The sequence below is a fragment of the Astatotilapia calliptera genome, chromosome 9 (assembly GCF_900246225.1).
Source record: "Astatotilapia calliptera chromosome 9, fAstCal1.2, whole genome shotgun sequence".
Classification (NCBI taxonomy): domain Eukaryota; kingdom Metazoa; phylum Chordata; class Actinopteri; order Cichliformes; family Cichlidae; genus Astatotilapia; species Astatotilapia calliptera.
Window position 1 is genome coordinate 33112047 of NC_039310.1, and position 136095 is coordinate 33248141.

General features: G+C 41.0%; 3 protein-coding genes and 2 pseudogenes across 5 annotated transcripts; all 5 read right to left on the bottom strand.

Moving 5' to 3' along the window:
• Positions 1 to 7670: 7670 nt before the first annotated feature.
• On the bottom strand, positions 7671 to 10672 carry LOC113029611 (zinc finger protein 420-like). Its single transcript, XM_026180583.1, has 2 exons — positions 9458 to 10672; positions 7671 to 9099 (listed from the first exon to the last, which is right to left on the bottom strand). Exons 1-2 carry the CDS (start codon positions 10505 to 10507, stop codon positions 8416 to 8418), a joined length of 1734 nt encoding a protein of 577 aa, XP_026036368.1. The 5' UTR covers positions 10508 to 10672; the 3' UTR covers positions 7671 to 8415.
• Positions 10673 to 28893: 18221 nt separating this feature from the next.
• On the bottom strand, positions 28894 to 30411 carry LOC113029627 (zinc finger protein 492-like; annotated as a pseudogene).
• A 28533-nt stretch (positions 30412 to 58944) lies between these two features.
• Positions 58945 to 93552, bottom strand: LOC113029625 (zinc finger protein 726-like). Of its 3 annotated transcripts, XM_026180595.1 has the most exons (6): positions 93373 to 93552; positions 89067 to 89213; positions 88715 to 88810; positions 85465 to 86481; positions 81087 to 81824; positions 58945 to 59891 (listed from the first exon to the last, which is right to left on the bottom strand). In XM_026180595.1, exons 3-6 carry the CDS (start codon positions 88730 to 88732, stop codon positions 59691 to 59693), a joined length of 1974 nt encoding a protein of 657 aa, XP_026036380.1. In that variant the 5' UTR covers positions 88733 to 88810; positions 89067 to 89213; positions 93373 to 93552; the 3' UTR covers positions 58945 to 59690. The 3 variants fall into 3 exon arrangements, with proteins under 3 accessions (XP_026036380.1, XP_026036381.1, XP_026036382.1); XM_026180596.1 differs by lacking the exon at positions 89067 to 89213; XM_026180597.1 differs by lacking the exon at positions 58945 to 59891 and having other exon boundaries at positions 80419 to 81824; positions 93373 to 93547.
• A 5652-nt stretch (positions 93553 to 99204) lies between these two features.
• On the bottom strand, positions 99205 to 109928 carry LOC113029628 (zinc finger protein 665-like; annotated as a pseudogene).
• Positions 109929 to 121033: 11105 nt separating this feature from the next.
• On the bottom strand, positions 121034 to 124854 carry LOC113028849 (zinc finger protein 93-like). The gene is made up of 3 exons (XM_026179288.1): positions 124819 to 124854; positions 122098 to 122562; positions 121034 to 121661 (listed from the first exon to the last, which is right to left on the bottom strand). Exons 1-3 carry the CDS (start codon positions 124852 to 124854, stop codon positions 121089 to 121091), a joined length of 1074 nt encoding a protein of 357 aa, XP_026035073.1. The 3' UTR covers positions 121034 to 121088.
• Positions 124855 to 136095: the final 11241 nt, after the last annotated feature.

A 136095-nucleotide genomic window follows, 5' to 3' on the forward strand; every position in this document is an offset into this window, starting at 1 on the left:
ATGTAGGCAAGTATATTTCTCTTTTTTTATCAAAAAGCAAAGACAAAAAGGAAAAAACAAGAAACATGGTAGGGTTGGGAGGTTGAATCATCCGTCCCCACCAATGCTAAAACCAAATCTACACCCTTGGTGTGCGCTGTTAAGTGCCAGGAGGATTGACAGGATTTATACATCAGGGAAACCAAACAACCTCTGGCGAAACGGATGGCACAACACAACACAAAGGGCGATCATGGCTCAAAGAGTTGGGTGTTCGTCTCGTAACTGGAAGGTTGCCGGTTCAAGCCCCAGCTCAGACAGTCTCAGTCGTTGTGTCCTTGGGCAAGACACTTCACCTACTGGTGATGGCCAGAGGGGCCGATGGCGCGATATGAAGAGATGCCAAACTGTGTTTCATTCTTCTGGTAACAGTGGCAGCTCGGGCTGCCACAAACGATTATTTTGATAGTCGACTAATCAGATCATGCATCCATTGTACATACAACTTATTGCACCAGTAGCATCTGCTCTTATATAACTATCATTAGCTTACAGCTTTAAGTGTTTAAGGTCTGTGCTAACTAAAAATAAAGACAAGATGATAGTTTATTGAATTTTAATGAAATTTACAGATTGTTTCGGTGAAGTTTAATAAACTCCTTGCTATCTAAAATATAACAGGACACTGAAGTAAATTCTCGAGCATCTCACACTTCTGATAATCAGCTGTCTGCTTGAGGTTTATTCAGCCGTGTAAAAACTATACAGTAACCTTTGTTGGCAATAACAGAGGTCAAACGTTTACTATAGGTCTTTACCAGGTTTGCACACACAGTAGCTGGTATTTTGGCCCATTCCTCCATGCAGATCTTCTCGAGAGCAGTGAGGTTTTGGGGCTGTCGCTGAGCAACACGGACTTTCAACTCCCGCCACAGATTTTCTATGGGGTTGAGGTCTGGAGACTGGCTAGGCCACTCTCAATCAGTCGTCCTGTCCCCCTGGCAGAAAAACAGCCCCATAGCATGATGTTTGCACCCCCATGCTTCACAGTAGGTATGGTGTTCTTGGGATGCAACTCAGTATTCTTCTTCCTCCAAACACGACGAGTTGAGTTTATACCAAAAAGTTCTACTTTGGTTTCATCTGACCACATGACATTCTCCCAATCCTCTGCTGTATCATCCATGTGCTCTCTGGCAAACTTCAGACGGGCCTGGACATGCACTGGCTTCAGCAGCGGAACACGTCTGGCACTGCGGGATTTGATTCCCTGCCGTTGTAGTGTGTTACTGATGGTGACCTTTGTTACTTTGGTCCCAGCTCTCTGCAGGTCATTCACCAGGTCCCCCCGTGTGGTTCTGGGATCTTTGCTCACCGTTCTCATGATCATTTTGACCCCACGGGATGAGATCTTGCGTGGAGCCCCAGATCGAGGGAGATTATCAGTGGTCTTGTATGTCTTCCATTTTCTGATGATTGCTCCCACAGTTGATTTTTTCACACCAAGCTGCTTGCCTATTGTAGATTCACTCTTCCCAGTCTGGTGCAGGTCTACAATACTTTTCCTGGTGTCCTTCGAAAGCTCTTTGGTCTTGGCCATGGCGGAGTTTGGAGTCTGACTGTTTGAGGCTGTGGACAGGTGTCTTTTATACAGATGATGAGTTCAAACAGGTGCCATTCATACAGGTAACGAGTGGGGGACAGAAAAGCTTCTTACAGAAGACGTTACAGGTCTGTGAGAGCCAGAGATTTTCCTTGTTTGAGGTGACCAAATACTTATTTTCCACCCTGATTTACGAATAAATTCTTTACAAATCCTACCATGTGAATTCATGGATTTTTTTTCACATTCTGTCTCTCACAGTTGAAGTGTAGCTCTGGTGCAAATTACTGACCTCTGTCATCATTTTAGGTGGGGGAACTTGCACAATCGGTGGCTGACTAAATACTTTTTTGCCCCACTGTAACTTTAATCTCAGCCAAACCGATTTACTCAGGAACAAATAAAATACTGAAAAAAGCCAAATAATAATATTTTTAAGTTATCTAAGTGACTTATGTATGTTTAACCTGAGTAGCGAAAGTCTCTGAAAACGTCGGAGCGCTTTTGAAAATATGTGGTGTCTTGATAAACTGAGCCAATATTTGAGGTTTACACAGCTACATTCTCGCCTGAAAATATGTTAAACGTTTATTTTGTGACTCAGAAAGAATAATAAGAGTAATACTAAAACTAACTAGCTGCCGCCATTGTTGGAAACTGAGCTGGGCCGCGCTATGAATTCTGGGACACAGCTTCTTCTTTGGGGTTTAACGGCAGCTGGCATCCTTGTACATGCAGTGCTGCCATCTTCTGTTTCAGTTCGTTATTACACTCTTAAATCCTACTACTTATTCCTGCGTCTTTTGTGATCTTACAAAGCTTCAAATGACGCGTCGACTATTAAATCAGTCGTCGACGATTTTGATAGTCGACATAATCGTGACTAGTCGACTAATCGTGGCAGCCCTAATGGCAGCAAAGACTTATCTTATGTTATCTTTAGAACAGAAGATAAGACAGAGAAGAACAAAGACGGCTGTAGAAGAAAGCTGTCCCGTTCGTTGGAAAAATTATTTATTGTACTTAAAAAAATGTGGTTTCGATATGAATTTTGTTTCAGTATGCAGATATGCATATGCAAATGTGATAGTTTCATTTTTTACAATCTTGTCTTCAGTGATTTCTTAGTGTGAATGTAGATTCTGAAGGAGCACAGGACAAAAATAGGCTAAAGCTGCTGCTGACTGCTTTCTTTATTAACCCAGCAGCTGATGAAGTGGACACAGTTACAGTAACTGCAATATTTTCCTCACCATCACTGTTGAGCTCATCATTTCCTCTGTAGTGGCTGAGCTGAATCCAAATGGCTGAAAATGTTCCTCTGCTGCTCCATCAGACTCTTCTCCTCCTGCTGATCAGCTGGGACACAAAACAGATCTTTGTTAGACTCCAATGAAAGCTCAGAGTGTCCCACATGTTCATCAGACAACACAGAGTGGAATTCGTGTGACACCTGAGAGTTGTGATATCAGGTAACTTCAGGAGAAACTTGACAGGTGCCCAGTACTGTGAAATATTTCATTTTTCATCAGACAATTTTGAGTGAATCATGTTCAAGACACCATCACAGACCGATAGACACGTTTTTGAATGAATCAGACACCAAACCAGTCTAAAGCCTTGGACAGGGAGTCCTTTCACAGCCAGCACCAGCATCCAGATTCAAAGCACGCTCAGCTGCAACGATGAGAAACAGGAGCAGAGTAAGAGTGACCTTCATTGAGCTGACGTGACTGAACAGAGCCTCCCTCTCTCAGGCTTACTCCCAGTACGCTCAGTGAGAGAGACATTAAACACAAAGCAGAACCTATAAAGATGTTGGTTTATCATTTATTATTTCACTAATAAATACAATTATCTTTTGTCACAGCGGTTTCCTATCCCAGCTATGATGGGGCGAGAGACGTGGTACACCCTGGACAGCTCCCCAGCCTGTCGCAGGGCTAACACAGAGACAGACAGCCATTTCCACTCACACTGACGCCCTTTTAGCTGTGAACTCCTTTGCAAACATAATTGGACATGCACAATAATGCACAGCTATGATAGAATGATTTGCTAAACCTGCTGTCCATTCTGCTGCCATTATGCATTAAAGAGCAGCTGCATGACATTCACAGGTGATATACGATATGCCTCAAGTGACTCCAATGGTGCCCAAAGCAGCAGCATCGCTTCTTCCTGTAATCACCATGAAAATCTTTGGTCGGAAAAACCAGGAGGGGGTGTTAATCAAAGCTCCTGATCAAAAACTGGAATGTGAAGGAAAGTGATCTTTGCAGCTGCTCCATGAAAAGCTGCAGATGTTACTTGAAAACATGCAGATGAACTTTTAATTTAGTCTCTTTTGGCAAAAATGGGATTTCCAGGATTTGCCAAAAACGACTGCAGGAACTTAAACTGTTATAAATCTGTCACCAATATGTCAAACAGACCTGTTGTGACTAAGCCAGACAGAAAATTCCTATTAAAAGAAGAAGCAACCAGTCAGTGTTGTGCATCCTTTATGTATCTGTAAGAAGTCTCGCTGACATGAAAAATCTCAGATAATCTGAAGAGGAGGGCAGCAAAAATACAGCATCACAGCTCTATAAACATGCTTCAATGACCAAAAGGACTGGATTGATTACAATGTAGGTGTAATAACACAGAGCCTTAAAAGCACTTGCAAACCAGGTGATTTCTTTATTTTATATAGAAGCCCTGTTCATTAAAGTCTACTTACAGATAGAAGTAAAGATATTAGACATAAAAACTCACAGAAACACCTGAAAGCATTGTCGCATATGATCAGCGGCTAACAGAGGGAGGATGAGCTGACTTGTAGCAAACACTCGGTCTGTAGAAAGTAGCGGAACATAGAAAACAACAGACGAGCCTGCTCTCGTTGGAAGCAGAGGCGGATTCTCTCTCTCTCTGCTGGTATGAGTCAGTGTCTCTTACCCATCAGCCTCAGTGAACGGATCTTCTATGTTAGTCTGTACAACAAACAACAAACGCAACAATGACCGTGTACACGCCCGTGTGTGCCCGCCTGTCACAAACAGCAGCGGTAGCATCAAAGTCAGGCCCAGCCCGTTTGGTGCACCAAACAGCTGCAGCATGCTGAGCTAATGATTAGCTGGTGTTCTTCTCCAAACACTCTCTCACTCTTCTCTCAACGTGTTCACAATAAACTGTGAACAGACACCGAGGAGAGCAGCAGAAGACCTCATTCAGGAGCTAAACTCAACATGAACTGAACTCACAGTAAAGTTAGCTCGGCGCTTACCTTTAGATGAGAGAAACTCGGTTTGTGATCCAGCTGCAGCTCTTCTCCGCCTCTTCCTGTTCCTCTTTACATGCAGTTTACAAACAATGAATAGGTGCATTATCGCCACCAACTGGTGTGGAGAAACTAATGTGATTGAAGTTTGATCTATGTGAGGTTTTTACTCATTTTCAGATTTCTGACCTTTTCTGTTTTAAACTGTTCTCTTTAATCCGGTGCGTCATGTGAGAGTCTCCTCTCTTCCAATTTATCCTGCATTGTTTTGAATCCTGAAAAAAACCTCCCTGCAGGCAGGGATTGCTCAGTAGGTAGAGTGGTGGCCCCACGATCGGATAATCGCGGGTTCAATTCCCCTGAACAGCTACCCTGAGGTACCCCTGAGCAAGGTACCATCCCTACACACTGCCCCCCGGGTGCCCAATGGCTGCCCACTGCTTCACTGAGTGAATGGGTTAAAATGCAGAGAGGGATCAATAAAGTAAACTTTCTTTAAACCATCTTCCCCCCCTCGCTGTTGACCTGTTTAAGCCGTCTCTTCCAGAGTTAATGAGCCAGTATCCAGGAGAACATCATGTTCTATCTCTGTTTAAATGTCTGTTCTGTATTCTGAATGAGATCCCTTCTCCTTACAGACAATAACTATCACTGAGCTTTTTCTCTGCCCTAAGCTACAATAAATGACTCTGATTTCATTGACTCTTTGATGGATTTGTATAAATATGAACATTAGTGCTGATCGATGTCTGCCTGCCCATCTTCTCCACAATCACCTCTACCTAAATATTTAAACATTACATTTAGCACTTGCTTGTTTTAATTTCTTACTTACTGAGTATACGTTCTGTGTATGGCCCATTTTATGCTCTCATTAAACCAGTGAGATATATATATATATATATATATATATATATATATATATATATATATATATATATATATATATATATACACACACACACCAGTACCCACCTTATTACCGACATTAAAGTACAGTAGTATAGGCCTATTTAACACCATATACAGTTCAGACAAGACAATTGTATTTCTTATATGAATGTTATTTATTTTAACTGTCATAAACAAGATGTGACAAGTGATCATAATAACAACTGAACTGCAGTAAAACATTCACAGAAGGTGGGACATCCAATGTTTAAGTGATGACGTATGAACCCTGCTTCCAAAACTACTCTGCTTCTGTGGTTTATCATGTTTTAATGCTTTGTATCTTGTTCTATTTAATCTGAACAAGCCCCTAAAACAGTCTGTGATCACCGTCTGCCTCTCTTGTTTTTTATACCGCTAATCATTTTCAAGCTCACTTTTTAAAACCTTACCATTAACTACAGCCCAGCCCATTGAGCAGTATATTAATGACTAACCTTGTATTGTGGGTGGATTATCTCGGTTGTTCTCCTGACTGAAGTTTGGTTCGTTTACAACAACAACAAAAATAGCTTTCATCCTCCAGCTTCACTGTGCATATATTAGACTTGTAGTCAAGACCGCCTAAACCAAGACCAAGACAATACCAAGACCAGAGGGTATCGACACCAAGACAAAGTCGGGATGAGATCAAGACTGAGACAAAAAAGTGTTTAAACTGCAGCCAGATGCTGCTTCGTTTACGCATGTCAGGCATATTTATGTGTTTTTGCGATGCACTCGCACAGCCCTCCTCACCTCTGTCTACTGTCTCACTCACTGAGAGGACAGACGCACGCACCACTTGACTGTCGCATCTCTCACCCTCTGTTTTTCACATAATGATGTTATCCTAGCGAAAGGAAATTAAGTGAGGAGCCGGCTCTCGCTCAATGGGAGTCGACTCTTCTAATTCACTATAAAGCACTCTCTAAGCACGGCTCTTAGAGCCGTTTTGTGCTTGACACATTATCCAACGTTACGTTGTGTGTCATGGATACTGTTGACTCCAAATCTCCTGACCACTATGCTGATCGGAGACGGCAAGACCGAGACAGTGAGAACAAGACAAGGTAACTGGAGTTTGAACTTGTGATCTGCACACACTTTAATGGTGTATAATATGATACTATGGTTAATATAATATGCCTGGCCATGGAGCACTGAGCCTGCTGTGTGTGTCTGTCTCTGGCACTTCATCCATTATTGTGGGGGGGGAAAAAACAGTGTTGAAACCAAGACTGAAAGTGAGATTTATTAAAATAGATATTTGCATATTGACCAACACAACAGCGAGTTTTCACACAGCATTGATACCAAAAAGGGAAAATATCGCCTCTTTTATCTCCATGTGGATACAATCTTTGTCTGTTGTAATGGTGGGGAGTTTTCTTCTCACAGTCACTAGGCATAACAAAGACAGACAAAGTGCCTAATGACCATGAAAACATCTGACAGTTATCTGCATTGGGGTTTTTTGTTGTTGTTGTTTTTTCCATCTCCACACACACTAGATGATGTTAGAAGCTAAATCAGATGAAACACAGATTTCCCACCACATTCAAATAAAAAGAGGTGTTTCCCATATCATTTGGACATCATTCCTTTGGACAACATGGATCTAGTGGGAATCACTTACTACTACTACTAATAATAATAATAATAATAATAATGGATTGCATTTATATAGCGCTTTTCGGGGCCCTCAAAGCTCTTTACAATTCCACTATTCATTCACACACACTGGTGGAAGCAGCTGCAGTTGTAGCCACAGCTGCCCTGGGGGAAGACTGACAGAAGTGAGGTTGCCATATCGCGCCATCACCAGTAGGCGGCAGGTGAAGTGTCTTGCCCAAGGACACAACGACCGAGCCTGTCCGAGCCGGGGCTCGAACCGACAACCTTCCGGTTACAAACGAACTGCCAACTCTTTGAGCCACCATCGCCCCATAAATAAAAGAGATCACTAAACTCACATAGACACAAAACAGGCCTAAATACACACTTGAATATACTCATAACACTGCTGAGTGCACTCTTGGTGATGCGGTGTACCTGTAACCAGCTCTGAAAACTTTTACTTAAAAAGCCAAAGTTGGTCTGTGTGTTCACTTCTGTCTCACAGCCTACGAAAGAGGATTTGAAATTATCAGATTTACATCCTCCTTACAAATAGAGACATCGATTATGGTCCATTAGATTAAACCAAAGAACTAAAGAATAAACATCATTTAAGAAAACTCCAGAAGACTGGGCTATGGCTGGTCTCACTGAAGAACAACAACAGATTCAACTGCAGACTTTAACTTCTAACGGTTCTTTGCTGCTTTACCCCAATTTTCTCAAGATGCTTTTCCATCTGCTTTTTAAACAAGTTTTGTAATATCAGTTGGATATAAAAGACAGTTAATAAATATATATTAATAATACAACTACTACTAAACAGTACTGTGTCCTAAAGAGGAAAAGATTTTTTTTTTAAAAAACTAAAAAATTAAAACATTTTTAGAGCATCGAAATTCATTTCAGAAAAAATCTTGATCTACATATCTATACTTGCAGCAGTTAAATTTAACATTTGGGATTATTCACTGTAGGCCCAGAAATCAGAGCTAGCTCATCAGATCCAAGTGTGACATCAGCTGACACTCTTTACAGGAGACTCCACCTGAACTCTGTGGAGCCTGATCTCAAGTTTTTTAAGTCTGACCCTGAAACCAGGAGAGGATCTTTCTGTCTCTGCAGATTCATTGTGATCCGGGGATTTCAGTTCTGCATGCTCACACTGATGTTTGCAAAGAGCAGATAATGAAGTGAATGTTTTTGCACATTGGTAACAGTGAAACGATTTATTTACAGCGTGGGATCGTTTGTGTTCAGAGTATGAACTGACATTCCTGAAGTTCTTGTCACACTGGTCACAGCTGAAGTTCCCTCTAATGTGTGTACGTTCATGAAGGTTACGACTATTTGAATGTGAGAAGCTTTTGTCACAGTGTCTGCACTTGTATGGTTTCTCTCCTGTGTGGATTCGTATATGCCCTTTAAGCTGACCTGCACTAGTAAAGGATGACCCACATTGGTCACAGAGGTGGTCTTTAACCCCACTGTGAATGAGTTCATGTTTTTTTAATGTACTTGGTGTGGGGAAGCCTTTCCCACATTCTTTGCAGTAGTTCATTTTGTCTCCAGTGTGTCTACGTTGATGTCTTGTTAGGCACTCTTGATGATTGAAAGTTTTTCCACAAAGTTCACAGCGAAACATTTTCCCACCACCACAGTGACGACAAGGTTGAGAACTGGATCCATCTGTGTCGCTCTGCTTCAAAACAAAGACACAGAGACAGTGTAAGTCAGTCCTTCAACATTTTTCTCCTGAACATCGCCTGATATAAGGAGCATCTCTGCCAAAGTCCAATTACATTTTACTGTTTACCTTGCAACATTCAGCTTACTGGGCTACAATTACAATAAGAGTATTGTGACTAGAAAAGCAGTTATTTAGTTGTTTTTTTTATGATCATGAAAGACAAAAATAATAACTGAAGTCTGATGAACCTCTCAGCATTACCTTTCCATCCATTAGAATTACTAACATGCTAACACAATTTAATGAGCAAAGTTGTTCCAAACAGGCAGACTAAAATAAAAACACAAAATAAGAAAATATAAATACATACCTCACAGTAACTGCACTTGTAGCGTTTCTCTCTGGTGTGAATCTGTTGGTGGACTCTCAAGTAACGTGGAGCTTTAAAGGTTTTATCACACAGGTCACATTTATAAAGTCTCTCCTCAGTGTGGCTAAACATGTGGTATTTTAAGTGTGTGGCTGTTTTAAAAGTTTTGCCACACTGATCACAGCAGTAAACATCATGTCCAGTGTGAATGCGCAGGTGTCTATTTAGGTAACTTTTAAGACTAAAGGTTTTACCACAAATGTCACAGCTATATGCCTTAATCCCAGAGTGGATAATTTGATGCTTCTTTAACTTGCTACGATAAGAAAAAGCCTTGTCACACTGATAACAGCTGTATGCTTTAACTCCACTGTGGATGACCTGGTGCCTTTTTAAGTGTCTAGGCTCAAAAAAAGACTTTCCACACAAGTCACAATTGTACGATTTAACTCCAATGTGGATGAACTGATGGGTTTTTAATTGTCCACGCTGAATAAAAGACTTTCCACACAAGTCACAACGGTACGGTTTAACTTGAGTGTGGGAAAGATGGTGTCTTTTTAAGCTTCCAGGCTCGCTAAAACACTTTCCACACAATTGACAGCTGTACGCTTTAACTCCACTGTGGATGAGTTGGTGTGTTTTTAAGTGTCCAGACTGATTAAAGGACTTTCCACACTGATCACAGCTGTATGGTTTAACTCCACTATGGATGAGTTGGTGTCTCTTTAATTGTCCAGGCTCAGTAAAAGACTTTTCACACTGATCACATCTGTATGGTTTAACTCCATTATGGATAAATTGGTGTCTCTTTAATTGTGCGGGACGGGTAAAAGACTTGTCACACTGATCACAGCTGTATGGTTTAACCCCACTGTGGGTAAGTTTGTGTGTTTTTAAGTGTCCAGGCTGGGTAAAATCCTTCCCACACTGATCACAGGTGTACAGTTTAACTCCAATGTGGATGAGTAGGTGGTTTTTTAAGCTTCGCGGCCGAGTGAAAGACTTTCCACAGAAGTCACAGCTGTAAGGTTTAATTGCACTGTGCATGAGCTGATGTCTTTTTAAGTGTCCAGCCGAGGTAAAAGACTTTCCACACAACCCACAGTTGTACAGTTTAACTCCACTGTGGATGAGTTGGTGTCTCTTCAGGTGTTCAGCCCGAGTAAAAGATTTTCCACACAAGTCACAGCTGTAAGGTTTAATTCCACTGTGGATGAGTTGGTGTCTTTTTAGGTGTTCAGCCTGGGTAAAATCCTTCCCACACTCATCACAGCTGTATTTTTTCTCTCCCTTTCTTCTGTGAGGTTTGTCGGCCTCCTGAGAGCGCTGACTTCTCGCTCCATGTTGGTCCTGCAGTGACAGAGATACAAACAGAGGCAGTGAGTGAAATGCAGTCGTGGAACAAACTGAAACTGACTCCATTAGTGGAATCAAAGAAAACAAAAGCACTGTGGGAAGGTGTGTTACCACCACCTTCTGGTGACAGTATCACATTACAATGATGTGCTACAATGAGAGTTGGAATGCAAATGACATTATTGAAGAAATATTGATCATGGGAAAAAATCTTTTACTTCATAAAAATTGTGAGTGTAACTGATTATATTTTTTTTTTCAATGTGTGCTGATAAAATATGATCTTTGTATTTTCTTGTAACTTCTGTGTGTGATATATTTGTCCAAGAGGGAGATTGGACGAATATATTATTTATTTATTTCCCATGAGTAAGTTTGATAATAATGATGGAGCTAATAGAAGCAGTAAACATAAAAAAAAAAAAAAAAAAAAAAAAATAGCACTGTTTTCAAAGCACACTTTTTCATCTGCGAGCAAATGAACCATCCCCAGAGTGCACCCAAATGCTTTTTGATGGAGCTGCAAAAGCTGGTGATAGCCTAGCATACTCAGCCGGATGGTGAACATCTACATGCTTGTGCAAGTTAATCATGTTTGAGTATGTAGAGAGTTGAAAATAGCTTTCTAGTAAAATCTGGTATCAGAAATAAACTGGGGAAAACAGCCCCAACCCCCCCCCCCAAGGGTTTCTGTTGTGATTGTATTTTTGTACCAGTCATTTAAAATGCTATCCTACATCCAGCCGCTAGAGGGCGCATTACGCGCAGTGGTATCGAGTAGCGTTTTGGGGCACAGAGAAAGAATAAACCTTCCTGTTGTGAAACTGACATCAGCTCATCATATGTGTCCCTTTTTCTATTCTTTATCACAGGTTAGTAAATGCATTTAAATGAATGTGTACTGCAGACCTTACAAACAGAGGATGTTGTTTATGTGGGTAATGAGCGCAACTTGCTAAAGAAATGGATTCGTTCTGAGTTGTGTCTGAATTGTGGGTTAAGGCTGCAGGCTAAGTGATGCTAATGCTAGCGGACTTGGCTAATGTGGGATACTGAGGCTGTACCCCAATTCAGGGTCTGCAGCCTTAAAGTACGCAGCCTCAACGATCCTCAAGGGCCGCGTACTCAAAGACCGCTAAGGCCGGAAGTGCGAGGCTTGTGAAATGGGACGGTCTAGCCTCCGTTGCGCTAATACTGTTGTTTGTCAATAAAGTTAAAAAAAAAAAAAAGAAGCCTCTGTTGCGCTGCCCAGGTTGCCTAGCAACCATGATACTAACCACTGGAAACGTGTCATACAGCTTTGTGTGACAGAAATGAAGGAGAAAATCTTTTGTTTATTTGTTTGTTTCTACATGAGCTTTGATCATTCTCTGTAAGATTAAGCTCAGCTACTGAACGGCGTATATTTTAAAGTAAAGGCTTTAAAACCAAGTTAGTACAAACGTCACTAATGTCACATAACTTTGCCGACATGTGGCCAACAGTAATGTTTAATGTTCTTTGTTATTAAACATTTGCACATAAATAAGTGACATAATATTCAGTACTTAAAGTTCACTCTTCGGCCGCCCCTCATCCGCCGTTTTTTTCTGCAAATTTATCCACACCCATCGCCGCGCTATGCATTCTGGGATATGTTGGGCCACGAAGTCTACACTGCCACAGCCTTAAAATTCAGGGAAATGAAGGACGCATTTCGAGCAGCCTTTGAATTGGGACAGCCTTCGGTGCGCCGCTGTGACGTAATTGGCCTTGAAGTCCGTACTTTAAGGCTGCAGACCCTGAATTGGGAGACAGCCTGAGTGTGTGTGGCGAAGCTAATCTGACCTGTGGGAGACTTCTGGACTGTGAACTCTTAATGTATTATGCACTCTGATAAATGGGTTTTATACTATGTTTTACTCTTCTGGTTGATGTTGTGGTTACAAGAACAAGTTTGTGGTTTAATACAAAGACATTTATAGAGTGTTATAAGGAAACTGTTTGATCAATGCTGACTGCACAGTAGTAGTGAACGCTGTTAAAGGAGCACTGCACTCTATATAGTTGTAGGTTGTATAAGAACAGTAAATATGTTTGTTTTATGTCAAAGACATTATTTTCTTGTAAAGAGTAAAATAGCTATATTTAAAACAACAGAAGTTACATTGTCAGTACAGTGGAATTTCACATGAATAATTTAGTGCTGAACAAGAATTAAAATGTTTAAAAATGAGTTAATTTTATGATGTTTGTAAATGTAGTTAAAAATGAAGTACAGAGTACACTATTGTGTTTTGTTTATCTTTGTGAAATAAGTGTGGTTATTGTGATACATTGTGGATCTGACATATCAACATTTTGTTTATTTTTTGTCAAAGTTGTATTGAGAGATTTATACAGTCTCGAGCTCAGGGAGCTGTGGCCATGTATGGTAAACTGGACTGAAGCATAAGGCCATTTCTTTGCAGTTAGTGTGGTGATACCTGAAGCTGTTCTAAGCTGTTGTGAAGAATAACCCTTCCTGTTGTGAAACTGACATCAGCTCAAAGTGTGTCCCTTTTTCTATTCTTTATCACAGCACCACACGTTGTTGAACAGGAAACCAGTTGCCCCTCTGGTCATCATCTTAGGGAGGCAACAAGTACTTTGCTCAAACTATACATCTGCACAAGCAGCACACCACCTTGGTCACATTCTGTATGTATGGAGGCGCCCGGGATGGAAAAGATAAAGCTGCTTTTAACAACCAGCTGTGCACAGTTTCAATAACAGTAACCGAGATATTTTTCTCACCTCCTGTGTTGAAGTCATTGTTTCCTCTGTAGTGGCTGAGCTGAATCCAAATGGCTGAAACTGTTCCTCTGCTGCTCCACCAGACTCTTCTCCTCCTGTTACTCAGCTGGGACACAAAAGTATAGATATGCATTTTATCCCTGACAAGAAGAAGCAGAGCAAATAAACATTACTACACTCAGTGACAACAATACCTATGAAGCTTCAAGGTGAAACCCCAGAAGCAGCTACAAAAAGACAGTTATCAGTTGCCTAAAAGAAATTGAAAGGGGAAAAGCCACTAACCGCCCTGCATACAACCACCTTTACCCAGGGGATGCTACACCCTGTATATATGGACTTCCACAGATACACAAAGAGGGAGTCTCACTCAGACTCGCTGAAGGGCAAAGTTCAAATTAATGTTGTTTATACATCGCCAAATCGCAACAAAATGATTATATTAGATCAAATATGACAAAATGTGGATTTTACAGTAGCAACAATATTGTATCTCTACAGTTTAAATATTTAATAAGCTTTCTGCCAACACAGAAAATTTACTGTAACAACCAAATTTCCCCTTGTGGGACAATTAAAGGATTATTCCATTCTATTCTATTCTATATTTTTCTATTATTATTTTATTATGGATTAATTTTGTTTAATCAGCTACCATCTCTCCTATGGACTTTTTAATGTCTACAGTCCCAGATCAACACAGCCCTGTTCTCCATGACTATCAGCAGCAGGAGCAGCAGCAACACCCCAACAGCAACATTGTTCCCATCAGGTAAAACGTGGGCTACGTTAGCTTTTTATTGTCCCCACCTGATGACAGTGATATAGTATGATGTTACTCCAAATTAGATTCTTGATGAATGTGTGTTGTTGTTATTCAGCCTGGTTCTATGTGCCCCTTTTTAAACTCTGATCCATGTACGGCTCTGGTTAAAATGAAGTAAGGATGGCAGTCAAAACAGTGAAGCTTAGCTGAGCTAAACTGTGATGTCATCAAGTCGTTCAAATGATATAATGATTGTTATCCGGTTCTCAAGGAGGTCCGGAATCCTCAGTCAACTTGCGAAGTGCGGACTTGCGTACTTGAGTGTTCAGAAACGATCTAGACAGTAACACAGATGTGTAGCATCGCCAACTAGCGAGCAACAAGCCTCTTACACAGTGCGTATGCTAACAGCTAGCCTAGCCAACGACTTAACAACAGAAGCTACAGAGTGATGTTGTATAAAACTCCAAGATGTTATAGTGCGTGCCTTTTAATTGTGCCGACGTGGTATTTACCTTAGTTTAACGAGTCGTTAGGCGCAGTAAACACATCAGCAAATAATGCGCTATCAAGTAGTGATGTGACGTTCTGTATCGAGGCTTCAAAGCTTGTGTCGAGTAATTGAGGGAGCGTTTCCGCGATGCGTGGCTTGCTTCATTTATGGGAGGAGCTGAAAATGATGACGTCCGAAGCCTCGCTGCCCGGCTGTACCACGTGACTGGTTCAGGAAGTGGTTCGAATTTCGCCGCGAGCTATGACAGCGATATAAACCTCTCAGACTTCAATCAAAATGTAGGTGTTTGATGGAGAGTTGCGGTTAGTGAGAGTTTGGAGACCGTTTGGAGGTTTATGAGAGTGAGGAGAGAAACTCAGGAGAGAATGGAGCCAGCTAAGAAGAGGAGGATGTCCTCCCCTGTGTGGGAACATTTTGATCTTATTCCTCCCAACAAGGTATGTAAATTTCTACAGAAGATGTATTTTCATAATACTGATGGTGCAATACAATTTATGTTAAGCTGTCTGTACTTTTGTACAAGGTGAAGTGTTTGCTATGTGCCAGGGAGCTGGGATATAACAACAACACCTCATCCATGCTTAGGCACTACAGAGCTTTGCATGAGAATAAGGGGAACACCGATTGTGGAGCAAGACCAGGTGAGCCATCAAATGCCATGATGATATGGCATGCCGTAATGTTACTAAATAATATAACAATAGTATACAATGCAATAAGTTACGTGTGTGATATTTATATTTGTGCTTTGTCTTTGTCTTTCCTCAGAGAACAATCTCAAATAGATGAAGACCTGGTCAGCATGGTGATTGAGGACTCCCAGCCATTTAGCATTGTGGAGGACAAAGGATTCAAAAGATTTGTTAAATCATTCAATCCTAGCTATGTTCTCCCCACTAAAAAGGTCATAAAAGCAGTGAAAATTTAGTTTTTACTGAATAAAATATGAACAGGCAGGACTGAGGCCTCAGTGTGTAGCTGTCCATACCTCAACGTTACAAAAGCACAACTACTGTCCACACCCCAACCACACCTCACCTCACAGTAAATGATCGTTTCCATTTTAAGCATTTCCAAATAATCATTTTCCATACTGCCAGTATAAATATACACAGTATACTGCATCACTACAATATAGATGTTTTACACACTCCTTTTGTTGATGACATTTACAGGCTGTGTGCAAAAGGCCACACTCTTCAAATTCATGCCAACTATTATTTTTTACGTCCAATTGGATGAAAAGCTTCAGTGCTTCATGAAGCTTCATCTGCCCATCACTACTATCAAGGGCACACACACAAGAGCATCTGCAGCCACTGAGGAGCGACCTCCACATAAACAGAAACACGTGACCTCCACAGTAACCGGAAACACGTAACTCATGCTGCTAATAAATACATTTGGTTCTAAGTGGGGGGTTTTTAACACTCTGGGTTTGTTAAAAAAAAAAAAAATCACCATTCCTTCAGATTGTTTGTGGCTAAAAGTGTCCATGTGTTGTTTTTGTTTCTTTGCTACTTTTTCTGCATAAAGGTTTTTTCATAAATATAAACTAGTCATTACTTACATTACTTACATTTTTAATCATTCAAACACCTTTTTCTAGTACAATGCACTTGTTTGAAGACAACCTAAAAACTCACCATTTCATATATCAGCAGTGCTACTGGAAAACAGTGGTCCCTCACGCGGTTCATCTTTCACTGATTTTTTTTCCTTTGGGTCGGTTTCCCTGGGGCTTTTCCCCTGTTGTGGTCTGTGTCTTATATTGAAAGAACTATTTACGCGTTACCATAGCGACCAGAGAGCATCAAGAAGCTGAGAGGAGGTTGTTACTCTCAATGTTGTTGGCACATTTCAGGAGGACGCTGCTAATAAAGTTACACAATTACACAGCCGAATTTGTGTTTATTATTATATTTACAAAATACCACAGTTTTCGTCTTTGTCTGTATCATTTTATTCTGTTGTATTTATCTGCAACACCTTAAAAGGCCGGTCCGTAAAAATATTGTCTAACTGGTCCGTGGTGCAAAAAAGGTTGGGGACCGCTGCTGTACAGTACAGAATGCTTTTAGCTTGTCGAATTTATATAAATCTGCTGACAAAACGTTTTGCACGGTTTCATTTTATCATGGAATTATGTTTCTATGATGGGTTGAACTTTAGGAGTGTTTAAACAAAAGAGAAAAGTGTGAAAATGTTACAGTTAAATTTTTTACTTTAAGCATGGACATGGAAACAAGTGAACAACATTTTATAATAAGCTTAATTGGAATTCTGTACACTGAAAAAAAAGCAACAACACATAAAAACACAAACAAACAGCCAGTGACTTCATCTGTCCATGAAATGTCAAACATCACATTGACCCGTAGTCCCTGCTCGTCAGCACATTTAAAAAGAGCTCCATGTCCTCTGCAAACTGAAAAACAAAGAGGAAGAAGTCCCTCTACACAAAAACACTGCAGATGACAGGCCAGGCAAACATCTATTGATCTGTTTGAATGCCTCCTCATCATGTGAGCCTTGAAGGGTTTTTTTTTTTTTTAAAAAAAGACTATTTTCATGGACTTTCCACAAGCCACAGTTTCATTCAGCACAGAGGGAGGAGCACATGAATGTTCTACCGAAGATTCAGAAAATGGTTTTGATGCTGGAGACAAGACATCGAGAGGGAGATGGGGCTCCACGGAGAGTTCAGTGGGGAGCAGTCCTGAATGCTGACATGACAATAATTGCCTTGCCATATCCCCACGCTGTATGACTGTCATGTTACAGACAGGGCAGTAAAAGTGCACCGGCATATCATTTTGTCTGTAAGAGAGAGAAAAACAACATGTAATTTAAATGTAGTTGTATAGAATGCAATCAGTTTATCTAACAATCAGATTGTACATATTAACAAAAACATCCAAGCCATCCTCAATAATGAAAGCAAAATGGTGTGGATCACAAGAGCTGTCAGGAAATGTGGTGAACAGGGGAAAAAAAATTAATGAAAACACGCTTTTTTCTCTCACTGATGAATGACCTGAACTGTACAATGTGAAAAGCAACTTTAAAGTCAACAAAGAGACTGCAGAAGTGCTGAAAAGAAGTGCATATTTATAACTTTAACTATGAGGTATATTTAATACCAACATACCTTTGAAAGGCAAAGCATTTTTAACAGAATGGAATAGAGAATATTAGTATTTATAAATATGTAAACCCCTTTGTGACGACCTTTACAATGTTGATGCAGATGGAATGAGAGACATGAATAAAGTGCAATATGCAGTAAATGTTACAAATAGTGAAAAGCAGTGAAGTGAATTTGTTCATAACAAGCAAAAATCAAATACGTTTGAAACTGACCACTAAATGCTAACCAGAGGTGTCAAAAGTGCACATTCCTTACTAAAGTTTAGATAGGGTTGGAGCTATTTGTTCTTTATTATTATTATTATTATTTTGAAATTAGTTAAAGTTTGTTGTTAGTTTACTTAAATTTTGGGGTTTATTTACAAGTTTATTTGTCAGTTAAAATTTTGTTTCAATGTTTTGTTTGTTTGGTGTTACCTTGTTAAATTAGTCAGTAAAAGCTGTAGGGCCATTTTGTTTCTATAAATAAAGAGACTGGTATAGGACCAGCATGCACTGGGGTGGGCCTATTGGTTTTTTACCAGAGCAGGAGAAGCAGCAGGAAGTAACAAAAAATGGATCTTGTTATTGCTTGCCAAACTGGATAAATAAACCATAAAAACGCAACTTTCAAGTTTGGACAATGGACTTCTTTTGCCTGCGTACGAAATATTATCTCAGTGCAGCAGTGGCTTGTGAACTTTTAATTGTGGGATGTTTGGTTGGTCAAACAAAAGGAATTGCCACTACAACCTCGGGGGTATGACCGTTGTTGTAACGCTAACAAAGTGCCAACGTAATCAGTGTAAGCAAACTAGATGATTCCTAGAATTATATAATTATTAACGGTGAATTTATACATGGAAGACTCTGTACCAACCTTTACGATCCACTTGCAAGGTTAAGGATCCATGCAGAAACGAGACAAGAACGTATTTCTGCCTACTATGGAGGTCACGTGTTTCCGGTTACTGTGGAGGTCCCAATATGGTGCTCCCCAGTTGCTGCAGCCAGACCCTTCTCTGAGAAGGAGCAAATCCAGTCACTACTGTTGCTACCCGATTCATACTGGAAACCCGATCGGTACCCCGCATGCGCAAATCTTACGTCACTTCCTCTCTTTGCCAGCATTGCGACATTCTATGGTCGTGTCCAAATTCATGGGCTGCATCCTCCTGAGGACCCGGCCTTCGCGGTCTACGTGGGCCGGGTCCTCAGAAGGTCGGGTAGGCCGGAAGTAAACGGCCGTGAAATTGGACGGTCTAGCCTTCTAATTAGCGTCACCGCTGTCTCGGTGGAGTTTAATAAACTCAGCCGTCTGCTCCTTGCTATCTAAAATATTACAGGACACTGGAGGAAACTCTCGACCGTCTCACACTTCTGTTTAATCAGTTTTCTGTTTGACGTTTAGTCAGCTGTGTAAAAACCAAGGAGGAACCCACCCGGGGGATTAATAAAGTTTTATTTTATCTAATCTAATCTAATAACTTTAATCTCAGCAAAACCGATTTACTCACGAACAAACAAAACACTGAAAAAAGCCCAACAATAACATTTTTAGGTTGTCTAAGTGACTTATATATTACGTTTAACCCGAGCAGCGAAACTCCGCGGTGATCTGAAAATGATGTGCCGGGAGTTGTGCCGTTCTCGGCTGCATCAGTAACCCTCGAGCTCCCGGCGAGCTATCGAGCTGGTGGGTAACAGACGTCTCTGAAAACGTCGAAGCACTTTTGCAAATATGCGATATCTTGACAAACCGAGCTGATATTTGATGTTTACAAAACTACTTTCTCGCCTGAAAATATGTTAAAAGTTTATTTTCTGACCCAGAAAGATTAGTAGGAGTAATTTTAAAACTTAGTAGCGGCCGCCATTGTTGGAAACTGGAGTTTGGCTGGGCCGCGCTATGAATTCTGGGATATGGTAGGCCACGAAGGACACACCCGACCCATCCTTCAAATTTGGGGAAAAGGAGGACGCATTTGTCGGCTGCATTCGAAGGAGTCTACGAATTTGGACAGCCTTCGGCGCGTCGCTGTGATGTAATCGGTCTACAAATGCGGCCTCAGGAGGATGCAGCCCATGAATTTGGACATGACCAATATATTTGAATTACACGGTTAGTGCCCAGTTAGCTCCTTGCATCTCTCAACAGCTCTGCCTCCTTTTCGACTACCGGGACATTTAAACAATGGATAATCCGTATCTGCAACAAATTTTTGCTTTTCTCCTCAACAGAGAGCGTCCCCCGATTGAACAACAGCACCGTAAAATAAGAAGAATGGCGCCTAATTACAGAGTTAATAATACAGACTTTGTAATATGTCACGTGAAGATTCATCAGCCAGATGAAGTGTTTACTGACAATTGACAGTGATAGCGGACATCACCATCACTATTCCAATCAATCCTCCACACACTCGACTCTCACTAAATCAAATTTAACACACGTTTGTAATCACGCTAATTCAGTTTACAATAGGGTTCATTCGCTCAGTCAGCAGGTGGCAGTATCCTCGTACACTGGGGAGTAAACTGCCATTAAACCAACAGAAGAAGAAGAAAACCCCTGCACATGCGTGGTACAGATCGGGTAGACCCGATTTGTACGGTCCGACAGTGAGGATCGGGGAGTCCTGATCCGTAACTATCTTTTTATCTTTCGTTTTGTCTACATTGTATTGAAATGTTTCATTATTGGAAACATTTTAAGAGATACTTATTATTCTTAACATCTTTTTTTTTTTTTTCCTGCCTGTCCCGTTTGGCTCTTTTGCATCAGAATTGTTGTCTAAAGGCGAAGAAAGATGCCCAACGGATTTACTTTACCAAATTGACCATCCCAGCCTTGCCGTAATGGTCCATTTGATTCACCTTTTATTGTTTATTTTATTTTCACTTACTGAATACGGGACAGACTTGACTGGGGGAAAGAAGGCGAGAAAGAAAGAGGGAAAGAGAAACAGCTGAGAAGAGGGACGGGGGAGAAGGGCAAAAAACATAAACCAACAGAATGGGCAGAAAAAAAAGAAAAAGAAAAAAAATGCATATATCAATCACCTGGATCACCTGCTGAGAAAGAAAAAAGAAAACAAGCAGAAGAGAACAAGAGTAATAGAATAAACAACATCACAATGATATATGGGAATATGACAGTAAATACTAAATATTAAACATTATTGTGCAGCACGTAGTGGCCCGAGCGAGCCCCAGGCTCCAGGCCCCGATAAGCGGCCGCCAAGGAGTGAGCCGGTGTGTACCTGGATGCCCATCCCCAGACACAAAGAACCACCAACGCACCGATGTCTGAGGGAGTCCGCCACTGGCAGGGGAAGTGGTGGTGGGGGAAGACAAGCCTCCAAACCTTGGAGGGCCTGAGATGTCCCCAGAGAGGTGGCGTCTGACACCCAACCTGACATATAGACACAGACATACAGGCACACACAGATACAAACATCCATTCCCACCCTCATGCTCTCATATGCACTTACTCCACACTCAACCAACGTGGAGACAGACATAAAGAGACGCTGTACACACGATCACACTCCCCAAGCGTACTCTACGAACCGGGTCTAGGTACCCTTGCCCCTGGAGGGGGGAACTGCACCCAGACCCAGGTGGTGTTACCCTTTTCCCTGCGGTGGGGGGAGGCAGACCGCCCCGACTCCGCAGCAGCAGGGAAGCCCCACACTCCAGACCGCAGTCGGACGGCCAACTCCTCCTCCTAGCCCCCCCGCTCCAGCAGGTCGCAGAGAACGGGGGTGAGAGAAGACTCCAAACCTCCCTCCACCCGCTCATTGTAGTGTTGATGCATGTGTGTTCTAAGGTGCATTTAAAACCCAGGAGGGCATGGAGCTACCTGCCAGAGAGCAGTAGGTAAGCGCATAGTCCCTCCTGCTAGCCCTCAATGTCTGTGTATTTAAAATTGAGAGGTGGGCAACGACGCCAGGGGTGAGGTGTACACCCTGATGGTAATTTGGATTCCGTGTATCGTGCCCACCCCCAAGATCCTATATGTATGTGTAATGAGAGTGTGAGTAATGTGAATGTCTAAGTTGTGGGATAAAATTGAGGCAGAGGCAGCCAGAAGGGGACGGGGGGGACGGGGGGGGGGGGGGGGTAGCCTCCTCTGCACCCTGGTGACATACCCCTACTCCAAGGTCCTGCATGTGTGGGTGGTTGTGGTGGAGCGGGAAGAGGGAGGCAGCTGGAGATGGGGAGGGAAGGAAGGGAGGGGCAAGTGACCCCTCCCTGGGGCCAGCTCCCCCGCTGACCCCAGTAGGCACCCCCATGCTCCGCGGCCCGCCAGGGAAAGGGGGCCCAGGCCCATCCAGACCGGGACTCAGTGCAGCAGCGCCTCCCGGCCCCACAGAGCCCGGGACAGTCCACCCAACCCCACCACAGAGAAAACTGCACCCACCCCACCATCCACTCATCTTCCAGACTACAAAAGACAATAAACGTCCAGGCTAAGATCTTCCTCAACCTCTCCTGTATCTCCCCCTCCTGCAGAGAGAGTTCCTGAAGAGAGGAAAGCTCCTGCAAGATGTGACAATCTCCCCAACCAGTTGAAGAGCCCCCCAGGTGGCTCGACGCACCGGCGGCACCCTGCGCCAGGACTGGGCCCCCATACACCCACCCGCCCACAACCCCGACAACACACCAACCAGGACCCAAGCCCCCGAGGCCCAGCCCAGGCCCCAGCCCAGAGACGGAGCGCCCCCAGAACCTCACGCCCATCCCGGACCCACCCAGGGGCAGCCAGGCTACCAGGTCAGTAACCCACGTCCGTCAGCACAGACCCTCCCCAAGCCCCACTACACGCAGCCGCGAGGAAACAGTCACCTGAGAGCCAACAGAGCCCCTAACCGGACATGACCGCTACCCCGGGTTGAGCCCCCCACGGAAGATGCCTCCGGGGAACCCCCCGACACCCTAAGCCTGTCCCTACCCCCACACCAATCACAACGGTGAAGGCGGGACCAAACTATGACCCCCCACCCCCACTAGGTGATGGAGCTGATCAAAGGAGCCCAGAGTAATTGATCTGATGTGGTGGCAGAGGCTGTATCAAGACTAATGTAATCTAATAGATAATTTCTATATTGGTTAGAATTAAGATTGTTTTTATTTTTCCAGTTCATGAGGACTGTTTTCTTGGCTATGCATAGGGCAGTGAAAACCATATGGACTATATTCTTTTCTGAAGTGACATTATCTAAGCTGCCCAACAAACACACTAAGGGGGAAGTTGGAATGTTACATTTCAGACACTTTGATAAGTCTTCACATATCTCGCGCCAAAACTTCTGAACTGGTGGACAGAACCAAAGAGCGTGGATATAATTGTCCGGTGAATTGGTTTGGCAGTCTTCTTAGTATTCTTAACATCTTAACAGATACTCTGACCCGCAACTATCGTAAAACGCTTCGACTGGACGTAGACACCTTTCGCGCATGCGGAGTACCGATCGGGTTTCCGGTACGGATCGGGTAGTGACAGTGACAACTACTGTACAGACTGTCTTCAACAACCACTAGGTGCATTATCGCCACCAACAGGTGGTGGTTAAAGTTTGAGCTCTCTGGGGTTTTGAATCGGTTTCAGATATCTGAGCTTTTGTGCTTCTTTCTTTAATCCAGTGTGTCTTCATGTGAGTGTCTCCTCTCCTCCAGTTTTTCCTGCATTGCTTTGAATCCTGAAAAACCATCTTCCTCCCCTTGCTGTTGACCTGCTTAAGCCTTCTCGCAAAATTATTCAATTTCCACCAAAATGAGCTGGTATCTAGGACAACATCTTCATTCACTTTCATAGCCTATACCTGTGACAGCTGCAGACTCCACCACCCCACAGCTCTGAACTGGATACATGCACATACATAGATAACTGGAGTTTGGGTTCAGATTTGTTGTCTCAGGATGATCCAGACTTGAGGTCCACACAGCTCTCTGAGGACTTGGTAGAAAACTGTGGCAGCATTCGTGTGATTGTTTGCTCCCTTAGCTCACGGTAAGAAGAAGACAGCTTCAACCGTCTGTGTGTTGACAAACTGGAACACACCTTCACCGCTTTTTCTTGCTAGTAACGGTGTTGTAATGGCAGAAAAAGCAATTAGTTAAGTTACTAGTCACTGAAAACAAGTACTGGTGTTAGTACCACTGTTTATTTTAATGCCATTATTCCCATCACTGCTCATGACCATAAATACATGTTGCAATTTTGGAGTCTATTAAAGCTGTAAGAGGGCAAGAGATAGGGTACACCCTGGTCAGATCCCCAGACTGAAAAGAAGAGGATCTTCAGGCCTGGAAATGGCTTGAGAAGGAAAATTTGTTTTTGCTTTTTGAAATAAAAATGTCTTTAGCTGCTTTTTGAAGGTCTTCAGATACTGTAGAAATAGAGGAAGGGCATTCCACAGTCTCTGTGCAACAGATTGGAAAGATTGGTCCCTTCGAGTTCTGACACAAGTGTGGGGGACCACTAAAAGGTTTTGATTCCATGACCTCAGGTTATGAGAAGAGTTGTGTATACAAATCAAATCAGCAATAAAGGGCTCTAAAGTTTAAAACTAGAATTTTAAAATGAAGCCAGTGTAGTGACTTTAAAACGGGAGTTATATGGGCTCCAATTGTCTCATTGCAGAGTTTTGCACAACCCGAAGATGAGCCAGCCCTTTCCTGTTGAGACAACTAAACAGACTATTGCAATAGTTGAGTCTTGTAGACAAAAGCATGGATATCATCTCAAGTTCACTCACTGACACCATTAATCTAGGTTTTGAGATGTTCCTTAAATGAACAAAGCGGGTTCTTACTGTCTTATTTAAATTTCGCTTCAAAGTAAAAGCTTAATCAAAAACAACACCCAATATCAGCCTGTTGTCTCGTCCCACAGCAGATTAAAATAATGACCTAGGAATTGAATTTGAAAATAAATCAAATGTATTTTTAACATTACTTATTGTCCGAATAAAGATGAAATAAATAAGAATATTAAGTAATACAGATTAAAGTTCCAGTAGTATTTAAACAAAAAAAAGTTTGAAAACAGGAAATTAAAAATGGTCTCTGGCGTACGTTTAAATAAAGATTCAAATTAAATCAAAAATATTTTATTTTCCAGTCCAAAGCAAGTTCCCAACGTTTACAGATGATTCAGTTCATAAATTCACAATTGCATGTCGCCCTGGAGCTGGTCTCATCTTTAGGATGATGTTCCTAGCTGCTGATAACCATGCTAAAGCTCTGTCACGACTACAGCCATGTGAGACGTGCATGAGGCTCTTTACAGGATCATATATACAACTGTGCTTAATTACAGTAAAACTGAACAAAACAGAATTGTTGTATATCATGAGGTCTTTATGTCAATTACACAGTTTAACTGATTACATACCGTATTTTCACGACCATAAGGCGCACTTAAAAGTCTTAGATTTTCTTCAAAAAGTACAGCGCGCCCTATAGCGCAGTGCGCCCTGTGTGTTGTAATGAGGAGGTAGTAGAGAACACCATGAGAACGCTAAAGGGTGAAGTGTGGCCGAGTTGGAGGAAAGACTCGAGCGGTGGATCATCGAGCAAAGAACGAGCAGGAGAAGCGTTTCGACGGTCACCATTCGGCTAAAAGCAGTTTCACTTTCACTTTTTATGAAACGGTGCCATTTTTCCATCAGGACCGGGACTACGGTAGCGCAGCAACTTCCAGCGGATTGTAAGGAAAAGCTGGCCATCTTCCGCTCATACTGTAGCAAACACATCGGCGACAAACACATCCAGCCCAGCCACATCACTAACATGGACAAGGTCCCGCTCACTTTTGACATCCCGGTGAGTCACACTGTGGAGAAGAAGGGGACCAGCACGGTAGCGATACGCACAACGGGGTATGAAAAGTCGTCTTTTACTGTTGTGCTTGGCTGCCATGCTAATGGACAGAAACTGCCGCCTATGGTGATTTTTAAGCAAAAGACTTTGCCTAAAGAGAAGTTTCCAGCAGGAATCATCATTAAGGCAAATGAAAAGGGCTGGATGGATGAGGAAATGATGAAAGACTGGCTGAGGGAGGTGTATGTAAGGAGACCAGGTGGTTTTTTCCACGCATCACCATCGCTCTTAATCTGTGACTCTATGCGTGCCCATCTCACAGCCAATGTGAAAAAACTAGTGAAACAAATGAACTGTGAGCTTGCTGTCATTCTGGGAGGCCTGACAAAGGAACTCCAGCCGCTGGACATCGGTGTGAACCGCCCATTCAAAGTAAGGCTGCGAGCGGCCTGGGAGCGATGGATGACCGATGGAGACCACAGTTTCACCAAGAGTGGAAGGCAGCGCCGGGCGAGTTACGCCACAATTTGCCAATGGATTGTAGATGCTTGGGCTAACATGTCTGCTGGCACTGTTGTTCGAGCTTTCGCAAAAGCCGGCATCATTTCCGAGGAGCCGCACGGCACGGAAAGTGACTCTGACAGTGAAGAAAGTGAACCTGGCATGTTTGATGGAGATTTAGCGCAGCTGTTCAATTCAGACACAGAGGATGAGGACTTCGATGGGTTTGATTGATGATAAAAATGTGAGTACCAAACTCAGGTTTGCTCCCGCTTTATTTTTAAATACGCATACGGTACTTGTATGCGCCCTATGATCCAGTGCGCCTTATGTGTGTGTTAAATACAGTAATGGCACACATAACTGAGACTGTGCCTTTTAGTACAGTGCGTCTTATGGTCGTGAAAATACGGTATATAGTTAAATACTTATGTGGTCCAACACGCAAATTTGGGGGATGGGGGGTGGACAAACAAACTAAGAGACGATGTCGCTTCTCTTGTTTTATAGTTTGCTGTCGCATTTCACTCATTGGCTAACAAGACTGAAAAGCTATTCGCTTAGCAAGCATGATCCTGGGGTGTTTCTGACAGGGAAGCTCACATAAACATTACCAGGTACCAACGTGATGCATTAATTTAACTTGACATCACAAGTCCAGGGCGCTGGTGTTGTGCCAAAGTTATGGTCTGCCAAAAACAGATGTCCAGTATTTGCCAAAAAGAGATGTTTATGTAAGTACATGTTTTTTGCACACTGGTAACAGTGAAACAGTTTATTTGCAGCGTGGGATCGTTTGTATTTGGAATATGAACGGAGATTCCTGAGGATTTTGTCACACTGGACACAGATGTAGCTCTTGGTGTTACGATGAGCTGAATGTGAGAAGCTTCTGTCACAGTGTCTACAGTTGTATGGTTTCTCTCCTGTGTGGATTTGTTCATGTCTCTTAAGCTGGCTGATAGTGGTGAAGGATGACCCACATTGGTCACACACGTGCTTTTTAACCCCACTGTTACAGAGTTCGTGTTTTTTGTAATTCACTCAGTGTGGGAAAGCCTCTCTCACACTCTTTGCAGAAGTTCATTTTGTCTCCAGTGTGTCTACGCTGATGTATTTTCAGGCTTTCTGGTAATTGAAAGTTTTTCCACAAAGGTCACAGTGAAACTCTTTCCCACCACCACAGTGACGACAGGGTTGAGAATTGGATCCATCTGTGTCGCTCTGCTTCTAAACAAAGACACAAACACAGTAAGTCAGGGAATTCCTTCAACATTTTAATCCTGAACATCGCCTGAAACAAAGAGCATCTCCCAATTTAATGTATTTGATGTAGAGGAACAGCAACAAGCACTGGTACTGTATAAGTTTTCTACAGTACCAGTTTTTCCTTCCCACTGTCACCAAAGTGCTTGCTCATAGGGGGTCATATGATTGTTGGGATTTTCTCTGTATCTATTATTGTAGAATCTACTGTACAATATAAAACACCTTGAGGCGACTGTTGTTGTGATTTGGCGTTATATAAATAAGATTGAATTGAATCTTGAAAATTCATGACTATGTCATAAATTGCAGGGACAAGGTTAAAAACTTGGGCGTGTGGTTCAACATGGCGCTCTCCTTCGAGTCTCATGTAAAAGAGACAACAAAGACCGCCTTTTGTCATTTGAGGAACATAGCTAAAATCAGACAAGTTTTATCAAACTACACTGCAGAGGTTCTTCTCCACGCATTTGTGTCTTCACGTATCGATTATGGTAACGCTCTCCTTTCTGGGCTACCAAAGAAAGGTTTTAGAGGTTTACAGATGGTGCAAAATGCAGCTGCTCACATTTGAACTAAAACTGGAACATTTGAGCACAATACGCCTGCATTGAAATCACTTCATTGGCTACCTTGTGAGGTTCGACAGATTTTAAGGTCCTGCTGCTCACCTACAAGGCTTTAAATGGTTTGGCACCTTCATACCTCTCTGATCTTTTGAACCCTTATGTTCCATCCCATGCTCTCCGATCCCAGGATTCTGGTCATTCAAAAGTTCCTAGAGCCAGAAAAATAACTATTGGGGGAGCGTGCTTTTTCCTTTTCCTGCCCCATTTTTGTGGAACAACCTCCCTCAAGATATTAGTGGAGCCTCTGTGGAGGTTTTTACAGCTAAGTTGAAGACCCACTAGTTCACCCTATCCTACACATCTTAATTATTGTTTTTAACTTTTATTGCTATGCATCACTTTCATTTATTTCTTTATTTTTAAATAGCTGTACAGAACTTTGTCTGAAAGCGCTTCATAAATAAAGTTCTTCTTCTTATGTTTTTGTTTCTTTGTTTTCTGTTTACTTTTTTATTTTGATTAGAGAAAAGGTGAGCCTAAGTCTTATTAACCTATAACAACTGTGATACTTGCTTCTACTAATAACACTCAGCTTACTGGACGAAAATAACACATTTTTTCAATCAGTTCATCCAATATAACTCCATAAGTTTACTGATCTGACTTGTTCCAAACACTCAGTCTAAAATAAGAAGATAATAATATAAATACATACCTCACAGTAACTGCACTTGTAGAGTTACTTTCTGGTGTGGATCTTTTGGTGTTTTCTCAGGGAATGTGGAGATTTGAAAGTCTTATCACACAGGTCACATTTATAAGGTCTCTCGTCATTGTGGGTAAACATGTGTTGTTTTAACTCTCCAGCTGTTGTAAATAGTTTTCCACACTGATCACAGAAATAAACATCATGTCCAGTGTGACTGCGTAAGTGTATATTTCGTGACTCTATACGGCGGAATGTTTTTCCACAAAAATAACAGGGGTACGCTTTGCTTCCAGAGTGGGTAACTTGATGACGCTTTAAGTTTTTACTTTGAGCAAAAGATTTTCCACACAAATCACAGCTGTACGCTTTAACTCCAATGTGGACGAGTTGGTGTCTTTTTAAGCCTCCAGGCTGGGTAAAAGATTTTCCACACAAGTCACAGCTGTACGCTTTAATTCCACTGTGGATGAGTTGGTGTGTTTTCAGGTGTTGAGCCTGGATAAAAGATTTTCCACACAAGTCACAGCTGTACGCTATAATTCCACTGTGGATGAGTTGGTGTGTTTTTAAGGTTTTAGCCCAGGTAAAAGATTTTCCACACAAGTCACAGCTGTACGGTTTAATTCCACTGTGGATGAGTTGGTGTGTTTTTAAGCTTCCAGGCTGGGTAAAAAATTTTCCACACAATTCACAGTTGTAGGGTTTAACTGCACTGTGGATAAGTTGGTGTGCTTTCAGGTATTGAGCCCGGGAAAAAGATTTTCCACACAAGTCACAGGGGTACGCTTTAATTCCTCTGTGGAGGAGTTGGTGTGTTTTCAGGTGTTGAGGCCGGGTAAAAGATTTTCCACACAAATCACAGTTGTAGGGTTTAACTCCACTGTGGATAAGTTGGTGTGCTTTCAGGTATGGAGCCCGGGAAAAAGATTTTCCACACAAGTCACAGCTGTACGCTTTAATTCCACTGTGGATGAGTTGGTGTGTTTTCAGGTGTTGAGCTCGGGTAAAATCCTTCCCACACTCGTCACAGCTGTATTTCTTCTCCCCCTTTCTTCTGTGAGGTTTGTCGGCCTCCTGAGAGCGCTGACTTCTCGCTCCATGTTGGTCCTGCAGTGACAGAGATACAAACAGAGGCAGTGAGTGAAATGCAGTCGTGGAACAAACTGAAACTGCCTCCATTAGTGGAATCAAAGAGGTCAAGAAACACGTTGTAGGTGTGTTACCACCACCTTCTGGTGATAGTTTCACACTACAATGATGTGCTACAATAAGACTTGTCAAAGGGGAAAATCTTTTATGTCATAAAAATATTGTGAGTTCAACTGATGATGATGTTGTTTCAATGTGTGCTGATAAAATATGATCTTTGTATTTTCTTGTAACTTCTGTGGTTTTTGTTTGTGAATGTAGCTTCTGTATGTATGGAGGAGGAGCCCAGGATGGAAAAGATAAAGCTGCTGTTAACATCCAGCTGTGCACACAGTTTCAATAACAGTGTAACTGAGATACTTTTCTCACCTCCTGTGTTGAAGTCATTGTTTCCTCTGTAGTGGCTGAGCTGAGTCCAAATGGCTGAAACTGTTCCTCTGCTGCTCCACCAGACTCTTCTCCTCCTGTTACTCAGCTGGGACACAAAAGTATAGATATGTATTTTATCCCTGGCAAGAAGAAGCAGAGCAAATAAACATTACTACACTCATCAGTAACAATACCTATGAAGGAGGGGTAGAGCCGAACCAGAATACAGTATTCGGAAAGGCACACAAAAAAAACAAACAAAAAAACAAAACAATTATTATTTTTTTACGAATATTTATTTCGAACAAATACTTAAAAAATATTTATATTTGGGAACAAGGGAAAACTTTATATGAAACAGCTGAGTTTCCTTGAGAGACTGCAGAACAGTACTGGATGAGTGACTGACGTGTGAAAGAGGTGACTGACACAGGCTGCTCCACACAGCGACAGAGACGGCTTGGCTGAGCGAAAAAAAACACTGAACTGCATCACTATTTTTGTTCAATAGATTTTTTGGACCTTAACTGTGTTCTGGAGGCAGTTTATAGGTTTCGCGAAGATCGGGAGATTATTTCATTACGCTGCACTATTGACATCTGCATTCGGGTGCTCTTATGTTCACTCTGTTTACGTAGCTCTGTTAGCTTGGTAATTTAGACAACAGGCTGTTGACAGAGTAACGATAAAGTTCGGTAAAAAGGTTAAAACAATGATTGTGTCGAATGTATGCACTTGTGCGAGCTATATGGTACATTTAGGTTAGCATAGGTTGAAATTTCAACCTATGCTAAGGTTAACCTTAGTTGTTGGTTTAACCATGGTTGAGGCAATGGCTGTTATGTTATTTTCTTTTCAGTGACGTTACATGTTCATTGCTGGATTTATGGAAAGAAAAAAATCAACTAATACTGCCTATCCATAGTTTCTATAATGGATACAATTAAAGAATACTTACACTATAACATTAATTACAAGCGTAACACAAAAAATTGATTTTTATGCCCAGCTTGAATTTTACTCAAATACAAATACAAATACTTTTCCCCCCTCAATAAATACAAATACAGATACTGGCTGCTTTGCACATCTCTACTATGAAGCTTCAAGGTGAAATCCCAGGAGCAACTACAAAAAGAAAGTCATCAGCTGCCTACAAGAACTTGAAAGGGAAAAGGCCACTGAGTAGGGCTGGGCGATATGGCCTAAAATTCATAAGGTGATATAATTTGAAGCATGTGCGGTAACGATATATATCGTGATATATTCTTTTCTTCTGTGTAACGTATTTTCCACACTAAAAATCTTTTAATTTTCTCAAAAATCGAGAGTGTGCCTTATGTATGAATTCTGGTTGTGCTTACTGACCTCGAACCGATTTCTGCGTGCAGAAATCTGTTAAAAAAAATGTTTTAGTACGGTGGTTCCCGACAAGATGGCAGTCTGAAAAGAGTTGCTCTGCAACTTGCACACTGAAAATAGATACAGTAATAGCATGCACCGTCTTTTTTGGAACATTGTGTATTGGCACATGTATGTGAAATGCCCTTAAATAACTAGCCTTTGTGAACTAATGCGGAAACGGCAAACCAGAAGGGCGCAGCGTGCTAAAGACCCTCCGACTGAACAACAAGCTAAAACTACTAAGAAAATGGATGCCTACGTCAGCAGGCCTCAGGAAGACCCAGCCGCTGCGACGTGTGTAGCCTCGGGAGGAGAATTAACACTAAACGAGTTGGTTGCGGAGTTAAGAATCATTCGGACATCGACAAATAATATTGAAAAGGACACGAAACAGATAAAAACGACTGTTCAGGAGATCGAAGGTAAAATCAATGCGTTGAGTGCCCGCATGGAAGAAGTGGAAAGTCGGGTTGCAACTCTTGAGGAGGCAACCCATGCGTCAGAGCAACAATTACCCACTATTCAAGAAGAAATTAAGAACTTACGGAACCATATTGAAGATCTGGACAACAGAGGACGGCGCTGTAATATCAGGATAATTGGTATACCTGAGTTAATAGAAGGAGAGGATATGATCAAGTTCTTACAGCGGGATATCCCCATAATGTTGGATTTAACTTTGGAGCCCCGTACGCTAGAAATACAGCGAGCGCATCGTGTTCCTATGGGTCCGCCGAAACGGAGTAGGAGAGAGGGAGAACGACCGCGGCCTGTTATGGTTAACTTACTCCATTACCGGGATAGGGAAGACATCCTTCGGGCGGCCAGAGAGAAAGGCCAGATTCTATGGCGTGGGGCGAAGATAATGTTTTTTCCGGATTACTCCCGACGAACCATGGACCGGCGCATATCTTTCAAACAAATTAAGTTGGAGTTGAGAGAAAAAGGAGTGGAATACTCGCTGCTTTTCCCCGCTACTCTAGAAATAAAACGCAATGGAGCAAGGCACAGATTTTCTTCACCGGAGGAGGCTGCAAAATTTATTAAGAATATGTTCCCTTAAGATAAGTGACACTTTCTGCCTTTTTTTTGTTTGGTTTTGTGATCGGGGATGGTGAAGTACTTTACCATATGTAAGTGCGTTTAACGTGTTGTTAGATGGGTTTGGTGCAGGGATTTTCTTTTTTTTTTTTCCCTTTTACTCGATTAATTTAAATATCCCTATAAACTACTAGTTATGTGCTGGGTTGCTAGCCGGGCACCGGTGACCACCAACCCTGGGTTTTCCAGTGTTAGCAAGAATTAGTCTTGCTTTTTGTTTTTACCTTTTTTCTGGCTGGAGTTTTGCTGGAGCTGTTTTCAGTTTGTTTCTATTTATTTTGAGTCCTTGTATTTATAAATTGGTTTATCTTCACATAAAACCACCCTCTATAATGGATATATTTATGAATTGGAGTATTATATGGAATTCCACATTGTAACATGGATAGACAGACAGATTTCAAAATAGCCAGCTGGAATGTTAAAGGGTTGAATAACAGAATTAAGAGGAAGAAAATATTAACATATTTAAAGTTATCAAGAGTTGATATAGCCTTTATTCAAGAAACACACATGTGTAAGTCAGAAACTTTAAAACTTAAATGTTCCTGGGTAGGTAAAGTCTTTTCCAGTCCTGGAACTGGTAAAAGCAGGGGAGTGTCGGTTCTGATTCATAAAGCAGTTAGCTTTACTGAAACAAAAGTAATACCAGATAAGGAAGGTAGATTTATATTGGTTTATGGACAATTACTGGACACACCAATAATTTTATGTTTTTAATGTAATATCTATGCACCTAATGCAGACATACCCGCCTTTTTTCATAACCTGTCACAGTATCTTTTGGAATTAGAAGGTGCACAAATAGTGGTAGGAGGAGATTTTAATCAAATACTGGATCAAGACCTAGATAGATCACTTCCTAGGAGAGGCACAGAGAGTAAATCTGTAGTTGCCATAAGGCAGATGACCTCAGATTTGGGTCTGAATGATATTTGGCGGACAATGCATCCAGAAGGCAGGGAATATTCATTTTACTCTCCGCCTCACTACTTTCTGGGCAGGGATAGCTCAGTAGGTAGAGTGGTTGCCCCATGATCGGAAGGTCGGGGGTTCGATTCCCCTTAACAGCTACCCTGAGGTACCCCTGAGCAAGGTACCGTCCCTACACACTGCTCCCCGGGCGCCCAATGGCTGCCCACTGCTTCACTGAGTGAATGGGTTAAATGCAGAGAGCAATTTCCCCACGGGGCTCAATAAAGTACAATAATGTACACACTTTCTTCTTCTTTCTTCTTCTTATTTCTGAAGCCTTAGTGAATAATTCTATAGATTCAAGTATTGGTAATATAGTAATTTCGGACCATGCGCCAATTTTTCTATGTCTTGGAAATATTTTACAGATTCCTCCAAGCCGCAGATGGCGTTTAAATGTGTCCTTAATTAAAGACTCTGGTTTTATTAAATTGATAAGAGATGAAATACAATTTTACAAACAGACAAATAATCGAGAGGACACTACATTGGCTACTTGGTGGGATGCTATGAAGGCATACTTAAGGGGGAGAATAATTTCTTACGCTTCCTTTAAAAAGAAGGCAGCTAACAAGAATATCATTACGTTAGAAGCCAAATTAAAGGCACTTGAGGCAGTACATTCCCATACAAAAGACAGAGTTACGTTGAATAAAATCGTTAAAGTTAAATATGAGTTGAATGTACTGTACAACAGAAAGGCAGAATACGCTTTATTTCGCATTAATCAAGCATATTGGGAAATGGGAGAAAAGCCGAGTCGTTTATTAGTATACCGTCTTAAACAGAAAGACAGTATGAACCATATCCCAGGCATACGACAATCAGATGGGGTTATTTCAACTTCTATTAGACATATAAATGACGGATTCAGGGCCTTTTACAATAATCTTTATTCTACACAAGGTAGTTTAGATGAACAGAAATTCGAAGCATTTTTTACTGATTTAAACCTGCCACAGCTTTCTACTACTGACCAGCTGATTATAGATGCTCCAATTACAGTGGAGGAGATTACCCATGCAATTAACAGTATGCCACTTAATAAAGCTCCAGGATTAGATGGGTTACCATTGGATTTCTATAGAGCATTTGAAGATATGTTAAGTCCCCTGTTGCTCGATGTTTATAATGAGGCGTTCAAAGTAGGCTCATTACCTCAGTCAATGCACTCTGGACTTATAACATTTATTCTTAAAACTGGGAAAGACCCTTTAGACCCAAGTGGTTACCGCCCTATATCTTTGCTGAATTCTGACCAAAAAAATCTTGGCAAAGGTCTTAGCGGGCCGATTAAAAGCAGTAATGGCAAAAATAATTCATGCAGACCAATCTGGTTTTGTTCCAAACCGCTATGGTTCAGATAATATTAGACGGTTGGTTAATTTGCAAAATTATGTATATGATTCAGTATATCCAACAGTGGCCCTATCGCTGGATGCTGCAAAAGCTTTTGATTGTGTTGAGTGGGATTATCTGTTTAAGACATTAGAAAAGTTCGGTTTTGGTGATAATTTTATTAGGTGGATAAAGATATTATAAGATTCGCCTTCAGCGCGAGTATTGACGAATGGGCTCATATCAGACCTATTCCTTTTACAGAGATCCACAAGACAGGGTTGTCCCCTTAGCCCCGGTCTCTTTGTAATTGCTATAGAGCCTCTGGCACAAAAACTGAGAAATAATGTAAATATATTTGGAATTTCGATGGGTAATAGTCAACATAAGCTTCTATTATATGCAGATGATATGTTGTTACTTATGACCCAGCCTGGGAAGTCAATTCAAGCCCTATTAGAACGTATAGAAAGCTTTACGCTGCTTTCAGGGTATCGTGTCAACTGGGATAAATCAGAGGCAATGCCTATGTCAGGACACTGCCCCCATACTTTATTTAAACAGTGGGAGTTTCGGTGGTCCGTGAATGGTTTGAGGTATTTGGGGATACAAATTACCTCGGATTACACTAAGATGGTTCAAGCAAATATGGAGCCAATGATTGAAAGAATAAAAATGGAATTTGGTAGATGGTCCAGAGTGCGTCTCACAATATGGGGTAAAATTAGTTGTATTAAGATGATGACTGCACCCATGATCTTTTATATTTGATCTAATATTCCATTACACATTCCAGATAAGTATTTCAAAGATCTAGACTTTTTGATCCGGCAGTTTCTTTGGGGTAGTTCACCACATCGTTTAAGTATTAGGAAACTTCAAGCGAGTGTAAAACAAGGAGGTTTTTCATTGCCTAATTTCCAATGGTATTATTGGGTGATGAACGTGAAACAACTTAGAGCTTGGTTACCTACTGCACCAGTTAAACCCATCTGGTCCCATATAGAGACGGAAGTTAATGGCCGTATTTCTCCTTGGAGGGAGCTGTTTGATACCAGTCATAAAACTACCCATCCTATAATTGCAAACGCGAAGACATTGTGGTGTAAATTACATAGGGCAGGTCGCTGGGACTTTATTAAATCACCTTCGGCAACCTTATGGGGGAATAAAAGAATTTTAATTGGAGGGACATCGGTTGACTGGCTACAGTGGCGTAAAGCAGGCATCCTTAATGTATCAGATTTATTTGACTGTGGGACTAAATGTTTTTTAAGCTTTGATAAAATTGTGGAGTTATATAAGTTGAAGCGTAATCAATTCTGGAGATATGTCCAAATACATAGTTCATTATCGAAGTGGCTGGGAACCCCCTTGAGTTGTCCTGTGGGCAGCCCTGTGGAAGTCCTGCTCTCAAGATCACCCTTGGGTAAAGGCATTACCTCTAAGATTTATCACTTATTGCAAGAACGGTCAGCTGACCCTCTCCTTAAAGTTAAGGGCTACTGGGCCCAGGACATGGCATTGGACATATCTTCAGTTGAATGGGATTCATGTTTTCAAAGTGTTAATACTATGTATAAAAAAACAGGCAGTAGATTTATTCAACTTAAGATAATCCATAGGTGGCATCGAACACCGCAGCAATTGTATAAATGGAACCTGGCCTCTACGGACGAATGTTGGAGATGTGATGGTCAAAATGTTTCGATTTTACATATCTTATGGAGCTGTTCGGGACTTCGAGATTGGTGGGAAAATATAATGGAGGTAATTTTCAGTGTTTTAAAAAGGAGATTTGGTATCTCACCAAAACTGTCCATACTTGGTATAACCACAGAACTTTCTGATGGAGATTTTTCTAGTTATACAAAAAGATGGATTATTCTGGCTCTTACTACGGCCAAACGGGTCCTACTAAGACATTGGCGGAAAAAGAACCCCCCTCCCTATGAAGAGTGGCTAAAGACAATGGCTAAGTTGGCGTCTTGTGAAAAAGTGACTTATGGTTTATTAGATAAATTGCATCAATATGATTGTATTTGGTCCCCCTTTACAAGCTGGCTTTCTGTAACTTGAAGAACAGAAGAGTAATGATAGAGTGGTGGTGTGGGGATTGGTGTGCGAAGAAAGAATAGGATAACTTTCCTTTGGTTGTTTTTTTTTTTGTTTCTGTTGTTGTGTTTTGTTGTTGTTTGTTTTTGGTTGTTTGTTTTTGTTTGTTTGTTTTTTAAACTATTTATTTATGTAGTTATTCTTAAGTTCTGTTATTGAAGTTTAAAATGAAATAAATAAAAATTGTTGATGACAAAAAAAAATGTTTTAGTACAACTTTGGTAAGCCGCACAGCTTGATGGATTGTCAGAGCATTATGGCTGCCGTAGTGAAAAGCTTCGCGGAGTAATCTGGGTCCAAAACTCCGTCAACTTCAGGTCCCAAAGTCAAACAAATACTAAGAGTTAAAAACGGTCTAAATTCTTTCATCTTTAATTAAATCATCAGCGTTGCTGCTTTATCGGGTGTAACAATTAAGTTTTACATCGATGCATCCATGAAAACAGAATTTATTAAATTTAACAGAGATAGAAGTTAACAGGAAGTTAGCTCGCTAGTTTACACCTAAACATGACATGTTCTAAGAGATTTTTGAAACTAATTCAAACGTACAGCTCTGCTATCACTTCCAACATAAATGAAGACAGAAAACTAAACAGCAGTGGCCTTTGAGGGGTTACTGAAGTTTGACTACCTGATATATAATGTTGTGCTACGTGATTGCTAGCGACACAGCTATGTTAGCATAACATTAGCACAATGAAGCTGGAGGATGAACGCCAACTTTTTTTCCACTCATTAAAAGTTAACGTGAGGGATTCTGGTGGTCAGGGACAAATGCAATCGTATAGCAGGATGCTGTACACGGGCCAAACTTCAGTCAGGAGAACAACTGAGATTATTCATCCACAATACGAGGTTAGTTATTAATATACTGCAACAACACGGGAATAGAGCAGCTGCGAGAGAATTCAACATTAATGAATCAATGTTACAGAAGTGGAGGAAGCGCAGTTTTTGGCTTTCCCCAAATTTCAAAAGTGCTTCATCTCTTTGCTGTGACTGTCGCCATAATTTGCAGATGATAATGGTTTTAGCCACTGCGATGCTTTCGACCAAAACAGGCACCGCTTGATGACATCATCAACATGCACTATCGCGATAGAGCGATATAGTCAAAATCTCTATCGTTGGTCAAATTTATATTGTTTCTATCGTATATCGTTTATATCGCCCACCCCTACCACTGAGCTCCCTGCATACCACCACCTTTACCCAGGGGATGCTACACCCTGTATATATTTCAAAATAAAAAATAGCTCAGTTTCCTACAATGGCGGCAGCCGGTTAGTTTTAATATTACTCTTATCATTCTTTCTGGGTCACAAAATAAACGTTTAACATCTTTTTTGTCTTTCACTACTCAGGTTAAACATGATATATGAGTCACTTGGATAACTTAGAAATGTTATTGTTTGGCTTTTTTTAGTATTTTATTTGTTCCTGAGTAAATCGGTTTGGCTGAGATTAAAGTTATAGTTTTTACACAGCTGAATAAACGTCAAGCAGACAACTGATTATCAGAAGTGTGAGATGCTCGAGAATATACTCCGATGTAGACGGCTGAGTTTATTAAACTCCACCGAAACAATCTGCAAATGTAATTAAAATGTAATAAAAATGGTAAAATGGTAAATGGCCTGTATTTGTATAGTGCTTTACTAGTCCCTAAGGACCCCAATTGACCACATTCCTATAACAATCCCACACACATTAGGTGGTACTCCATTATAACACAAAATTCCTGTATTTAACACATCACCAAGACCATCTGTGACAGCGTTCAAGTTTTACAACAACTAAAAGGGATACAGAAAATACACACTGATATATTACATACATACGAATTTATAAGTTAAATATAGTGTACAATAACCAAGCTGTTATCAACCATCATTAACTATTGAACCTGCATTTTTGTTGAAGCAGTCTTCAGAAATGGGAAATTATTACATTCAGAAATCACATAATTTCCACATTCATGGCTGCATCAGCAGATATTCAAAAATACATAATTAAAATCACCTTGTTACCTGCAAACATTAAACGTGTTCTCAGGTACATTTGTGATCATTTTCAAGTTGTATGGCTTTAACAATGTGACATTTTCTCCCAAAATCACAATACCATCTCATTCCTTTTTGTAGAGGCAGGCATTTTAAAATGTTTACATTTTTATGTCTTTATTTATTTAACTTTTTTACAATCCCAACCAGCACAGTCACTGGGTACTTTTGTGATTGTTTTCCTTCTCTATAAGGGACAGGTTCAAAGGTTAAAGGTCTCTCTTACTTTCAGTGCTGCCACATGTGGATTTAAGTCCGCACTGCACTGTGTGTGTCTGTTGTTCAATGTTGTTCAACAATTTCAACAAGAAAGCGGCTGGACTTCTTTAAGTTTGGTAAAACACGTTTCACCGCTCATACAAACCATTATAACGGAATTATAGAAAACACTGCATCAAAAACACAAAAAAAAGTTGTTTCAGACATGTTGATCTCAGCAAAGGAGAATCACACCAAAACTTTCTTTGTGAGTACGGGCAGCTGCACCTAAAGGCACAATGAATAGCGAGCACACATTGAACCGTACATAACGCTGTAGGGGCGTAAGGTCTTTTAATCACTGGTGTCAAGCCAGCCTCCAATTCGAGACTTGCAGTCAAGCCAGCCTCCAGTTGATTTTACGTTCCCTGTGTTTTCAAAGTATTACGGGAATGGATGTGGAAACCAGATTTCAAAATAAAAGCCAACTTCGAGTGAATTAACAGATATGTTAAGAACATAATAACATATAATTTAGGCTTTTTTTTTTTTTTTTTAGAAACTCTAATGTTACATCTACATGACACAGCCTTGTACCCTAATTGTGCCCTGTCAAGGCCATCTTATTTTGGATTTCAAAGTAAAAGCCCTGTGAATCTTCATTTTTGAACTACTCTTTCAATGAATTCATAATGCTCTTAAAAGCAAAAGTCGTATTTCCAAATACTATTTGAACTTTGTATCAACACTTTCCAACCGCAGTCTTTTTCACAGTAATACCATATCAAATAAATTCTTTCTGATTCTGCTTTTCATAGTAATGGCCCTTTGAAATTGCCGATATTTGACTTAATCTCCTAACGATTCAAAATGCTCTAAAATGGAAAATTCCTGTTTCCACAGGGTAATTCCACCTTAGATCAACAGTATACAACCCCACAGTGATACCATATCAATATCAAGTCATTCTGATTTTGCTTTCAAAAATAAAAGCCCTTTCAAATTGTCCATAGTTGACCTAACTTTCAGTGATTTCAAAATGCTCTTAAATAGAATTTTGCTGTTTCCACAGGGTGATTCCACTTTAGATCAACAGTATACAACCTCACAGTGATACCATATCAATATCAAGTCATTCTGATTTTGCTTTCAAAAATAAAAGCCTTTTCAAATTGTCCATAATTGACCTAACTTTCAGTGATTTCAAAATGCTCTAAAATGGAAAATTCTTGTTTCCACAGGGTAATTCCACCTTAGATCAATAGTATACAACCCCACAGTGACACCATATCAATATCAAGTCATTCTGATTATGCCTTCCAAAATAAAAGCCTTTTCAAATTGTCCATAATTGACCTAACTTTCAGTGATTTCAAAATGCTCTAAAATGGAAAATTCCTGTTTCCACAGGGTAATTCCACTCTAGATCAACAGTATACAACCCCACGGTGATACCATATCAATATCAAGTCATTCTGATTTTGCTTTCAAAAATAAAAGCCCTTTCAAATTGTCCATAATTGACCTAACTTTCAGTGATTTCAAAATGCTCTAAAATGGAAAATTCCTGTTTCCACAGGGTAATTCCACCTTAGATCAACAGTATACAACCCCACAGTGATACCATATCAATATCAAGTCATTCTGATTTTGCTTTCCAAAATAAAAGCCTTTTCAAATTGTCCATAATTGACCTAACTTTCAGTGATTTCAAAATGCTCTTAAATAGAATTTGCTGTTTCCACAGGGTAATTCCACTTTAGATCAACAGTATACAACCTCACAGTGATACCATATCAATATCAAGTCATTCTGATTTTGCTTTTCATAGTAATGGCCCTTTGAAATTGCCGATATTTGACTTAATCTTCTAACGATTCAAAATGCTCTAAAATGAAAAATTCTTGTTTCCACAGGGTAATTCCACTTTAGATCAACAGTATACAACCTCACAGTGATACCATATCAATATCAAGTCATTCTGATTTTGCTTTCAAAAATTAAAAGCCTTTTCAAATTGTCCATAATTGACCTAACTTCCAGTGATTTCAAAATGCTCTAAAATGGAAAATTCCTGTTTCCACAGGGTAATTCCACTTTAGATCAACAGTATACAACCTCACGATGTTATCATATCAATATCAAGACATTCTGATTTTGCTTTCAAAAATAAAAGCCCTTTCAAATTGTCCATAATTGACCTAACTTTCAGTGATTTCAAAATGCTCTAAAATGAAAAATTCTTGTTTCCACAGGGTAATTCCACTCCAGATCAACAGTATACAACCCCACAGTGATACCATATCAATATCAAGTCATTCTGATTATGCCTTCCAAAATAAAAGACTTTTCAAATTGTCCATAATTGACCTAACTTTCAGTGTTTTAAAAATGCTCTTAAATAGAATTTTGCTGTTTCCACAGGGTAATTCCACTTTAGATCAACAGTATACAACCCCACGGTGATACCATATCAATATCAAGTCATTCTGATTTTGCTTTCAAAAATAAAAGCCTTTTCAAATTGTCCATAATTGACCTAACTTTCAGTGATTTCAAAATGCTCTAAAATGAAAAATTCTTGTTTCCACAGGGTAATTCCACCTTAGATCAACAGTATACAACCCCACAGTGATACCATATCAATATCAAGTCATTCTGATTATGCCTTCCAAAATAAAAGATTTTTCAAATTGTCCATAATTGACCTAACTTTCAGTGATTTCAAAATGCTCTTAAATAGAATTTTGCTGTTTCCACAGGGTAATTCCACTTTAGATCAACAGTATACAACCTCACAGTAATACCATATCAATATCAAGTCATTCTGATTTTGCTTTTCATAGTAATGGCCCTTTGAAATTGCCGATATTTGACTTAATCTTCTAACGATTCAAAATGCTCTAAAATGAAAAATTCTTGTTTCCACAGGGTAATTCCACTTTAGATCAACAGTATACAACCTCACAGTGATACCATATCAATATCAAGTCATTCTGATTTTGCTTTCAAAAATTAAAGCCTTTTCAAATTGTCCATAATTGACCTAACTTCCAGTGATTTCAAAATGCTCTAAAATGGAAAATTCCTGTTTCCACAGGGTAATTCCACTTTAGATCAACAGTATACAACCTCACGATGTTATCATATCAATATCAAGACATTCTGATTTTGCTTTCAAAAATAAAAGCCCTTTCAAATTGTCCATAATTGACCTAACTTTCAGTGATTTCAAAATGCTCTAAAATGAAAAATTCTTGTTTCCACAGGGTAATTCCACCTTAGATCAACAGTATACAACCCCACAGTGACACCATATCAATATCAAGTCATTCTGATTATGCCTTCCAAAATAAAAGACTTTTCAAATTGTCCATAGTTGACCTACCTTTCAGTGATTTCAAAATGCTCTAAAATGGAAAATTCCTGTTTCCACAGGGTAATTCCACTTTAGATCAACAGTATACAACCCCACGGTGATACCATATCAATATCAAGTCATTCTGATTTTGCTTTCAAAACTAAAAGCCTTTTCAAATTGTCCATAATTGACCTAACTTTCAGTGTTTTAAAAATGCTCTTAAATAGAATTTTGCTGTTTCCACAGGGTAATTCCACTTTAGATCAACAGTATACAACCCCACGGTGATACCATATCAATATCAAGTCATTCTGATTTTGCTTTCAAAAATAAAAGCCTTTTCAAATTGTCCATAATTGACCTAACTTTCAGTGATTTCAAAATGCTCTAAAATGAAAAATTCTTGTTTCCACAGGGTAATTCCACCTTAGATCAACAGTATACAACCCCACAGTGACACCATATCAATATCAAGTCATTCTGATTATGCCTTCCAAAATAAAAGCCTTTTCAAATTGTCCATAATTGACCTAACTTTCAGTGATTTCAAAATGCTGTAAAATGGAAAATTCCTGTTTCCACAGGGTAATTCCACTCCAGATCAACAGTATACAACCCCACGGTGATACCATATCAATATCAAGTCATTCTGATTTTGCTTTCAAAAATAAAAGCCCTTTCAAATTGTCCACAATTGACCTAACTTTCAGTGATTTCAAAATGCTCTAAAATGGAAAATTCCTGTTTCCACAGGATAATTCCACCTTAGATCAACAGTATACAACCTCACAGTGATACCATATCAATATCAAGTCATTCTGATTATGCCTTCCAAAATAAAAGACTTTTCAAATTGTCCATAATTGACCTAACTTTCAGTGATTTCAAAATGCTCTTAAATAGAATTTTGCTGTTTCCACAGGGTAATTCCACTTTAGATCAACAGTATACAACCTCACAGTAATACCATATCAATATCAAGTCATTCTGATTTTGCTTTTCATAGTAATGGCCCTTTGAAATTGCCGATATTTGACTTAATCTTCTAACGATTCAAAATGCTCTAAAATGAAAAATTCTTGTTTCCACAGGGTAATTCCACTTTAGATCAACAGTATACAACCTCACAGTGATACCATATCAATATCAAGTTATTCTGATTTTGCTTTCAAAAATAAAAGCCCTTTCAAATTGTCCACAATTGACCTAACTTTCTGTGATTTCAAAATGCTCTAAAATGAAAAATTCTTGTTTCCACAGGGTAATTCCACTTTAGATCAACAGTATACAACCTCACAGTGATACCATATCAATATCAAGTCATTCTGATTTTGCTTTCAAAAATAAAAGCATTTTCAAACTGCCCATATCTGACTTGATCCTGGAACAATTTCAAAATGCTCTAAAATGGAAAATTCCTGTTTCCACAGGGTAATTCCACCTTAGATCAACAGTATACAGCCCCACAGTGATACCATATCAATATCAAGTCATTCTGATTATGCCTTCCAACATAAATGCCCTTTCAAATTGAGCATATATACGACCTACTTTTTTAACGATTTCAAAATGTTCTTAAAAAGAATTTTGCTGTTTCCACAGGATAATTTCACTTTAGGTCAACAGTATACAACCTCACGATGTTACCATATCAATTTCAAGTAATTCTGATTATGCCTTCCAAAATAATGGCCTGTTGAAAATGCCCATAATTTACCTAACTTTCAGTGATTTCGGAATGCTCTAAAAAGGAAATTTTCTGTTTCCACAGAATAATTCCACTTTAAATCAACAGTATACAACCTCACGATGTTACCATGTCAATTTCAAGTCAGTCTGATTTTGCTTTTCAAAATAAAAGCTTTTTCAATTTGCCCATATATGACTTACTCTTGGAGCGAATTCAAAATGCTCTAAGATGGAAAATTGCTGTTTCCACAGCATAATTCCACTTTAGATCAATAGTATCCAACCCCACAGTGATACCATATCAATATCAAATCAGTCTGATGTTGCCTTCCAAAATAAAAGACTTTTCAAATTGCCGATATACGACCTACTCTTTTAAAGAATTCAGAACGCTCTAAAAATGAAACTTGCTCTTTCCACAGGATGAATCCATGTTAGATCAAAAGTGTACATCCACACCATGGTACTACTTCAATTTCAAGTCATTCTGATTTTGCCTTCCAAAATAATGGCCTGTTGAAAATGCCAATAACTTACCTAACTTTCAGTGATTTCGGAATGCTCTAAAAAGGAAATTTTCTGTTTCCACAGAATAATTTCACTTTAAATCAACAGTATACAACCCCACAGAGATACGATGTTAAGATCAAGTCACTCTGATTTTGCCTTCCAAAATAAAAGTATTTTCAAATTGCCCTTAGACGACCTACTCGTTTAACGATTTCAAAATGCTCTTAAATTGAAAGATGCTGTTTCCACAGGATAATTCCACTTTAGATCAACAGTATCCAACCTGACAGTAAAACCATGTAAATTTTATGTTGGTCTGATTTCGCCTTTCAAATTAATGGCCCGTCGAATTTGTCCATATGTGATATACTCTTTCAATTATTTCAGAATGTTTTAAAAATGAAAATTGCTGTTTCAACACATATTGGGTTTTCATTTTGAAAAGCAAAATCAGACTCAATTGATTATGACAGAATTGAATCATAAAGATGATGTAAAAGGAAGCTGAAATTGCCACTAGGTTGTAATTGATAGTACGTTTATATTTTAAGTCTGTGGAAAGATGTCATTCTAAATAAAGAAATTACAAAACAGCTTGCAAACCAACCATGACATCTTTCCACAGACTTAAAATATAAACGTACTATCAATTACAACCTAGTGGCAATTTCAGCTTCCTTTTACATCATCTTTATGATTCAATTCTGTCATAATCAATTGAGTCTGATTTTGCTTTTCAAAATGAAAACCCAATATGTGTTGAAACAGCAATTTTCATTTTTAAAACATTCTGAAATAATTGAAAGAGTATATCACATATGGACAAATTCGACGGGCCATTAATTTGAAAGGCGAAATCAGACCAACATAAAATTTACATGGTTTTACTGTCGGGTTGGATACTGTTGATCTAAAGTGGAATTATCCTGTGGAAACAGCAATTTTCACCTTTAGAGCATTTTGAAATCTTTAAAAGAGTAGGTCGTATCTTGGCAATTTGAAAAGTCTTTTATTTTGGAAGGCATAATCAGAATGACTTGATATTGATATGGTATCACTGTGGGGCTGTATACTGTTGATCTAAGGTGGAATTACCCTGTGGAAACAGGAATTTTCCATTTTAGAGCATTTTGAAATTGTTCCAGGATCAAGTCAGATATGGGCATTTTGAAAATGCTTTTATTTTTGAAAGCAAAATCAGAATGACTTGATATTGATATGGTAACATCGTCAGGTTGTATACTGTTGACCTAAAGTGAAATTATCCTGTGGAAACAGCAAAATTCTTTTTAAGAACATTTTGAAATCGTTAAAAAAGTAGGTCGTATATATGCTCAATTTGAAAGGGCATTTATTTTGGAAGGCATAATCAGAATGACTTGATATTGATATGGTGTCACTGTGGGGTTGTATACTGTTGATCTAAAGTGGAATTACCCTGTGGAAACAGGAATTTTCCATTTTAGAGCATTTTGAAATCACTGAAAGTTAGGTCAATTGTGGACAATTTGAAAGGGCTTTTATTTTTGAAAACAAAATCAGAATTACTTGATATTGATATGGTATCACTGTGGGGCTGTATACTGTAAATACAGAGTGGAATTATCCTGTGGAAACAGGAATTTTCCATTTTAGAGCATTTTGAAATCACTGAAAGTTAGGTCAATTGTGGACAATTTGAAAGGGCTTTTATTTTTGAAAACAAAATCAGAATGACTTGATATTGATATGGTATCACTGTGGGGTTGTATACTGTTGATCTAAGGTGGAATTACCCTGTGGAAACAAGAATTTTTCATTTTAGAGCATTTTGAATCGTTAGAAGATTAAGTCAAATATCGGCAATTTCAAAGGGCCATTACTATGAAAAGCAAAATCAGAATGACTTGATATTGATATGGTATCACTGTGAGGTTGTATACTGTTGATCTAAAGTGGAATTACCCTGTGGAAACAGCAAAATTCTATTTAAGAGCATTTTGAAATCACTGAAAGTTAGGTCAATTATGGACAATTTGAAAAGGCTTTTATTTTTGAAAGCAAAATCAGAATGACTTGATATTGATATGGTATCACCGTGGGGTTGTATACTGTTGATCTAAAGTGGAATTACCCTGTGGAAACAGGAATTTTCCATTTTAGAGCATTTTGAAATCACTGAAAGGTAGGTCAACTATGGACAATTTGAAAAGTCTTTTATTTTGGAAGGCATAATCAGAATGACTTGATATTGATATGGTGTCACTGTGGGGTTGTATACTGTTGATCTAAGGTGGAATTACCCTGTGGAAACAGGAATTTTTCATTTTAGAGCATTTTGAAATCACTGAAAGTTAGGTCAATTATGGACAATTTGAAAGGGCTTTTATTTTTGAAAGCAAAATCAGAATGTCTTGATATTGATATGGTAACATCGTGAGGTTGTATACTGTTGATCTAAAGTGGAATTACCCTGTGGAAACAGGAATTTTCCATTTTAGAGCATTTTGAAATCACTGAAAGGTAGGTCAATTATGGACAATTTGAAAAGGCTTTTATTTTTGAAAGCAAAATCAGAATGACTTGATATTGATATGGTATCACTGCGGGGTTGTATACTGTTGATCTAAAGTGGAATTACCCTGTGGAAACAAGAATTTTTCATTTTAGAGCATTTTGAATCGTTAGGAGATTAAGTCAAATATCGGCAATTTCAAAGGGCCATTACTATGAAAAGCAAAATCAGAAAGAATTTATTTGATATGGTATTACTGTGAAAAAGACTGCGGTTGGAAAGTGTTGATACAAAGTTCAAATAGTATTTGGAAATACGACTTTTGCTTTTAAGAGCATTATGAATTCATTGAAAGAGTAGTTCAAAAATGAAGATTCACAGGGCTTTTACTTTGAAATCCAAAATAAGATGGCCTTGATAGTGACAGGGCACAATTAGGGTACAAGGCTGTGTCATGTAGATGTAACATTAGAGTTTCTAAAAAAAAAAAAAAAAAGCCTAAATTATATGTTATTATGTTCTTAACATATCTGTTAATTCACTCGAAGTTGGCTTTTATTTTGAAATCCGGTTTCCACATCCATTCCCGTAATACTTTGAATACACAGGGAACGTAAAATCAACTGGAGGCTGGCTTGACTGCAAGTCTCGAATTGGAGGCTGGCTTGACACAAGTTTTTAATCGTGGATGTAGTCAACGCGGTAAATAGAAATGAGGCTGTAGAGGTTTGGTGCAGGCAGAAAAACAGCTGCAGGGACAATGAAAAGACTTTTCTGCTCCAACTTCTCCCAGCATGCTGAGCTAATGATTAGTTGGTGTTTTTCTCCAAACACTCTCTCACTCTTCTCTCAACGTGTTCACAATAAACTGTGAACAGACACCGAGGAGAGCAGCAGAAGACCTCATTCAGGAGCTAAACTCAACATGAACTGAACTCACAGTAAAGTTAGCTCGGTGCTTACCTTTAGATGAGCCCACAAACCGAGAGAAACTCCGCGATGAAGCTGCAACTCTTTCCAAACACAGGAAACAGATCAGGGAGCAGAGACCCACGTGGTTCACGCTGATCTCAGCTACGATCCAGGAGACAAGGGTGGGCAGATCGATGCAGATATCGATCAGGACGTTGGTAGTGGTTTATGATCGATACTTTAGTTTGTTTCTCTCCTCTAAGTTCACTACTTTACTCCCGTTTCATGAAAAAGCAGCTCTCTCTGCTCGACTCCTCTCTTGCACACGTGCTTTGCTCCGCCCCATTTTCTGCTCTGCTGTGGTTCGTTGCTGTGCGGTCACGTGACTCAGAAGCTACATTTGGGGGGTGTCCAAATTCATGAGCCGTGTCCTCTTTTTTTTTTTTTTAAATAAACTTTATTAAGAAACAGTATACAGAACATGTATACAACCAGAACAAAATTATTATATGCCAGAGGGTGTGATACAAAGAATTACAAACATTCAAATAATTTGTAATTACTACAAATAGTAATAGTTTTCATAGCCTTTTTGTTGAGTGATCCACTAATCAATTTTATGTAACATAAAACATCATTAAAGTAATGTTTAAAATTAGGTTTTTTGTTACTGTATTTGCATTTGTGAAAATAAAATTTAGCTAAGATAACTAACAAGTTTATTATACAGTAAGCATCTTCTATTTTTTTGCCTTCGAAAGAAACAAAGTACAAGATTTTCACATTTCACAGTAAAGTCTTTATAGAGATGTCCAGCGATGAATCTACTGAAGTCTTTCCAAAATGTTCTAGCGTATGAACAGATCCAGAAAAGGTGTTGCACAGTCTCAGGATGGCTTCCACAAAATCCACAGTTCACATTTATGTCCCTTTTGAACGTTGTCACGTAATGATTAGCAGGATAAAATTTATGCAGTATTTTAAAGGAGACTTCCTTCACTTTATTCGTTACCAGTTACTTGTTAGGAATTGTCCATACTCTTTTCCAGTTAATGTCACTGACAAAGAAATTCCAATAAGAGACCACATGTGGAATAGTTAGAGATTCTGTCTGGAACAAAGCACGGATATTCTTATTACTTTTAGTTGGTGGCTGTAGCTCAGGTGGCAGAGCAGGTCAGCCACTAATCAGAAGGTCGGTGGTTCGATCCCAGGCTGCATCCTGGCTGCATGTCAAATATCCTTGGGCAAGATACTAACCCCATGTTTGCCTACTGGTGGTGGTCAGAGGGCCTGGTGGCGCCTGTGTCCGGCAGCCTCGCCTCTGTCAGTGCGCCCCAGGGCAGCTGTGGCTACAATGTAGCTTGCCATTGCCAGTGTGTGAATGTGTGTGTGAATGGGTGAATGACTGAATGTAGTGTAAAGCGCTTTGGGGTCCTATGGACTAGAAAAGCGCTATACAAATGCAGGCCATTTACCATTTTACTGTGGTTTGTTAGACAGATTCTTCCTATGTGTGAATCTAAAGGGTTGGGGAGAGAAACAGATGATATGCAAGGTTGAATACCTTTAAACAGCATTATAATACCCGTAGGTATTGCATCAAATAATATGGCATATTCTTTGGGTGTGGCTGGAAATTTATAGGTGTTTAAGAATTCTGAATAGGACATAAGCTTCCCATTAGGATTAAACAGCTGATTCACTAAAACAATCCGTTTCTCAACCCACCTAGAAAAAAAAAAGATTTATTTTCATACACTATGTTCCTATTATTCCAAATTGAATACGTATGGGGTGTAAAGTTGTGTTTATATATAAGGGACCAAGCTAATATCAGAATCAGAATCAGAATCAGAATGGGTTTATTGCCAGATGTTGAGGTTTACAACATTAGGAAATTGCTGCGGTGCTTCAGTGCAGACAATAAGAATTAAAGTGCTATGTAGAAAGAAAGATATGTGCATGAGATATACATGAGATATATACATGAGAATAAGAATTATGAGTGCTACGTAGAAAGATATATACATGAGTGCAGGTGGTGATCAGTGCCAAACATGAAATGATGCAGTGACACAGCGTAGGGTCATGTGTTAGTGGCGGGGACAATCATGTGGTTATTGTTCATGTGTCCAACAGCAGAGGGGAAGAAACTGTTCTTGTGGCGAGAGGTTCTGGTGCGAATGGACCGGAGCCTCCTGCCTGAGGGGAGCAGGTCAAACAGACTGTGTCCAGGGTGAGAAGGGTCAGCTGAGATCCGGGCTGCACGCCGCAGTGTCCTGGAGGTGCACAGGTCCTGCAGAGATGGGAGTCTGCAGCCAATCACCTTCTCAGCAGAGCGCACAACACGCTGCAGTCTCTGTTTGTCCCTGATAGTGGCTCCAGCGTACCACACGGTGATGGAGGAGGTGAGGATGGACTCGATGATTGCAGTGTAGAATTGCATCATCGTCCGTGTTGGCAGGTTGAATTTCTTCAGCTGCCTCAGGAAGTACATCCTCTGCTGGGCTTTCTTGATGACGGAGGTGATGGTGGGCTCCCACTTCAGGTCCTGGGTGATGGTGGTACCCAGGAAGCGGAATGAGTCCATAGAGGTGATGGGGGTGTCAGTCAGGATGATGGGGGGGAGTGGGGCTGTGTGCTTCCTGAAGTCCACAATAATCTCCACTGTCTTCTGGGCATTCAGCACCAGGTTGTTGTGGCTGCACCAAGACACCAGACGTTCAACCTCCCTCCTGTAGGCAGACTCATCCCCGTCCGAGATGAGTCCGATAACGGTGGTGTCATCTGCAAACTTGATTAGCTTGACAGACTGGTGGGTGGAGGTGCAGCAGTTGGTGTACAGGGAGAAGAGCAGAGGAGAAAGAACACAGCCCTGAGGGGAGCCGGTGCTGATGGTCCGGGAGTCCGAGACATTCTTTCCCCCACATGCTGCTTCCTGTCCGTCAGGAAGTCAGTGATCCACCGGCAGATGGGATCAGGCACATTCATCTGGGAAAGCTTGCCTCGGAGATGGTCTGGAAGGATGGTGCTGAAGGCAGAGCTGAAGTCCACAAACAGGATCCTGGCGTAGGTTCCTGGGGAGTCCAGATGCTGCAGGATGAAGTGTAGGGCCATGTTGATGGCGTCGTCTACAGACCTGTTGGCTCTATATGCAAACTGCAGGGGGTCCAGGAGGGGGGCCGTGAGGGTCTTGAGATGGGAGAGAACCAGGCGCTCAAAAGACTTCATGACCACAGATGTCAGAGCCACGGTTCTGTAGTCATTTAGTCCAGTGATCCTAGGTTTCTTGGGGACAGGGATTATGGTGGAGGACTTGAAGCAGGCAGGCACATGACATGCCTGCAGTGAGGAGTTGAAGATGCCAGAAAACACTGGGGCCAGCTCGTTTGCACAGTGTCTGAGGGTGGCAGGAGACACGCCGTCTGGGCCGGGAGCTTTCCGAGCATTCAGACTCCTAAACTGCTTCCTCACATCTGCTTCATGAATATGAAGAGTTGTGGTCGGAGGAGGTGGTGTGAAATCCTCTTTTGTGTGGGGTGAGGGGGCGGGTGTTGCAGGTGAACAGTTTGAAGGTGGTGATGGCTCTATGGAGGGGGGAGAGGTGGGGGAATTAGTGTCCAAAGTGCCTCTATTGTTGGGGCCGTTGGAGGTGTGAAGGCTGCCTGATGGCTCGTCAAAACGGCAGTAGAAGTCGTTGAGGGTGTTGGCTAAGAGCAAGTCATCAGTGGAGTGGGGGGTTTTAGGCTTGTAGTTTGTAATATTCCTAAAACCTTTCCACACAGAGGCCGAGTCATTCTCTGAGATCTGCTGCTGCATCTTCTCAGAGTGCTGATGTTTAGCAATGTCCACTTCTTTAGTGAACCTGTACTTGGCCTCTCTGTAGCAGTCCCTGTCTCCGCTTCTGAACGCCTTTCTCTTTTCCAGCCACAGCTTTTTGAGTTTAGGAGTAAACCAGGGTTTGTCATTGTTATAACTCACCCTGGTGCGTGATGGCACAATGCTGTCCTCACAGAAGTGGATATAGGAGGTGACAGTGTCCGTAAACTCGTCCAAGCTGTTAGAAGCAGCCTTCAGTGTGTCCCAGTCTGTAGACTCCAAACACGTGCGAAGCTCCTCCACAGCCTCGTTGCTCCACAGTTTTTTAGTCCTCACGACAGGTTTGGAGAGCTTCAGCCTCAGTCTGTACGCGGGGATTAGGTGGATCATGACGTGGTCAGAAAGTACGAGTGGAGCGCGGGGCACCGCGCGATAGGCCCCGCTGATCGTGCTGTAACAGTGGTCCAATGTCCTCTCCTCTCTGGTCGGGCATTTAATATACTGCTTGTATTTGGGAAGCTCATGGCTCAGATTGGCTTTGTTAAAGTCCCCAAGAGCAATGATGAGAGAGTCCGGGTATGTCCGCTCCATGTGGAGAATCTGCTCTGCGAGTGCGCACTGAGCTGCTTGCGCATCCGCGTCTGGCGGGATGTAAACAGCGGCCAGGATGAATGAAGCAAACTCCCGCGGAGAATAAAACGGTTTGCAGTGAATAAAAAGATATTCCAGAGAGGGAGAGCAGTGCTGAGCAATCACTGTTACATCTGTGCACCAGCCACTATTGATGTAGAAGCAGACACCTCCACCTTTGGTTTTACCGGAGAGAGCGGCCTGCCGGTCCGCGCGCAGCAGATGAAAGCCCTCCAGCTTGAGCGCGCAGTCTGGGATGTCCTCACTGAGCCACGACTCCGTAAAACATAAGACACAGGAGGAGGCAAAGTCTCTGTTCATGCTTCAATAGAACTTGTTTGTGAAACATCGAAAGGTTTTCTGGAAGCTTATCTATATTATAATCACAACCTAAGATAACTTAGACCACCAAACTTCCAAATGGATACCGGATTTTTAAGAAAATGTTTAGCCCAATTAATCTTAAATGTATTGTTTAGAGTAGTAAAATCCAAAACATTGAGACCACCGTGTTCATAGTCATTCATCAATACACTTTTTCTGATGTAATGTAATGTGTCCTGTTTTTCCAGAGGAAGTTGAAGAGCATTCGGTCGATATCCTTACAAGTTTTGCCGTCCACATGCAGAGAAATTGCTGCATAAGTCAGTCGACACAGACCTTCTGCTTTTGAGAGCAATACCCTTCCTCTTAAACTTAAATCTCTCTGCAACCATTGATTTAATTTGGTTTGAGATTTTTTAATAATTGGGGGACAATTTAGTAAAATTCTGTCTTTTGTATCTTTGCAGATAATCAGACCTAAATATGCTGCTTCATTTTTAACTGTTATATTACAAATACTCTGAACATTACACTCTTTGACAGGTAATAATTGACATTTATTTAAGTTTAGGACCAATCCAGACCCTTTTGAGAAATCCTCTATTACGTGTAAAGCAATTGGCACTTGGCTGGCATTTTTAAGAAAAATTGTGGTATCAGGCTATGACAGCGTTGATGGAGTTTTTAAATTGTGTTGATCGGCCACGTAAAACCAGAGTTATGTTAAAAATATATGAAATATTTGGTTTTCTTCCTGAATACTATCATTGTTTATATTTACTGCGGGAAGAAACGGTAAAAACTGTGTTTCATAAGGAAAATGCCATAAAGCACTTTCCACCTGTGAGCGAAGACAACACCGAAAAACCCCACCCTTTCCTAATGGTCAAATAATGTACCATGTCGACCAATCAAAAGATTCCAGATAGCAAGACGACATTGAATCGATGTTGATTTTTCATCCAATCCGTCGTTATGGTCAGGGTTGAAATGTCACTGTTGTAACAACATTGAAATGCTACCGTGCTAACATGCTACCGTGCTGACAGAGTCATCGTCGCGGGAGGTAAGACCCGCGGGGGAGGACTTTGTGTTTACATCAATGATGCCTGGTGTCGCGATGCTGTTGCGGTCTGGAAACACTGCTCACCAGTGCTGGAGTTCATGGTTATTAAGTGCCGGCCATTCTATCTACCGAGGGAATATACAGCCATACTACTGTGCGCTGTGTACATCCCTCCCTCCTCCAATGTCAACAACAGGAGCGAGGCACTGAATGAACTGTACCAGCACATCAGTGAGCAGCAGACAGCCCATCCTGATGCTTTTCTCATCCTGGCTGGGGATTTCAATCATGCAGACTTAAAGTGCGTGTTTCCAAAAATACAACAACACATAGACTTTCCAACAAGGGGAAATAACACACTGGACTTTGTTTACACCACCCAGAGAGGAGCTTACAAAGCTTTTCCCCTCCCCCACCTCGGCGCCTCAGACCACATCACTGTCATGCTAATGCCTGCTTACAGACCGCTCGTTAAAGCCACCAAACCGGTTCGTAAGCAGATACAAGTGTGGCCAGAAGGGTCTTCAGAGGCTTTACAGGACTGCTTTAACACCACAGACTGGAACATGTTTAAGCAGGCTGCCACCTACAACAACACCACTGACCTCCAGGAGTACGCAGAGACTGTTACAGCCTACATCAACAAGTGCATTGAGGATGTAACAGTCACGAAAACCATAACTGTCCGGGCCAATCAAAAACCATGGATGACAGGAGAGGTCTACAGGCTGCTGAAAGCTCGGAATGTTGCCTTCAGAGATGGAGACGAGGCAAGCCTGAGGACAGCTAGGGCCAACCTTTCCCGTGGCATCAGTGAGGCTAAGAGACAGTACTCCAGGAAAATATCCCATCACTTCAAAGACAGCAGAGACTCACGGAGCCTGTGGCGGGGCATTCAGACCATCACAGATTACAAGCCCCCACCACAGACTTGTGACAGTACTATCCCCCTGCTGAACGAGCTGAACACTTTCTTTGCTCGCTTTGAAGTCCGAAACAGCACCACTGCACAGAAGACCCCACCCCCTCCTGGTGACCAGGTGATGACTCTGTCCCCGGACAGCGTGAGGAGATCCCTCAGCAGGATCAATGCACGTAAAGCTCCGGGTCCTGACAACATTCCTGGTCGTGTACTGAGAGACTGTGCAGTGGAACTCACTGATGTCTTCACAGACATCTTCAACATATCACTCATCCAGGCTGTCGTCCCCACATGTTTTAAAGCCACCACAATCATTCCGGTCCCAAAAAAGTCATCTCCCTCCTGCTTTAATGACTACCGTCCGGTTGCACTTACTCCCATCCTGATGAAGTGCTTCGAACGACTAGTCATGCAGCACATCAAGACTGTCCTGCCCCCCTCCCTGGACCCCTTCCAGTTTGCGTATCGGCCCAATCGCTCAACCGATGATGCCATCTCCACTGCACTCCACTCAGCACTCACACACCTGGACAAAAAAGATTCATATGTTCGAATGCTGTTCATAGACTTCAGTTCAGCATTCAACACTATAATCCCCCAACAGCTCATTCAAAAACTGGTCCAGCTGGGGCTCAACACCTCACTGTGCAACTGGCTGTTGGATTTCCTCACCGGAAGACCTCAAGCAGTACGGGTCGGCAGTAATACATCCAGCACCATCATTTTAAACACGGGGGCCCCGCAGGGATGTGTGCTGAGCCCCCTCCTCTTCACTCTGCTGACCCATGACTGCACTCCATCATACAGCTCCAACCTCTTCATCAAGTTTGCGGACGACACAACGGTGGTGGGTCTCATTAGCAACAGGGATGAGACCGACTACAGAAGTGAGGTGAGACGCCTGGCCACGTGGTGTGCTGACAACAATCTCTCTCTGAATGTGGAGAAGACGAAGGAGATTGTTGTGGACTTCAGGAGAATGCACACCCAACATGCTCCTCTGACCATTGACGGAGCGTCTGTGGAGAGAGTGAGCAGCACCAAGTTCTTGGGTGTGCACATCACAGAGGATCTCTCCTGGACGTACAACACCACAGCACTGGCCAAGAAATCACAGCAGCGTCTCTTCTTTCTCCGCAAACTAAGAAGAGCAGGAGCACCAGCCCCCATCATGTACACTTTCTACAGAGGCACCATCGAGAGCATCCTGTCGAGCTGCATCACTGTGTGGTTTGGAGCCTGCAATGCGTCCTGCCATAGAACCCTCCAACGCATAGTGAGAGCTGCAGAGAGGATCATTGGTGTCTCTCTCCCCTCCCTCCAGGACATTTACAGCACCCGTCTCACTAAAAAAGCCCTTTGCATAGCGGCTGATCCCACGCACCCAATGCAAAGCTTCTTCAAGCTGCTGCCGTCAGGGAGGAGACTGCGGAGTCTCCAGGCCAGGACCAGCAGACTGAAGGACAGCTTCATCCATCAGGCTGTCAGGAAGCTAAACTCCCTCCCGATTCTGCCCCCTCTCCCCTCTCTCCTCCACGGTCTCACTGAACTCTGTCACACACACACACACACTCACTCTCTGACGCACTCACTGGCCTGCTCCAGTCACTTTGTGGAGCATTGGACTGCCATTACCTCACAAGACTTTGCTGTTACACTATCTCTTACCGTACACTACTAATCTCCATTTGCACTATTTGCCTATTTTGCACCACTATGCCTTCTTACTTGAATATTGTATATTGTATATTGCATAGCTTTTTTTTGTTATACGTAAAATTGTATTGTACTTATTTAAATTTTTACTTTTTAATTATTTTATTTGCATTTTTCTAATCACTAGGGTTTGAGAGTAACGCAATTTCTATTCTGTGTATGTCCTGTACATGTGGCAGAATTGACAAATAAAGTTGACTTGACTTGACTTGAAATACTGTGGTAAACCCATGGTCTTACTATAGGGACGTTGAAATGATGTTGATTTACCGTTGTTTTTTTGTCATTGATATTTGATCTATTTGTAGTTGACCAGGTGACAACAACAATGTCGAGAAAACGTCTATTTATAGTTGACCATCATTCCGCGCCGGACACCATCAAAAAGCCATCGATTTCTAGTAGTGCATTAAATTGCATTGCAACTGAGCGGGTATAAAGTACCGGAGAAAGTAGATTTATTGTTCTTTTGTTATCAATGACTTTGGTCTAGTTCACCAGCTTTGAAAAATCGTGTCGACCTGCAATTTATGTATAGTTGAGCGGGAAATTAAAGCAGCGATCACTTGGACTATTCCGCAGCACCCCTCTCACAGTGGTACATCCCTCCAGGTAACCATTGTCTTGTACAGTAGAGCGGGACATTAGATTTACTCTCAGCGGAATTGACCGGAGAAGGCATCAGTTCATGCACTGCACTGGCCTGCACCACGATTAGTATAAGGTAAGAATGAATGAATTTTCTTCTATTTGTTATTTCCACAGTTGCATTTGAATAACAGTAAAAAACTCGTTAATGTACAGTTTCTGACAAAATGTGGGAGCCCGAAATTGTGTCCACTTTTCATCTTACAACTCAGCTGGAGTTTCATACTTTTCTGTTATATTCTGTTACAAAGCTAGCCTAACGCTTCGAGGGTTCCTTTGTTAGCCTTGCCGTCGCCTCGGCCACCATTGACCCAGACTGTCGCTCTGTCTTTGCCTTTTTGCATAGTACTAAAAAAAAAATAGTGTAAATCTGTGATATATGATTGGTAAATGTAAAGGTAACTGTATAAATGTGTTCAATGACTTTGTTACTTTTGATGATTGGAGAGCACCCGCTTCAATTCGCACACGAAAACTTTAGACTCAGTTCGAATGCTCACGCGGCATGTCCACATGACTTTACGTTGCACACTCACCTTTACGTTGCACACTCACCTAACTTTACGTTGCACGCGTACATGACTTTCCGTTTGTGCCTTGAATAATGAATAAGGCTACGTCCACACGTACCAGGGTATTTTTGAAAACGCAGATTTTTCTATGCGTTTACACCTTTCGTCCACACGTAAACCTCGTTTTCGTTCGCTGAAAACGGAGATTTTAAAAAACGCCTGCCAGGGTGGATATTTTCGAAAACTCAAGTTTTTGCATTTATGTGTGGATGAGGAAAACTGAGAAAACGCAGCGTCAAAGGTGTGCGCCTATTTTGACGTCACATTGTGCACGTTTTTCTTTCGGTGCAATGAATTTCTACAATGGCGGACTTAGACAAACTTATACTTGAATGCAGAATGTTAAGCCATCACTTATGGATATATTAGGTTTTCGCCTCCCACTGCTTAAACCTGAACAACCACTTTATGAAGTGGTTCTGACTGAGCTGGAGCTGTTTTGCAAAGAAGGATGGGCAAGGATTTCAGTCTCTAGATGTGCAAAGCTGGTAGAGACAGACCCTAAAAGACTGGCAGCTGGAATTGCAGCAAAAGCTGGTTCTACAAAGTATTGACTCAGGGGGCTGAATAATTACACACAGCCCACTTTGCAGTTATTTATTTGTAAAAAATGTTTGGAATCATGTAGGATTTCTGTTCCACTTCTCACGTGTGCACCACTTTGTGTTGGTCTTTCACCTGGAATTATAAATGTACATTAATACATTCAATAAAATTGATTCATGTTTGTGGCTGTAATGTGACAAAATGTGGGAAAGTTCAAGGGGGCCGAATAATTTTGCAAGCCACTGTAAGCGGGAGATTTTCCCAACGAAGAACCACTTACTGCTTAAAAGATAGAGAGTTAAAGTAGACTGTATACCCTCAGGTTAACTTTAAAGGTATTGTTGAAGTCAGAGGCAGCATAAAAGTGACCCCCCCTTAGACTGATTTCTAGTTCTAGTGTCTTTATATTCCAGTGAGTTCTGCTTTTAGTTAGCAAACATAAACTAATGTAAGTCTATTAACGGCAACTGACTAACCAACCCGGTGAGTCGAGTCCCCTCGAGCAGTGCTCACTGACCAAGCCTAACACCAAACTGATGAAAACATGGCAGCATTTAGTCTGCATTTATAAATAAGGCAGCATTTATTTAAAACCTGCAACAATCTCTCCCAAAGTGATTGCAGTCACTTCAAGTCAGAGCGCAACTGTTTGCAGAAAGTTGGCCTCTTATAAGATGAGCTCCCTTATTCATTGTATTCCCAGAGTAATTCCCAGAGTATTTTATTTTCTTTAATAAATATCGATGTTTGGTGTCACTGTATTGAGACAACATCACAACGCAAAATATCAAGATGCTGTGCTGTATCGATCCCCCCCCCACCTCTACCGTATTACGGGTGAAAACACCAGTCAGCCAGAAGATCAAAACAATAGTTAAGTTCAAGTATTTATACAATATCAGTTAACTGTAAGGTAAAACAATATCTATAACAACAACTACTACTAAATACGGTGTCCCAATGGGAAAACCATTTAAACGTAACAGCGATAACATTTTGGAGAATCAAAATCCGTAAAAAATAAATAAATAAAAAAATAAAATAAAAAAGTAAAAGACTTGCAGCTTCCCAAATGTAACATTCAGGATTATTGATGCAAGTCCAGAAATCAGAGCCACAAAGTAGACAAAAGGAAAACATATTATTGATACAGAAGTTGTTTTCTATGCAAGATCACTGCAAAAATCCATACCTAATGTCCACCCTACTGTTACTCATTTTATATTAAGATTTAAAAATTAGTTGGTATTGGTATGGCGAGTGGCCTTCAATAATAGTAATAAATCACATAGCAATAGTACATTCATATAGTTGTAATAGGCATGAAAATATATTAAGTAATCTAAAGTATTCAGAATACGTAACTCTACCGGCATCCAGCATCTATCTACATGTAAAAAGAATTTGGTGTTTTCTGAGGGTCCAAAAAGAAATAATAGAATTTGAATTAATTTAAATTAAAACAATTTAGTTTAATACGACTAATAGGCATTACGAGCTCAGTCATAGGAAAAAAACCAACAAAAAAAAAACAACAACAACGTTTCGAATGTTATTTCTTCCTGAATTGAAGTCCAAACATCAGAGCTACCTCATGAGATCCAAGTGTGACATCAGCTGACACTCTTTACAGGAGATTCCATCTGAACTCTGTGGAGCCTGATCTGGTTTGTAAGTCTGACCCTGAAACCAGAAGAGGATCTTTCTGTCTCTTCAGATTCATTGTGATCCAGTGCAGTCCGTCCTGCAGGATCGCGCTGATGTTTGCACAGAGCAGATAATGAAGTGAATGTTTTTCATACTTGAATGCACAAAATGTTCAGGAGATTTTTCAATCTGGTTTTAAAGCAATGCATAGCACTGAATCAGCACTTTTAAGAATTTTTAATGATATATTTTTATCATGTGATTCTGGTGAAAGTGTCATTCTTATTTTACTCGATTTAACTGCTGCATTTGACACTGTAGACCATGAAATTTTAATCTCACGTTTGGAGCAGTGTGTCGGTATAACAGGTGTGGCTCTGAAATGGTTCAGGTCTTACTTAACAAACCGAACCTTTTCAGTTCGCTTAGGAAACTGTGAGTCCTCCCGAGCTCCGTTGTCTCATGGAGTACCACAGGGTTCCATTCTGGGCCCTATCCTGTTTTCACTTTATTTACTTCCATTGGGCTCAATTTTTAGAAAACACAGACTCTCGTTTCACTGTTATGCAGATGACTGCCAGATTTATGTTCCTCTTAAAAAGCAAGATGGGTCGTCTGTAAATCGTTTACAAACATGTCTGGAGGACGTCAAGTCGTGGTTGGCGCTAAACTTTCTTTGTTTTAATGATTCTAAAACTGAAGTAATGGTGTTCAGACCTGCCTCCACTGCTGTTCCGTGTGTTGATTTGCAATCCCTGAAATCATTCTGTAAACCAGAGATTGTTAATCTGGGTTTTAAAATGGATCCTGAGCTTAAGCTTGAAAGCCAGATCGGGTTGGTTGTAAGGTCTAGTTTCTTTCATCTGAGGCAACTGGCCAAAATTAAGCACTTTCTTACGAGACAGCAATTTGAAACAGTAATCCACGCTTTTGTAACCGTTCGGCTGGATTACTGTAATTCTCTTTATTTTGGGGTGAGTGGATCTTCTGTTTTTCGACTGCAGTTAGTCCAGAATGCTGCTGCACGCCTTTTAACTGGCACTCATAGATACGAGCATATCACCCCAGTTTTATATTCACTTCATTGGCTGCCCGTGCATTTTAGGATCCATTTTAAGATGCTTTTATTTGTTTTTAAATGTTTGTCCAATGCTGCCCCTGTGTACCTCTCTGAGCTTCTTCATCCATACATACCTTCCCGGTCCCTCAGGTCGGCAGACCAGCTCCTCAGAGGGGATCGGGCGTTTGCTGTGGCAGCACCAAAATTGTGGAATGAGTTGCCTTTACATGTTAGACAGGCACCTTCCTTATCTGTTTTTAAATCACGTCTTAAAACATATTTATTTACCTTGGCTTTTAGCACAGCAGGACTTGTTGATGTCTCTTAATACGTTTCTTATTAATTATATTACTTTTAATTTTAAGATATTTTATATGTAATTTAAACTGTTTCCTCTCTGTTTTATATTTGTAGCACTTTGGTCAACATAGTTGGATGTAAAGTGCGTTATAAATAAAGATGCTATACTATGCTATGTTTTTGCACATTGGTAACAGTGAAACAGTTTATTTACAGTGAGGGATTGTTTATGTTCGGATTATAAACTGAGATTCTTAAAGCTCCTGTCACACTGTTATTAAGTTCACTTCAATATGTCGAAGTTCATGGCAATCACGAGTCCCTGAATATGAGAAACTTCTGTCACAGTGTCTACAGTTGTATGGTTTCTCTCCTGTGTGGACTCGTTTATGTACTTTAAGGTAACCTGCAGTCCCACATTCTTTGCAGAAGTTCATTTTGTCTCCAGTGTGTCTACGCTGATGTACTTTTAGGCTTTGTTGATGACTGAAAGTTTTTCCACAAAGGTCACAGAGAAACTCTTTCCCACCACCACAGTGACGACAGGGTTGAGAAGTGGATCCATCTGTGTCGCTCTGCTTCTAAACAAAGACACAAAGACAGTGAGAGTCAGGGAATTCCTTCAACATTTTAATCCTGAACATTGCCTGAAATAAAGCTCAAGCCCCGAGTTTGATTACACTAGAATCACGTCATATTTTCGGCCCTATGTTGTAGTGAGATAAGTTTGTGGGTGTTGTTTTCGCCGCTTTTAACTCCTCGCTGGTTAGCTAGTTTTAACGTCTCGTTTAGCTTTGAAATTAAACTTCATTCACATAATACTTCAAAATAACTGCAACTGAAAAAATATGAATACATACCTCACAGTAACTGCACTTGTAGAGTATTTTTCTGGTGTGAATCTGTTGATGCTTTCTCAGGGAATGTGGCTCTTTAAAAGCCTTTTCACACCAGTCACATTTATAAGGTCTCTCCTCAGTGTGGATAAACATGTGGTTTTTTAAGTGTGTGGCTGTTGTAAACAGTTTCCCACACTGATCGCACCAGTAAACATCCTGTCCAGTGTGAATGCGCAGGTGAATATTTCGTTTGACTAGCGAGCAGAATGTTTTTCCACAAATGTCGCAGCTATACGCTTGATTATTTTCAGAGTGGGTAACTAGATGATTTCGTAAGCTGCTACTACGAGCAAAAGCTTTACCACACTGATCACAGCTGTGTGCTTTAAGTCCACTGTGGATGAGTTGGTGTCTTTTTAAGTGTCCAAGTTGGGTGAAAGATTTTCCACACAAGTCACAGCTGTACGGTTTAAGTCCGCTGTGGATGAGTTGGTGTGTTTTTAAGTTCGCAGCCAGGGTAAAAGACTTTCCACACAAGTCACAGTAGTGTGCTTTAACTCCACTGTGGATGAGTTGATGCCGTATCAGGTCAGACGTCCGATTAAAATCCTTCCCACACTCGTCACAGCTGTATTTCTTCTCCCCCTTTCTTCTGTGAGGTTTGTCGGCCTCCTGAGAGCGCTGACTTCTCGCTCCATGTTGGTCCTGCAGTGACAGAGATACAAACAGAGGCAGTGAGTGAAATGCAGTCGTGGAACAAACTGAAACTCCCTCCATTAGTGGAATCAAAGATTGATTAACTGATAATACTTTATTTATCCGGAGGAAAAATGTTTTAAAGACTGCCAGACGATCCGGCACCATCATGAGCACCCCTTCCAACCATACATAGAATACACAAACATAACATTGGGAAGTCAGGTGAGAGAGGTACGGAAAAAACAAAACAATGGAAATACAGAGTACATGAGGAAAGAAGAGGAGAAAATTTAAATCTGGTTTTCATCTTGAAGGAGAGTGTATATGATTGGGGAAACCTGCAGTCAGCTGAGACTGAAGAAGTCACTTGGATGAGTGACGAAACGTTTCTCCCACTAAAACCGCTACGTCCAGGTGAACAGAATCAACCTTTTGGGATTTACTTACCTGGATGATTAAGCACGGATCAAGACCTTATTTTGTTAACATTTTTAAAATGATAGCAGCACAAACAAAATATTTTGCAGCACAAACCAGCACAAACATAGCACAATTGATTGACACCAGTTTTGTTGGATTCCATTAATGTGGGGTGGCTGGTTGACCTCTGACCTCTAGAAATTTTTATTAATATTTTTAAAATGATAGCAGCAGAAACAAAAAAATTTGCAACACAAACATAACACAAATGTTTGACATCAATTTTGTTTGATTTAGTTAATGTGGGGGCGCTGGTTGACATTTTGACCCTTACATTTTCATTAATATCTTTAAAACAGAAGCAGCACAAACATAGCACAGTTGATTAACACCACTTTTGTTGGATTTGAAGAAGGTGAGTGGTAGGGGTGTAGCGATACACAAAATTCACGGTTCGATATTTTTTCGATACAAAAACAATGTTCATGCCTTTTTAATTTGTCATTTATTAAAATTATAAATATATATTTTAACTCAAAAGTACAGTTTTTAAATTTAATGTTGCTGAAACAACAAAGGGATAAAAAAATAAATCTATCTAATGGAGAAATCTTTGGAAAAGAGAGTTTATTACAGAGAAATGGCTCTTTCCAAAATAAAAGCTCTACTATACGCTTCTTCTGGGCTATATTCTCAGCAGCATATTAAACATATCAGGTCCCCATAAGGAGAATCCTGTGCTAACGGCTGTCTAAATGACTCGGGTAAAGTTTGTAGCATGCTTGTTGTTTTTGTCTGCTTCCACTTGTCTTTGCACTAGGATGATGTCGGCGTAAATGTGCAGTCATATTCGTTGTGTTCCTACTAGTGCTGTCAGCGTTAATCTGAAATTACGTTAACGCCACAACACGGCAAATCTCCGTTAACGAGCTACCGCGGATTGTCCGTGTGTGGGGCTGGACGGCCAACACGTTAACGAGCTAACTGCGCTAACACACTAGTTCCCACCCATGTAATTGAGCATTGCGTGGCACATCCAACATACTGTTTTACTTTAGTCCATGACTCGCTTACCTTCAGGGTCATGCTTCACATGAAAACCAAAATAATTCCAAACGCCAGATCTGAATGAGGGTGGGGGAGGTCCATGTTGCTGAGAGCTTAACTTCTTTCTCACTAGCTTGCCCTGCGGTCAGTGAATCTGCACTCGACTGCTCCGCCTAGGCTGCACTGCCGAGCGCAGATCCACTGAGCGCTCAACACAGACAGCATCGTCAGAAGGAAAGTTGATAAAAGAAATTACAAATTGTGTATTGTTCGATACATATGCGTACCGAACCGAAAGCACTCTACCGAACGGTTCAATATCGATACGAGTATCGTTGCACCCCTAGTGAGGGGCCAACTTCACTCACATGGTTTGTCTAGGCATTACGGCTACTGTAATCAGAAGCGTCGCGGAGTAATACGTACCATGCTTCAACGTAATATTACCTTATTGTGTGTATAAGGACCACAAATGGCACGTGTTAAGAGACACGGCTGTCACACGGTACACAGTAGAACATGGGAACAGAGCAGCTGCGAAATCTGTCTTTGTTATTACGCTCAGCATCTTTTAGTTTACACTTTGACTGCACGGTTGCTTTTTGTTATGCGCAAAAACAACATTGTTTTATTTTATACCTTGAGCATTATTATTTAATAAATGCTGATAATTTATTTCTGAGTAATTTTTTCATGTACATCTATGCTGTCTGTTAATAAAACTGCCTCTGCGAAATCTGGGACACAGCTTTTACTAAGAACTCTTTTTGTTCTTACTTTATGGCTTAAAATAAATAATAATAATAATAATAATAATAATAATAATAATGGATTGGATTTATATAGCGCTTTTCAAGGCGCCCAAAGCGCTTTACAATGCCACTATTCATTCACTCTCACATTCACACACTGGTGGAAGCAGCTACAGTTGTAGCCACAGCTGCCCTGGGGCAGGCTGACAGAAGCGAGGCTGCCATATCGTGCCATCGGCCCCTCTGACCATCACCAAATATCGAGATGTATATCGTATATCGCCATCCAGCTACAGAATATCGAGATATGAATTTTGGCGATATGGCCCAGCCCTGATCACGGGAGAAAATCTTTTACTTCATGAAAAATGGGCAGTCCAACTGATGATATTGTTTTAATGTGTGCTGATAAAATATGATCTTTGTATTTTCTTGCAACTTCTGTGGTTTTTGTTTGTGAATGTAGATTTTCTATTTATGGAGGAGCCCAGGATGGAAAATATAAAGCTGCTGTTAACAACCAGCTGTGCACAGTTTCAATAACAGTGTAGCTGAGATACTTTTCTCACCTCCTGTGTTGAAGTCATTGTTTCCTCTGTAGTGGCTGAGCTGAGTCCAAATGGCTGAAACTGTTCCTCTGCTGCTCCACCAGACTCTTCTCCTCCTGTTACTCAGCTGGGACACAAAAAGTATAGATATGTATTTTATCCCTGACAAGAAGAAGCAGAGCAAATAAACATTACTACACTCAGTGACAACAATACCTATGAAGCTTCAAGGTGAAACCCCAGAAGCAAAAAGAAAGTCATCAGCTGCAACAAGAACTTGAAAAAGCCACTGAGCTCCCTGCATACCACCACCTTTACCCGGTGGATGCTGCACCCTGTATATATGAACTTCCATAGACACACAAAGATGGAGTCCCACTCAGGCTCATTGGTAGCAGCATAGCAACAGTTAGACCTCTGCCTTACCACCACATATTTTAAATACAACGAGGGTGTGTTGTTCCCCAGTGTTACTCACTGCATCCAACCTATAAATGGAGGAAGTGGAAAGAAGGTCCTTGGCTCTTTAATGGGGACAGCACCGAGCCACATGATAGAGTGAAGGGTTAGCCCTGATTTTTTTCTGCTGCTTTATTAAAAAAATTGTTTAAGATGTCCAGCATATGTGATTTTTTTTTTTTATATGAAGTTATTCCCTTTTGAACAAAACTCAAAACAAACCCTAATAAATCTTTCAGTCATTTCAAAGTCTGTAAATATCTTTATTAAATCATAAGTAGGGGTGGGCGGTATAAACGGTATACGGTAGAGACGATATAAATTTGGCCAACGGTAGAGATTTTGACTATATCGCTCTATCGCAATAGCACATGTTGTTGGTGTCAACAAGCTCCGCCTGTTTTGGTCGGAGGCATTGCAGCTGCTGCAAACAACATCGTCTGCAAATTATGGCGGACGACAGTCACAGCAAAGAGACGAAGCACTTTTGGAATATGAGGAAAGCCAAAAACTGCGCTTCCTCCACTTCTTTAACATTAATTCATTAATGTTGAATTCTCTCGCAGCTGCTCTATTCCCATGTTGTTGCAGTATATTAATAACTAACCTCGTATTGTGGATGAATAATCTCAGTTGTTCTCCTGACTGAAGTTTGGTCTGTTTAGAGCATCCTGGCATGCGATTGCATTTGTCCTTAACCACCAGAAACCCTCACGTTACCTTTAATCGAGTGGAAAAAAGTTAGCGTTCATCCTTTAGCTAATGTTATGCTAACTAGGGCTGTGTGATGTGACCAAAATCTCATATCCCGATATAAGACATCTATCGTCCGATAACGATATAAATCACAAAAATGTAAAATTTTCCATAAATTCTGTGAATCTCGGGCAGCTCGACTTGTGTGAAATGTTTCCTGCTGGGTGTCGTGTACCTGGAGTCGAGTGTTTTAACCGATGCATGAAACGATACATTTTTAGACATAAGTTGTAACGGACGCCGTTTTCTTTGTGAGTATTTATTACACAGCCTGCTGCGGGGAAAAGCCTGTTCTAACGTTTGAGTCTAAGGTTTATTTTTTATTTTTTTGCAACAGCAGGAAACAAACGATAGCGTAAAATGAAAGGATAGACGTTTTTAAATCGTCATCCGATATATATCGTTATATCAGACAGCCCTAACGCTAACGTAGCTGTTTTGCAAGCGATCACGTGGTACATCATTATATACTGTGTACTTTCAACCAAAAGGCAAATAACCAAACCACATGTACATCTAATAAAAGATATAAATATTGAAACACTGATCCAACATTATCCTTTATTGACGGATCATTTGATCTTACACTTTTACCTGAATGTGGCTGCTGTGTTTAATATCGGCACATGCACATATGACAAAATAACCAGCTTCTCTCGTTCCATTTCAAACAGGACAGTGGTAACAACAATTTTAAGTTGTAGATTTTAAATAGGCTACATAAATTCCAATGGGAGCAACAGGACGGTCAAATGTCGCTGATTTTACTACAGAGTAGGACGGACTGTAGAGTAGCAAACATGGGAAAACACGCTCTCAACACTGCAGGTTACCTGGTGTAATGTTTTTCAGCTAAAAAGGAAACACGGTCTGACTCCTACATAACTGAAGGTTAAATGCAGCTAATATGTCCTGGTTTAAGGCAGGCACTCACACCTCCGCTCTGCTGCGTCTCAGCCACCATCGCTCTGGCAGAAAGGACAACAGAGCCAGAGTAGGGGAGAGGCGAGCTGGAACAGACCATACCATTTTTTTTTTTTGGGGGGGGGGGGGGGGGGGGGTCTATACTTTTGTTTTTAAAATATTACGTCTCAACCAAATACTATATGCTTTTTATAAAGTACTGTGAATCTTTGGGGGTCCTGTGATTCAAAAATGGGCTAAAAACGCCCCCGAGTCACAGCAGGAAATAATCGAGCAAAACGCGAGCAAACGCTCAACTTCTCCCAGCATGCTGAGCTAATGATTAGTTGGTGTTTTTCTCCAAACACTCTCTCACTCTTCTCTCAACGTGTTCACAATAAACTGTGAACAGACACCGAGGAGAGCAGCAGAAGACCTCATTCAGGAGCTAAACTCAACATGAACTGAACTCACAGTAAAGTTAGCTCGGTGCTTACCTTTAGATGAGCCCACAAACCGAGAGAAACTCCGCGATGAAGCTGCAACTCTTTCCAAACACAGGAAACAGATCAGGGAGCAGAGACCCACGTGGTTCACGCTGATCTCAGCTACGATCCAGGAGACAAGGGTGGGCAGATCGATGCAGATATCGATCCAAACGTTGGTAGTGGTTTATGATCGATACTTTAGTTTGTTTCTCTCCTCTAAGTTCACTACTTTACTCCCGTTTCATGAAAAGCAGCTCTTTCCGCGCGACCGGGGGGAGGGTCTGGTTGCACCCGCTGGGGAGCGCCATATTGGGACCTCCGCAGTAACCGGACACAGGTGACCTCCACACTAACCGGAAACACGTGACCACACTAACCGGAAACACGTGACCACACTAACCGGAAACACGTGACCTCCAAAGTCGGCAGAAATATGTTCTTTTTTTATTATTATTTCTTGTCTCGTTCCTGCAAGGATCCTTAACCTTGCAAGTGGATCGTAAAGGTTGGCACAGAGTCTTTCATGTATAAATTTGCCGTTAATAATGATATAATTCTAGGAATCATCTAGTTTGCTTACACTTTGTTAGCGTTACAACAACGGTCAGACCCCCGAGGTAGTGATGGCCAAATGAAGCTTTCTGAAGCTTGTATTGAAAAACGGTTCATTACTCGGAGCTTTTCAACACAGTCCTCTCTGGTGACATCTGGTGGCCAAAAATATGAAGAGCAGCTTGAATCCACAAAATAAAACCTACTGCTTCATTATGATTGCCCACTACGGAGTGGAATTCTGTCTGATATTGGGCCACTGTTGTGTTGCTTTGAACGTGTATTTTTGGGGGGTTAAAAAAATGCGGTTTATTTGTTTAATAAATAATTTCGACCAGTAAACTCTCCTTGTTTAAATATGCACCATGGTGTGGTCTTTCTTTGCCTGTGACTTCTTGATGTTGGTAAATACAATAATTGAAAAATACCACATTACATATAATATACATATAATAATGTACAACACATTCTGGAGTATGCTTCTGCTGTGAGGTCCCGCCTCCATGCACTTGTGCAAGAGCTAGATGGGTGTATTTATAAATAATATTATATTGGGGAAATTTTCCTATACATATTTTTGACCTGGGGGTAGAACTGATTGTGAAAGGGAAAATGCTTATGAACTTGCAAATTAAAAGCATGATGCATTTAAGGTAACCCTTTTTCATTTTTATTTAAGAAGAGAATTTGTTCCACTGTGCGATGGCTGAAACTGTTCCTTTTCGTGGAGATAATTTCTCCTGCATTAAGGAAAATCCCTTCACGTGGAACAGAAGAGGCTGGAGTGCAGAGAAACTGGTAGAGATGCAGTTATACAGTCTACCTGGGCCCCACAAACTCAGCTAAAGAGAATAAATACATGAAATTGCTGCACATTTGGCAGACTAAGATTTTCAGATTAGTTAAACAATAAAATATATATTTTTACAACATTAAATGTAAAGAATCAAGTGGAAGTTTTTCTAAAGTTACTTAATTATATTTATATTATGAAAGCAGATTTTTTTTGACATTAAGTTTTTTCCCATCCATACATTCGCTTCCACTTATCCTTTTCAGGGTCGCGGGGGGCGCTGGAGCCTATCCCAGCTGTCATAGGGCGAGAGGCGGGGTACACCTTGGACAGGTCGCCAGTCTATCGCAGGGCCAACACACAGGGACAGACAACCATTCACACCTAGTGGCAATTTGGATTATCTAATTAACCTATCCCCACAAGCTGCATGTTTTTGGACGGTGGGAGGAAGCCGGAGTACCCGGAGGGAACCCACGCAAACACGGAGAGAACATGCAAACTCCACACAGAAAGACCCTGGCCTGATGTTGGAATTGAACTCAGGACCTTCTTGCTGTGCGGCAACAGTGCTAACCACCGTGCCACCGTTTTCCCATTATAAGATAAAATAAACACGCACAAAACAAAAGCAAACAACAAGAACACAAAGCTGGAAAACCCACCCAACTGACCAAAATCAACTCAAAATTCTCCCACACAACAGAACCTCCTCTCTTCCTCGCTGGCTTCAAATCTCTCAGTGGAATGATCAGTGGTTCGCTATCTGTCACCATCACAACACCACAAATCCCGCGAATGACTCACTTCCTTATAAACCATTGAATCAGATACCGAAGCAGTTAGGTTCTAAATGAAGTTTCGGACGTCGCTGATCACGTGACTCTGGCCAAACGAATCAAGCTTCGACACAGAGCTTCTGAAGCAGTGTGTTGATTTTTTTGACACACGCACCGGAGCGTCAGCTTCAAGCGGGCCATCACTACCCCGAGGTATCTAAACTTTAGTAAGGAATGTGCACTTTTGACACCTCTGGTTAGCATTTAGTGGTCAGTTTCAAACGTATTTGATTTTTGCTTGTTATGAACAAATTCACTTCACTGCTTTTCACGATCTGTAACATCAATGCACGTTGTTCCGTTTACTGCATATTGCACTTTATTTATGTCTCTCATTCCACCTGCATCAACATTGTAAAGATCATCACAAAGAGATGTATACATTTATAAATACTAATATTCTCTATTCCATTCTGCCTCCAAGCCAGAATTGCAGGAATGCACAACATGTTGCAGAAGACTCTTTCACTGCCCTCTGTGCCCCACTCTCAGCCCTGCTGTCAGGGCAAAGATCGAGGAGCATATAAATGGACACAGTAAAAATGCTTTGCCTTTCAAAGGTATGTTGGTATTAAATATACCTCATAGTTAAAGTTATAAATATGCACTTCTTTTCAGCACTTCTGCAGTCTCTTTGTTGACTTTAAAGTTGCTTTTCACATTGTACAGTTCAGGTCATTCATCAGTGAGAGAAAAAAGTGTGTTTTCATTAAATGTTTTTTTCCTGTTCACCACATTTCCTGACAGCTCTTGTGATCCACACCATTTTGCTTTCATTATTGAGGATGGCTTGGATGTTTTTGTTAATATGTACAATCTGATTGTTAGATAAACTGATTGCATTCTATACAACTACATTTAAATTACATGTTGTTTTTCTCTCTCTTACAGACAAAATGATATGCCGGTGCACTTTCACTGCCCTGTCTGTAACATGACAGTCATACAGCGTGGGGATATGGCAAGGCAATTATTGTCATGTCAGCATTCAGGACTGCTCCCCACTGAACTCTCCGTGGAGCCCCATCTCCCTCTCGATGTCTTGTCTCCAGCATCAAAACCATTATCTGAATCTTCAGTAGAACATTCATGTGCTCCCTCTGTGCTGAATGAAACTGTGGCTTGTGGAAAGTCCATGAAAATGAAATTCCCTCACTGTGAGCTTAGTCTTTTTTAAAAAAAACTTCAAGGCTCACATGATGAGGAGGCATTCAAACAGATCAATAGGTGTTTTCCTGGCCTGTCATCTGCAGTGTTTTTGTGTAGAGGGACTTCTTCCTCTTTGTTTTTCAGTTTGCAGAGGACATGGAGCTCTTTTTAAATGTGCTGACGAGCAGGGACTACGGGTCAATGTGATGTTTGACATTTCATGGACAGATGAAGGCACTGGCTGTTTGTTTGTGTTTTTATGTGTTGTTTGTTTTTCAGTGTACAGAATTCCAATTAAGCTTATTATAAAATGTTGTTCACTTTTTTATGTCCATACTCATAGTAAAAATTTTAAGTGTAAATGTAACAGCATTGTTTATACTTGTAACTTGCTATTAACATTAATGTATTACCCTGTAATCAATAATATTTTATACATTTTACGCATTAACCCTCTGGGCTCTATCCTGGCCATTTGTGGCCACTTCACTTCTTTTTTTTGACTACTGCACTGCAGTGGACCAAAAGAATGACACAGGTTTGATCTTAAGGATCTAATAGTTGTGTGTGTCTGTGCATGACATTACAACGCAAATATGTATTTGCAAGATGGACTGGAATAAATTATGATGCATGAAATATTACACAGGCTGCAGTGAATTTCTGTTGATACAGACTATTGAGCTTTGAGTTTCCCAGTCAAACTTAGCTGTGAAGCACCTGCTAAAAACACTTTGACTCTTGTAGATTTCATAACAAGACACCATAGCCAAAATATCAACTCTAAAAAAAAATTCAAAGCTGGAGTTCTCCCACCCCTGCTCGCTGGAGTTCTCCCACCCCTGCTGTAAGGTAAAGACCCTACAGAGAGAACAGAGAAAACCACAACTACCAGTTGACTTCTATGAGCAGTGGAAAGGAAAAACTCCCCTTTAACACCAGCAGACCCAGCCAGGCTCCACCATCAGCCAGCAGGCCACAGCCAGGCTCCACCATCAGCCAGCAGGCCACAGCCAGGCTCCACCATCAGCCAGCAGGCCACAGCCAGGCTCCACCATCAGCCAGCAGGCCACAGCCAGCAGACCCAGCCAGGCTCCACCATCAGCCAGCAGGCCACAGCCAGGCTCCACCATCAGCCAGCAGGCCACAGTCAGGCTCAGCAGGCCACAGCCAGGCTCCACCATCAGCCAGCAGGCCACAGCCAGGCTCCACCATCAGCCAGCAGGCCACATCCAGCAGACCCAGCCAGGCTCCACCATCAGCCAGCAGGCCACAGCCAGGCTCCACCATCAGCCAGCAGGCCACAGCCAGGCTCCACCATCAGCCAGCAGGCCTAGCCAGGCGCCATCATCAGAAATTCCGCTTCCGGGTCCCTCGTGGTGGCCGCCTCGTGCTCTCGCTTCAGTATGCCACCCAAGAAAGGCCCAATACCAGAGGAGGTTGAGGACATTAAAACCTCCCTCGGAGCGCTGTGCGGAGACGTGGCCGCAGTCAGGGCACAGCAGGAGCTGCTTCTGGGGCTTCTGGAGGAGGTAAAACAGCTACGCCTCCAAAATGCCGAGAAGGACAGACGGATCATGGATCTCGAGCGGCGGGTGGATGAGCTGGAGCAGTACACCCGTACGAACGACGTGGTCATCAGCGGTATTAAAATCAAGCCGCGCTCGTATGCGCGTGTGGTGGCCGGGAACGTCGGGGAGCCCAGCGACGAGGAGACCCGCTCGGTAGAGCAACAGGTGGCATCCTTCCTCCAAAGCAAGGGGATAGAGATGGACCTGGAGCACATAGAAGCATGTCACTCACTGCCCAGGAGGAGTGACAGACTGCCGGCCATCATTATGAGATTTGTCAATCGGAAGAACAAGGTCGCACTGCTGAAACAAGGACGCAAACTGAAAGGCACGGACGTTTTCATTAATGAGCATCTGACACGAAAAAACGCAGACATCGCGAGGAAGGCAAGGCAACTGAAGAAGAACGGTAAAATACAACATACATGGGTAACAAACTGTAAGATTTTCATTAAGCTAAACGGGACACCAGAAGAGGCAAAAGTACTGATAGTGAGGAACATGGAGGATCTGGACAAGTATAACTGACACCAATGTATCAATTACACCAGGAAATGACATGGACACGTTGAAATTAGTTCTTCAACAGAAAGTAATTGATCTAGATTGTGAATATAAGGAGCATAATATAATAGATCCAGAAATAGATTCTCAAAGTAACTTTCTCTCTTCTTTTGTTAAAAATTGTAATTATTTCACTCAGGAACAATATGAAAAAGAAATTAACCTAGACGGGAAGCTCTCATTAATTCACTTTAACAGCAGAAGTATGTACTCTAATTTTGATTTCATTAAGGACTATTTGCAACAATTTTCTCGCCCCTTTAGTGTTATAGCCATCACTGAAACTTGGTTCAATGTCGATAAAGGAATAGATTTTTGTTTGAATGGATATGATTTAAAATACATGAATAGATTAAATAAGGCGGGCGGCGGGGTTGCTATATATGTTCATAACTCTATAAAATATAATGTTGTAACAACTATGTCTATGGCTATTGATGGAATTTTGGAATGTTTGACTATTGAGATTATGAATGAAAAAAAGAGAAATGTTATAATAAGTTGTATATATCGGACACCCAGTTCAAGTATTGACACTTTTAATGAATGGATAGAAAAAACGTTTGCTTCGGTGAACCAAAAATTACTATTTATCTGTGGTGATTTTAACATTGATTTGCTAAATCCAACAAGGTTAAAAGCCATTGATGACTTTACTGACACAATGTACAGCTTATCACTATATCCAACAATAACAAAGCCAAGCAGAATAACTTCACATAGCGCCACTATTATTGACAACATTTTTACTAATGTCATGGATTTCCAAATTAATAGTGGCCTGCTTGTCTGTGATATAACTGACCACTTACCAGTTTTTACTTTGTGTGACTGTGATTTAAAAAAAATAGATACCAAGATCATGATAGCAAAGCGAACAATAAATGAAGAAGCAATTCATGCCTTCAATTTCGATTTAGCACAACAAGATTGGAGTTCGGTGTATGAAGAGTCAGATGTGGACAAGGCTTATGATAATTTTCTAGATATTTTTACTATGTGGTACAATAAACATTGTCCTGTAAACGAACACATGACAAAGAAAAAAAAGATAAAAAGTCCTTGGCTCACAAAAGGAATTATTAATGCTTGCAAAAAGAAAAACAATCTGTATAAACAGTTTATCAAAGTAAAAACAAAAGAAGTGGAACAAAGATATAAAGCATATAGAAATAAATTGACTGATATTATAAGAACGAGCAAACAACTTTATTATAGAAGAAGATTATATGAAAATAAAAACAATATAAAAGGAACTTGGGATGTGTTAAACAACTTAATTAAACAAGGATCTTCTGGAACATCATATCCTGAATATTTTACTGATGCAAATGGTGAAAATCACAACATGAGTAATATTGTCGATGGGTTCAATAAATTCTTCATAAATGTTGGCCCTGAACTAGCAGCGGACATCCCGTGTCATAAAAATGAAAATATCAGTAATATAAAATCAAATCCCTTTTCACTGTTCCTCTCAGCTACAAATGAGCAAGAAGTAATAAATATCACATTAAAATGTAAAAGTAAGTCTTCAATGGATTATCATGACATAAATATGTCTGTAGTTAAACAGGTTATTCTGAATATTGCTAGTCCCTTAACATATATCTGTAATTTATCATTTCAGTCCGGTTGTTTTCCAAAAAAAATGAAAATTGCGAAAGTAATACCACTATATAAAAGTAATGACAAACACAGTTTTACCAATTATAGGCCTATTTCTCTACTGCCTCAATTCTCAAAAATTCTAGAAAAACTTTTTAATTCAAGATTAGAAAAATTCCTTGAAAAACATCAAATAATAAATGTTGGTCAGTATGGTTTCAGAACGCAAAGAACCACTTCAATGGCGATAATTGAGGCAGTAGAAGAAATTACTGATACACTGGATAAAAATAAATATGCAGTTGGTATTTTTGTTGACCTCAAAAAGGCCTTCGACACAATCAATCACTCAATATTACTGGATAAATTGGAAAGATATGGTATTCGAGGGAAAGCTGGTAACTGGTTAAAAAGTTACCTAACGGGTCGGGAACAATATGTTAGCATAGGGCATTACCATTCAGAGAAACTTGGTATTACATGTGGTGTTCCCCAAGGGTCAGTGTTGGGACCAAAACTTTTCAATGTATACATAAATGATATTTTTGATGTTTCTCAAGTACTTAAACTCATACTGTTCGCAGATGACACCAACATATTTTTCAGTAGCGATGATTATACTGATCTTGTAATGACCGTAAACAGGGAGCTAAAATTAATAAAAAAATGGATGGACATAAATAAATTATCATTAAATATAAATAAAACTAAAGCAATGTTTTTTGGTAATTTAAAATATAATATAGAATTACCAATTATCATTGAAGGTGTACCAATTGATAATGTGAGTGAAAACAAATTTTTGGGAGTTATAATTGATAACAAAATTTCATGGAAACCCCACGTCAGACACATAAAAACCAAAATTTCCAGAAGCCTCGCAGTTTTGAACAAAGTGAAACAATTCCTTGATAAAGATGCACTTCGTACTCTGTACTGTACCCTGGTTCTTCCATATCTTACATATTGTGTGGAAGTGTGGGGAAATACATATAAAAATACAACTAATCCATTAGTCACAGTACAGAAACGAGCACTGCGTATTATTCACAAGGCTGGTTATCTAGATCATACTCACAAATTCTTTCTTCAGGCAAAGTTACTTAAATTCCAGGATCTGGTTAATTACAATACATCCATAATTTTGTATAAAGCTTTTACTAAACTTTTACCGGCAAATTTACAAACTAGATTTGAAATTCGAGAAAAGGTTTATAATGTGAGAGGCTTTGGAGAATTCAAATTACCCAGAACTCGAACAACCCGTAAAGGCTTTTGTGTGTCTGTATGTGGTGTGAAAATCTGGAACAGTCTGAGTTTACAATTGAAACAATGCAAAAATATTCATAGATTTAAATTCCTCTACAAACAGTTGGTCTGGTCACAGTATACTCAATGATGGGTTTTAGTGTGCTCTGTAATGTCTGTCCTCTTACCATTGCTGGTATGGATTCCAAAAAAATAAATAAATAAATAAAGTGTGCGTATGTATGTACATATATGTACTTGTGTGTGTAGATATATATGTATGTATATGTATGTGTGTCTGTTACTTGTAGTTATTACTGCCTGTTACCTGTGGTAATGCAATTTATAATTTATATATTCTGTATTCAGTTATGAAGGCTCTAATTGTTGGTTGCGAGCTGCCGCTTAGATGCTTGTATCTGCCCGGGGCTGTTGATGGGTCTGTATGCAATGATGGGCGTAGCTGCGGGAAGTTTATTGTTTTTTTTTTGTTGATGAGTGAGTATAGGGGTGGGATTTAATAAGTTTTCTTCGTCCCACTCCTTTTTCAGGCAAGTTTTGTTTTTTGTTTTGTGTATTTTATGTTCAATATAGGTATTTGTTGTGCCTGAAAATGAATAAATAAATGAATGAATGAATGAAACATACAGCAACAAACACTGTTAGCAAATGTGTCCTGGAGTTTATGCAGGTGCAGAAAGTGCTGCTGCTGTAAGTAAGCCTAACAGCTTCCAGATCACTTATTTTTCTGGAAAGATGGTAGGAAGGGCATCACTGCTCATCTCTACAGTCTCCCAGATCTTGGAATACAAGCCTTTGTCCCATGAAAACCACTTCACAGTAGTAGGAGTCCACTAAAACCTACAAATGAAGAGTGATCCTGGAAGAAATAGGGCGCACATTAGTGACCTCACCAACTGCAAGACAGACTTGTCCCTGATGCTTATATGAAAAAAAGAAATAGGAAGATTTATGAAACCATTAGGACTTCATCACCTTTTTATCTGAAAAGTTCCTGGTAATATATAGCCTAACTGGCATTTAAAGAGTAAAAAGAATGTAGAAAAAACTTTGGTTTTGATGAAATGGACTGGTGATAATTTAAAGTGTCAAGTCAGTAAAAGTAGATAAATGTTTTAATAAATATACATTTTACAGCATTTTGTGAACATACACAAAAGGAGGGCCATTTTTGGCAACGGACAAGCTGAGAGAGAGTTTTATATTTTTGCTCACCTTGGAAAAAAATAATAGTGCACAATAATCAATGTTGATGTTAATCAATTAGATGTCCCAGACTACTATTAATAATACAGCGGTCCCTCGTTTATCACAGGAGTTACGTTCTAAAAATAACCTGCAATAGGTGAAATATGCGAAGTAGTTTATTTTTCTTCATTTTGTCATTTTTCCATTATGTGTTTTATCCTATTAGGGGCCATCGTGGCTCAAGAGTTGGCAGTTTCTCTTGTAATCAGGAGGTTGCCGGTTTGAACCCCGGCTCCGACAGTCTCGGTCGTTGTGTCCTTGGGCAAGACACTTCACCTGTTGCCTACTGGTGGTGGTCAGAAGGCCCGGTGGCGCCAGTGTCTGGCAGCCTCGCCTCTGTCAGTGCGCACCAGGGTGGCTGTGGCTACAATGTAGCTGCCATCACCAGTGTGTGAATGTGTGTGAATGGGTGGATGGCTGAATGTGTAAAGTGCTTTGGGGTCCTTAGGGACTAGTAAAGCGCTATACGAATTCAGGCCATTTACCATTTCCCTATTGTAAACTGTCCTTGGGTGTCTTGAAAGGCGCCTTTTAAATAAAATGTATTATTATTAGTAGTAGTAGTAGTATTAGCTAAAAAAAAAAACACCGTAGAGGGACATTGTTAGCTGGCAGTTTTTTCAATGTTGAAATTTCCACATTCCGACACTTCAAATGCTTCAGGAGCTTTCCGCTCAACATCAGCACCACGGAAATACACAAATACATCTGTAGACTCCAGACAGAATTGGCAATGTGTTTTCGTGACTTTCAGGTGTATGGACCAATGTTTTCTTCTCTGATCAAAGCAGAAAGCTTTAATGAGCAGCTGGATTTGTCTCGCTTTAACTGGCTGGACATCGAAATGCAGCTGATTGAACTGAAAAGCTCGACTCTGTGGGGGTCAAAGATTGCAGAACAACGAACGCAGCTGGAATCCACAGCTGTGCGTGTTCATGGAGCTGCCTTTTCACCTGCTGGACGTCACTACCTGACAAGTTTAACTGTCTTCAGAACATTGCAGAGGCCTCATTGACAGCATTTGGCTCTACATGTCTGTGTGAGCAGATTTTCTCTCAGACGAAGTGTCCTCAGGTAGCCGTCTGAATGCTGGACACTTGGAGACTTGTGTCTCTGAGTGGGAGACCAGAGATCACATTAACATGTGTATCCCTGTATTAACAAAAATGCCATATTGGCCCAGTTTATGTTTCCTATCATTGCTGTGAGGAGACCATAAATAGCATTTGCATTTTCTGTTGTACAGTTGATTTGTTGTTATCAAGTTCTTGTTTGCACTGATCATCATAAAGGTTGCTGACCCCTGACCTGTGCTCTGTCAAGGCCTGGAGATCTGTGCTTTGGCAGACTGGGCCCATTTGACGTCCTCCTTGGCTCCTGTTATGAACGATCCTTACTTCTTGCCTGGAGGGCTGGTTAACCTGGGTGATTTGTTTAGAAGCCGGACTCTGCTCTCCTTTCAGCAGCTGCAACGATGTTTCGGCCTTCAGAATGTGGAATTTTCTAGATATCTGCAACTGAGGCACTTTATAATTAATGACACCACTCTAATGATGGACCCTACTAGGTCTGCAGTGGTGGATGCTTTGTCCTCCCTGCAGTCTGGGAAGTCCAATAGCTCATTTAATAAAGTCCTTAACTCCGGTTCAGCCCCTTACTTCCTGGCTGTAAAACAGGCTCAGGAAAGACACCTAGGACATCTATAACTGTTTAAGACTGGCAGAAGATTTGGGTCTGTGCCTCTAAGATATCTGCCTGTAACTGGACTCAATCGATTCAGTAAAAAATTGCACATAACACCCGCTTTAAAAAGTAAAATCGATGTAAACTCTTCCCCATTGTGCTGGAAGTGTAATGTGGAGGAGGGACTTTATGCATCGTCTTTGGTCCTGTGTGAAAATTCAAAAGATTGGGTTTGATGTTGCTAAGGTGCTTTCAGATATTTTCAATTTCCCTGTTCCTTTGTATGTGCCTCTGAATTTTGTATTGCCTGAGCAAGGTTTTAGTTCCCATATTCTTTTTCTTTTGTCTCTATTACTATGAGAAAAATCCTAATACAAATAGAAAGAAAAATTGTTTGAATCTGAAATCATGGCTCAAAGTACTTGTTGTGAGACAAGTTCTTTATTTTGACACCAAACTGTTTAATAAGAACTTTACACATAATTCATCAAATATAACTAATGCTTTAACAGTATCAGGATTTTGTAATACAAACTTCAAATCTACAGGAAAAACAGCGGCAGAACATGTGGATTAAAATGCATTAACTTAAAAAAACCCAATAACAACATGTGGACTTCAAGCACAAAGTCATAGTAGTTATTGTTTGAAAGCCGGTTGATAGATTTAGTTCATTTTGGAAGCTTTCAGAGCAACTGGTGTGAAATTATTTGAGGCTTTGAAAGAAAAGGATTTAAGAGCAGGGATTACCAAAGCAGAAGAATAAATATGAAAAACGATTAAAATGTAACTGAAGTAATACATAAAATGAATACATAGAAAAAGCAAGTAGTATTTGGAAAAGAGGAAGAAAATCAAAATGAAAAAGAACTGATGTATATATCCAAATGGGTAGTTTTGATACAATTTTGGTAAAACACATTCCTATAACTTCTATAATGTAGCAAAAGGTACAACTACTAAACACTACGGTTTCCTAAGGGAAGAAATATTAAAATGTATCAGGGATGAAAACTTAGAACATTAAAATTCCCTCAAGTGAAAATAAACTTCATGTACATATCTATACTTACAGCTTCATTAATTTAACATTCACTGCAGGTCCAGAAATCAGAGCTACCTCATCAGATCCAAGTGTGACATCAGCTGCACTCTTTACAGGAGACTCCAGCTGAACTCTGTGGAGCCTGATCTCAAGGTGTTTAAGTCTGACCCTGAAACCAGAAGAGGATCTTTCTGTCTCGTCAGATTCATTGTGATCCAGTGATTTCAGTCCTGCATGATCACGCTGATGTTTGCGCAGAGCAGATAATGAAGTGAATGATTTTGCACATTGGTAACAGTGAAACAGTTTATTTGCAGCGTGGGATCGTTTGTGTTTGGAGTATGAAGTGAAATTCTTGAAGCTCTTGTCACACTGGTCACAGCTAAATATCTCTTTCATGTGTGTACGTTCATGTTGGTTACGACTAGCTGAATATGAAAAGCTTCTGTCACAGTGTCTGCACTTGTATGGTGTCTCTCCTGTGTGGATTCGTTTATGCTTTTTAAGGTCACTTGCAGTGGTGAAGGATGACCCACACTGGTCACAGACATGCTTTTTAACCCCACTATGGAAGAGTTCATGGCATTTTAAATCACTTAATGTGGTGAAGCCTCTCCCGCATTCTTTGCAGTAGTTCATTTTGTCTCCAGTGTGTCTACGTCGATGTCGATTTAGATTCTGTCGATTACTGAAAGTATTTCCACAAAGGTCACAGCGAAAGTCTTTCCCACCACCACAGTGACGACAGGGTTGAGAACTGGATCCATCTGTGCCGCTCTGCTTCTAAACAAAGACACAAACACAGTGTAAGTCGGGGAACTCCTTTAACATTTTTATCCTGAACATTGCCTGAAATAAAGAGCATCTCTGCCAACATCCAGTTACATTTTACTGTTTACATTATAACACTCAACTTAATAGGCGAAAATGACTCTCCATTTTTCCATCTACCGTATTTTCACAACCATAAGGCGCACTTAAAAGTCTTAGATTTTCTTCAAAAAGTACGGCGCGCCCTATAGCGCAGTGCGCCCTGTGTGTTGTAATGAGGACGTAGTAGAGAACACCATGAGAACGCTAAAGGGTGAAGTGTGGCCGAGTTGGATCATTGAGCAAAGAACGAGCGGGAGAAGCGTTTCGACGGTCACCATTCGGCTAAAAGCAGTTTCACTAGCTGAAGAGATGAACATTGAACATTTCCAAGGAGGTCCGTCTTGGTGCTTTCGTTTTATGAAACGGTGCCATTTTTCCATCCGGACCAGGACTACGGTAGCGCAGCAACTTCCAGCGGATTATAAGGAAAAGCTGGCCATCTTCCGCTCCTACTGCAGCAAACACATCGGCGACAAAAACCTCCAGCCCAGCCACATCACTAACATGGACGAGGTCCCGCTCACTTTTGACATCCCGGTGAGTCACACTGTGGAGAAGAAGGGGACCAGCACGGTAGCGATACGCACAACGGGGTATGAAAAGTCGTCTTTTACTGTTGTGTTTGGCTGCCATGCTAATGGACAGAAACTGCCGCCTATGGTGATTTTTAAGCAAAAGACTTTGCCTAAAGAGAAGTTTCCAGCAGGAATCATCATTAAGGCAAATGAAAAGGGCTGGATGGATGAGGAAATGATGAAAGACTGGCTGAGGGAGGTGTATGTAAGGAGACCAGGTGGTTTTTTCCACGCATCACCATCGCTCTTAATCTGTGACTCCATGCGTACCCATCTCACAGCCGATGTGAAAAAACTAGTGAAACAAATGAACTGTGAGCTTGCTGTCATTCTGGGAGGCCTGACAAAGGAACTCCAACCGCTGGGCATCGGTGTGAATCGCCCGTTCAAAGTAAGGCTGCGAGCGGCCTGGGAGCGATGGATGACCGATGGAGACCACAGTTTCACCAAGAGTGGAAGGCAGCGCCGGGCGAGTTACGCCACAATTTGCCAATGGATTGTAGATGCTTGGGCTAACATGTCTGCTGGCACTGTTGTTCGAGCTTTCGCAAAAGCCGGCATCATTTCCGAGGAGCCGCACGGCACGGAAAGTGACTCTGACGGTGAAGACAATGAACCTGGCATGTTTGATGGAGATTTAGCGCAGCTGTTCAATTCAGACACAGAGGATGAGGACTTCGATGGGTTTGATTGATGATAAAAATGTGAGTACCAAACTCAGTTTTGCTCCTGCTTTATTTTAAATACGCACACTTGTATGCTTGTGTGTTGTTGATGATGACGATTACCGGTAATAGAAATGTGAGTATGGTACCGAACTCAGGTTTGCTCCCGCTTTATTTTTAAATACGCATACGGTACTTGTACAGTGGGGCAAAAAAGTATTTAGTCAGCCACCGATTGTGCAAGTCCCCCACCTAAAATGATGACAGAGGTCAGTAATTTAATTTGCACCAGAGGTACACTTCAACTGTGAGAGACAGAATGTGAAAGAAAAAAATCCATGAATTCACATGGTAGGATTTGTAAAGAATTTATTTGTAAATTAGGGTGGAAAATAAGTATTTGGTCACCTCAAACAAGGAAAATCTCTGGCTCTCACAGACCTGTAACGTCTTCTGTAAGAAGCTTTTCTGTCCCCCACTCGTTACCTGTATGAATGGCACCTGTTTGAACTCATCATCTGTATAAAAGACACCTGTCCACAGCCTCAAACAGTCAGACTCCAAACTCCGCCATGGCCAAGACCAAAGAGCTTTCGAAGGACACCAGGAAAAGTATTGTAGACCTGCACCAGACTGGGAAGAGTGAATCTACAATAGGCAAGCAGCTTGGTGTGAAAAAATCAACTGTGGGAGCAATCATCAGAAAATGGAAGACATACAAGACCACTGATAATCTCCCTCGATCTGGGGCTCCACGCAAGATCTCATCCCGTGGGGTCAAAATGATCATGAGAACGGTGAGCAAAGATCCCAGAACCACACGGGGGGACCTGGTGAATGACCTGCAGAGAGCTGGGACCAAAGTAACAAAGGTCACCATCAGTAACACACTACAACAGCAGGGAATCAAATCCCGCAGTGCCAGACGTGTTCCGCTGCTGAAGCCAGTGCATGTCCAGGCCCGTCTGAAGTTTGCCAGAGAGCACATGGATGATACAGCAGAGGATTGGGAGAATGTCATGTGGTCAGATGAAACCAAAGTAGAACTTTTTGGTATAAACTCAACTCGTCGTGTTTGGAGGACGAAGAATACTGAGTTGCATCCCAAGAACACCATACCTACTGTGAAGCATGGGGGTGGAAACATCATGCTATGGGGCTGTTTTTCTGCCAAGGGGACAGGACGACTGATCCGTGTTAAGGACAGAATGAATGGGGCCATGTATCGTGAGATTTTGAGCCAAAACCTCCTTCCATCAGTGAGAACTTTGAAGATGAAACGAGGCTGGGTCTTCCAACATGACAATGATCCAAAACACACCGCCCGGGCAACAAAGGAGTGGCTCCGTAAGAAGCATTTGAAAGTCCTGGAGTGGCCTAGCCAGTCTCCAGACCTCAACCCCATAGAAAATCTGTGGCGGGAGTTGAAAGTCCGTGTTGCTCGGCGACAGCCCCAAAACATCACTGCTCTCGAGAAGATCTGCATGGAGGAATGGGCCAAAATACCAGCTACTGTGTGTGCAAACCTGGTAAAGACCTATAGTAAACGTTTGACCTCTGTTATTGCCAACAAAGGTTATGTTACAAAGTATTGAGTTGTATTTTTGTTATTGACCAAATACTTATTTTCCACCCTGATTTACGAATAAATTCTTTACAAATCCTACCATGTGGATTCATGGATTTTTTTTTTCACATTCTGTCTCTCACAGTTGAAGTGTAGCTCTGGTGCAAATTACTGACCTCTGTCATCATTTTAGGTGGGGGAACTTGCACAATCGGTGGCTGACTAAATACTTTTTTGCCCCACTGTATGCGCCCTATGATCCAGTGCGCCTTATGTGTGTGTTAAATACAGTAATGGCACACATAACTGAGACTGCGCCTTTTAGTACAGTGCGTCTTATGGTCGTGAAAATACGGTAGTTCATTTAATATACAAACAATCATATCTAAACAACAAGTTACATCATATTCTTCACAAGTACATATGAAAAGTTCCAATACAATCGGTCTCACTCCCAATTTGAAGCAAAAATAATTGTTTTTAGTTAGTAAAGAACATAATAAGTCATCTAACACTGACCAGATTGTAGCAGTCATAAATTTGGAAGAAAGGGTAGAAAAGTAATTATTTAGTGTTTTTATGATCATGGAAGAAAAAAATAATAACTGAAACTAAAATCTGATGAACCTCACAACACTAACTTTAACTGCAGTAGAATAACTAACATGCTAAAACAAATTTAAAGAGCAGAGTTGTTCCAAACAGTCAGGCTTAAAATACAAGATAAAAATATAAATACATACCTCACAGTAACTGCACTTATAGAGTTTCCTTCTGGTGTGGATCTGCTGGTGCCCTTTCAGAGAATGTGGTGCTTTAAAAGTCTTCTCACACAGGTCACATTTATAAGGTCTCTCTTCAGTGTGGGTAAATGTGTGGTGATGTAACTGTGTGGCTGTTGTAAAGACTTTCTCACACTGATCACAGCAGTAAACATCCTGTCTAGTGTGAATCCGCAGGTGTCTTTTTAGGTAACTTATACTACTAAAAGTTTTACCACACTTGTCACAGCTATTCGCCTTAATTCCAGAGTGGGTATCTTGATGACGTCGTAAGTTGCAACTGCGAGCAAACGTTTTACCACACTGATCACAGCTGTGTGCTTTAACTCCAGTGTGGATCAGTTGATGCATTTTTAAGCTTCTAGGATGGGCAAAAGATTTTCCACACAAGTCACAAATGTATGGTTTAACTCCACTGTGGATCAGTTGGTGTGTTTTTAAGTTGCCAGCCTGAGAAAAAGATTTTCCACACAAGTCACAGTAGTGTGCTTTAAATCCACTGTGGACGAGTTGGTGTTTTCTTAAGGTTCCAGCCCGGGTAAAATACTTTCCACACAAGTTACATCTGTGTGCTTTAACTCCACTGTGGATGAGTTGGTGTATTCTTAAGGTTCCAGCCTGGGTAAAATACTTTCCACACAAGTTACATCTGTGTGCTTTAACTCCACTGTGGGTGAGTTGGTGTGCATTTAAGTGACTAGGCTGGGTAAAAGACTTTCCACACTCATCACAGCAGTATGCTTTAACTCCACTGTGGATGACTTTGTGTTTTTTCAAGGTTCCAGCCTGGCCAAAAGACTTTCCACACAAGTCACAGCTGTATGCTTTAACTCCACTGTGGACGAGTTGGTGTGTTTTAAAGTTTCCAAGATGGGTAAAATACTTCCCACACTCATCACAGGTGTATTTTTTCTGCCCCTTTTTTCGGTGAGGTTTGTCGGCCTCCTGAGAGCGCTGACTTCTCGCTCCATGTTGGTCCTGCAGTGACAGAGATACAAACAGAGGCAGTGATTAAAATGCAGTCGTGGAACAAACTGAAACTGACTCCATTAGTGGAATCAAAGACGTCAACAAACACGTTGTAGGTCTGTTATCACCACATTCTGGAGATAATATCACATTACAAAGAAGTGCTACAATGGGAGTTGTAAGGAAAATGACATAATAAAAGAAGTACTGATCACTGGAGAAAATGACTGTATGAAAAATTGTGAGTTAGCTGATGATATTGTGTGCTGATAAAAACTCTGCCATTGCTGGTCCCAAGGCCATATGAGAAAGGAGGAGGGTTGGGCATGGGGTTAGCAACCCCGCCTTTTAAAACCTCGATTGCTACGGAAAGAGCAAACAAATCTCATCATCGATTGAACCAGGGCGAAGATGATCGGCAACCCTTGATGACAGCAGTGGAGGAAAGCCCTCAGGTCGTTACCTGCTCGATGGTCGATCAAATTTCGACCCAGAAGAAACTACCCGTTATGGAATATGGAATGTACAGACTCCGTTACAAACTGGTAAATTGGCCCAGCTTTAACATGAATACGACTCGTACCTCCCACCATTCATGGGACCCCATTGATGAATGTAGTTTGGCGAAGTCGGTTCAGGACCAGGTGGACGAAGACCTGGCACCCTCCATGGAGCTTTTTCCAGTCGATATCGGACAAATCTGTGTTACCGAAGTCAAGACAATGATCTGAGTCCTCAAGAGTGGAAAGGCCCCTGGCTTGGATGAGGCCCTCCCCGAAATGTTGAAGCACGGTGGACCCCAGCTGGAATTCGCTCTTACATGACTCCTAAACGCCAGCTGGTCAACATCGCGTGTACCTGATGAGACCAAAGGCGTCATCAAACTTCCGAAGAAAGGCGATTTGGGAGAATGTAACAACTGGTGGGGCATCACGCTACTGTCAGTACCCGGGAAGTTACTTTGCCTCGTTCTTTCGAATTGGGATTGATATACCTTTAGTAGTCCCACAAGGGGAAATTTCATGATGCGCAGTGGACGATGAGCAGGCTGGAGTGGCCGGTCCTGTGTCGAGCAAATCTTCACTCTCCGCACGATCATTGAACAAACATTGGAATACCAAAGGAAGAGTTCTATCAATTCCATCGATTTCAAGAAGGCTATCCTACGTCACTATGGAGTCCCCCAGCAGTTTGTATATGCCCTTCATGGTCTCTATGCCAACTCCCGCTGCTGCATCCAGACGGCTGATGGCTGAGAAGATTTCTTTGAGATGAATAGTGGCATGGTAAAGTGCTTTGGGTGCCTTGAAAAGCGCTATATAAATCCAATCCATAATTATTATTATTATTATTATTAATACTGGCATGCGTACTATCACCTTTCCTCTTCCTTTTATCAAGTGACTTCATCATGCGACGATCAGCTGACCAAGCTAGTATCGGTGTCCCATGGAAAAAAGGGCGTAATCTCATCGACTTGGACTTTTTTCCAGGCAACATCACCCTGTTGGGCTCGGCTCAGTAAGACCTCCAAGAGTCAACTGCAGCTCTGCAGAGGGAGACCATGAAAGTAGGTTTAAGAATCAGTGCCAAGAAGACCAAGGTACTCCGAGTTGGCTATGCACATGCACTAGTTCCTGTCATGATCAACCAACAACGTGCTGAAGAGGTGGAGAATTTCATGTATCTGGTCAGCATCAACTCAAATGACGGGATCTCTGATCGAGATGTCAACATCAAAGCAGAGAAGGCGGCCGGTGTTCTCTGATGTCTCCAACCTATTTGGAAATTGACCTCCCTGAATGCTAGGCTCAAGATCAAACTATTTAACTCTATCATCTTCCGACTGGCACTCAACAAATGCGATCACTCGAAGCCTGAATATGCTTCAACAACGTGGTCTGCGGTGAATCATGAGAATTTCCTATTGGGACCAGAAGATGAACGAAGAGGTCTCACAAAGAGCAGGCACCCACCCTCTAGCTGATGTTGTTGGTGAAAGGCGCTTCCACTTTGGGGGCCTTATTCATCATCTACTGCCTTATTGCTCGGCCTAAGTGCTAAGTAAGCAAGTGCTGATAAAATATGGTCTTTGTATTTTCTTGTAACTTCTAAGGTTTTTGTTTGTGAATGTAGATTCTGTGTGTATAGAGGAGCCCAGGATGGAAAAGATAAAGCTGCTGTTAACAACCAGCTGTGCACACAACTTCAGCAACAGTGTAACTGTGATCATTTTTCTCACCTTTTGTGTTGAAGTCATTGTTTCCTCTCTAGTGGCTGAGCTGAATCCAAAGGGCTGAAATTGTTCCTCTGCTTCTCCACCAGACTTGTTATTTAGCTGGGACATAAAATGTATAGATATGTAATTTATCCCTGACAAATAGAAGCAGAGCAAATAAACAGTACACTGCTCAGTGACAACAATAATTATGAAGCTTTAAGGTGAAACCCCAGAAACAACTATCCTACTTTTCGGGAATAAGATGCATTAAGCGAAACAAAACAGACTAGTTTATCCCAAGGACAAAACTTTCAATGGGAGCATGATCAGTTACTGAAATATTACCAGTGGAGGACCCGACAATTTGACTCACCAGAGAGCGAGACACCAGAAAGTAAAGTGAGGATGGGAAAAGAAAGTATAGTCTCTTTCTTGAGGATACAGAAGTCTTCGTATATCCGCCAGGCTCAGCTCCTCTGACACAACGTCCAAAGCAGCATCTACAGGGTGCTTATTTGGTCTAAGACGAGAGGATTAATCAAAAAACACATCCCTGACCTGGTTAAAATCCCCACCAATTACAATATTTATATTTCCAATATTCCGCACTGTGCTACACACTTCATGAAAAAATTGTGGTTGAGGAGAATTGGGGGCATATATGTTGACCAATGTCACTTTCTGCCCCTGTAGACATGCATCCAAGACCACCCATCTACTCTCCAGATCCGTATAATGATTGAGTACTTGAAAATCCAAATTTCTTCTAATCAATATAACCATGCCTCTTTTCCTACTGGAAAATGCACTAAGGTAAACTTGGGACACCCAGTCTCTTTTCAACTTTAATGATTCCACCTCATCAAGATGTATCTCTTGAATCAAAGCTATGTCTGTCTTTTACAGTTTCAAATATGTGAGGATTTTAATAGCATTATGACACTCCACGACACTATTTTACATAATTCCATGAAACCACGTGAGCCAAAGTATTTTTGGTGTTCCAAAAGAATTCCAGTTGATTGGTTCAGCAGCCCGTCACTATCACATCAACTGCACATTTGAGCTGTTATGATGTCGGGGCAGCATGGGTGCAAGCATCTTTTTCTGCTGATGCCCACGATGCCACTCTGTGGTATGGCCCATGTCTCCCGTATCAAAAACCACCATTGCACCACAGTAAATGCTGCGCATCATGTTGTCAGCTTTAATAATAATAATAATAATAATAATAATAATAATGGATTGCATTTATATAGCGCATTTCGGGACCCCTCAAAGCGCTTTACAATACCACTATTCATTTACTCCCACATTCATACACTGGTGAAGGCGAGCTACAGTTGTAGCCACAGCTGCCCTGGGGCAGACTGACTGGCTTTACTGTATCTTAGCCAGTGAAACTGGTCAAGCCACTCTCTTTGAATTGTATACACTTGCCCCACTTTTACTGTCAGCGGGCTCTGGCTCGGAGTCGATCATATGTGGCTCATTATCTAATGCTGTCTCCGAAACAGTGTTAAACATAACCTCAGAGGTTGATGGCTCACTGTCAGAGCACTGGCTATGAATTTCGGATGGATCAGGCCTCAACTTCATGACAAATTTATTAATCTTTCTTAAAAGATTTTCTCATTACCCACAGCTACATCTACTTCTATCAGGCCTAGGCCACTCACCTCCCTCTCTCCGCCTGCACCTACAGGAATATCTGGAACACAGTCAATAAAAGAGGTCCCACCCTTGACTATCTCTGATTGGTTTAGACCATGATATGGGCATAATGTGTGTCTGTTGTTAACCACACAGAGACTTTCAGACTGGGTTTTTTTTCTTTCTTGAACGGCTAATCGCACCAGCGTGACGCAAGATTTTTTTTGGTTGCACCATTGAGAAATTAGGTCACGACCTCCAGTGCCCTATTCTAAGGATATTATGTGTTTCCTCAGGGATTAATAATTACATTTATTTAAGTTATATCTATTTTCAATGGTGAGCATTTTCAGCAGTCATACATATATGTGAATATGCCACGCAACACATTACTTGTCAAAAAACTGTGTGTGTTAACTGTGTGTGAAGACCAGTGTTGGGAAGGTTACTCTTAAAATGTATTCCGTTACGTTACTCAATGACAGAAACATATTCTGAATACTTTGGATTGCTTAATATATTATCATGCTTTTTACAACTATGTGAATGTACTATTGCTGTGATTTATTACTGTTACTGAAGGTCCGCGGCTCCGAACTGTAGTAATGGGACCTCTGGCTAATACGTCGGGTTCGTGTCGGGCTCGTAGCCGAAAAATAGCTTTACTTTGTTGTGTGGGTCAACTTTTCTTGCGAGAGACAGAGAGAGGCGTTGAAAGGCTGCTCCAATGGAACTTATTGTTTTCGGAGGAAAACACGAACACAGCGTACAGTCGAGTCTTAATAGCTTACTTACAACTGGGCTCGTCAGACTCTCTTTTTGGCTGCAGTGGTTATTATTATATTTACATGCTTCCAGCTCCCGTTTCTGCTCGATGACAGCTTGTACTTTATGACTTTCCTTTTTCTCCCTCCTCTTGCTCACAGACCCATAACGTGTATGGCAGTCCATTCTCCCTGCAGCACGGACTACACTGCCTATGATGCTACATTCTTTGCCTCTGCCTGTAGCATTCTGCCTATTAGCTTAGCATAACAACAACAACAAAAAGGCGCTCTCTCACCCAGGAAACACACAGTCGCAGAGAGAGAGAGAGAGAGCGTCGCCCTGTAACCATGGCAACCGTAACGCTGCCGCCTGGAACAACAGCACGTAGCTGTCAAACAAAACCCAAACAGTCCTGACCCGCGACAATATGAAACAGGAAAGTACCGCCGTGTAATCCATTTATTTCAACAAAGTAACTGTATTCTAAATACCACCTTTTTAAACGGTAACTGTAACAGAATACAGTTACTCATATTTTGTATTTTAAATACATAACGGCGGTACATGTATTCCGTTACTCCCCAACACTGCTGAAGACACATTTGATATTTCTCCTAGTATTTAGGTATGAACACAAAGGCGATAGGCAGATAGCAAAGATGAAAATCCGCTCAAGGAGACTTCAAAGTTACGTAGATTATACTGTAGAAATATGAACAGGTAGAAACGGGTAAAGTGATCGTTTTTTATCAGATTCGGTCGTGGAAGAGATTGTTCAAGCCATGTTTCCGAAGTAACAAAGAGCCGACGGATGGCCTGGATTGCAGCCATTCGAAGACCAAATATAATGTCCCAGAACACTCCAAGCATTTCCACAAAGGTAAGTCTTCTGTTGTAGTTATTACGTAATTTATCATAACATAATTGTTGATGTAGGTTACAAATAAGTCTTCATTTGAATTGAATTTGTTGGGCTATGCTACTTTGTTCACTGTGGCTTTGCGGGCTAATGTTTGTTGTGTTTTGTAGGAAAACCAGCCTACAAAATGCAGGAATGCGATCCAGACTGGCGCCCTCTATCAACCTGGGTCAGACCGAGTTTAAAGCTGCTACCATAGCCAGATTTGATCGGTTAAGAGAGAGAGCGATATCAAAACAGCCATGAAAAGTCCTGCATATATGTGCCCAAGTGTTGTATTGAAGCAAGCAAGTGATGAATAACTGTTTTCCAGTAAGTTGTTTTTTTTGTTGCATTGTTGATTTGTTTTTCACCGAAGCAGCTAATAAAGCACCATTGAATACAATTTTGCCTCTTTCTTATAAGATTCTATAATAGAATGAAACAATAATGCCAGTTATAAACAAAGATAATAACTGAATGAATTATGATTAAATTTTATTTCTATTAGATCTGAAAATGTTGTGTAACACTACAACCTGAAACAACAATTAGATTGCGTTGGCCTGTACAGGAGATAAAGGACAAAAATGTAACAACAGCTGTGAAATGGAATAGTCCAAATCACCAAAGTAAACTGGACCTGGGCTTGTTGCAGGGATCTGAAGTTACTAAACATTTTGTGAGTGTATGCACTCACACTTAGGACCATATAATAATAAATATGTGCGTGATGAAAGTTGGGCAGCACGCTAACGTCCTTACTCCACTCTGTATGCTTATATGGGTCTGACCCTTTCACTCCTTTGATTTTTCCTCGTTCTTTGTTTTGCCTTTTCGTCAAGTCTGCCTTTGTACGGACCTGCCGTGTTCTCCGTCGTGTTGTAGATGACTGATTTTGGGGCAAATAAAATCCAAGTAGACATTAAAACCGCAGAATTAATGATTACTGGTGCTGGAAATGCAATACCACTCGTAACTACAATGCAATGCACGAAAGTCACGTGGTCTGTTAATCTCTATTCACTCAGCTTTCGCTGTGAGTTCTATGCTAGCTGAGCGTTAGCATGCCGTCTGTGCAAATGCTTGCAAAGAGCTAAAGTTGTGTTAGCAGCGTTATGTGTTGTTTCTATCCTGGAGGACGTTTCCCGTCTACCATCGCACTCTCGTTCTTTAGTTCAATAACAACTAGTAATGCCAATGTCCACGCTGTAGACTGCGCCACCATTTTTCAACACACGAACTGAAAACAGCTGAATACAGCGCGAGTGTAAGAAAAGACAGGGGGTAGACGGGCAGACTAACAATTCCAAGGAATTAGACTAAATGATCTCAGTTTCCATCCCTACTAAACACTTACCTTTAGATGAGCCCACAAACAGAGAGAACCTCCGTGATGGAGCCGAAGTCAGCAGACTGACACAACTATCGATAAAAACAATGCTAGTGGGATAGCCTTACTCTTCTTCTTAGTCTTCTTTTAAGTGTAATGGCATTTTGCAAAAGTGCATTACCGCCACCTACTGGACTGGAATGTGGATCAGGAACTGGAAAACAACGCATCCATTCTAATCACAAATTTCAACAGCTGACCACAGACCTGAGACAGTTTTTCTGGCTGTTTTTCTAATGTAAAATATCTTTAGCTTCTCAAAATTTGCCATTAACGCCTTCCTCTCCTGGACATGTGCCTGGCATTCTAACAGTGCATGCTTAACAGATTCAATTTCTTTGCAGTAAGCACTAAGGGTAGGTTTTGATTATCGATTTATCGATTGAAATCGATTCTTGCTTGGATAATGTCATATCGATTCATTAAAATCCTGAATTGATTTTTTAAATATAAATTTATTTTGCCCGAAAAGCCAGAATCTCAGTTTAAACCTCACAAAATTTCAACAACCACCAAACAGCTAAAACAGTAAATGAGAGCAGGAACACGGATTCTGCACAAAGACGTAAACATAAAGCGCGGACCCGCCGATGCATCAGAATCAGTAAAATGTCCCCTTTCTCACATGGACACGGACCCGCCGTCGGGGCTGAAGCCGACAGATCGCTGACCTCTAGTTAGCACACATTGCCGTTTGGTACTTGTCTGTTTCTTCTCTCTGGTACCTACCCACCCTCTTCCAGTGACCATATTTCTGAATGTTTTATGAATGCTGATATTCCAGTTATCCTGCCACATTCTTGGGACTCTGTATAATTATAATACTTAACTTCAGCTTTGTTTAATGTATCTGCAAATCAAGAGATTATGATTTGAATGACTGTCTTGCCAATACATCTATATCCTCATCCTCATTCCTTCAGGTTGGTAATTACATGCAATATGTTTCTAATTATTCAAATCACATATCTGTTGCTGTCTACATAGAGAGAAAGTCATACTTAAAAGAAATTCCTTAACTAATTAACTATTACATTTGCACTCAGTAACCTTCCTGTTCTATAGATTTATAACCAGAATACAACCAACTGGGGAGCAGGTTGACTCTTGAGTTGTTCTAAATGACAAATATTCTTTCAGACTGATGGAAGCATAGTAGGAGCTAGTGTGCATTTATAAATGCCACTGTATCGATACAATTTCTAGAGCAACCTCAACCTCCAAGCAGTTGTAGCTACCTCCATGGCCATATAATACTCAGCAACAGTGGACAACCTGTAGTTGCCAAAACAGTTAGCAATTTGTAGCAGTGCTGCACACCGAAGGCAACCACAGAGTCAGGGAAACTGATGGAGCTGTTTATGTTAGAACAATCACACACAAGATTTAGACTTAGAGATTTTGTAAGGCATACAGCAACATGCGCCAAACCCAGAAAAACATCGGTTGTAGCCTGGGGCAGACTGACAGAAGCGAGGCTGCCATATCGCGCCATCAGCCCCTCTGGCCAACACCAGTAGGCGGTAGGGTAAAGTATCTTGCCCAAGGACACAACGACCAGGACAGAGAGCCCGGGTTCAAACTGGCGACCTTCCGGTTACAGATACGCTTCCCAAACCCCCTGAGCCATGGTCACCCAGTTGAAGTTGCTGAAAGGAAAACCTGGATACCCTTATCCCTGTGTAACCTGCAACAAACCTTAATCCACTGGAAAAAGAGTACATTTAGGAATCAGGGAGCGTTACCTCCAAACAGGGAGGATCTGAAAGTCTGGCTTTAGTCTGACTATAAGTTATACATACCATGGTGGTGCCATAGTATGTATCACTAACAGAATTTATTTCCCCTGTGTAGGGAGCACGCACTGGCTGTCCAAATCTGGGACAAACAGTATCCCACATTCTTTATTTTTATTTCACAAACACTTCTTATAATGACATTTTGACGATATTAGCTCTTTATACAGTTAAGTTACAGTGGGATACAAATAATATCAGGCTGATCCTGCCACAATTTGTTTCCCTGGTTCAAATCACGGAAGAACAGTATCCCACAGTTGTTTTTGTTTTTAAACCCATTTTGCACAGATGTTTTTTGAAAAATGTATTGATAGCAGTGTTGAATATTATTACACAGTAAAACAAACAAACAAACAACTATACATGAAATAATTACACCATAAAGATGGTTTGTTTAGTGGTTTATTTTATTGCAACCTGTAATTTATTTTAGTTAACTTTTGTTTCATTGTTTACAAAAGGTCTGAGGTGTAAAATAAACTGCAATGGAGTTTGAAAAATGAGTGATGTGTACGTCAGGGGAGGAGCACAAAGATTTTCTTGTAAAACAAAGGGGGGGGGTCTAGCAAAAAAAGTTTGGGAACCACTGTGTTAGGCTATCCCCTCTCCAGTTTTGGTAATTCCACGCATTGCTGGAAACCCAAACAAAACACACAATAAGAGGCTCTAATGCAAGCGTAATGGACCCGGAGCCAGCAGAACAGAGCCAGCAGTGCATGGGCAGGAATGCATTTCTTACTTGGAAATTCCAACACCACTTCACAAATCCTGTCTCCCCCCCACCCTGGACCCCCACCAATTCGCATACCGCCAGAACAGGAGCACAGAGGATGCAGTCTCCATCGCACTGCACTCTGTCCTCTCACACCTGGACAACAACAACACCTACGCCAGAATGCTGTTTATAGACTTCAGTTCAGCATTCAATACAATCCACCCCTCACAACTCATCAGGAAACTGACAGACCTGGGCATCAGCTCCCTCATCTGCAAATGGTTACTGGACTTCCTGACCAACCGCCCCCAACATGTCCGGCTGGATAACCGCTGCTCATCTACCATCACAATGAACACCGGTGTACCACAAGGCTGTGTGATGAGCCCTTTCCTCTACTCCCTCTTCACCCACGACTGCAGACCTGCTGATGGTTCCAACACCATCATTAAGTTTGCAGATGACACCACGGTGGTTGGCCTCATCAGTGACAACGATGAGGCTACTCCAGCAGAGTGGTTGGATCCGTGGCTGAAGAGGATTTTTTCACCCCACTGTTTTGACCAGAAGGTGGCATCAGCGTCACTTGAATGAGTTTCTTGTAGTAAGGCGCAATTCGCTTTTAGCCCTTTGATAAACATAAACATTGCTTTTCTTTTAACCTTTTCCCTGAAACATCTAACATTCAACGACACAAAGGATAAACACGTGCGTAGCATTAAAGATAAATAAAAATAGAGTTCAAAATATTAAAAATATCAAACTTGAATATATATAAAAAAATAAAAACTTAGTTTACTTTCCTGTTTAGGGACGGACTTCACGGACTTCAGTTGCATTGAATTCAATGGACTCAGCACGACTGGCAATCAACGAGGCATTCTCCGATAATTTGTTGTTAATGTCCGCCATTTTGTCATCTTGTTTATCAAATCGCATGTGGAGAGCTTGAATAGCTGCCAGTATGTCGCTCGCTGTGGGACTGGGATTAGCAATCTTTCTCGGATGGTCACCTTTAGACAGAGTCGAGAGAAGCAAGTCATTAATTTCCTCCAGATTTCTTTTTTTCCCGTCGCCACTTTCAAACTCCATGTCTGAGAGGCAGTAGTTGTGATCATGCGCAGCTGAAGCCAAATCTTGTATTTTATCGGTCTGGGAAGACTTGCTTTCCCCTTTGTCCTTCTTCTGATTTTTTGGCATCTTTGTGAAGTCGGCGTAAGATTTTTGAGGGAACAAATCATCAAAAAAGGAGGGCTAAAAGGTACCTTGCACCAGAGCTAAGATAAGGACAGCTGCTTAGTTCGCCATCTTGCCGTCCTCACACGTAGAAGCAGAACTGAGTCCTATGTGTGGAGATTCTAGCGTTTCAGGCAAAATAAATGTATATTTAAAAATCACTTTATCCAAGCTAGAATCGATTTTAATCGTAAAATCGATAATCGAAACCCAGCCCTACTTATGAACTTGCAAAGTAAAAACATGATCCATTTAAGGTAACCCTTTTTCATTTTGATTTCATAAGAGAATTTGCTTCACTGTACGATGGCCGAGTCTGTTTCTTTTCCTGCCTTAGAGAAAATCCTCTTGCTTGAAACAGAAGAGGCTGGAGTGCCCAGAAATTGCAAGTTGGTAGAGATGCAGGTATAAGGCCTTCCTTGGTCCCACAGACTATCGCCTAAAAAGAATAAACCAATTAAATTGCTGCACATTTTAGAATAACATTTTAAGTTTACATTTTTTATAATATTAAATTCAAGTCAAATGGAAGTGTTTCTAAAGTTATATACTGTAATAATATTTACATTATGAAAAGCTGTTTTCTGACATTTTCAAGTTTTTCACGTTTTCAGATAAAACACTCCCACACATGACAAAACCTCCCCTGACTCAGTTTCTCTCAGTGGAATGACCAGTGGTTTGCTATCTCTCACTATCAAAACACTCCACAAATCTTATGAATGATTCACTTCCTTATAAACCACTGAATCACTTATGTTCTAAATGAAGCTTCAGATGTCACTGATCACGTGACTCCGGCCAAACAAATCAATGCTCGACACAGTGCTTCTGAAGCAGCATCTCTGTTTTTGGTTTCAGGTTTGTTTCGTTAGTTTTTCCCAGTTTAGGTTTTGCTTAGTTTTCATCCTCGCTTTTGCTGTTTCTGTTTGTTTTCACCCACCTTATAAAATAAAGCTCACTTACATCAAAAGTTGCATCTTGAGTCCTATTCTCCTACTCCACACGCCTGCCACGCCAGACGTGACAGTTTGGGAGCTGACAGTCTCTATGGAGATGGGGTTTTGTGGGGGTGACAGGAGAGAAACTACAGAGAGGCGTGTAAGACTGCAACTCTGCTTCCATCCAAAGTGGGATGGATGCTGTCTCTCATAACAAGACCAGGTTTCCTCCAGAAAGCTTCCCAGTTATTTATGAAGCCCACATCATTTTTTGGAAACCACACAGACAACCAGCAAGTTAAGGAGAATATGCAGGTAAACATGTCCCTCCTGGTCTGATTGGGGAGGGGACCAGAGAAAACTACACTAAACTAAACTCACAATGACTCGAAATGCATTTCCTGACATAGTCTCCTATCTGGAGGTATCTGAGAAAAAAGTTGCTCCCTTGTAGCTTGTATAGCTCTTGTAACTGCTTGAAAGAGGCAAAAACATCCTCCTAGTATAGATTACCGATTGTGCAAAGTCCTACCGGTTTCCAAAGTCTAAATGTACTGTGTAGAATAGATGGTTTAAAAGATGGATTGCCTACAATGGGAGTAATAGAGGATCTCCCTGCTGCGGAGACTCAGGTCGTTTGGAGTGGAGGGCCCACTCCTGAAGACCTATGACTCTGTGGTGGCCTTAGCCATCTTCTATGGTGTGGTCTGCTGGGGCGGCAACATCTCTGCCGGGGACAGGAAGAGACTGAACAGGCTGATCCGAAAGGCCAGCTCTGTTCTGCCCTCTGGACCCAGTGGAGGTGGTGAGTGACAGGAGAACGGCGGCTAAGCTGTCATCCCTGTTGGACAACATCTCCCACCCCATGCAGGAGACTCTGACAGCACTGAGCAGCTCCTTCAGTGGGAGACTGCGGCACCCACGGTGTGGGACGGAGAGATTTCGCAGGTCTTTCCTCCCCACTGCTGTCAGACTCCACAACAAAGACTTTTGCAGCTGATCAAACACACACATGTGCAATAAGACTGCTATATGTGCAATTCTTCTTCTGACGAAGTTGTATTTTCCTACTCAGTTGTATATAGTATTTGTATTTCTGTTTTATTTTATTGCATTCCAGTGTTTTCTAATTTCTGCTACATAACTTTGCACTTTTGCTGTAACAACACAAATTTCTCACCTGTGGGACTAATAAAGGTCATCTTATCTTATCTTATAGGGTTAAAAAAACAACAACAACTGTACAGTCAGAACTTTTTCTGCAATTCTAAATTTATTTCTCACAATTCAAGTCCAAACAATCATGCTGACAGATTTCTTTCTTTCTCATTTGTTGTGTATAAAAGCAGTTAAATATGTAATTTCATTACTGACAGAAAGGGGAGTTTCACTGGGCTGGCCCACTAAAGGTCACAGAAGCTGTGATGTAAAATGAGTTTGACTCCCCTGATTTAGAGTTTCAGGGACATCATAAAATGTTCATTAAGCCAAACAACAGTTTCATTACAAGTGTGCGTGTTAGTCCCCATAGGGAAATAGTTCCTCTGCATTTAACCCATTCACAATGTACAAGGTAATTTTATCGTCACCCAAATCTTATAGGGGCTATTTGTTTGAAATAGCCCCTATAAGTCTCCACAACAAAATGATCAGCTTTGACCTTTCTAATGACAACTGTGTATGCATCACACAGCTGCTTGAAAAGCAACCAATCAGTGTGTAGCTTAGTTCTCCTGACTTTGGCCCATGCCATGTTGTGCTCGTGGAATAGGTTAGCTAGATCAGTAGTAAACCATGCATTATGTCTGCATTTATTTCCTTTACACATCCATAAATGGATACAACAAAATAAAGAAGAATTCAACAATATCTAATGCAAAATTGAATTCATGTGCAGTATAGCAGGTTCCCTCTAAGTGCAGCCAGCCACATGAGATTTACTGATCAAACCACGAGAGAGAGATTCAACATTCAGGCAAAACAATCTTTAAGAAATGACAGAAAACTAAAAGAAAAAGGAAGGAGGACAATACTTTGCAACTTCATAAATTTAAGAGGCAGGATTATTAATTGCAGGTCCAGAAAGCAGAGCTACCTCATCAGATCCAAGGGTGACATCAGCTGCACTCTTTACAGGAGACTCCACCTGAACTCTGTGGAGCCTGATCTCAAGGTGTTTAAGTCCGACCCTGAAACCAGAAGAGGATCTTTCTGTCCCATCAGATTCATTGTGATCCAGTGATTTCAGTCCTGCATGATCACGCTGATGTTTGCACAGAGCAGATAATGAAGTGAATGTTTTTGCACATTGGTAACAGTGAAACAGTTTATTTACAGCGTGGGATCGTTTATGTTCGGAGTATGAACTGAGATTCCTGAAGCTCTTGTCACACTGGTCACAGCTGAAGTTCCCTTCAATGTGTGTAAGTTCATGAAGGTTACGACTACCTGACCGTGAAAAGCTTCTGTCACAGTGTCTGCACTTGTATGGTTTCTCTCCGGTGTGGACTCGTTTATGCACTTTAATCTCACTTGCAGTGGTGAAGGATGACCCACACTGGTCACACACGTGCTTTTTGACTCCACTGTGAATGAGTTCATGTATTTTTAATTGACTCCATGTGGGGAAGCCTCTCCCACATTCTTTGCAGTAGTTCATTTTGTCTCCAGTGTGTCTACGTTGGTGCCATTTTAGGTTCCGCTGCCGATTAAAGGTTTTTCCACAAAGGTCACAGCGAAAGTCTTTCCCACCACCACAGTGATGACAGGGTCGAGAACTGGATCGATCTGTGTCGCTCTGTTTCTAAACAAAGACACAAAGACAGGGAGAGTCAGGGAATTGCTTCAACATTTTAATCCTGAACATTTCCTTAAATAAAGAGCATCTCTGCCAACGTCCAATTACATTTTACTGTTTAGCTCAGCTTACTGGGCGAAAACAACTCTTCATTTCTAGGTAATCTACTTAATGGGAAGATTGATGTTTAAACCTCTGGATGCTACAAGATACTAACCTAGGGGCTCGTCCCTTTTTTGTTCGTGTAATTTGTTTCCTTTTGATGTTTACGGTGGGGGGACCGTCAATGTGGGAGTTGAGGAAAAAGGGAGAGTGTCATCCATCTATGCGTTGGGCGCGAGTTTTGCGGACCTAGAGTGATTGGATGTGGTTAGTTGTCTGCAGAGTTGTGTTTTTCTTTTTTGCTTTGCTCATGATGTCGTTTGACATGGATGATTTTGCGCAACAGCCCTCCATTGAAAAGTTGGAGCGGTGCAATAAAGCAGATTTGTTAGTAGTGGCTAATTTATTCAATGTGGATGTTCCGTTGCATACTAAGAAGGTGGAAATTAAACAATGTTTGGTGGAGAGACTGGTGGACAGGGGAGTGTTTGGGAGCATGACAACTTCGCCGAGTGGGTCTGGGAGTCTGGAGATGGCAGTTTTTACCGCCTTTACGTTACGGAAAAACGAGTTCTCGCGATAACTGTAGAAGCGTCTAGTTTGCCAAAAACCAACGAAGTAGAACAGTGGATGTGTGGCCAATTGTGCTAGCTAACTGATGACCGAAGAGGAGAGGATACAGCCAGCCCCAGCAACTTTCAAAGCTGATGTGTGGACTTATTTTGGATTTAGGACAAAAGAAGGCAGTAAAGACTATGACAAGAGCTATGCAGTCTGTAAAATCTGCACCGCCAGAGTCAAATATTCGGGTAACACCACGAATTTACGAACACACGTGTGTAGACACCATAGCGATGTAGCGCCAAATGCTAATTTTAAAACGAAACGAGGTGATCCCGCTCAACGGACAATTGAAGAAGTTAACTTTTCGAAACTACCAGCAACTTCAACTCGTGCAACAAAAATAACGCAGTCAGTACTTGTTTTTATTTGCAAAGACATGCGCCCTCTGAGTGTTGTGGAGAATAAAGGATTTCGTAATATGATTAAAACGCTGGAGCCCCGTTACACCGTTCCTTCCCGACAACACATCACGGACATCGCTCTATTAAAGTTGTACCAAGAAGTCAAAGCGACAGTGCTGGACTCTCTCAGCTCGGCAGAGACAGTTGCTTTGACATGCGACGCTTGGACTTCGAGAGCCACTGAATCGTACGTAACTGTTACAGCACATCACATAATGGACCAGTGGAACCTTCAGTCTCATGTACTACAAACCCAAGCCATGCATGACAGTCACACAGGTGAGCACATTGCAGCGTTACTAACTGATGCTGTGGCTGAATGGGGATTGAACGCAAAGGACCTTGTTGCTGTTACCGATAATGCACCAAACATGGCTCTCGCGGCTAGACTTGCAGGCATAACGCACATACAATGTTTTGCACACAGTCTGAATCTCGCCTCACAGAAAGCACTGAAAATACAATCCGTGGTGCGACTTCTCGGGAGGATCCAACGTGTAACAGCCTTTTTTTTGGCGCAGCACCACAGCCAGCAATCAGTTGAAGCAGAAACAGCGCCTCCTTCAGCTACCTGCTCACAGATTGATCACGGACGTAATAACAAGATGGAACAGCTCCTATGATATGATAGAACGATTTTTATAACAGCAACCAGCCATCTGTGCAGCTCTGCTTTCTGCAGAAGTTAGGAAGAGTGAAAAAGAAATCTTCACATTAAGTGAGTCTGACATCACATGTGCAAAAGAAGTTGTCAGGGCACTCAAGCCTATGAAGGACGCCACCCTGGTGATGTCAGAGCAACACTTGGGCACATATATGCGGGACTTTTCGTGGCTGTTTTGATCTTGCTCTCTCTCTTAACCGATCAAATCTGGCTGTAGTAGCAGCTTTAAACTGTGCATGACCAGGTTGATAGAGGGCGCCAGTCTGGATCACATTCCTGCATTTTGTAGGCTGGTTTTCTTACAAAACACAACAAACATTAGGCCGCAAAGCCACCGTGAACAAAGCAGCATAGCCCAACAAATTCAATTCAAATAAAGACTTATTTGTAACCACATCAACAATTATGTTATGATAACTACAACAGCAGACTGACCTTTGTGGAAATGCTTGGAGCAGAGTAACCTGTGAGCTGGAGTGTTCTGGGAAGTTATATTTGGTCTGCAATCCAGCCCATCCGTCGGCTCTTTGTTACTTCGGAAACGTGGCTTAAACAATTTCTCTTCCACGATGTAAACGATAAAAAACCGATCACTTTACCCGTCGGCTCTGTAATAAAAGTCTTTTTTGCTCTCAGTCCCTGTGTCTCTGAGTGCTGTCTGTATTAGAGTCTATTCCTCTTGTGAATCATGGAATTTAAAGTCTTATTCAGCTGCTCCACCAACCCATCACTCGCAGTAAGTATCTCTTTGGGGATACCAACTCTGGGCATGAAATGAAAGCCTATGCCACACTTTTTGCAGAAATCCTGCACAGTGGCACTGCTTTGGGATATTGTGGTGCATAATTGACCAGAACTAATACAAAGCGATATCCATGTGCCCTCTGTGTAATAGCTGGATGAGGTTCATGCATATGCACTCAAACTTTACATCTATTAATGGTAAAAGGGGCAAAGATGCTTTTGGAATTGCCGGGCTTTCTTTGATTGGTCACGGTAAAACCTGCTCCAATACTTTGATTTTCTGTTTCAGAGTATCTTCTTGCCACACCGCACCCCAGATACTTTTGTTTCTCAACTTACTCTCCTGTAATCTCACTTCAGGTTTTAACAAGCACACAGTTTGTTTGCACTTTGGAAGGAAAACTCATCCTTTAAGCATCTTAAACACACCCCCAGCGAACTTCATACTCACAGCAAGTGTTTGAGAAAAATGTAACATTTTATGACCTTTTTGTCCTGGAAGATCGATCCAGAGTTTTTAATGAGCTGCCTGGTCAGTGTGAGTGGAAAACAGCTAAGTCTCCTCCTCTGATAAACCTCCATCTGTGATACTGAGAACAGTTAAATTAGTTTGAATCTGAAATCATGGCTCAAACTACTTGTTGTGAGACCATTTCTTTATTTTTCACACCCTACAAACTTTGCACAGTTCATCAGATATAACTAATGATTTAACAGTATCAGGATTTCATAATCCAAACTTCAAATCAACAAGAAAACAGCTACAGAACATGTGGATCAAAATGAATTCATTAAAAAACAACACGTAGACTTCAAGGATATTGTAAATACACTAAAGTGAAAGGAGCAGCCAAAAGTAGAGGTTTGATAGAATTTGAATGAACTAAAAGGAGTCATCTGCTATCTTTAAAACGACCCTGATGTGTGCTGCTTTTAACATTTCTTTGCTGCCATTGTGAATAAGAACGTGCTCTTGGAGCACTGCTCCACCTTCTGGTACAACCTGGTATTACATGGAAGTACAGCCCAACACCAGTTTAGCTTGAGATTCTTTTTTCTGGACATAAAGTCACAGCAGTTGTTGTTTCAAAGACAGCTGACGGATTTAATTCATATTGGAAGCTTTAAGGGCAACTGGTGTGAAATTATTTGGAGTTCTGGGAGGAAGGAATCTAAGAACAAGGATTACCACAGTAGAATATTAAATATGAAAAAGGATTAAAGTGTAACTGAGGTAACACATAAAATGAATACATGAAAAACAAGTACATTTTAAAAACTGAGAAACGTCAAATGAAAGACATTGATGTGTGTGTATGTGTATATATATATATATATATTAGGGGTGCAACGATACACAAAATTCACGGTTCGATATTTTTTCGATACAAAAAAATGTTCATGCATTTTTAATTTGTCATTTATTAAAATTATAAATATATATTTTAACTCAAAAGTACAGTTTTTAAATTTAACCCTAACCCTTGTGCGTGTTTTTTATTTTGACAGCGAATGCGCACCTGCGGACCACTTATGTGCAGCCCTGGTTATTTAGCTCGTCATATTGCAGCCACAGAAATTCTTTTGTCCATGAAACCATAAAGCTGCACTTTCTTTTTGCCTTATAGTCTGATTTGTCATAACTTCTCCGTTTTGTGGTAAGCTTTTCTTTGGCTGTCACTTCTTCACCCTGACCTGTCTTATTTGGCTCAGCAGAACTAAAATACATATCTGTCTGTGAAGGTTCTCAGTCATCCAGGTCATCGTAGTCAAATATAAATCCTGCTGCTTTTACACACGCACTCACATAAGCTCAGCGATTCTCTGCGCGATCAACCTCTCACATGTTTAAGCTGCGGGAGATTTCACTTGTCATGTTTGCATAGTAAGCTAACGATTAATAAGACGATGTCAGAGGAATTGGTGCACAAATTATCATCACTCACAGATCAGTGCTGTCGCTCTCTATACACAGTTCGCACGATTGCAAAGTGAAAGCAAAAAACAAGCGCAAATTCAAACGCGACTTCAATATGTCACATATTGACAGTGGCTCACCGATGCCAATGACATAATTACCCAGCTACATTTCTGAAAGAATGCAAAAGCATTGACATAGATTTTTCCTTCCTACAATAGCCCGACGGGCAGGGCAGAGATAGATTTTGGTAGCCCGACTGAAAAAATCGCTAGCTCCGGGACGTTGGGCTAGCGATATTGCAAGCCCTGTATCTGATTGAGGAATCACTCATCTTTGGAAAAGAGAGTTTATTACAGAGAAATGGCTCTTTCCAAAATAAAAGCTATACTATCCGCTTCTTCTGGGCTATATTCTCAGCAGCATATTAAACATATCAGGTCCCCATAAGGAGAATCCTGTGCTAACAGCTGTCTAAATGACTCGGCTAAAGTTTGTAGCATGCATGCTTGTTGTTTTTGTCTTTGCACTAGGATGATGTCGGCGTAAATGTGCAGTCATATTCGTTGTGTTCCCACTAGTGCTTTCAGGTTAATCTCGTTGAAATAACCTTAACGCCACAACACGGCAAATCTCCGTTAACGAGCTACCCTATACAGAGGGGCTAGACGGCCAACACGTTAACGAGCTAACTGCGCTAGCACACTAGTTCACACCAATGTAATTGAGCATTGCATGGCACATCCAACATACTGTTTTACTTTAGTCCATGACTCGCTTACCTTCAGGGTCATACGTCACATGAAAACCAAAATAATTCCAAACGCCAGATCTGAATGAGGGTGGGGGAGGTGCCCTGCGCTCTTCCTTCTGACTATGCTGTCTGTGTTGAGCGCTCAGTGGATCTGCGCTGGACAGTGCAGCCTAGGCGGAGTAGTCGAACACAGATTCACTGAGCGCTCAACACAGACAGCATCGTCAGAAGGAAAATTGATAAAATAAATTACAAATGTTGTATTGTTCGATACATATGCGTACCGAACCGAAAGCACTGTATCGAACGGTTCAATATCGATACGAATATCGTTGCACCCCTAATATTAATTAATTTATATATATATATATATATATATATATACACACACACACATATATATATATACATATATGTGTGTGTGTGTATATATATATATATACACACACACACACATATACATATATATATATACACACACACACACACACACACACACACACATATATATATATATATATATATATATATATATATATATATATATATATATATATATATATATACACATATATACACACACATACATACACACACACACATCTCGACAGTTTTGATACAATATTAGTTTGGTAAAAACACATTCCTATAACTTTTATAATACAGTAAAAAGTACAACTACTAATGTTCTAAGGGAACAAAGATTAAAACGGGTCTCAAACTCAGGGCCCGCATATCGACGTGAAGAATTTTTGTTTTAAAATTATTATTTTAAAAAAAAAAAACAATGTAGCCTCGTGGGTCGTACAGTCCGTGTTGCAGGGAGAATGTGTGGGGCTGCCCCTCCTGTTGTGTGTGAGCGTGAGAGAGGGGAAAATGACCATGAGAGTCAATGGTTGGTACAGGTGAGAAACGAAGGAAGATGAAAGAGTGTAAAGTGTAAACCACGACAGCCAAAAAGAGTGCCTGACAAGCACATGTTAACAGTCATCTGTACACTGTGTTTGCCCCCTCCAAAACAGTAAAGTTCAGATGATGTTTGCACAGAGCAGATAATGAAGTGAATGTTTTTGCACATTTATTTACAGCTTGGGATCATTTGTGTGTGGAGTCTGAAGTTCTTGTCACACTGGTCACAGCTGAAGTTCAATGTGTGTACGTTCATGAACGTTACGATTACCTGAACACGAGAAGCTTATGTCACAGTGTCTGCACTTGTATGGTGTCTCCTGTGTGGACGCGTTTATGCACTTTAATGTTATCTGCACTGCAGTAATGAAGGTTGACCCACACTGGTCACACACGTGCTTTTTGACCCCACTATGACAGAGTTCATGTTTTTTAATGCACTTGATGTGGTGAAACCTCTCCCACATTCTTTGCAGTAGCTCATTTTGTCTCCAGTGTGTCTACGTTGATGTCTTATTAGTCTCTCTTGATCACTGAGGGTTTTTCCACAAAGGTCACAGTGAAACTCTTTCCCACCACCACAGTGACGACAGGGTTGAGAACTGGATCCATCTGTGTCACTCTGCTTCAAAACAAAGACACAAAGACAGTGTAAGTCAGTCCTTCAACATTTTGATCCTGAACGTCGCCTAATCAGACTTGTTACACTCAGGCTAAAATTCAGGAATAAAATATAAATACATACCTCACAGTAACTGCACTTGTAGAGTTATTTTCTGGTGTGGACGTGTTGGTGTTTTTCCAGGTGACGTGGAGACTTAAAAGTCTTATCACACAGGTCACATTTATAAGGTCTTTCTTCAGTGTGGGTAAACATGTGGCGCTGTAACTGTGTGGCTGTTGTAAAGTGTTTCCCACACTGATCACAGCAGTAAACATCATTTCCAGTGTGAATCCGTAGGTGAATATTTCGGCTGCCTGGCTGGCTGAAATTTTTTCCACAAATGTCACAGCTGTACGCCTTAATTCCAGAGTGGGTGAGTTGGTGTCTTTTTAAGCTTATAGCCAGGGTAAAAGACTTTCCACACAAGTCACAGCAGTATGCTTTAAATTCACTGTGGATGAGTTGATGTGTTTTTAAGCTTTCAGCCAGGCTAAAAGACTTTCCACACAAGTCACAGCTGTGTGCTTTAACTCCACTGTGGATGAGTTGGTGTCTTTTTAAGTTTGCAGCTAGGTTAAAAGATTTTCCACACAACTCACAGCTGTGTGCTTTAACTCCACTGTGGGTAAGTTGATGTGTTTTTAAGTTTCCAGCTAGGTTAAAAGATTTTCCACACAAGTCACAGCTGTGTGCTTTAACTCCACTGTGGATGACTTGGTGTGTTTTTAAATTTTCAGGCAGGGCAAAAGATGTTCCACACAAGTCACAGCTGTGTGCTTTTACTCCACTGTGGATGAGTTTGTGTCTTTTTAAGCTGTCGGCCCGGATAAAACCCTTCCCACAGTCATCACAGCTGTAGTTTTTCCGTCCAGTTCTTCTGTGAGGTTTGTCGGCCTCCTGAGAGCGCTGACTTCTCGCTCCATGTTGGTCCTGCAGTGACAGAGATACAAACAGAGGCAGTGAGTGAAATGCAGTCGTGGAACAAACTGAAACTCCATTAGTGGAATCAAAGATGTCAACAAACACGTCGTAGGTGTGTTGCCACCACCTTCTGGTAATACTATCAAATTACAATGATGTGCTACAATGAGAGTTGGAATTAAAATGACATTATTGAAGAAATATTGATCACGGGAAAAAAATCTTTTACTTGATGAAAAATTGTGAGTTCAACTGATGCTATTGTTTCAATGTGTGCTGATTAAATATGATCTTTATATTTTCTTGTAACTTCTGTGGTTTTTTTCAGCGTAATACTTAGGCCCCCTCCTCGATTCAGAGATGGTCTTTCCCTTTTCACGTAAATGGCCTCCTTGACTCAAACCAGAGTTCCTCCCTGTCCTGCCTGTAGGTTTAAATAGACTTCAGAGTCCTGACCTGACAAAGCAGCTCTTCTGTGTTGTGCCATCCTCTTAGCCAGAGGTTGTTTTACTCTGTTTGTGTCCTTGGGGTGGACCAATTTTTGGAGCAGCGTGTTTTGGGGTTTAAAAGCCACCAAGATGTTTTGAAAAAATGAGTCTCTGCGGTTCCGATACTCCTGACACAAATGGGATCACATCGAGTTTTTACATAGGCAGCGGTTGTCCCTCTCACCTGGATCAGCTGGAACTTTCTTTAGGTGCCTTCCCAGTTTTGACAAATGTCCAGCTAGAATAACCACATTTACTCAGGGGCTTCTTGATGGCATATTCTTCTACTTCCTGGCCGTTGTGTCAGTAGGGATGGTGTTTGCTCTGTGTTCATGCTCCAGTGGATGATGAGAGTCAAACCTTAAATACTGATCTGTATGCGTAGGTTTAGGGTAAACATCAGCTTTTAGATGTCCCCCATTACTGATAGAAATCTCACAGGCTAAGAAGGCTAACCTGCCACTTTTCATATCCTCCCTGGTGAATTTGATGTGTCGGTGCACCGAGTTAATGTGATGCCTGAAATGTGGTACGTGCTGAGTTTGATTTTCACCCAGGTGTCATCCACATACCTGAACCAATGACTTGGTGGTGACGGATCATCTGCAACTGGAAACGCTACATCAAAATGAACAGAGTCAACTTTTGGGGATTCTGTGGTTTCTGTTTATGAAGTACATTCTGTATGTGTGGAGGAGCCCAGGATGGAAAATATAAAGCTGCTGTTAACATCCAGCTGTGCACACAGTTTCAATAACAGTGTAGCTGAGATATTTTCTCACCTCCTGTGTTGAAGTCATTGTTTCCTCTGTAGTGGCTGAGCTGAGTCCAAATGGCTGAAACTGTTCCTCTGCTGCTCCACCAGACTCTTCTCCTCCTGTTACTCAGCTGGGACACAAAAGTATAGATATGTATTTTATCCCTGACAAGAAGAAGCAGAGCAAATAAACATTACTACACTCAGTGACAACAATACCTATGAAGCTTCAAGGTGAAACCCCAGAAGCAAAAAGAAAGTCATCAGCTGCAACAAGAACTTGAAAAAAGCCACTGAGCTCCCTGCATACCACCACCTTTACCCGGTGGATGCTGCACCCTGTATATATGGACTTCCATAGATACACAAAGATGGAGTCCCACTCAGACTCATTGGTAGCAGCAAAAACACATCACCATCCTAGCTCCACTTGTGGGTCCACAAACTTACACTTGATCCAGATGAAACCAGAGTGTCCTTTGATGTGGTCTCACTTTTCACTTGTACACCTCCAACCGAGGCAGTGGAGACTGTCAGGAAACAACTACAACAAGACAGCTCCTTAAAACCAGAACCAGCTTCACCCTGATCAGGTCTGCACACTGTTAGACCTCTGCCTTACCACCACATATTTTAAATACAACGAAGGTTTCTAAGGACACAAACATGGATGTGCTGTGAGCTCCCCAGTGTGTCCCATTGTAGCCAAACTTTACATGGAGGAAGTGGAAAGAAAGGCTCTTGGCTCTTTAACAGGGACAGCACCGAGCCACACAAGAAGTCCAGTCACTTTCTTTATAAGACGCCTTAACGCCCACTCACATCCTGGGCCATCTGACCTCAGGAAATCACATGATAGGGTGGGGCCAGGTTTCACAATGACCTGGCTGATTGTGACCCACACCCATTTTCACACCTTGGCTCATGTGATTAGGTAGAGGATCATCAGGGGGTCCTTTTAGGGTTTAAATCTGAGAATCTCCGCCATCTGACCTTAGAACTGAAGAAGCTTCTCGGGTGAGAGGTGAAATGTCTTCAAGCAACTTAAAGAAGTCCAGACGCTTTTCTTTCCAAGTTCCTCAGACTTTCCCAAACCTGTTTTCATCTAACGACTCTGCTTCTGTCTGAAAAACACTCAGAACGTGAACCAACCACAAACCTAAAGACCCCACTGCACCAACAATGCACACCAACAGCCTGAACAGCTCCTGCTGTGGATTCTACCAACAATGACCTGTTACCCCCCACCCAAGACTTTCAACACCTTCAGCAACCCCCGTGATTATAAAACATGTCCTGGACCTCATCACTACTTCACAGTGTCTGCACCCTCCATGGGTCCTCCCTCCCTACATGAGAGATGTAAATACTCTTTAAGAGACAGAACCCCCAAAAGGCAGCTGGACCAGACTCAAAGTCTCCATCGTAAACCACAAGTGGACAAAACTTCTGTTTTCTGTAAACAACAAATAAAAATAAAATCCAACATTCAATCCACAACACGATAAAAACATTCTTCTTCTCCCAAATCAAAAAGAGCTGCACATTAACCACCACAATATATTTTTTTTCTCTGTGCTTTCAAATATGAACACTGTTTACTTTCATCTGTTTCATTAGTTTTTGTTAACATCTTCCTGTGCATCACTTTACAGCAGCCACACTCATTGAAATGAGACTTTGTAGGAGTTCACTTCCTCTCATGTGTTCATCCACAGCAGCTGGACAATAAAGTTATAGTGACCCTGATACTGCAGCAGATCGCTCTCATCCATTTCCTGTTATCACTTCAAATAGAAACGAGGCTGTAGAGGTTTGGTGCAGGCAGAAAAACAGCTGCAGGGACAATGAAAAGACTTTTCTGCTCCAACTTCTCCCAGCATGCTGAGCTAATGATTAGTTGGTGTTTTTCTCCAAACACTCTCTCACTCTTCTCTCAACGTGTTCACAATAAACTGTGAACAGACACCGAGGAGAGCAGCAGAAGACCTCATTCAGGAGCTAAACTCAACATGAACTGAACTCACAGTAAAGTTAGCTCGGTGCTTACCTTTAGATGAGCCCACAAACCGAGAGAAACTCCGCGATGAAGCTGCAACTCTTTCCAAACACAGGAAACAGATCAGGGAGCAGAGACCCACGTGGTTCACGCTGATCTCAGCTACGATCCAGGAGACAAGGGTGGGCAGATCGATGCAGATATCGATCAGGACGTTGGTAGTGGTTTATGATCGATACTTTAGTTTGTTTCTCTCCTCTAAGTTCACTACTTTACTCCCGTTTCATGAAAAAGCAGCTCTCTCTGCTCGACTCCTCTCCTGCACGCACACTTTGCTCCGCCCCCTTCTTCCTGCTCTGTCGTGACTTGTTGGTTTCTGGTCACGTGACTTAGTTGCACAGCGTCGCTGGCTGTATCACGATTACACGCAGACAAAGTTAATCTAAAGACAAGAACTTTAATGAGCCAAAATGGAACGCCAGGACTGCCAAAATGAATTAATTTAATACACCGTTAAATAATATTTAAATGTGGCAATAATTAATTACATAAATATTTACGACACATGTAGTTAATTAATTAATAATTATTGACAGTTTTAATTAATTAATTATTTAATGATTTATTTATTTAATTCATTTTGGCACTTTAGTCCCCTTTATCTCGCTCCTTGAAATAATTTTATCTGTCAGCCTCACCCATCAAACCAAGTGGGCGGGGTTAACGCTGCCATGCAGCTTCTCTAACATTTGATTGGTTGCCGTGCAAAGTAAGTCAAGACAGGTCGATCCTAGATAATCGATTGCTTGTGTAGACTTGGGGCAGCCAGGTATCCCAGAATGCATTTCAAATCACAGGCAGCAATGGTGGTGGTGTAGTTTTAAAATACCCCGTTTTTCTGTCACCAACTACACTTTTAATAGTGTTTTAGCTGCGAATGTCGCAACGTAATCTTCACATGTCTGGTCAGGTTGTCAACATAGAACATGTTTGCAAAAGTGCTCATGTTCAATCACCGGCACACAGCTTGATGTTTGCATTATATCTAATCTTCCTCTCAAACATTTAAACAGCAGCGAGTCTGCAGCTGAGAGAACACAAACTCAAATTGTCGGAACAGGTTAGATCGTGTATTCATTTGGTGATTTATTAAATGTATAAATGTTATTCTAATCTGCTGCTGAGTCTCTTATGCTGATGAAAATGCAGAAAACACACATCACGGACACCTGTTCAACCAATCACTTTCATTCACACTTTGATCTGTGACAAACTGACGGTTCATCTTTGTTACAGTGTTGCGTTAGACTGCTATATTTTTTTGTTCTTTATGGTGTAGATTTTCACGTCTCTGGAATAGTTGGCACTAATAAGGATGATTTTCTGTAAAATCATATTGATATGACCCGTGACATATTCGCAGATGGCCGTTAGATTAGTCAGCTGGGAAACTGTGTTAACTCATAGAGCTGAAGATATCGTGGATATGCTGACTTCACTCTGTGGTGTACAGGTCCGTTTACCCTCATGATTAATATTCACAATGAAAATATTAGTCGAACATCGTGAAGTCTGTATGTGTTTCATAGTGTCGAACAACCTTTGTACAGTTAAAGCCAGCAGTTACTACATGACGGAAACACCAACGTTATCTCTTTTATGCGTTTATACACAGGTCACGCTGATTACTGAACAAAAACCCAAACATCAGATGTTAATCGAATTTATTTTCTCTCTCTCCTCCTTAAACATGTTTTTAATGTTAGTTATAATTCGTTAGATAGTTAGATATATATAACCAAGATGGCGCCGCGGATGGTCGCCCTGGTGCTTCAGTGCGTTACTTTTGTTTTGTTTTTGTGCATTTCTTCTGTGTCTGGGCACTCCTCTGGATATTCGTACACCAGAGAAGAGCTCCTTAACTACAGGACTACAACGCCTGTGGATTTATTTCCAATATTTGTCGCATCTGCGGCAGATTTACTGCTGACTCTGACCAGGAAAGCGAGACGCCGAAAGAGAGGGAAGCGAGCCGGCGCACTCGTGCGTTTGAGGAGACGCGGACTGCGAACCGCTCTTCCTGGGATCTTCCTTTCTACTGTTCGCTCACTCGGGAATAAGATTGACGAACTGGCCCTGATGAGAAGCATGAACAGAGACTTTGCCTCCTCCTGTGTCTTATGTTTTACGGAGTCGTGGCTCAGTGAGAACATCCCAGACTGCGCGCTCAAACTGGAGGGCTTTCATCTGCTGCGCGCGGACCGGCAGGCCGCTCTCTCCGGTAAGTCCAAAGGTGGAGGTCTCTGCTTCTACATCAATAGTGGCTGGTGCACAGATGTGACAGTGATTGCTCAGCACTGCTCTTCCTCTCTGGAATACCTTTTCATTCACTGCAAACCGTTTTATTCTCCGCGGGAGTTTGCTTTCATTCATCCTGGCCGCTGTTTACATCCCGCCAGACGCAGATGCGCAGGCAGCTCAGTGCGCACTCGCGGAGCAGATACTGCACATGGAGCGGACATTCCCGGACTCTCTCATCATTGCTCTTGGGGACTTTAACAAAGCCAATCTGAGCCATGAGCTTCCAAAATACAAGCAGTATATTAAATGCCCGACCAGAGAGGAGAGGACATTGGACCACTGTTACAGCACGATCAGCGGGGCCTATCGCGCGGTGCCCCGCGCTTCACTCGGACTTTCTGACCACGTCATGATCCACCTAATCCCCGCGTACAGACCGAGGCTGAAGCTCTCCAAACCTGTTGTGAGGACTAAAAAACTGTGGAGCAACGAGGCTGTGGAGGAGCTTCGCACGTGTTTGGAGTCTACAGACTGGGACACAATGAAGGCTGCTTCTAACAGCTTGGACGAGTTTACGGACACTGTCACCTCCTATATCCACTTCTGTGAGGACAGCATTGTGCCATCACGCACCAGGGTGAGTTATAACAATGACAAACCCTGGTTTACTCCTAAACTCAAAAAGCTGTGGCTGGAAAAGAGTAAGGCGTTCAGAAGCGGAGACAGGGACTGCTACAGAGAGGCCAAGTACAGGTTCACTAAAGAAGTGGACATTGCTAAACATCAGCACTCTGAGAAGATGCAGCAGCAGATCTCAGAGAATGACTCGGCCTCTGTGTGGAAAGGTTTTAGGAATATCACAAACTACAAGCCTAAAACCCCCCACTCCACTGATGACTTGCTCTTAGCCAACACCCTTAACGACTTCTACTGTCGTTTTGACGAGCCATCAGGCAGCCTTCACACCTCCAACGGCCCCAACAATAGAGACACTTTGGACACTAATTCCCCCACCTCTCCCCCCTCCATAGAGCCATCACCACCTTCAAACTGTTCACCTACAACACCCCCCTCCTCACCCCACACAAAAGAGGATTTCACACCACCTCCTCCCACCACAACTCTTCATATTCATGAAGCAGATGTGAGGAAGCAGTTTAGGAGTCTGAATGCTCGAAAAGCTCCCGGCCCAGACGGTGTGTCTCCTGCCACCCTCAGACACTGTGCAAACGAGCTGGCCCCAGTGTTTTCTGGCATTTTCAACTCCTCACTGCAGGCATGTCATGTGCCTGCCTGCTTCAAGTCCTCCACCATAATCCCTGTCCCCAAGAAACCTAGGATCACTGGACTAAATGACTACAGACCCGTGGCTCTGACATCTGTGGTCATGAAGTCCTTTGAGCGCCTAGTTCTCTCCCATCTCAGGACCCTCACGGCCCCCCTCCTGGACCCCCTGCAGTTTGCATATAGAGCCAACAGGTCTGTAGACGACGCCATCAACATGGCCCTACACTTCATCCTGCAGCATCTGGACTCCCCAGGAACCTACGCCAGGATCCTGTTTGTGGACTTCAGCTCTGCCTTCAGCACCATCCTTCCAGACCATCTCTGAGGCAAGCTTTCCCAGATGAATGTGCCTGATCCCATCTGCCGGTGGATCACTGACTTCCTGACGAACAGGAAGCAGCATGTGAGGCTGGGAAAGAATGTCTCGGACTCCCGGACCATCAGCACCGGCTTCCCTCAGGGCTGTGTTCTTTCTCCTCTGCTCTTCTCCCTGTACGCCAACTGCTGCACCTCCACCCACCAGTCTGTCAAGCTAATCAAGTTCGCAGATGACACCACCGTTATTGGACTCATCTCGGACGGGGACGAGTCTGCCTACAGGAGGGAGGTTGAACGTCTGGTGTCCTGGTGCAGCCACAACAACCTGGTGCTGAATGCCCAGAAGACAGTGGAGATTATTGTGGACTTCAGGAAGCACACAGCCCCACTCCCCCCCATCATCCTGACTGACACCCCCATCACCTCTGTGGACTCATTCCGCTTCCTGGGTACCACCATCACCCAGGACCTGAAGTGGGAGCCCACCATCACCTCCGTCATCAAGAAAGCCCAGCAGAGGATGTACTTCCTGAGGCAGCTGAAGAAATTCAACCTGCCAACACGGACGATGATGCAATTCTACACCGCAATCATCGAGTCCATCCTCACCTCCTCCATCACCGTGTGGTACGCTGGAGCCACTATCAGGGACAAACAGAGACTGCAGCGTGTTGTGCGCTCTGCTGAGAAGGTGATTGGCTGCAGACTCCCATCTTTGCAGGACCTGTACACCTCCAGGACATTGCGGCGTGCAGCTCGGATCTCAGCTGACCCTTCTCACCCTGGACACAGTCTGTTTGACCTGCTCCCCTCAGGCAGGAGGCTCCGGTCCATCCGCACCAGAACCTCTCGCCATAAGAACAGTTTCTTCCCCTCTGCTGTTGGACACATGAACAATAACCATATAACTGTCCCCGCCACTAACACATGACCCTACGCTGTGTCACTGCATCATTTCATGTTTGGCAGACATCTCCGAAATCATCGAAGCACTTTTGTAAAGAGGCTGTATCTTGACAAACCAACCAGACATATGAAGATTAAACCACTACATTGTCAGCTAAAAAAATATTACAATGGTATTTGGAGACACACAAACTGGGTTTTTCAAAGTGCAGTTCTGTTAGCTTCCACGTGCCGGTTGTTGTGTGCTAAAAACAATGGCCACCAGGCCAAAGCAATGGTTTTGACTCGATCAGCGTTAACCCCGCCCCCTGAGTTTAATGGGTGAGGCTGACAGATACATTTATTTCATGGTGAGACCTGAAGGAGTCAACTGTGCCAAAATGAATGAATTAAATACACCATTAAATAATTATTTAAATGTGTCAATAATTAATTAAATGTGTCAATAATTAATTAAATATGTCAATAATTATTTAAATGTGTCAATAATTATTTAAATGTGTCAATAATTAATTAAACGTGTCATTAATTAATTAAATATGTCAATAATTAATTACAAGTGTCGTAAATATTTATGTAATTAATTATTGCCACATTTAATTAATTATTTAATGGTGTATTTAATTCATTCATTATGGCAATCATAGAGCCAAGGCTGACACAAATGTTTTTTATCTACTTTCAAATTCATTTATCACAAATGTAACAAATAAAGTGTTTAGAACGTCAGCACATACATGTAATTTTTTTATTTATCTTTTTATGTATCTATTATTAAATATCAACACTTCACCGAGTTCTTCTGATTCCTCAGAGGCATCCAATAAAAGACAAAACACTACTCAGTAAACCATTTAACACTTAATTTCACAATACTTCTAGAAGGGAGATGCGTCCTGCAAGACACATTGACACGGATCTCAAAATGGTGGAGTGTCCCTAACAGTTATATTACAGAAGCTCTCTCATTCTAGTCTAAACATCAGTGACTCAGTAACTTTCCACTAGAGATGGTCCATTCTTATCTGCATTTTCCCTGAGGTACCCCTGAGCAAGGTACCGTCCCTACACACTGCTCCCCGGGCGCTGCATTGGTGGCTGCCAACTGCTTCACTGGGTGAATGGGTTAAATGCAGAGGAGTAATTTCCCAATATGGACTAACACATACACATTATTATTATTATTATTTATGGTAGTTCATTCAGTCTTTGAGAGTGCAGTACCTGAAACACACAGACAAAGTTAATTTAAAGACAAGAAATTTAATGAGCCAAGGCTGACACAATTTTTATCTACTTTCAAATCCATTTATAACAAATGTAACAAAGTGTTTAGAAAGTTAGCACATGCATGTAATAAAAAAAAAAACTTTTAATGTATCTATCTATAGAATGCTGCATGTTATATTCTAAGTCTGCCTGTTTGTTTTTTTCAGAAACCCAACTGCAAAAAATGAAACTAAACTATGTAATGCAAGGATGTAATCACTTTCAAGAGGGAGAGGGAGAATATCGACTTTAAGTGAGAATTATAAATCACTTAACATGATAAAGAGATTCTGCAGGTCATTAATCAATGTATAAAACCAAAATAGAATGTATTTTAAGTTACACAGGACATAAACACAGAAGCAAGATGTATAATTAGGATTATTCATAATACATATAAATTAATTAGTGCAATTTCTTTAACCACAAAGAATGACTAAATCCTTTAGGCCAATGTCACATCAATGCACTGAACTCACTATTTTATCCATCTAACAGAGCCTCCAAATGTTCTCACTGTAATTTCCCCCTCATGAATGAATTTATGTTTGCACTAATCTGAATGTTCCGGGCAAAATCAAAGGCATTTTACTTGCAGTACTCAAGCTGACTTACCTTTGTTATAATGATGGAGAATTGACAACGTGGAGGCTTTAAAATAGCCAAGTCTTGTACCCAGTCCTTGGCGGATGTGAGCCTCCAGACATATACGGTGGCGCTGAGAGGCCAAATGGACTGCAACTTCAGAAAACACTTGCAAAAAGAAAAACGCCTGCAAAAAGAAAAACTCCTGCAAAAAGAAAAACGCCTGCAAAAAGAAAAACACCTGCAAAAAGAAAAACGCCTGCAAAAAGAAAAATGCTGCAAAAAGAAAAATGCTGCAAAAGCACACAAAACACAACGGAATGTTGCTAGAGGTTCGTTGTTGTGTGGCCCAACAGTAAGATGACTGTGGAGAACTCCATCGCAACGACCGAGACTGTCCGAGCCGGGGCTCGAACCAGCAACCTTCCGATTACAAGGTAAACTCCCAACTCTTGAGCAGCGATTGCCCCCATTTATTTATATTAGATTTAGTTATAAGTATACTTGTATACATAGCACATTTATACATGATTCTATTTCATTTACAGAACTAAAATTAGTTTGTTGTGTACAGAGAATCTTTGAGCTTGACTCAATGGTTAGACCTCATGAATACATCCCTGTGGATTCAGTCTAGCAAAAGCAGAAGAAGAGGTTTCAACATGTCTTTTCAATTTTGAGTGGTAGTGTGTTAATGATGAAGAAAGTGTGTTAGTAGCCTGTGTGCACCATTCTGGGTACAAGTGCACCACATTTCTAAATGTGTTTTGTGTTTGAGAATGTGTTTAGAGTTTTGGTAAATTGGAGATTCAGATTTGCAAATGGTGTCTTAGCCAGATGAATAGTGTTTAAGATTTTGGCAACTGTGGGATTGATTTGATGAAAGAGTTTTCTTAGTTGACAGTTTAGTTTTTGCAATGGGAGTTAGTGTTTTAGCAATTCAGAAAAACTGTAATGTCTTTGAACGTGTTATTCATACAGCAATTATTTGCAGACTCGACTACTGCAGCTCACTGTAGTTTGGTTCGAACCATTGCTCTCTTTATCATCTTCAGTTGGTCCAAAATGCAGCTGCTCATCTGCTAACTGGCACAAAATGGAAAAAGCATATTAGGCCAGTTTTGGCCCCTCTTGCTTCCTTTTACTTACAGGATCCAATTTAAAATTTGACTTTTTTTTTAATCCCTTAAATGCCAAGCCCATTCTTACCTGTCTTAACTCCTATTTCTTTATGCTCCAGAAAGAACCGTGAGGTCCAGGTCAAAACTAACTAACTAACTAACTAACCAATGCAGCAGGCCAGACCACACCTCTGCCACACACCCCCCGCCGCCCAACTGAGGCTACAACTACAACTATGGGGTTGCGATTCTTCTATTACTCCCATTTTCAGCATTTTGGAAAATTCTCTCTGAACAATTGCCTTTTATGTTCAGGCATCACATAGGGCTGTGAATGCACCATCACGCCAGACTGCATGGTGCTCGATGATGAGTCATACAGTTAGGCAGGGGGGAGAACACATCTGCAAAACACTGTTGCAATTCGTCCTCTGGTCCTGTGTGAGATGGTTATCAAAAAGGAGGGAGGCGGGAATGGTAGAACTTGGCACCTCCGGCCCCAACTCATCTGTTCCCTTAACCAGGCTCACTAGAACCTCTCGCCAAGCTTTAAAGAGGTTGAGGTCATGTATCTGTGTGGATCCTCCCTTGTCCGACTGCATTACCTCAGTCAACATCCCCTACATGGAAAGCTTTCATGGGGATATAAGTCAGGTAAAAGAAGAGCCATCTTAATGACACTAAAAACTCTTAAACTCAATTTACCCTCCTGTAATCTAACTTCAGTTATTAATAAGCACACAGTTTGTTTACAGTTTGGAAGGGTAAACTCATCCTTTCAGTATCTTAAACACACCCTCTGCAAACTACCTATCCACAGCAAAGTTCTGGGATGAAAATTACGAATTTATTTTCATTGAAGATAATTTTTTACTGAGTTGCAGGAACCCTGTTCAGTGTGAGTGGAGAACAACCAAGTGTCCCCTGATGGCACTCCACATGTGCCATTAAAAACAGTTAATCTGAACCTGAAATCATGGCTCAAAATACTTGTTGTGAGACAATTTCTTTATTTTATTTTTTTACACCAAACTATTTAATAAGTGTTTAATAAAACAAACGTTAGAGTTAATCAAATATAACCAAATCTTTAGTAGTATCAGGATTTCACAACACAAACGACAAACAGAAAACAGCTACAGAACATGTGGATCAACAGGACAGGAAATAAACTAAAGTAAAACTAAATACATGAAAAAACACATTCATTTTGAAATGGAATATCAAAGGTAGCCAAAGAAAAACAAGAATTAGATGTAGATATCTATACTTCTATCTTCCTGAATGTACCATTCAGGATTATTCACTGTAAATCCAGAAATCAGAGCTACCTCATCAGATCCAAGTGTGACATCAGCTGACACTCTTTACAGGAGACTCCACCTGAACTCTGTGGAGCCTGATCTCAAGGTTTTTAAAGTCTGATCCTGAAACCAGAAGAGGATCTTTCTGTCTCTTCAGATTCATTGTGATCCAGTGACTTCAGGTCCGCTTGATGTTGATGTTTGCACAGAGCAAATAATGAAGTGAATGTTTTGGCACATTGGTAACTGTAAAACTGTGGGGACAGTGTGGGATTGTTTGTGTTCGGAGTATGAACTGAGACTCTTGAAGGTCTTGTCACACTGGTCACAGCTGATGTTCTCTTCCATGTGTCTACGTTCATGAAGGTTACGATTACTTGATTGTGAGAAGCTTCTGTCACAGTGTCTGCACTTGTATGGTTTCTCTCCTGTGTGCACGCGTTTATGCTGTTTGAGGTGACCTGCAGTGGTGAAGGATGACCCGCACTGATCACAGACGTGCTTTTTAACCCCACTGTGAATAAGCTCATGTATTTTTAATGTACTTTGTGTGGGGAAGCCTCTACCACATTCTTTGCAGTAGTTCATTTTGTTTCCAGTGTGTCTACGTTGATGTAATGTTAGGCACCACTGCTGACTGAAAGTTTTTCCACAAAGGTCACAGTGAAACGCTTTCCCATCACCACAGTGACGGCAGGGTTGAGAATTGGATCCATCTGTGTCGCTCTGCTTCTAAACAAAGACACAAAGACAGTGGAAGTCAGGGAATTCCTTCAACATTTTTATCCTGAATCTCGCTTGAAATAAAGATCAGCTCTGCCAACATCCAATTACATATTGTAACACTCAGCGTACTGGGCGAAAATGACTCTTCATTTGTAGGTAAACGACTTCATGTGAAGATTGTTGGTTAAATCGATGGATGCTCTACTCTGCATGTCACAAGATACTAACCCCAAGCTTTCCCAAGTGTGAATGTTAGATAGACAGCAAGGGGAGAAGCTTTTAAAACTTTACGTTTTTCCAACATCAGGAAAGATTCTGATTTGTCTCAAACTTGATTGAATATTCTGTACATGACGTTTTCATGTCTCATTTAGCTTTGAAATTAAACTTAATTCACATAATACTTCAAAATAACTGCAACTGTAAAAATATAAATACATACCTCACAGTAACTGCACTTGTAGAGTTTCTTTCTGGTGTGGATCTGTTGGTGTGATTTCAGGGAATGTGGATCTTTAAAAGCCTTATCACAGAGGTCACATTTATAAGGTCTCTCCTCAGTGTGGGTAAACATGTGGCGTTCTAAGTCTTTATATCTCACAAACAGTTTGCCACACTGATCACAGCAGTAAACATCATTTTTGGTGTGAATGCGTACGTGATTATTTCGGCTGAGTAGCCAGCGGAAGGTTTTTCCACAAATGTCACAGCTGTACGGCTTAATTCCAGTGTGGACAACTTGATGAAGTTGTAAGTTTTCACTGCAAGAAAAAGTTTTGCCACACTGATCACAGCTGTATGGTTTAAAGCCACTGTGGATGCGTTGGTGTCTATATAAGTGTCCAACCGTCTTAAAAGACTTTCCACACAGCTCACAGCTGTATGCTTTAATTCCACTGTGGCTGAGCTGATGTGATTTTAAGCCTTGAGGTTGGGTAAAAGACTTTCCACACAGCTCACAGCTGTATGCTTTAATTCCACTGTGGATGAGTTTGTGTGTTTTTAAACTTCCAGCATGAGTAAAAGACTTTCCACACAGCTCACAGCTGTATGCTTTAATTCCACTGTGGATGAGTTTGTGTGCTTTTAAGTGTCCAGCCCCACTAAAATTCTTCCCACACTCATCACAGCTGTATGTTTTCTCTCTCTTTCTTCTGTGAGGTTTGTCGGCCTCCTGAGAGCGCTGACTTCTCGCTCCATGTTGGTCCTGCAGTGACAGAGATACAAACAGAGGCAGTGAGTGAAATGCAGTCGTGGAACAAACTGAAACTCCATTAGTGGAATCAAAGATGTCAACAAACAAGTTCTAGGTGTGTTGCCACCACATTTTGTTGGTAGTTTCACATTACAATGACGTGCTACAATGAGAATTGGAATGAAAATAACATAACTGAAGAAATATTGATCGCTGGAGAAAATCTTTCATTTCATGAAAAATGGGGAGTCCAACTGATGATGTTGTTGTTTCAATGTGTGCTGAAAATATGATCGTTGTGTTTTCTTATAACTTTGTGGTTTTTGTTTGTGAATGTGGATTCTTTATGTATGGAGGAGCCCCGTCGGGCTATATGATAACCCAGCGGGCGGGGCTGAGATAGATTTTGGTCGCCCGACCGGAGATACCGCTAGCTCCGGGACGTCGGGCTAGCGATTTTGCAAGCCCTGTGCAGTGTTAGTCAGTAAGTGACTGGCTGCTCCCGTATGGGATTAGAACAATGCCACATTATCCCATAGTCCAGCCAATAATGCGATTCACATTCATATATAGCCTGTCTATAGCCTGCCTGCACATAAGGACACTATCACAGCGTCCTTATGTGCCGACACCAGTGTTTTAGCTGGCAAAGCAGCTGATGTGCAGTGAAGCCACGTTAATGACAACGTGTACAACCATTGGAGACGTGAGCAGGACAGACGGAACAGTTGATTGAAAAAGCGTGGACTTTATACCAGTTTTTAAATTGTGTTGATCGGCCACGTAAAACCAGAGTTATGATAAAAATATCTGCAATGTTTGGTTTTCTTCCTGAATACTGTCGTTGTTTACTGCGGGGGGGAAAAAAATGGTCATAACGGCGTTTTATAAGGAAAACGCTCTCCGCCTGTGAGCAAAGACAAAACCAAAAACACCCCCACCCTTTCCTATTGCTCGGAAAATGTACCATGTCGACCAATCAAAAAATGATGGCAACATGGCATTTAGTGGTTTAGGAAGTTTTAGGAGTGACGGCGGTGGGTTGAGATGTGAGAGATAATCTTGTGTAGTTAGTGTGTAGTTAGTGTGTAGTGTAGCCAATAGTTTTGTTGTGTGTGTCAGAACAATGAGGCGACTGCTGAGTGTTACAGGTGTTACAGCAGTGATACATCTCCTGCTGTCAGGCCTGCAGGTATCAGGCTGTTGTTCTCCTTTATCTCATAGTGGACAGAAATATTTTTGGAGCGGCACAAATAATTTGTGTGGCATCAGATTTGATGCAGAACAGCTGATTGTTCTGTAAATAGTTTGAAATTTTTATTTAAAATCACCTTGGCTGCATTTTTTATGTAAATAGCTGCAAAAAGCTTTGTTGTTTGCAAAACGCAGTTACTTTTTTGTAACTGCATAATTAATTGCCCAACATTGGTCATTATATACTGTATTTTGCAGAGAGAGAGTTACAGGACTCTCTTATTTTTACTTTCAATAGTGTTAACATGCTACACAGGTCATGAACAAGATTTTTTTTAAATTTTCATTGTAAGTGGGCTAAAATAGTTAATTAAAAGTAGTCTAACATAAATGTAAATGCTGTAATTTTATTATTTTAATAAACCATGTAACTTCAATGGACTAGCGCGACCACAGTGCACACGTCTGCTGTTGCTCACAGTGGTCCAAGTGTCCGCTCAGGGAGTTTGTGTGTTCGCTCAGACACATGAAAAATTAGAGGGAACATTGGTTGTAAAGTATTTTGTCTCGTGTTAATTATATCGTCAGTTATATCGTTATACCACCAAGTTCCTGGGTGTGCAAATCTCAGATCTCTCCTGGTCAAAAAACACTGCGTCACATGTCAGCAAAGCTTAATAACGACTCTACAGCCTCTGCAAAAGTGAGGAGAGCAAGAGCCTCAACCCCAATTATGAGCACCTTCTACAGAGGCACCGCCGAGAGTATCCTCACCAGCTGCATCACTGTGTGGTATGGCTCCTGCACCATGATTGTGTTGGACACTGCTGTTTAAATAATTGTACAGTCTGTCCCGTTTGTAGCAACTGAAAATAAAATAAATTCATAATTATAATAAAGGTCAATCAAATGGACCAATATGGCAAGGCCATGATGATCCACTTGGTAAAATAAATCCGCTTGGCATCTTTCTTGGCCTTAAGACAACAATTCTGATGGCTAAAGATCCAAACGGGACAAAAATAAGTAAATAAATAAATAAATAAATAAATAATTGTACAGTATTTTATTGTACATAACGCTCCTATTTTATTTTTTATCTTTATATTATTTTAGTGTACACTTAGGGCCTGTATGTATGGTCTTTGACAATAAAGCTGACTTTAACTTGAAAAAACAACCAGCTGTGCACTAGGGCTGGGCCATATTATACCGTTCAAGGTAATACCGGTAAAATGTTGGGCAACGATAAGAAAATAAAATATCGCGACAGAATATGGGTGAAGCGCGCATGCGCAGTGCCTTTGTTTTCATACGCACATAGCCGAAAAACCACGGCGGCAACGGAGAATGAGAGGGGAGAAAGCGGATTGTTGAGTGAAACGGATGAACCAGAATTGGTTTTTAAAAATGGTGCAACTTCACTGGTTTGGTGTTTGTCCGTCAGATATACAACAAAGCACATTTATTGTAGAACATACAAGCGGGCCGTCGTCATTGCCGTATTTGTCGGACTAAGGTGCTCGTAAATCTGGGAGTAATCTGGGTCCTAAACTCTGTCCTGTAAGATCCCAAAGTCAAACGAACACTGCAGCATCACTGAGAGTTAAAAACTGTCCAAATTCTTTCATCTTTAATAAAACGATCAGCATTGCTGCTTTACCAGGTGTAACTATGATGTTTAACTTCCAGGCATCCATGAAAACAAAATTTATTACATTTAACGGAGTTAGAAGTTAACAGGAAGCTAGCGGAAGTTAGCTCGCTAGTTTCGCTAGTTACCTCAGCATGATATAGCATGTTCTGACTGAGAGATTTCTGAAAAAATTCAAACGTACAGCTCTGCTATCACTTCCAACATAAATGAAGGCAGGAAACTAAACAGCAGTGACGTTTGTAGGGTTACTGAAGTTGGGCTAGTTGATATATAATGATGTGCTACGTGATCGCTAGCGACACAGCTATGTTAGCATAACATAAACAGTGAAGCTGGAGGACGAACACTAACACTTTTCCACTCGATAAAAGTTAACGTGAAGTTTCCTGATGGTTAGAGATAAATGCAATCGCATAGCAGGATGCTATAAACGGACCAAACTTCAGTCAGGAGAACAACTGAGATAATCCATCCACAATACGAGGTTAGTCATTAATATACTGCAACAACATGGGAATAGAGCAGCTGCCAGAGGATTCAACATTAATGAATCAATGGTACAGAAGTGGAGGAAGCAAGAAGAATGAGTTTAATAAAGTTTAATTTATCTGACTGCTTTGTTTCGCTTAATGTGCCTTATAATCCCGTGCACCTTATGATCCGAAAAATACAAATTTGACTTTTTTTATTTGCCACACTGCAGTTTAATGTAGCAAAGCACCTCTTTTTAACTTCAGTGGATATTATACATGGTTATGCTCAGGATATGTCAGCACATTTCTACTGGAAATGCACTTTGGTTAAGCTTTCAGCAAGAAATTTGCATTTGCACTGTTAAATATTTATATAGCTTTAATGCACATAAAAAAAACAGCCGCTTGTTTAAGTGAAAATAAATGGATGGGGTTTTTTTTTGCGCTAGTAAAGTTGTGGAGTTGTATTTTGTCGCGCAAAAATTATATCGTCAGTTATATCGTTATCTCAAATTTTCAAATACATAGTGTGACATATTTTTTTGGCCATATCGCCCTGCTCTACTGTGCACACAGTTTTAATAACAGTAACTGAGATACTTTTCTCACCTCCTGTGTTGAAGTCATTGTTTCCTCTGTAGTGGCTGAGCTGAGTCCAAATGGCTGAAACTGTTCCTCTGCTGCTCCACCAGACTCTTCTCCTCCTGTTACTCAGCTGGGACACAAAAAGTATAGATATGTATTTTATCCCTGACGAGAAGAAGCAGAGCAAATAAACATTACTACACTCAGTGACAACAATACCTATGAAGCTTCAAGGTGAAACCCCAGAAGCAAAAAGAAAGTCATCAGCTGCCTACAAGAAGTTGAAAGGGAAAAAGCCACTGAGCTCCCTGCATACCACCACCTTTACCCGGTGGATGCTGCACCCTGTATATATGAACTTCCATATATACACAAAGATGGAGTCCCACTCAGACTCATTGGTAGCAGCATAAACTCAGCCACCTACAACATTGTCCAGCACATTACTACCATCCTAGTACCCTTTGTGGGGAACACACCCCACACCCACATAAAAAGCTCCACTGACTTTAACAACAAGGTCCACAAACTTACACTTGATTCAGATCAAACCACAGTGAGGCAGTGGACACTGTTGAAAAACAGTGTCCACAAAGCTGCACCGCTTGATGGATTGTCAGAGCATTAAGGCTACCACAGTCAGGATCCTCGCGGAGTGATACGTATTGTGCTTCAACATAATAATACTCTGTTGTGTGTGTAAGGCCCCCAAAATGGCATCTTTTAAGAGACTCTGCTTATGACTCTCATACATTCTTTTATAGTTCTATATTGTGTATTGTGTATTTTGTTGTACAGTTATTTTATTTTCAACTTTAATTTATATATTTTATCTTATTCTCCCAGTTAAATTTACCCTTCATTCTAATTTGTGTTGTACAGTTATTTCATTTTTAACCTTAATTTATATTTTATTCCTTCCTAGTTAAATTTACCCTTTTTAATTTTTCATATTTATTTCCTATCTTATTCATAGCCTTTTCCTTTTTTGTTTTCTTTAGGTCACGAGCAGTTGTCCAAGCATTTCACTACATATCGTACTGTGTATGACTGTGTACGTGACAAATAAAATTTGAATCTGAATTTGAATTTATGAAGCAAACTCTATCAGTCACCCAGGAGAACATGGAAATAGAGCAGCTGCAAGAGAATTGAACATTAATGAATCAATGGTATGGAAGTGGAGGAAGCAAGAAGAATAAGTTGAAAAAAGTTTCACTTATCAACCAGAATTCATACATAAGGCACACTTTTGAGAAAATTAAAGGATTTTAAGTCTGCCTTATAGTCCAAAAAATACACCATTGAAGAAGTTCTTGTGTTTAAAGTGCTTCACTGAGCTGAAATTTAAACATCTCAAGATATATAAAATAAAAAGGAAGAATAAATTAAAAATGCCATAAAGGCTTGGAATTGATCATCTCAATATCCATACCTTGGGCATGGACATCTTAGAGGTTCCGCCCTTGACTATCTCTGATTGGTTTAGATCACAATATATGGGTAGTACGTTGTCTGTCATTGACCACAGGCGACCTTTTTACTTGGACGACCTAGGATTAGTCACACCATTGAGAAATTAGATCGAATATCCAACCAATTAGTTTCTAGAGCCCTGACTAATCCCCACGGCTAGCAATAAGATGCATATTTTGGTATCGATTCGATAACAAGTAGATATGGGCCAGTATCGCTGATACCGATACTTTCAATAAATAAGGTGGATGTGTCAATGAATTGAAAATAATTTTCATGACCTTAAGTGCTTTTTGTGATGTTTCCTTCTTTATTATTAAATAGTTAAAACCCAAGACATAATTAGTCTTTAATTTAACAAAAATTAAATGGTTCGGTTGGGTGTTTTGGGCCTCTAAAACTAATGTTTCAAGGTATGTGGGGTGTGCATGTGCTAGGCCAAATCACCATTTTTTCTATCATAATCTAATAGAGATTTAAATTTTTCATATGAAAACAGTCACACAGCGATAAAAAGAAACAAATAATGACAAGAAGCTGTTGTATTATTAACTGCAATAGCCGGTCGCATGACAGCCACAGGAAGCCGACGGGTAAAGTGATCGGTTTTTATCGGATTACGTCGTGGAAGAGAAATTGTTCAAGCCATGTTTCCGAAGTAACAAAGAGGCGACGGATGGCCTGGATTGCAGCCACTCGAAGACCAAATATAACTTTTCAGAACACTCAAGCTCACGTGTTAGTCTGCTCCAAGAATTTCCACAAAGGTCAGTCTTCTGTTGTAGTTAGAGCTGGGCGATAGAACGATAACGATATGTATCGCGATATAACTTTTACTCGATAGAGAAATTAAGCTATCGCGATAGACCTCGCCGCTCTTGTCCTCTTAAAAAAAAAAAAAAAGGTCAGCCAATCCAAATTAAGTAGCGCAGAGCCGAACCAATCACAGCCGCAGCGTCACGTCGCGTGACTTGTTACGTACAGCACAAGTGCCAAGCCGCACATGTGTTTGTTTGGGAAGCAGCCAGCGGGTAATGGAGGAAATGAGTGTGCCGACTAGAAAAATCAACCGAGCGTGACCGAAGAGAAAACAGATGATGGTTCCAATGCCGGAGAGATTGTCGAACGGAAGAGCCATAGAAGTTCCGTAGTGTGAAGGTATTTCGGCTATTTCAAGTCTGACAAAAAACAGAGTAGCGTGCACTGTAAATTGTGCCGAAAGCAAGTCTGGAAATACAATAAACTGGTGCATGCGTCACACTGTGCGCCACGTTATTGTTTCGGTGAAATGAATTTCTACAATACTGTTAATTCTACTCTCTGCAGTGTTTAAATGCTTACATATACATACAGTTACTGTCCCTCCACACATACGACTTGGTTCTGCTTCTATGCCCCAGCTTTGTTTACTTTTTCTCACCGAGGCTTCTAGACTTCTGATTGGCCAACATTTCTGCACGGTTAGGAATCTAGCGCCACCTGCTGCTTTGGCATGTTCATAGCAGCGTTTTCCTTCATTTCTGCCTTTATGTGTGGACGGGATTATTTTTTAAAACGAAAACGGAAAATCTCCGTTTTCAAAAATACCCGTGTACGTGTGGACGTAGCCTCAGTCTCTGACTGGAAGCGCTAATTCGTCATTCGGCTTTTGTCAGACTAAAGTAACTGTTAAAACTGTTTGAAAAGCTCAGCTATACAACAAGGAGAGATTGAGAATTTCCTTTTAGTTCTCAGTAGGGCTGGGCGATATGACCCAAAATTTATATCTCGATATTTTTTAGCTGGATGGCGATATAAGATATATCTCGATATATTTTTTTAAAGCCATAAAGTAAGAACAAGAAGAGAGTTCTTAGTCAAAGCTGTGTCCCAGATGTCACACAGGCACTTTTATTAACATAGAGCAGATGTACATAAAATTTACTCAAAAATAAATTATGAGCATTTATTAAATAATAATGCTCCATAAATAAAAGAAAACAATGTTGTTTTTGTGCATAACAAAAAGCTCACAATTGTGCAGTCAAAATGTAAACTAAAAGACGCTGAGCATAGTAACAAAGACAGATTTCACAGCTGCTCTGTTCCCAACTTGTACTGCGTGACTGACAGCCTGGAGTTTGAAATCCGCTTCGCAACCACGTCTCTTAACAGGTGCCATTTATGGTCCTTATACACAGTAGGGTAATATTACGTTGAAGCACAGTACGTATCACTCCGCGAGGCTCAGCCGTAATGCTCCGACAATCCATCAAGCGGTGCAGCTCCGTAGCTTACCAAAGTCGTACTAAAACATTTTTTGACAGATTGCTGAGTGCCGTGTTCCACATAAAATCGGTTCGCGGCCATCAAGCACAACCAGAATTCATACATAAGGCGCGCTGTCAACTTTTGAGAAAATGAAAGGATTTTAGTCCGTGCAGCACCTCTGGGCTGCATGGCGTTAGCGTGGTTAGCTCGTTAGCGTGGTTAGCTAGCTAACACATTGACGCCGTCCAGCCCCACGCACGGGGCGATGCGCAGTAACTCGTTAACGGAGATTCGCCGTGTCCATCTTGTCGCTTCCTGCAGGTGAAGCGATGGGGGAGGAGGGGGAGGCCAGTGAAAGAGAGGCCTCGCCTCTCTTTCACTGTGTTCAGTGAAAGAGAGGCGAGGCCAAGTAACGTTGCGTAGAGACGGAAGTGGACGAAAGAGAGGCAAACCTGCGGCTCCACAAGTATAATTATAACGTAACATAGACTATATCGATATAAAGGATATTGTCAGATCTTATATCTCGTATAAAAATATATCGATATTTTTTAAAAACTCGATATATCGCCCAGCTCTGGTTCTCAGTTTATTTGATATTGACAAAAGTTAGTCAGTTTTGTCTGTTCTTCTGTAAAACAAACTAAGATTTATTTTTAGAATTAATATTTTGTTTCTAAGTGGAATTGACAATTTAGTCTGTTTCGTTTGTTCTATTTTGAAACTTAAACGCTTTAGCGGCTGCCTTTTGTGTAGTTTGCAATATTTGCCTTTATTTATCTGAAAAAGTCTCATGTTCCTTAAGTACATCTACCCTGTTGAACTTATTATGGGAAATAAATATTTAAATAAAAACAAGCTGCTGATTATTTCACATTTTACTTGTGAGCAACGGCACATTTAAATCTTACAAATATAGTTATTTGGCTTATATCGTGATAGATATCGTTATCGCCTGAAATGAAAAAAACATATCGTGATATGAAAAAATCTCATATCGCCCAGCTCTAGTTGTAGTTATTACGTAATTTATCATAACATAATCGTTGATGTAGGTTACGTCTAGGTTAAGTCTTATATTTATTTGGAATTGAATTCGTTGCGCTATGCTGCTTTGTTCACTATAGCTTTGCGGGCTAATGTTTGTTGTATTTTGTAGGAAAACCAGCCTACAAAATGCTGGAATGTGATCCAGACTGGCGCCCTCTATCAACCTGGTCATACAGGTTAAAGCTGCTACCACAGCCAGATTTGATCGGTTAAGAGAGAGCGCGATATCAATACAGCCACGAAAAGTCCTGCATATATGTGCCCAAGTGTTGTATTGAAGCAATCAAGTGATGAATAACTGTTTTCCAGTAAGTTGTTTTGATATGTTTTTTTTGTTGCATTGTTGATTTGTTCTTCACCGAAGCAGCTAATAAAGCACAATGGATTTTTACAATTTTGCATCTTTCTTATACGATTCTATAATAGAATGAAACAATAATGCCAGTTACATATAAAGACAATAAATTGACCGAATTACGAAACACCTATTTTATTTTTATTGGATCTGAAAAAGTTGTGTAACACTACAACCTGAAACAAAAATTAGATTGCGTTGGCCTGTACAGGAGATAAAGAAAACATTTTAACAACAGCTGTGAAATGGAATAGTCCAAATCACCAAAGTAAACTGGACCTGGGCTTGTTGCAGGGATCTGAAGTTACTAAACATTTTGTGAGTGTATGAACTCACACTTAGGACCATATAATAGTAAATATGTGCGTGATAAAAGTCGGGCAGCAGGCTAACGCCCTTACTCCACTCTGTATGCTTGTATGGGTCTGACCCTTTCACTCCTTTGATTTTTCCTCATACTTGATTTTTTGCCTTTTTGGAAACTATCTTCGTACGGACTTTGTACATAACTGTTTTTGGGGCAAATAAAATGCAAGTAGGGATTAAAACAGCGGAATTAATGATTTGTTGATGTTTTAATTTTGTTGCCACTCGTACCCACAATGCAATGCGCGGAAGTAACGTGGTACAGCTAGCTTAGCATGTATGCTGCAGTTGCAGGAACACTTTAAAAACAAAGAACAACAAGGTGGTTACAGATATGATTAACCTAACCTAACAAATTAAAAATAAAGCAAAGCAGCCTTTAAACAACCCTATCTCGTTGAGCGTAAAGAATTTACGCAGTGCAGCTAAAGGTTCCAACTTTCTGCCAGCAAACGCTCAACTTCTCCCAGCATGCTGAGCTAATGATTAGTTGGTGTTTTTCTCCAAACACTCTCTCACTCTTCTCTCAACGTGTTCACAATAAACTGTGAACAGACACCGAGGAGAGCAGCAGAAGACCTCATTCAGGAGCTAAACTCAACATGAACTGAACTCACAGTAAAGTTAGCTCGGTGCTTACCTTTAGATGAGCCCACAAACCGAGAGAAACTCCGCGATGAAGCTGCAACTCTTTCCAAACACAGGAAACAGATCAGGGAGCAGAGACCCACGTGGTTCACGCTGATCTCAGCTACGATCCAGGAGACAAGGGTGGGCAGATCGATGCAGATATCGATCAGGACGTTGGTAGTGGTTTATGATCGATACTTCATTTTGTTTCTCTCCTCTAAGTTCACTGCTTTACTCCCGTTTCGTGAAAAAGCAGCTCTCTCTGCTCGACTCCTCTCCCGCACACACACTTTGCTCCGCCCCCTTCTTCCTGCTTTGACGTTGTTTGTTGCTGTGCGGTCACGTGACACAGCTGTACACATGTAACTACGTGAGGTGCTATTCAAAAGTACTTCCTATCTCCTTTTCCTAACCCCTCTTCCTTGGCCTCGATGAAAACGTCATTGTGGAAAGGAGAATTGCTAATGACTCAGAGGGAAGAGCGGTGCTGAGAATATGAACAGCTTTACACTCATCTCTCTTTAACGATGTGACGCCGCATGTCCGCCTGGTGAAACTACAATGTGCAGAAGATGGACTACAAAACAAACATCTTACTTCTTCACAATGTGTTCTAACCCTGTTGTTTTATGGAGCTCATATAAACAATAACAACCTGTTAAATCCCTTAATTCAAACTAATGAATATCAATTCATTAGTTTGAATTTTAAAGAAGAAGGAACATTTAGGGTCAGATTTACAAACATCTGCAGCAGCTCAAACACTTCTAATGATGTTAAAAAGCTGCTGGATTTACTGAAGAGGCTCAGTGTCAGTTTGTGACTCAAAGTTATGACGTATTTTCAACATATACTCGAGACTGAATTGGGCTGGCTATAAACTGGGACCTGTGAAGACTTGTTGGGCTGCTCTAGGGAGGATAGATGGTTTGAGCGGGACAATAGGTGGAGTTTTTGTGAGACAAGCAGTTTGAATTTAGGTGGGTGTTTTGGCATAATCTGATGTGGAGCTAGCTAAGGTGCTCCGAGACGGGAGTTTGTGTATAAAATTTAAAAATGCAGAACAAAAGAATAAAACACTTAAATTGCAAATGGTTTGTTAAAAGGAAGTCATGGAAAGGAAAATAGTGGGTGAGTAGAAAGGAGGAGGAGGGATTTCAGTTATTCTCCATTGAGGAAAATGATCAAAGGAGGAGAGATCACTGGAATAAAAAAGACTAAAAGCTGTTAGAAATGGAGAAAATGTGGATAGTCTGTCAGTACTGCTTGAGATTCAAGGTAATACTTTGCTAGATAAAGTCATGGTGGGATACGTGAGTTTTAGTGTCTGTGTTTATGTGCCTCCTCCACTCAGTCGCTATAAATGTCAGATGTTTGGTCACATAGGTAGTGCAAGTATTGGGGAAGTGATGAACTGAAGCTTTCCATCCAACTGGTCGACTCTACTGCGCCATCAAGTGGACGATTCAAGTGAAACAGGCTCTTTAATCATAATAATGTGATTTGTAAACCTCTAAACTGAATAAATAAATAGTTTTCATGGTTATTTATCCCAAATATTGTCTCCATATGTCTAATACAAAAGAGAAAGTGGAAACTATCAGCACCGAGTTTTAGTGTGATTGTGTAACTGTGCCATCATGCTTATGTACATCTGGATAATGACACAAACTAGCGTGTGGCGCTTCACGTTTTAGTAAACTAAAAGACAGAAATCAGATTATAGGATCTGTGGTGTTGTTTATTTATATTATGGTGCTTATCATTTGTTATATTTATTACTGTGTGCATACTTTATTAGGAGAGATGAGATTTAAAAAAATCTCTTCCTTGCTGGTTCCATCAAAGAAGAAATGGTCAAGTAACTATGTAGCACAACAGTGTGATGGGAAATCAGCTGTGTTTTGCTGCCCATTTTAATTCGATTCTGGCGCAAACTGGTGAGCCAGTTCCTGAATCAGTCACATGTTACTGACTGCCCACGAGGCCTCGAACGTCACTACATACGTAATCAAAGCGAGCCTCGATACGCGCTTCACATAAACTCCCCCAAGATTACCCGACACTCTTCAAAGCTTCGACACACAGGACACATCACTAGTGATCAGGTTAAATGTCGTAAACAATTAGATGACACAAAAGTTTCCAATATAAAAACTTAAATTTTTACAACTACAGTAAAAAACAAAGAAACTATACAGTCAGAACCTTTTATGTAATTTTACATTTATTTCTTATAACATCATAAAATGTTCATTAAGCCGACCAACAGTTTTATTACCAGATCATTTTAATGTCTCCCGAATCTTTAAGCGGTTATAGAGATTGTGTGATTGAGATTGTTGTCTCTGTAAGAAAATGATCACCTTTGACTTTTCTAATGACAACTGTGCACGTGTCACACAGCTGCTTGAAAAACAGCCGATCAGTGTGGAGGTTAGTTCTCCGGGCTTTGGCCCACGCCATGTTCTGCTCATGGAGAAGTTTAGATAGATCAGAAGTAAACCGTGCATTAGCTCAACAATGATTTTCTTTACATGTCCATAAAGGGATACAACAAAATAAGGAAGAATTCAACAACATCAAATGGAAAATTCAATACATGCACAGTATAGCAGGTTCCCTCTCAGTGCAGCCAGCTGGATGAGGTTTACTGATCAAACCATGACAGAGAGATTCTACATTCGGGTAAACCAATCTACAAGAAATGACACAAAAATAAAAATGATAGGATCCAGTTCAGGTGAGTTTGTGATTCAACAGTTTTTATTTATCATCCGAACAAACACAAAAACATAACAAAGAAGCAAAAGAAAGGGAATCGCATACAGTTAAAGTCCTTACATTTACAATTACACATATGGGGAAAAGAGGAGAAAAAGAAACTATGAGGAAAAAGAAAAAACTACCTATTCACCCACAGATTTAAAAAACAAACTACAAGAGTGAACTCTCATCCTTGGTGCTCACTTCCTAATTACCTGGAGGCACCTGAAAACAGCTAACAGTAACAGTTTATCACATAGTTTATGCTGCAAGTAAGTTAATGTTCATTCTTTTGAAAGTGAACCAAGAAGAAAATATCCACGGTCCTTTTGGATCCCATTCTTAAAAATATTACTCAGTACTTGAGATATAGAACTCCAAATTGTTCGATTAATTTGCATTCCCAAAGGTAATGGACAAGGATGCAAGTTTCATTTTGACAT

Coding starts and splice junctions, on each gene's coding strand:
- LOC113029611 (XM_026180583.1), bottom strand. CDS start 10,507: ATGCACAGTGCAATTAAACCTTACAGCTGTGACTTCTGTGGAAAGTCT. Junction 9,100..9,457: donor ACAAGTGCAGTTACTGTGAG/GTATGTATTTAT, acceptor TTTGTTTTGAAG/CAGAGCGACACAGATGGATC.
- LOC113029625 (XM_026180596.1), bottom strand. Junction 81,825..85,464: donor ATAAGTGCAGTTACTGTGAG/GTATGTATTTAT, acceptor GTCTTTGTTTAG/AAGCAGAGCGGCACAGATGG. Junction 59,892..81,086: donor TTTCTGGACCTGCAGTGAAT/GTTAAATTAATG, acceptor ACTTGCATCAAT/AATCCTGAATGTTACATTTG.
- LOC113028849 (XM_026179288.1), bottom strand. CDS start 124,854: ATGGTGCAGGAGCCATACCACACAGTGATGCAGCTG. Junction 122,563..124,818: donor ACCACACAGTGATGCAGCTG/GTGAGGATACTC, acceptor AAATCACATCAG/CTCAGCCACAGTGGAATTAA. Junction 121,662..122,097: donor ACAAGTGCAGTTACTGTGAG/GTATGTATTTAT, acceptor GTCTTTGTTTAG/AAGCAGAGCGACACAGATGG.